This window comes from Heptranchias perlo, chromosome 10, assembly GCF_035084215.1.
Source record: "Heptranchias perlo isolate sHepPer1 chromosome 10, sHepPer1.hap1, whole genome shotgun sequence".
In the NCBI taxonomy this organism is placed as follows: domain Eukaryota; kingdom Metazoa; phylum Chordata; class Chondrichthyes; order Hexanchiformes; family Hexanchidae; genus Heptranchias; species Heptranchias perlo.
The window spans coordinates 78158434-78302612 of NC_090334.1; the positions used below are offsets into that span (position 1 = coordinate 78158434).

At 42.1% G+C, this 144179-nt stretch overlaps 3 protein-coding genes across 3 annotated transcripts in view; 2 read left to right on the top strand and 1 right to left on the bottom strand.

Moving 5' to 3' along the window:
- Nucleotides 1–33542: 33542 nt before the first annotated feature.
- Nucleotides 33543–98796, top strand: LOC137326792 (uncharacterized). Its single transcript, XM_067992187.1, has 15 exons — nucleotides 33543–33948; nucleotides 34972–35086; nucleotides 37331–37521; nucleotides 37741–37875; nucleotides 40193–40355; nucleotides 48594–49162; nucleotides 88318–88506; nucleotides 89877–89930; nucleotides 90879–90932; nucleotides 92498–92977; nucleotides 93377–93577; nucleotides 94221–94274; nucleotides 96690–96878; nucleotides 97760–98239; nucleotides 98561–98796. The coding sequence occupies exons 1-15, from the start codon at nucleotides 33543–33545 to the stop codon at nucleotides 98794–98796; spliced, it is 3516 nt and encodes a 1171-aa protein (XP_067848288.1).
- A 17334-nt stretch (nucleotides 98797–116130) lies between these two features.
- Nucleotides 116131–134224, top strand: LOC137326712 (26S proteasome regulatory subunit 4). The gene is made up of 11 exons (XM_067992065.1): nucleotides 116131–116188; nucleotides 120934–120987; nucleotides 123344–123440; nucleotides 124526–124650; nucleotides 125105–125290; nucleotides 126582–126710; nucleotides 128103–128199; nucleotides 130489–130678; nucleotides 131848–131999; nucleotides 132890–133044; nucleotides 133879–134224. Exons 1-11 carry the CDS (start codon nucleotides 116186–116188, stop codon nucleotides 134011–134013), a joined length of 1323 nt encoding a protein of 440 aa, XP_067848166.1. The 5' UTR covers nucleotides 116131–116185; the 3' UTR covers nucleotides 134014–134224.
- Nucleotides 134225–139304: 5080 nt separating this feature from the next.
- LOC137326713 (epithelial cell adhesion molecule-like) overlaps nucleotides 139305–144179 on the bottom strand; it is a 21546-nt gene continuing 16671 nt past the window's right edge. Inside the window, exon 9 of the mRNA XM_067992066.1 lies at nucleotides 139305–144154. Within this exon, the coding sequence (XP_067848167.1) occupies nucleotides 144101–144154 (54 nt within the window). The 3' untranslated portion in view covers nucleotides 139305–144100. The remainder of the gene's footprint in view (nucleotides 144155–144179) is intronic.

Below are 144179 nucleotides of genomic sequence, written 5' to 3' on the forward strand. Positions count from 1 at the left end.
ACCCCCAGACTCGACTTCTCCGGCCCCTTCCTCAGTGGCAGCTTCAGCTCCGCCCTTTCCCATGTTAAGCCCATCATCCCTGTCCTCACCAATCTTCTACAGGCACCCTGTTCCCCAACGCATTCAAAATTCAAACCATTGTGCTCATCTACAAACCCTTCCATGGCCTGGTCCTCACTCTACCTTTGCAATCTCCTACAGCCAGCCAATACCCATCAATCCTCCAACTCTACTATGAATCCCCCCCCACTCCCCTTACCTACAATGGTAGGACCTTCCATTGTGTCTAGTCTAGCAAAGCCTTCAGCCATCTTGGCCCTACTCTCCAGAACTCCCTCTCTAAGTCCCTCGATCTTGCTACTTTTTCTCCCCATCTTTAGAAACCTCCTCAAAATGTATCTTTTGGATCATGTTTTCAGTCATCTGTGAGAACTCTATCACTGCTTGGCTCCAGGTTCTGCTTTGTGAGACACCTTGCGATGTTAACTATTAACGGTGCTATATATGTTGATGATGATGATGGTCAAACCTCTCTTTTTCTTTCAGTGAAACTGTTTCCACTGGCGGCTGAGTCGGGTAACCAGAAGACACAGATTTTAGGTGATTGACAGAAGAATCAGAGGGGAAATTAGGGGAATTTTTTTTATGCAGCGAGTTGTTATGACCTGGAATGCACTGCCTGAAAGGGCGGTGGAAGCAGATTCAATAGTAACTTTCAAAAGGGAATTAGATAAATACTTGAAGGGAGAAAATTGCATAGCTATGGGGAAAGAGCAGGGGAGTGGGACTAATGCGATTGCTCTTTCAAAGAGCCGGCACAGGCACAATGGGCTGAATAGCCTCCTTATGTGCTGTATCATTCTATGATTCTATGATTCTAAGATGCTAGTCATCTATTCTTGTGAAAGTGCAGTATTGCTGCTGTCTGACTGAATCAGAAACAGCAGAACAGGAATTGAGGGCTGTTGAAAATGAATTAGGGAGCTCCACACATCAATGTCCCTTTTAATCGACGCAGTACTTGCTACAGTTAGACCTGCTTTCAACCTGAGCGTGTGGGAGAAGGAAATTATTTTTGCAATGACTGTTTTGGGACTTCTGCACTGGTACTGCACAGATCACAAGTCAGAAGCTGGGTGAAGGGTTGAATGACCTTGTATATTAAGTGTTCTCGTGTTGCTGCCATCACAGTGTCATTTTCTTTTCATTGAACTGCATGAGCTGAGAATTCGAATCAGAGCTGGCTTTAGCACTTGCCAGACAAATCATCCCAATTCATAGCCCTGCTGTTTCTTCTTGTGACTCTAGAAGATTGCATAAGAATAAAGGGAACGCCAAATAATGAAACCTTTAACAACGTCAGGCTCTCCCTAGTTCAACATTTCTCTAAATCGCTCTTTCCCAAGGCTTCAAATCAGTCGCCCGTTCCTCCCACAACCTGCGTTTAGTGTTAATTGCTATTTCTTGACTCCTCAACACTCCCGTTGTTTTCAATCTCCGCGTTATCCTTCGTGGTACGATGGCCTAGAAATTCGATGACGCTGCGCCTGTTTTTCAGGCGCTAAACAGGCGCCCAAGTTTCCAATATGGCAGACGGGAAGAGCGCGCTCATTACGAGCAGGAGTGCTCCTCCTGGCTTCACATTAAAACCACGGGCCACTGCTGCATGCCGATTGTCCTGGAGGCCCCATCGACCTCTCCCGGTTGCCCTCCTCCCTCTTGATCTCTTCCCCCCCCCACTCCCACTCCCGTTTAGGACCTATTTAGGGACTTCTGCCATGGCCCGAAATTTGAGAGATCTTCGCTGGTGAGCTGCCTAAGCACGGCCAGCCGGTGTCTGCAGCTCGCTGGCCTAGTGTTAATGAGGCCCGAGGCCCAATATCGGGTGGGCCTCGGGCCTACCCACACCGGCGCAGGGATTATACCCAGCACCAAGTTCGCACGAATGAATTACCAGGCCAATGAGTCTTGATTTCAGTATAGAAAGGTGGAAGGAAGTGTGGGATGGTAATTTGGAGCTTAGGACGAAAGAAACGGTTAAGTTCAGAGGATCAATGATCATATACCCAAACCCGCAACTTCCACCACCTAGAAGGGCAAGGACATGGTGCATGGGAACACCATCACCTCCAAGTTCCCTTCCCAAGTCACGCACCATTCTGACTTGGAAATATATCGGCCGTTCCTTCATCGTCACTGGGTCAAAATCCTGGAACTCCTGACCCTAAAAGCACTGTGGGAGCACTTTCACCACACGGACTGTAGGGGTTCAAGAAGAAGGTCAACCACCACCTTCTCAAGTCGAAACATTAAAATAGAAAGACAAGTGAGGCGAGAGTCTACATCTATGGGAAGGATCGACACATCAAGTAGATTTTCTAGGATTCAGTCCAGGAATACACATATCTGAGCCTTGCCAGATACGGGAACAGGACTCAGGCTTTGGATGGATTCAGCCTTTACAGAGGGTTGAGAATTGTTTAGATGGCACAACCCTGGGAACAGAACTTCTTGGGGGCAGCTTTCTCCGCATAAGTTGCTTAATAAAATCAAAGTGCAAGAAAATCAAAAAGTTAGTATGCAGGTGCAGCAGGTGATCAAGAAGGCCAACGGAATGTTGGCTTTTATTGCTAGGGGGATAGAATATAAAAACAGGGAGGTATTGCTGCAGTTATATAAGGTATTGGTGAGACCGCACCTGGAATACTGCATACAGTTTTGGTGTCCATACTTAAGAAAAGACATACTTGCTCTCGAGGCAGTACAAAGAAGGTTCACTCGGTTAATCCCAGGGATGAGGGGGCGGACATATGAGGAGAGGTTGAGTAGATTGAGACTTTACTCATTGGAGTTCAGAAGAATGAGAGGTGATCTTATTGAAACATATAAGATTGTGAAGGGGCTTGATCGGGTGGATGCGGTGAGGATGTTCCCAAGGATGGGTGAAACTAGAACTAGGGGGCATAATCTTAGAATAAGGGGCTGCTCTTTCAAAACTGAGATGAGGAGAAACTTCTTCACTCAGAGGGTAGTAGGTCTGTGGAATTTGCTGCCCCAGGAAGCTGTGGAAGCTACATCATTAAATAAATTTAAAACAGAAATAGACAGTTTCCTAGAAGTAAAGGGAATTAGGGGTTACGGGGAGCGGGCAGGAAATTGGACATGAATTTAGATTTGAGGTTAGGATCAGATCAGCCATGATCTTATTGAATGGCGGAGCAGGCTCGAGGGGCCGATTGGCCTACTCCTGCTCCTATTTGTTATGTTCTTATGTTCTTATAACTTTTAAGATGTGATAAAGGATCCCCCAGCAGTGCAGCAATTAAAGGGGGCCTATTTCATAATAATAAGAAAAAACTTTTTGCGCAACAAAAATTAAAGTATGCGTCACGACAGCCTACCTTGGGGATACACAAATACATCTTAGTCTTCTGGTGTAAAGGTAGAAAATGTAAGGCTAATGGAATGTTGGCCTTTATCTCAAGGGGGCTGGAGTACAAAGTGATGCTTCAGTTGTACAGAGCCTTGGTCAGACCCCATCTGGAGTATTATGTTCAGTTCTGGGCACCGCACCTCAGGAAGGATATACTGGCCTTGGAGGGGGTACAGCGCAGATTCACCAGAATGATATCGGGGCTTATAGGGTTAAATCATGAGGACAGCTTGCACCAACTTGGCTTGTATTCCCTTGAGTTTAGAAGGTTGAGGGGTGATCTAATCAAGGTGCTGAAAATGATAAAGGGATTCGAAAGGGTAGATACAGAGAGACTATTTCCTCAGGTGGGGGAATCCAGAACAAAGTGGGGCCTAATCTTCAAATTACAGCTAAGCCATTTAGGAGTGAAATCAGGAAGCACTTTTTTACACAAAGGATAGTGGAAATCTGGAATTTTGTGAATGCTGGGGGTCAATTAAATAATCAAGACTGGGATTGATCGATTTTTGTTGGGTAAAGGTATCAAGGATTACACAAGTGCGGGTAAATGGAGTTATGGTACAGATTAGTCATGATCTAATTGAATGCTCATTAATTGTTCAGCCAGTTTACTGTGGTCAATGCATTTTTCATCTCTTTGAAGTTTGCCTCACTTAAATTTGCCATACTTAAATTTAAACCCGTGGTTTGTGACTCTCCCATCTCTCTCTCAAACCTAATTATCAAATGTTGACACAACAATTTACAGTGGTAAATATTGACAGAAAAAGCATGACTAAAAATCTAGACAACAGGAAGTAAGGTTTGTGGACAGGAAGTGTGCACCCTATGCAATTCTTTTAATAATAAATAGTTACAGATAAAATGATAACGCACAGATATGTGAAACGTTCTCTGGGAAAGTCAACAGTCCATTCTCTAATCCAAAGTACCCAGAGTTTGAAATGGAATTTCTCTCTCTGGAGGACAGCACAATCTGAATGTTACGTCGTTAGCCTCACACTCCAGTGCAGTACTGAGGGAGCGCTGCACTGTCGGAGGTGCCACCTTTTAGATAAGACGTTAAATCAGGTGGACTTAAAAGATGCCACGGCACTATTTGAAGAAGAGCAGGGGAATTCTCCCCCCTGTCCTGGCCAACGTTTAACCAACACCACTAAAAAACAGATTATCTGGTCATGTAACTCATTGCTGTTTGTGGGACTTTGCTGTGCCCAAAATGGCTGCCACATTACATTGCGGACATTGGCTTAAATCGCTTTGGGATGCCCTGAGGTCGTGAAAGGAGCTATATAAATGCAAATTCTTTCTTTATTGCAGATTTCCAGCGTTTGGAGATTTTTTTGGAATCTCATTGCTTGTTCAACTTAATTTGAAGGGCATCGCTCACTTCAAGTGGAGGCAAGCACCCCGACAAGGTTACCCAACAAATGGTCAATAACAAGCTTACTCCTCTTATATGATTACAGAACTAATTGTGTTGTGGTTGCATTTCTGTCGCTAGTATGAAGTGTTACAACTATTGTAATCATCAATGGAGAGAGGAGGTGAGGAAGAATAATGTACAGCTCTCAAAGCAAAATCACAAGCAGTTCTTCAGCTGTGTTAATGGGAAAGGATGGAGGCGATTCAGGATTTCTGTTTCCATTTGCCTGCACAGGATACCTATGAGCTGTTAAATCGCTCTGGGGAGCTGCCAATTTCTACCTATCACTTGGTTAATGGGCTTGGATTGCAGGCATCGGAAGAAAATTGAATTTTATCAATGTGTGTTAGCTTGGGACTTGTTAGCAGCACCGCTTATAGAAACAGGAGGAGGCCATTCACCCCTCACACCTGTTCCGCCATTCAGTTAGATCGTGGCTGGTCTGCACAACTACTACTACTACTACAACAACAACAGCAACAACAACTCGCATTTATATAGTGCCTTTAACATAGGAAAAATATCCCAAGGCTCTTCACAGGAGCAATTATCAAACAAAATTTGACACCAAACCACATAAATAGATATTAGGAGAGGTGATCAAAAGCTTGGTTAAAGAGGTAGGTTTTAAGAGCGATTTAAAGGAGGAGAGAGAGGTAGAGAGACGGAGAGGTTTAGGGAGGGAATTCCAGATCTTAGGGGCCTAGGCAGCTGAAGGCACATCTGCCAATGAAAATTGGGGATGCACAAGAGGCCAGAATTGGAGGAGTGCAGAGATCTCGGAGGATTGTAGGGCTGGAGGAGGTTACAGAGATAGAGAGTGGGGGTCAAGGCCAGGGAGGGATTTGAACACAAGGAGCCAAAGTAGATCAGCCAGTACAGATTTGGAAATTCTTTCCTATTTTGTTTGCAAAGATGTGATTGATGATGTGTTGGCAGGCTATTCCTCCATGGTGGGGGCGCCACAAGCGAGCCCAATCTTGTTGTCTCCCGATGGTGGAGATAGCAGCCTGGCTGCTGTTTTTTAGAACTTCTTCCCTAGCGCAAGAGCACCGAAGCCAATTGTAGCAGTGTCATGACTGTTCCCTGCTGAACCTAGCACATGATGTGGAGATGCCGGTGATGGACTGGGGTGGACAAATGTAAGGAATCTTACAACACCAGGTTATAGTCCAACAATTTTATTTTAAAATCACAAGCTTTCGGAGATTATCCCCTTCGTCAGGTGAATGAGTGGAAGATTCTCAAATCGCATATCTTATACTAGGCTGGGACAGCATCACACCAATCAAAAGGTGTCGTTGTTGTTCAAACAGGCCAGTCACGGAGAACAGCACGTCCCAGTACACTGGATATACATTGTGTCAATTACACAGACAGAAAGAAAGAAACCCAAATGGCAGAGAGAGAGAGAGAGAGAGAGAATATTAAAACACATAACTTTTTTTTTGAACAACAACGACACCTTTTGATTGGTGTGATGCTGTCCCAGCCTAATATAAGATATGCGATTTGAGAATCTTTCACTCATTCACCTGACGAAGGGGATAATCTCTGAAAGCTTGTGATTTTAAAATAAAATTGTTGGACTATAACCTGGTGTTGTAAGATTCCTTACATTTGAACCTAGCACAGACCAGGGATTGAATCTGGGCCGAGTGGCTCAGTATCAGTCCAGGTACTGCACCGGGGGAGCTTGTAACCTGTAAACGTGAGGGTTCGAAACAATGGTTTACTTCAAACCAGCTTCAGGAGCAAGCCCCAGAGATTATTCAGTCGCGTTTTTTTCTGAACTGCAGGCTCGACTTTCTGAGGAGCAGCTCATCGTTGTCATGAGGAATTGCAAGTGACAGTCCCTCTGAGTCTTGCTGGGAAGACTGGCGTTGATGAAATGTACCCGAAACTGATGGGCAAGCAGGGAGGAGAAGCACGTAATGTAATTCTCAGTCCCTAACCCATTTACTGTGACGCTGCATCCACTTAAATCAGCCATGCTGCTCAAAATAGGAGTGCCCATTTAAAAGGGCAATGTTTTCATAAACGTACACACACACACACTCATATGGGCGCACACAAATACACGCACACACATAAATACACACACAAACATGCACGCACACACACACACAAATACACGCACACAAACATGCGCGCACACAAATACAGACGCGCGCGCGCACACACACACACACACACACACAAACACACACGCACATACACATGCAAATTGGCAGCTGGGTTTCCTACATTACATGAGTGACTACACTTCAGAAGTACTTTATTAGCTGTGAAGTGCTTTGGGATGTCCTGAGGTCGTGAAAGACACTGTATAAATGCAAGTCTTTGTTTCCTTGTTTTTATATTCCAACCTCTTGTGATGAAGCCAAGCATCCCATTAGCCTTTGTAATCAGTAGTTGTACTTTTGTACCTAGGCCCCACACTCATCTACACTCTACTGCTTCCCCCATTTAGATTGTACTCCCTGAACCCGTTGTTCCTATTCAGGTATCTACTATTGCATGTACATTCAATACTACCCAGCACAGAAAAGGCAGTCCGAATTCAACATGGGGATTGAACCCAGTACCCACCTCTCTGATATATGTGGCCCAGCAGAAGACTGGGTGATTCATTTACACGGCAAAGTGGTTTATAGACTGGATGGCCCTGCCACACCATGACAAGCACGGTGTGCTCCAGATATAAAAGCCAAAAAGGTCAACTGTGTACAGCAGGCCAAACAGCAAATGAAAGTTAATACTTTTTGTGGGACCTTCTGATAGTACTGGTGGGCAGAGAAGGTTAATACTCTGTGTGGGATCCTCCATTAGTACTGACACTGATGGGTAGAGAAGGTTAATACTTTGTGTGGGATCCTCCATTAGTACTGACACTGGTGGGTAGAGAAGGTTAATACTTTGTGTGGGATCCTCCATTAGTACTGACACTGGTGGGCAGAGAAGGTTAATACTTTGTGTGGGATCCTCTATTTGTACTGACACTGGTGGGCAGAGAAGGTTAATACTTTGTGTGGGATCCTCCATTAGTACTGACACTGGTGGGCAGAGAAGGTTAATACTTTGTGTGGGATCCTCTATTTGTACTGACACTGGTGGGCAGAGAAGGTTAATACTTTGTGTGGGATCCTCCATTAGTACTGACACTGATGGGTAGAGAAGGTTAATACTTTGTGTGGGATCCTCCATTAGTACTGACACTGGTGGGTAGAGAAGGTTAATACTTTGTGTGGGATCCTCCATTAGTACTGACACTGGTGGGCAGAGAAGGTTAATACTTTGTGTGGGATCCTCTATTTGTACTGACACTGGTGGGCAGAGAAGGTTAATACTTTGTGTGGGATCCTCCATTAGTACTGACACTGGTGGGTAGAGAAGGTTAATACTTTGTGTGGGATCCTCCATTAGTACTGACACTGGTGGGCAGAGAAGGTTAATACTTTGTGTGGGATCCTCTATTAGTACTGACACTGGTGGGTAGAGAAGGTTAATACTTTGTGTGGGATCCTCCATTAGTACTGACACTGGTGGGTAGAGAAGGTTAATACTTTGTGTGGGATCCTCCATTAGTACTGACACTGGTGGGCAGAGAAGGTTAATACTTTGTGTGGGATCCTCTATTAGTACTGACACTGGTGGGCAGAGAAGGTTAATACTTTGTGTGGGATCCTCCATTAGTACTGACACTGGTGGGTAGAGAAGGTTAATACTTTGAGATAATGCCATGGAATCTTTTATGTCCACCTGGAAGGGTAGACAGGGCCTCGGTTTAACATCTCATCTGAAAGACGACACCTCCGACTGTGCAGCACTCCCTCAGTACTGCACTGAAGCGTCAGGCTAGATTTTGTGCTCAAGCCTCTGGAGTGGTGCTTAAACCAATGACCTTCTAACTCAGAGGTGAGAGTGCTACTCACTGAGACACAGCTGACACCTTAAAGGTAAAATTAAAGGGCTGAGTCTATTTACTTTAGAGCAGCGTAGACTTAGAAACCTGATTGAGGTATTTCAAATAATGAAAGGGCAGGACTGCGTGACTAGTGATAGATTATTCCAGTTTGACAGATTGGGGAGGACTAGGGGATGTGAGTTTAAACTACAAGAGTAGGACTAGGCTGGTTGTTAGGCCGTTCTCCTTTTCCCAGAGAGTAGTGAGCCTCTGGAATGCGTTGCTGGCAGCCTGCGGTATGTTCTCATTCTCTGTATTACCTTCAAGAAGGAGCTGGACCGGTTCTTGAATGGGGCAGAGATCACATCATATAGAAGGTAAATGCCTTTATAAATAATATTTGGTCCATGTGATCTCAGATAACAGATCGCATCATATAAAAGGTAATTGGATTAAGAGTTAATGTACACGTGATCAATGTGATCTCCTCAATTGGTTTCAGTCGCCTGCGGGGTTCAGGCAGGAATTTTCCAGAGTTTCTTCTTCAATTCCCTTGTTGGCCCTGTTTTTTTTTGCCTCTCCCAGGAGATTACATGGCTGATGGGGGATAGGAGTTGTCTAGACACGGTGCTCCAGGCATCGTGTGCATGGATCAGGCTTGATGGACCAGCTGGTCTTTCCCTGCCTGTCATTTTCGTATGTTGGTATGTCACCCAAACTGTATCTGGTTTTCACCAACGTAAAATAGGCTGCACCTTGAATAGTGAATGCTAAATTGGAGAAAACACATGCAAAATCACAGTGGCGTGGCAGAAGAAAGTGAAAGTCAGTGGGATTCCACACCGCAAGTCAATTACTGCCCTCCACCTAAAAAAGGTGAACAGCTGGTAGGTAATGACGGCACACAGCTGTCATGACTTAACATGCTTCTGGCTTGATTCGTGTAAGGGAACAGATGTGAGTCAAATTAAAGATGTTTCGCTGCTATTATTATTCATAAATATAATTACAGAGTTAATTTTAGGCGTCTCTACCTGATCTCTTGTAATGGAATTAGACTAAATTGAGTTATAGCTGAGAGGTTGTCAGTTGCTACAATTCATTCTCAATTAGGTGACATCGATGTTGTTTTACATCAAGTGCAAGGACTCTGATTTCATAGAATCATAGAAATTTACAGAATGAGGCCATTTGGCCCATCGTGTCTGTGCCGGCCGATAAAGAGCTATCCAGCTTAATCCAACTTTCCAGCTCTTAGTCTGTAGCCCTGTAGGTTACAGCACTTCAAGTGCACATCCAAGTACTTTTTAAATGCGATGAGGGTTTCTGCCTCTACCACTCTTTCAGGCAGTGAGTTCCACCCTCTGGGTGAAAAAATTTCTCCTCAACCCCCCTCTAATCCTTCTACCAATTACTTCAAATCTATGCCCCCTGGTTATTGACCTCCCATTTATTGTGTACTCCCTTGCCTTCTTTGCCCTCCCCAAATGCATTACCTCACACTTCTCTGGATTGAATTCCATTTGCCACTTTTTTGCCCCTCTGACCAGTCCATTGATATCTTCCTGCAGTCTACAGCTTTCCTCCTCACTATCAACCACATGGCCAATTTTTGTACCATCTGCAAACTTCTTAATCATGCCCCCTATGTTTAAGTCTAAATCATTAATATATACCACAAAAAGCAGAGGACCTAGTACTGAGCCCTGCGGAACCCCACTGGAAACAGCCTTCTAGTCACAAAAACACCTGTCGACCATTACCCTTTGCTTCCTGCCATTGAGCCAATTTTGGATCCAATTTGCCATTTTCCCTTGGATCCCGTGGGCTTTTACTTTTTTGACCAGCCTGCCACGTGGGACCTTGTCAAAAGCCTTGCTAAGATCCATGTAGATGACATCAAATACGCTACCCTCATCGACCCTCCTTGTTACCTCCTCAAAAAATTCAATCAAGTTAGTCAGACACGACCTTCCCTTAACAAATCCATGCTGGCTGTCTTTGATTACGCCGTGCCTTTCTAAATGATTTCTTATCCTCACCTGCACCTCTCGGGGTCAGGGGCGGGGGGGGGGGTGGGATTGGAGGGGGGGTTGCGGGGGCAGGATGCCGATGATGGTCGGAAGCAATGTTGTGTTGGAAGAGCGCTGGGCTCCCGATACCATTCCAGCAGCAGTAAAAGCAGCTGCCTCAGGTGTCAGCTCTGTTAGTAGCACTCTCACCGCTGAGTCAGACGGTCGTCCTTTGAGTGGGGCCTTCCATCAGTACTGTCACTAGTGGGCCAGACATGGGTTAATGCTTTGAATGGGATGCTCCATTAGTACTGGCACTAAGGGAAAGAAGGAATGGTTGTATCTGCAATAGCCAATCAGGGGATACATCAGTCCTTGGAAGTCTCCGCAGTGAACGCCAACAATAAAATTAAATACGTCATGATATTAAATATCATAACAACCACTTAGAGGGGAAGTGCATTCTTTTTGGTGTAAAATTTCTACTCCTGTAACTTCATAAACCACTACCCAAAATCTAGTCTTTGTTCATAATATTATTTGGGGAAAGCTTCACAATGTTACTAGTTGTACACAAGAGGGACAATTTTCTGAATGTGTACAATGAGCAGAGAGCAATGTTCACCATCAGGGATCAGTCCCAAACCACCAGCTCCCAGATCTGCCCCAAACCATCTGTCCCAATCAAGTCCCTAGACAACCTTCTAACTTCAGAAGTATAAATGCTGACCATTCAGCCAGGGCTGACACCTCAACTTGGCTTCTAATTTCATTCCCACTATGGGGGAAGCGAAGAAGTACCTCAGCCCTTCCTGTCCACCTCTCTTTAATGGGCTGGCTAAATCAGAGCATCTCAGTCACAGGGCCAAAGTTTTATTAAACCACAGAGCTTCAGTGCATCATATTGCCTCAATTATGATGTTTAAAGCCATGCAAATTACCAAAGGTTACTCGGGAAAATACTATATTGGAATTCATTGTATGGGGCGTCACATTTGTGAATGTAAATGGCCAGCTGAGGAAGTCTCACTCGAGCAATCGAGATTCTCAACCTGGTGTATCCAGGATCCACTGTTCAATCTGCGGTCGCTCGTCCCCAGCAAAAAACAGGTCTCATCGGGAGTAACTTTCAAAAAAGGAATTGGATAAATACTTGAAAAGGAAAAATGTGAAGGGCTGTGGGGAAAGAGCAGGGGAAGTAGGACTAATTGAGTAGCTCTTTCAAAGAGCCGACACAGGCACGATGGGCCGAATGGCCTCCTCCTGTGCTGTATCATTCTATGAAACTAAAGGAAGAAATCTATTCTTCTATTCCATGTTGTCTTTTTCACTGCCTGGATCTTTGAGTATGAGCCATCAGTTTTTCACCCCCTTCAGGCTTTTTTTAATAAAACACGTTCACAGATAATTAAACCCATTAATTTCCTCTCCGTGATGGGAGTCTCATACCTGATACTTGACTAAGATTCGTTGTTCCCCTGTTTGTTTTTATGCATCCATCTAAAGGTATTTGCTTATGATTCACCCCCCGAATTCTAACAAAATGTCCGCGCCCAAACGTCAGCTGCTGACCAGTTCCGAAGGGGTCGCTTTCCCTCCACCATAGAGCGTCCAAAATAGCACACCCCCCCCGCCCTCCTTCCCCCCACCCCCCCGCCCCCCAATCATCTGACCTGAACCTGCCTGCATTTCTGGGTTCAGCTCATTTACATAGAATTACATGTTTATGTCAGTTATGTCCTTTTTTCTACTGCCATGATGTTGTCTCTAATTAGTACAGCTAGCCCACCCCCTCCGCACCCTTCTTCATTCCTTATCCTTTCTAAATACATTATATCCCGTAATATTTAACTCCCAGTCCTGTTCTTTATAGAATCATAGAATCTTATAGCTTAGAAAGAGGCCAGTCGGCCCGTCGTGCCTGTGCTGGCTCTTTGAAACAGCTGTCCAATTTAGTCCCACACCCCAGCTGTTTCCCCAAAGCCCTGCAAGTTAGTCCTCTTCAAGTACATGTCCGATTGCCTTTTGAAAGTTCCTATGGAATCTGATTCCACCTCCATTTCAGGTAGTGCGTTCTTGATCTTAGCAACCCTTTGTGTGAAAACATTTCTCCTCATCTCCCCTCTGGTTCTTTTGCCAATTATTTTAAATCCGAGTCCTTTGGTTACCGACCCTCCTGCCAGTGGAAACAGTTTCTCCCCACTTGCTGTATCGAAACCACATATAATTTTGAGCACCTCTATTAGGTCTCCCTTTAACCGCCTCTGCTCTATGGAGAGCTTATGTCGCCATGTTTCAGTTATCCCTACAATGTCCGGCTCCTCGTTGGCCCAGCGATCTCCTGGGGCAGGAGCCCGTGCCCTGAATCGGACGGAGGTGGGGGGAGGGGGAGAATTGCGCAGAAATTAGCATTTGCCCCTCCGCCCCCCCACCCTGGTGCGTGAAGCTGAGGAGAATTGGCCCTCTGCTGTTTTTCTTTTTTTCAGAATCTGTTCTGCATTCAGCAGCCAATGGGTTAACTTGCAGAGACTATCTGTAACATTGACAGTGAAAGCAATCCTGACCCTGAAGCCCAATTGCTTTACATTTTATTAGATTTCCAATTCCTGCATGGCAATTTTTTTTTGCTGCAAGATTGAAATTACATTTTAATATTTAGCTGCCACTAACGGCATCTCCAATACTATAACTCAGCAATTTGCCCTCATTGGTAAATTTAAGTACCTTGCAAACTCGGAAATAATTGCTGGCATCCAATAGTACTTTAAAATATAACGCTGGCACAATGCCTAATGATACACAGAGGATTCAGTGCTGTACAATACGGAGGACTGTACAGCAATATCCATACAACTAAGCTACTTATCCAGAAATACCGAGTTGTTATGATCTGAAATGCACTGCCTGAAAGGGCGGTGGAAGCAGATTCAATAGTAACTTTCAAAGGGGAATTGGATAAATACGTAAAGGGGAAAAATTTGTAAGGTTATGGGGAAAGAGCAGGAGAGTGGGACTAATTGAATAGCTCTTTCAAAGTGCCAGCACAGGCACAATGGGCCGAATGGCCTCTTTTTGTACTGTATCATTCTGCGATCCTATGATTCTATATTTTATAGCCCTCGTATGTGGTTAATTGTTGGAAGCAGACTCCCAAACTCACTTTTTCTTTTATTTTTGTCCCTCTGATTTATTTTCTCCTCCTCTCCTGCAGTTGCTGGAGTACACTTTTATACAATGTTCCTGTCATTGAAATTTTCAAGACTGAGATCGACAAATTTTTATTAGGGTAAGGGTATTAAGGAATATATTTTTTTTTAATTCGTTCATGGGATGTGGGCATCGCTGGCACGGCCAGCATTTATTGCTCATCCCTAATTGCCCTTGAGAAGGTGGTGGTGAGCCGCCTTCTTGAACCGCTGCAGTCCATGTGGTGAAGGTTCTCCCACAGTGCTGTTAGGAAGGGAGTTCCAGGATTTTGACCCAGCGACGATGAAGGAACGGCGATATATTTCCAAGTCGGGATGGTGTGTGACTTGGAGGGGAACGTGCAGGTGGTGTTGTTCCCATGTACCTGCTGCTCTTGTCCTTCTAGGTGGTAGAGGTCATGGGTTTGGGAGGTGCTGTCGAAGAAGCCTTGGCGAGTTGCTGCAGTGCATCCTGTGGATGTTACACATTGCAGCCACTGTGCACCAGTGGTGAAGGGAGTGAATGTTTAGGGTGGTGGATGGGGTGCCAATCAAGCGGGTTGCTTTGCCCTGGATGGTGTCGAGCTTCTTGAGTGTTGTTGGAGCTGCACTCATCCAGGCAAGTGGAGTGTATTCCATCACACTCCTGACTTGTGCCTTGTAGATGGTGGAAAGGCTTTGGGGAGTCAGGAGGTGAGTCACTTGCCGCAGAATACACAGACTCTGACCTGCTCTTGTAGCCATTGGCTGGTCCAGTTAAGTTTCTGGTCAATGGTGACCCCCAGGATGTTGATGGTGGGGGATTCGGCGATGGTAATGCCGTTGAATGTCAAGGGGAGGTGGTTAGACTCTCTCTTGTTGGAGATGGTCATTGCCTGGCACTTGTCTGCCTCAAATGTTACTTGCCAATTATCAGCCCAAGCCTGGATGTTGTCCAGGTCTTGCTCCATGCGGGCTTGGACTGCTTCATTATTTGAGGGGTTGCGAATGGAACTGAACACTGTGCAATCATCAGCGAACATCCCCATTTCTGACCTTATGATGGAGGGAAGGTCATTGATGAAGAAGCTGAAGATGGTTGGGCCTAGGACACTGCCTGGAGGAACTCCTGCAGCAATGTCCTGGGGCTGAGATGATTGGCCACCAACAACCACTACCATCTTCTTTTGTGCTAGGTGTGACTCCAGCCACTGGAGAATTTTCCCCCTGATTCCCATTGACTTCAATTTTACGAGGGCTCCTTGGTGCCACACTCGGTCAAATGCTGCCTTGTCAAGGGCAGTCACTCACACCTCACCTCTGGAATTCAGCTCTTTTGTCCCTGTTTGGACCAGCTTGGCTGGAGGCACGGCTAGTTCTGGAGCACAAGTCTTCAGCACTACAGCCGGGATGTTGTCGAGGGCCCATAGCCTTTGCTGTATCCAGTGCACTCAGCCGTTTCTTGATATCACGTGGAGTGAATCGAATTGGCTGAAGACTGGCTTCTATGATGGTGGGGATATCGGGAGGAGGCAGAGATGGATCATCCACTCGGCACTTCTGGCTGAAGATGTTTGCAAATGATTCAGCCTTGTCTTTTGCACTCACAGGCTGGACTCCGCCATCATTGAGGATGGGGATGTTCACAGAGCCTCGTCCTCCCATTAGTTGTTTAATTGTCCACCACCATTCACGACTGGATGTGGCAGGACTGCAGAGCTTTGTTCTGATCCTTTGTTTGTGGAATCGCTTAGCTCTGTCTATAGCATTTTGCTTCCGCTGTTTAGCATGCATGTAGTCCTGAGTTGTAGCTTCACCAGGTTGGCACCTCAATTTTTAGGAATGCCTGGTGCTGCTCCTGGCATGCTCTCTACACTCCTCATTGAACCAGGGTTGATCCCCTGGCTTGTTGGTAATGGTAGAGTGAGGAATATGCCGGGCCATGAGGTTACAGATTGTGCTGGAATACAATTCTGCTGCTGGCCCACAGCACCTCATGGATGCCCAGTTTTGAGCTGCTAGATCTGTTCTGAATCTATCCCATTTAGCACGGTGGTAGTGCCACACAACACGTTGGATGGTGTCCTCAGTGCGAGGACGGGACTTCGTCTCCACGAGGACTGTGCGGTGGTCACTCCTACCAATACTGTCATGGACAGATGGATTTGTGACAGGTAAATTGGTGAGAACGAGGTCAAGTATGTTTTTCCCTCATGTTGGTTCACTCACCACCTGCTGCAGGCCCAGTCTGGCAGCTACGTCCTTCAGGACTCAGGCCAGCTCGGACAGTAGTGGTGCTACCAAGCCACTTTTGGTGATGGACATTGAAGTCCCCCACCCAGAGTACATTCTGTGCCCTTGCTACCCTCAGTTCTTCCTCCAAGTGGAGGAGGACTGATTCATATGCTTGAGTGGAGGGCAGTAGGTGGTTTCCTTGCCCATGTTTGACCTGATGCCATGAGATTTCATGGGGTCCAGAGTCAATGTTGAGGACTCCCAGGGCCACTCCCTCCTGACTGTATATCACTGTACCGCCACCTCTGGCTGTCCTGCCAGTGGGGCAGGACTTACGCAGGGATGGTGATGGAAGATTCTGGGATGTTGGCTGAAAGGTATGATTCGGTGAGTATGGCTATGTCAGGTTGTTGCTTGACTAGTCTGTGGGACAGCTCTCCTAATTTTGGCACAAGTCCCCAGATGTTCGTGAGGAGGACTATTGCAGGATCGACTGGGCTTGGTTTGTCTTTGTTGGGTCTGGTGCTTAGTGGTCCATCTGGTTTTGTTCTTATTATGAATTACCTTAGCTAGATTTTTACAACTGAGTAGCTTGCTGGGCCATTTCAGAGGGCAATTACAAATCAACCACTTTGCTGTGGGTCTGGAGTCACATATAGGACAGACCGGGTAAGGACGGCAGGTTTCCTGTCCTAAGGTGCATTAGTGAACCAGATGGGTTTTGACAACAATCCAGTAGTTTCATAGGCACTATTACTGATACTAGTATTTTAATTCCCGATTTATTTAATTAATTGAACTTAAATTCCCCAGCTACTATAGCAGAGATTTGAACTCACGACTCCAGGTCATTAGTCCAGGCCTCTGGATTACGAGTCCAGTAACATAACCACTATGCTACCATACCCTACTTGTAAGAGCTTGCATTTCTATTGCATCTTTCACAACCAGAGGCTGTCCCAAATAGCATTACAGCCAATGAAATATTTTTGAAATGTAGTCACTGTTGTAATGTAGGGAATGCAGCAGCCAATTTGCGCACAGCGAGATCCCACAAACAGCACTGAGATAATGACCAGATAATCTGTTTTTAGTGTTGTTGATTGAGGAATAATATTGGACACGACACCAGGGAGAACTCCATTGCTTTTCTTCAAATAGTGGCCATGGGATCCTTTGCGTCCACCTGAAAGGACAGGCGGGTCCTCGTTTTAATGCCTCATCCGAAAGACGGCACCTCTGACAGTGCAGCACTCCGTCAGTACTGCACTGAAGTGTCGGCCTAGATTATGCGCTCAAGTCTCTGGAGTGGGACTTCCATTTATATAGCGCCTTTCACAACCACAGGTCATCCCAAAGTGTTTTACAGCCAATTAAGTAGTTTAGAAGTTGCAATTGGTCGTCTGCCAGCGAGATGTTCTGATCTGGAATGCACTGCCTGGAAGGGCGGTGGGAGCAGATTCAATAATAACTTTCAAAATGAATTGGATAAATACTTGAAAAGGAAAAAGTAGCAGGGCTGTGGGGAAAGAGCAGGGGAGTCGTATAGGAATTCAGAAATGACACCAACATTGGTACAGTGGTTCTTTATTTAAACACAAATGAGTTTTAATACATTTCAATATTTATGCAGGAATTTACAGAGAAGCAAAACAATATTACTCCTGGGTAAAAGGACAAAAGTTTTCCACACATCTCCCATTTTGTGGGGGCACAATCTTAAATTGAAATGAACGTATTTGACAACCATATTCATACTTACATGCACCTTAAAAATACTGATTCCTGTAATGGGTTATGAACACTGAAAATGCCAAATTTTACATGATGATCCCAAATTGTGCACCTAGGGACTTATTCACATAATTTGCATTAGCTGTCTGTCTGTGGTGGACATCCACAGAAAACCAGTTTCATAATTTGATCATTTGCAGTGAGCTTCAATCACTCCATTTCAAACCCAAAAAACAGAAGGACTCAATTTCTCAAAAATAATGATGTGGAGATGCCGGTGATGGACTGGGGTGGACAAATGTAAGGAGTTGCACAACACCAGGTTATAGTCCAACAGCTTTATTTGAAATCACAAGCTTTCGGAGCTTTTGCTCAAAAATAACACACACACAGGGAAAACAAACAACAAATATATGGCAGCATGAAAGCACAATGATTAAAATGCTTAAATTATTCCCAATATCAAAGACAGGTCTAGAGAGGGTTAAACTGCTTTTAACCCTGAAAAGAAAACAAACAGAGACAGTCCCAGAAAACATGAAAGAACTTGTCCGAAAGAACTGCAAATCTATTAAAACAGCAGCAGATTCTGATAAGCAGATTATCAGTTGATAACATCACTGTAGCCAGTCGCAAAGTTTCACACATTCACACACACTTCACACAGAAAACAAACCAGCAGCCTCTCCTTTTTAAAATAAAAACATAAAATGCTGGGAACACTCAGCAGGTCGTGGGTTTGCCTTTTCCTTTCATTTCTATTTCTTTCTCACAGCTTGCTGTGGGCTTTTAATTTATGTCTCTTTTTATGGAACTTTTTTTACATTTGTCTGTTGTGAAAGGCCTGACATCAACACCGCTGCTGGTATTAACTCCACTGATATTAATTCCGCTGCTGGTATTAACACTGCTGGTATTAACTCCACTGATATTAATTCCGCTGCTGGTATTAACACTGCTGGTATTAACTCCACTGATATTAATTCCGCTGCTGGTATTAACACTGCTGGTATTAACTCCACTGATATTAACTCCGCTGCTGGTATTAACTCCGCTGATATTAACTCTGCTGGTATTAACTCAGCTGATATTAACTCCGCTGATATTAACTCCACTGCTGGTATTAACTCCACTGATATTAACTCCACAGATATTAACTCCGCTGGTATTAACTCTGCCGATATTAACTCCACTGATGGGCCGAAGGGCCTCGATCCGTGCTGTATAACTCTGATATTAACTCCGCTGGTATTAACTCCGCTGATATTAACTCCGCTGCTGGTATTAACTCCGCTGGTATTAACTCCACTGATATTAATTCCGCTGCTGATATTAACTCTGCTCATATTAACTCTGCTGATATTAACTCGACTGATATTAACTCCGCTGGTTTTAACTCCACTGATATTAACTCCGCTGCTGGTATTAACTCCGCTGATATTAACTCCGCTGCTGGTATTAACTCCACTGATATTAACTCTGCTGGTATTAACTCAGCTGATATTAACTCCGCTGATATTAACTCCACTGCTGGTATTAACTCCACTGATATTAACTCCACAGATATTAACTCCGCTGGTATTAACTCAGCTGATATTAACTCCACTGATGGGCCGAAGGGCCTCTATCCGTGCTGTATAACTCTGATATTAACTCCGCTGGTATTAACTCCGCTGATATTAACTCCACTGATATTAACTCCGCTGCTGATATTAACTCTGCTCGTATTAACTCCACTGATATTAACTCCACTGATATTAACTCCGCTGGTTTTAACTCCACTGATATTAACTCCGCTGCTGGTATTAACTCCGCTGATATTAACTCCGCTGGTATTAACTCTGCTGATATTAACTCCACTGATACTAACTCCACTGGTATGAACTCCGCTGATATTAACTCCGCTGATATTAATTCCGCTGCTGATATTAACTCCGCTGCTGGTATTAACTCCGCTGATATTAACTCCGCTGGTATTAACTCTGCTGATATTAACTCCACTGATATTAACTCTGCTGATAGGAACTCCGCTGATATTAACTCCACTGATATTATCTCCACTGATATTAACTCTGCTGCTAGTAACTCCACTGATATTAACTCCACTGGTATTAAATCCGCTGCTAGTAACTCCACTGATATTAACTCCACTGGTATTAACTCTGCTGATATTAACTCCACTGGTATTAACTCCGCTGATATTAACTCCACTGGTATTAACTCCGCTGATATTAACTCCACTGGTATTAACTCCACTGATATTAACAACACTGATATTAATTCCGCTGCTGGAATTAACTCCACTGATATTAACTCCGCTGGTATTAACTCCACTGATATTAACTCTACTGCTGGTATTAACTCCACAGATATTAACTCCGCTGGTATTAACTCTGCTGATATTAACTCCACTGATATTAACTCCGCTGGTATTAACTCCGCTGATATTAACTCCACTGATATTAATTCCGCTGCTGATATTAACTCCGCTGGTATTAACTCTGCTGATATTAACTCCACTGATATTAACTCCGCTGGTTTTAACTCCACTGGTATTAACTCCGCTGATATTAACTCCACTGATATTAACTCCGCTGATATTAACTTCACTGATATTAGCTCCGCTGATATTAACTCCGCTGATATTAACTTCACTGATATTAACTCCGCTGCTGGTATCAACTCCGCTGCTGGTATTAACTCCGCTGATATTAATTCCGCTGCTGATATTAACTCCGCTGCTGGTATTAACTCCGCTGATATTAACTCCGCTGGTATTAACTCCGCTGATATTAACTCCACTGATATTAACTCAGCTGATATTAACTCCGCTGATATTAACTCCACTGATATTAACTCTGCTGGTATTAACTCTGCTGATATTAACTCCACTGGTATTAACTCTGCTGATATTAACTCCACTGGTATTAACTCCGCTGATATTAACTCCACTGATATAAACTCCGCTGATATTAACTTCACTGATATTAGCTCCGCTGATATCAACTCCGCTGATATTAATTCCGCTGCTGGAATTAACTCCACTGATATTAACTCCGCTGGGATTAACTCCGCTGATATTAACTCCGCTGCTGGTATTAACTCCACTGATATTAATTCCACTGATATAAACTCCGCTGATATTAACTACACTGCTGGTATTAACTCCACTGATATTAACTCCGCTGGTTTTAACTCCACTGTTATTAACTCCGCTGCTGGTATTAACTCCGCTGCTGGTATTAACTCCGCTGATATTAATTCCGCTGCTGATATTAACTCCGCTGCTGGTATTAACTCCGCTGATATTAAGTCCGCTGGTATTAACTCTGCTGATATTAACTCCGCTGCTGGTATTAACTCCGCTGATATTAATTCCGCTGCTGATATTAACCCAACTGCTGGTATTATCTCCACTGATATTAACACCACAGATATTAACTCCGCTGGTATTAACTCTGCTGATATTAACTCCACTGATATTAACTCCGCTGGTATTAACTCCGCTGATATTAACTCCACTGCTGGTATTAACTCCGCTGGTATTAACTCCACTGATATTAATTCCGCTGCTGATATCAACTCCGCTGGTATTAACTCTGCTGATATTAACTCGACTGATATTAACTCCGCTGGTTTTAACTCCACTGATATTAACTCTGCTGCTAGTAACTCCACTGATATTAACTCCACTGGTATTAACACCACTGGTATTAACTCTGCTGTTATTAACTCCACTGGTATTAACTCTGCTGTTATTAACTCCACTGGTATTAACTCTGCTGATATTAACTCCACTGATACTAACTCCACTGATATTAACTCCACTGATATTAACTGCACTGTTATTAACTCTGCTGATATTAACTCTGCTGATATTAACTCCACTGGTATTGACTCTGCTGATATTAACTCCACTGGTATTAACTCCGCTGATATTAACTCCACTGATATTAACTCCGCTGATATTAACTCCACTCATATCAGCTCCGCTGATATTAACTCCACTGGTATTAACTCCGCTGATATTAACTCCACTGATATTAACTCCGCTGATATTAACTCCACTGATATTAGCTCCGCTGATATTAACTCCGCTGATATTAACAGTGCTGATAGTAACTCCGCTGATAATAACTCCACTGATATTAGCTCCGCTGATTTTAACTCCGCTGATATTAATTCTGCCCCTGGTATTAACTCCACTGATATTAACTCCGCTGGTATTAACTCCGCTGATATTAACTCCACTGCTGGTATTAACTCCACCGATATTAATTCCACTGATATTAACTCCGCTGGTATTAACTCCGCTGCTGGTATTAACTCCACTGATATTAACTCCGCTGGTATTAAGTCAGCTGGTATTTACTCCACTGATATTAACACCATAGATATTAACTCCGCTGGTATTAACTCTGCTGATATTAACTCCACTGATATTAACTCCGCTGGTATTAACTCCGCTGATATTAACTCCGCTGCTGGTATAAAATCCGCTGGTATTAACTCCACTGATATTAATTCCGCTGCTGATATTAACTCCGCTGGTATTAACTCCGCTGATATTAACTCCGCTGATATTAACTCCGCTGGTATTAACTCTGCTGATATTAACTCTGCTGCTGGTATTAACTCCACTGATATTAACTCTGCTGGTATTAAGTCAGCTGACATTAACTCCGCTGATATTAACTCCACTGCTGGTATTAACTCCACTGATATCAACACCACAGATATTAACTCCGCTGGTATTAACTCTGCTGATATTAACTCTGCTGATATTAACTCCGCTGGTATTAACTCCGCTGATATTAACTCTGCTGATATTAACTCCACTGGTATTAAATCCGCTGCTAGTAACTCCACTGATATTAGCTCCAATGATATTAACCTCACTGGTATTAACTCTGCTGATATTAACTCCACTGGTATGAACTCTGCTGATATTAACTCCACTGATATCAGCTCCGCTGACATTAACTCCGCTGATATTAATTCCGCTGCTGTTATTATCTCCACTGATATTAACTCCGCTGGTATTAACTCCGCTGACATTAACTCCGCTGCTGGTATTAACTCCACTGATATTAATTCCACTGATATTAACTCCGCTGGTATTAACTCCGCTGCTGGTATTAACTCCACTGATATTAACTCCGCTGATATTAAGTCAGCTGAAATTAACTCAGCTGCCGGTATTAACTCCACTGATATTAACTCCGCTGGTATTAAGTCAGCTGATATTAACTCCGCTGATATTAACTCCACTGCTGGTATTAACTCCACTGATATTAACACCACAGATATTAACTGGGCTGGTATTAACTCTGCTGATATTAACTCCACTGATATTAACTCCGCTGGTATCAACTCCGCTGATATTAATTCCGCTGCTGATATTAACTCCGCTGGTATTAACTCTGCTGATATTAACTCCACTGATATTAATTCCGCTGCTGATATTAACTCCGCTGCCGATATTAACTCCACTGATATTAACACCACAGATATTAACTCCGCTGGTATTAACTCCACTGATATTAATTCCGCTGCTGATATTAACTCCGCTGCTGGTATTAACTCCACTGATATTAACACCACAGATATTAACTCCGCTGGTATTAACTCTGCTGATATTAACTCCACTGATATTAACTCCGCTGGTATTAACTCCGCTGATATTAACTCTGCTGCTGGTATTAACTCCGCTGGTATTAACTCCACTGATATTAATTCCGCTGCTGATATTAACTCCGCTGGTATTAACTCTGCTGATATTAACTCCACTGATATTAACTCCGCTGGTTTTATCTCCACTGTTGTTAACTCCACTGCTGGTATTAACTCCGCTGCTGGTATTAACTCCGCTGATATTAATTCCGCTGCTGAAATTAACTCCGCTGATATTAACTCCGCTGATATTAACTCTGGTGATATTAACTCCGCTGATATTAACTCCGCTGGTATTAACTCCGCTGGTATTAACTCTGCTGATACTAACTCCGCTGCTGGTATTAACTCCGCTGATATTAATTCCGCTGCTGATATTAACTCCGCTGCTGGTATTAACTCCGCTGATATTAACTCCGCGGGTATTAACTCCGCTGCTGGTATTAACTCCACTGATATTAACTCCGCTGGTATTAAGTCAGCTGATATTAACTCCGCTGATATTAACTCCACTGCTGGTATTAACTCCACTGATATTAACACCACAGATATTAACTCCGCTGGTATTAACTCTGCTGATATTAACTCCACTGATATTAACTCCACTGATATTAACTCCGCTGGTTTTATCTCCACTGTTGTTAACTCCGCTGCTGGTATTAACTCCGCTGATAATAATTCCGCTGCTGAAATTAACTCCGCTGATATGAATTCCGCTGCAGATATTAACTCCGCTGCTGGTATTAACTCCACTGATATTAACTCCGCTGGTATTAAGTCAGCTGATATTAACTCCGCTGATATTAACTCCACTGCTGGTATTAACTCCACTGATATTAACACCACAGATATTAACTCCGCTGGTATTAACTCCGCTGGTATTAACTCTGCTGATACTAACTCCGCTGCTGGTATTAACTCCGCTGATATGAATTCCGCTGCTGATATTAACTCCGCTGCTGGTATTAACTCCACTGATATTAACTCCGCTGGTATTAAGTCAGCTGATATTAACTCCGCTGATATTAACTCCACTGCTGGTATTAACTCCACTGATATTAACACCACAGATATTAACTCCGCTGGTATTAACTCTGCTGATATTAACTCCACTGTTATTAACTCCGCTGGTATTAACTCCGCTGATATTAACTCCGCTGCTGGTATAAAATCCGCTGGTATTAACTCCACTGATATTAATTCCGCTGCTGATATTAACTCCGCTGGTATTAACTCTGCTGATATTAACTCCACTGATAATAACTCCGCTGCTTTTAACTCCACTGTTATTAACTCCGCTGCTGGTATTAACTCCGCTGCTGGTATTAACTCCGCTGATATTAACTCCGCTGGTATTAACTCCGCTGCTGGTATTAACTCCACTGATATTAACTCCGCTGGTATTAAGTCAGCTGATATTAACTCCGCTGATATTAACTCCACTGCTGGTATTAACTCCACTGATATTAACACCACAGATATTAACTCCGCTGGTATTAACTCTGCTGATATTAACTCCACTGATATTAACTCCGCTGGTATTAACTCCGCTGATATTAACTCCGCTGGTATTAACTCCGCTGCTGGTATTAACTCCACTGATATTAACACCGCTGTTATTAAGTCAGCTGATATTAACTCCGCTGATATTAACTCCACTGCTGGTATTAACTCCACTGATATTAACACCACAGATATTAACTCCGCTGGTATTAACTCTGCTGATATTAACTCCACTGATATCAGCTCCGCTGACATTAACTCCGCTGATATTAATTCCGCTGCTGTTATTATCTCCACTGATATTAACTCCGCTGGTATTAACTCCGCTGACATTAACTCCGCTGCTGGTATTAACTCCACTGATATTAATTCCACTGATATTAACTCCGCTGGTATTAACTCCGCTGCTGGTATTAACTCCACTGATATTAACTCCGCTGATATTAAGTCAGCTGAAATTAACTCAGCTGCCGGTATTAACTCCACTGATATTAACTCCGCTGGTATTAAGTCAGCTGATATTAACTCCGCTGATATTAACTCCACTGCTGGTATTAACTCCACTGATATTAACACCACAGATATTAACTGGGCTGGTATTAACTCTGCTGATATTAACTCCACTGATATTAACTCCGCTGGTATCAACTCCGCTGATATTAATTCCGCTGCTGATATTAACTCCGCTGGTATTAACTCTGCTGATATTAACTCCACTGATATTAATTCCGCTGCTGATATTAACTCCGCTGCCGATATTAACTCCACTGATATTAACACCACAGATATTAACTCCGCTGGTATTAACTCCACTGATATTAATTCCGCTGCTGATATTAACTCCGCTGCTGGTATTAACTCCACTGATATTAACACCACAGATATTAACTCCGCTGGTATTAACTCTGCTGATATTAACTCCACTGATATTAACTCCGCTGGTATTAACTCCGCTGATATTAACTCTGCTGCTGGTATTAACTCCGCTGGTATTAACTCCACTGATATTAATTCCGCTGCTGATATTAACTCCGCTGGTATTAACTCTGCTGATATTAACTCCACTGATATTAACTCCGCTGGTTTTATCTCCACTGTTGTTAACTCCACTGCTGGTATTAACTCCGCTGCTGGTATTAACTCCGCTGATATTAATTCCGCTGCTGAAATTAACTCCGCTGATATTAACTCCGCTGATATTAACTCTGGTGATATTAACTCCGCTGATATTAACTCCGCTGGTATTAACTCCGCTGGTATTAACTCTGCTGATACTAACTCCGCTGCTGGTATTAACTCCGCTGATATTAATTCCGCTGCTGATATTAACTCCGCTGCTGGTATTAACTCCGCTGATATTAACTCCGCGGGTATTAACTCCGCTGCTGGTATTAACTCCACTGATATTAACTCCGCTGGTATTAAGTCAGCTGATATTAACTCCGCTGATATTAACTCCACTGCTGGTATTAACTCCACTGATATTAACACCACAGATATTAACTCCGCTGGTATTAACTCTGCTGATATTAACTCCACTGATATTAACTCCACTGATATTAACTCCGCTGGTTTTATCTCCACTGTTGTTAACTCCGCTGCTGGTATTAACTCCGCTGATAATAATTCCGCTGCTGAAATTAACTCCGCTGATATGAATTCCGCTGCAGATATTAACTCCGCTGCTGGTATTAACTCCACTGATATTAACTCCGCTGGTATTAAGTCAGCTGATATTAACTCCGCTGATATTAACTCCACTGCTGGTATTAACTCCACTGATATTAACACCACAGATATTAACTCCGCTGGTATTAACTCCGCTGGTATTAACTCTGCTGATACTAACTCCGCTGCTGGTATTAACTCCGCTGATATGAATTCCGCTGCTGATATTAACTCCGCTGCTGGTATTAACTCCACTGATATTAACTCCGCTGGTATTAAGTCAGCTGATATTAACTCCGCTGATATTAACTCCACTGCTGGTATTAACTCCACTGATATTAACACCACAGATATTAACTCCGCTGGTATTAACTCTGCTGATATTAACTCCACTGTTATTAACTCCGCTGGTATTAACTCCGCTGATATTAACTCCGCTGCTGGTATAAAATCCGCTGGTATTAACTCCACTGATATTAATTCCGCTGCTGATATTAACTCCGCTGGTATTAACTCTGCTGATATTAACTCCACTGATAATAACTCCGCTGCTTTTAACTCCACTGTTATTAACTCCGCTGCTGGTATTAACTCCGCTGCTGGTATTAACTCCGCTGATATTAACTCCGCTGGTATTAACTCCGCTGCTGGTATTAACTCCACTGATATTAACTCCGCTGGTATTAAGTCAGCTGATATTAACTCCGCTGATATTAACTCCACTGCTGGTATTAACTCCACTGATATTAACACCACAGATATTAACTCCGCTGGTATTAACTCTGCTGATATTAACTCCACTGATATTAACTCCGCTGGTATTAACTCCGCTGATATTAACTCCGCTGGTATTAACTCCGCTGCTGGTATTAACTCCACTGATATTAACACCGCTGTTATTAAGTCAGCTGATATTAACTCCGCTGATATTAACTCCACTGCTGGTATTAACTCCACTGATATTAACACCACAGATATTAACTCCGCTGGTATTAACTCTGCTGATATTAACTCCACTGATATTAACTCCACTGATATTAACTCCGCTGATATTAACTCCACTGATATTAACTCCGCTGGTATTAACTCTGCTGATATTAACTCCACTGATATTAACTCCGCTGGTATAAAATCCGCTGGTATTAACTCCACTGATATTAATTCCGCTGCTGATATTAACTCCGCTGGTATTAACTCTGCTGATATTAACTCCACTGATATTAACTCCGCTGGTTTTAACTCCACTGTTATCAACTCCGCTGCTGGTATTAACGCCACTGATATTAACTCCGCTGGTATTAACTCCGCTGATATTAACTCCGCTGATATTAACTCCGCTGGTATTAACTCTGCTGATATTAACTCTGCTGCTGGTATTAACTCCACTGATATTAACTCTGCTGGTATTAAGTCAGCTGACATTAACTCCGCTGATATTAACTCCACTGCTGGTATTAACTCCACTGATATCAACACCACAGATATTAACTCCGCTGGTATTAACTCTGCTGATATTAACTCTGCTGATATTAACTCCGCTGGTATTAACTCCGCTGATATTAACTCTGCTGATATTAACTCCACTGGTATTAAATCCGCTGCTAGTAACTCCACTGATATTAGCTCCAATGATATTAACCTCACTGGTATTAACTCTGCTGATATTAACTCCACTGGTATGAACTCTGCTGATATTAACTCCACTGATATCAGCTCCGCTGACATTAACTCCGCTGATATTAATTCCGCTGCTGTTATTATCTCCACTGATATTAACTCCGCTGGTATTAACTCCGCTGACATTAACTCCGCTGCTGGTATTAACTCCACTGATATTAATTCCACTGATATTAACTCCGCTGGTATTAACTCCGCTGCTGGTATTAACTCCACTGATATTAACTCCGCTGATATTAAGTCAGCTGAAATTAACTCAGCTGCCGGTATTAACTCCACTGATATTAACTCCGCTGGTATTAAGTCAGCTGATATTAACTCCGCTGATATTAACTCCACTGCTGGTATTAACTCCACTGATATTAACACCACAGATATTAACTGGGCTGGTATTAACTCTGCTGATATTAACTCCACTGATATTAACTCCGCTGGTATCAACTCCGCTGATATTAATTCCGCTGCTGATATTAACTCCGCTGGTATTAACTCTGCTGATATTAACTCCACTGATATTAATTCCGCTGCTGATATTAACTCCGCTGCCGATATTAACTCCACTGATATTAACACCACAGATATTAACTCCGCTGGTATTAACTCCACTGATATTAATTCCGCTGCTGATATTAACTCCGCTGCTGGTATTAACTCCACTGATATTAACACCACAGATATTAACTCCGCTGGTATTAACTCTGCTGATATTAACTCCACTGATATTAACTCCGCTGGTATTAACTCCGCTGATATTAACTCTGCTGCTGGTATTAACTCCGCTGGTATTAACTCCACTGATATTAATTCCGCTGCTGATATTAACTCCGCTGGTATTAACTCTGCTGATATTAACTCCACTGATATTAACTCCGCTGGTTTTATCTCCACTGTTGTTAACTCCACTGCTGGTATTAACTCCGCTGCTGGTATTAACTCCGCTGATATTAATTCCGCTGCTGAAATTAACTCCGCTGATATTAACTCCGCTGATATTAACTCTGGTGATATTAACTCCGCTGATATTAACTCCGCTGGTATTAACTCCGCTGGTATTAACTCTGCTGATACTAACTCCGCTGCTGGTATTAACTCCGCTGATATTAATTCCGCTGCTGATATTAACTCCGCTGCTGGTATTAACTCCGCTGATATTAACTCCGCGGGTATTAACTCCGCTGCTGGTATTAACTCCACTGATATTAACTCCGCTGGTATTAAGTCAGCTGATATTAACTCCGCTGATATTAACTCCACTGCTGGTATTAACTCCACTGATATTAACACCACAGATATTAACTCCGCTGGTATTAACTCTGCTGATATTAACTCCACTGATATTAACTCCACTGATATTAACTCCGCTGGTTTTATCTCCACTGTTGTTAACTCCGCTGCTGGTATTAACTCCGCTGATAATAATTCCGCTGCTGAAATTAACTCCGCTGATATGAATTCCGCTGCAGATATTAACTCCGCTGCTGGTATTAACTCCACTGATATTAACTCCGCTGGTATTAAGTCAGCTGATATTAACTCCGCTGATATTAACTCCACTGCTGGTATTAACTCCACTGATATTAACACCACAGATATTAACTCCGCTGGTATTAACTCCGCTGGTATTAACTCTGCTGATACTAACTCCGCTGCTGGTATTAACTCCGCTGATATGAATTCCGCTGCTGATATTAACTCCGCTGCTGGTATTAACTCCACTGATATTAACTCCGCTGGTATTAAGTCAGCTGATATTAACTCCGCTGATATTAACTCCACTGCTGGTATTAACTCCACTGATATTAACACCACAGATATTAACTCCGCTGGTATTAACTCTGCTGATATTAACTCCACTGTTATTAACTCCGCTGGTATTAACTCCGCTGATATTAACTCCGCTGCTGGTATAAAATCCGCTGGTATTAACTCCACTGATATTAATTCCGCTGCTGATATTAACTCCGCTGGTATTAACTCTGCTGATATTAACTCCACTGATAATAACTCCGCTGCTTTTAACTCCACTGTTATTAACTCCGCTGCTGGTATTAACTCCGCTGCTGGTATTAACTCCGCTGATATTAACTCCGCTGGTATTAACTCCGCTGCTGGTATTAACTCCACTGATATTAACTCCGCTGGTATTAAGTCAGCTGATATTAACTCCGCTGATATTAACTCCACTGCTGGTATTAACTCCACTGATATTAACACCACAGATATTAACTCCGCTGGTATTAACTCTGCTGATATTAACTCCACTGATATTAACTCCGCTGGTATTAACTCTGCTGATATTAACACCACAGATATTAACTCCGCTGGTATTAACTCTGCTGATATTAACTCCACTGATATCAGCTCCGCTGACATTAACTCCGCTGATATTAATTCCGCTGCTGTTATTATCTCCACTGATATTAACTCCGCTGGTATTAACTCCGCTGACATTAACTCCGCTGCTGGTATTAACTCCACTGATATTAATTCCACTGATATTAACTCCGCTGGTATTAACTCCGCTGCTGGTATTAACTCCACTGATATTAACTCCGCTGATATTAAGTCAGCTGAAATTAACTCAGCTGCCGGTATTAACTCCACTGATATTAACTCCGCTGGTATTAAGTCAGCTGATATTAACTCCGCTGATATTAACTCCACTGCTGGTATTAACTCCACTGATATTAACACCACAGATATTAACTGGGCTGGTATTAACTCTGCTGATATTAACTCCACTGATATTAACTCCGCTGGTATCAACTCCGCTGATATTAATTCCGCTGCTGATATTAACTCCGCTGGTATTAACTCTGCTGATATTAACTCCACTGATATTAATTCCGCTGCTGATATTAACTCCGCTGCCGATATTAACTCCACTGATATTAACACCACAGATATTAACTCCGCTGGTATTAACTCCACTGATATTAATTCCGCTGCTGATATTAACTCCGCTGCTGGTATTAACTCCACTGATATTAACACCACAGATATTAACTCCGCTGGTATTAACTCTGCTGATATTAACTCCACTGATATTAACTCCGCTGGTATTAACTCCGCTGATATTAACTCTGCTGCTGGTATTAACTCCGCTGGTATTAACTCCACTGATATTAATTCCGCTGCTGATATTAACTCCGCTGGTATTAACTCTGCTGATATTAACTCCACTGATATTAACTCCGCTGGTTTTATCTCCACTGTTGTTAACTCCACTGCTGGTATTAACTCCGCTGCTGGTATTAACTCCGCTGATATTAATTCCGCTGCTGAAATTAACTCCGCTGATATTAACTCCGCTGATATTAACTCTGGTGATATTAACTCCGCTGATATTAACTCCGCTGGTATTAACTCCGCTGGTATTAACTCTGCTGATACTAACTCCGCTGCTGGTATTAACTCCGCTGATATTAATTCCGCTGCTGATATTAACTCCGCTGCTGGTATTAACTCCGCTGATATTAACTCCGCGGGTATTAACTCCGCTGCTGGTATTAACTCCACTGATATTAACTCCGCTGGTATTAAGTCAGCTGATATTAACTCCGCTGATATTAACTCCACTGCTGGTATTAACTCCACTGATATTAACACCACAGATATTAACTCCGCTGGTATTAACTCTGCTGATATTAACTCCACTGATATTAACTCCACTGATATTAACTCCGCTGGTTTTATCTCCACTGTTGTTAACTCCGCTGCTGGTATTAACTCCGCTGATAATAATTCCGCTGCTGAAATTAACTCCGCTGATATGAATTCCGCTGCAGATATTAACTCCGCTGCTGGTATTAACTCCACTGATATTAACTCCGCTGGTATTAAGTCAGCTGATATTAACTCCGCTGATATTAACTCCACTGCTGGTATTAACTCCACTGATATTAACACCACAGATATTAACTCCGCTGGTATTAACTCCGCTGGTATTAACTCTGCTGATACTAACTCCGCTGCTGGTATTAACTCCGCTGATATGAATTCCGCTGCTGATATTAACTCCGCTGCTGGTATTAACTCCACTGATATTAACTCCGCTGGTATTAAGTCAGCTGATATTAACTCCGCTGATATTAACTCCACTGCTGGTATTAACTCCACTGATATTAACACCACAGATATTAACTCCGCTGGTATTAACTCTGCTGATATTAACTCCACTGTTATTAACTCCGCTGGTATTAACTCCGCTGATATTAACTCCGCTGCTGGTATAAAATCCGCTGGTATTAACTCCACTGATATTAATTCCGCTGCTGATATTAACTCCGCTGGTATTAACTCTGCTGATATTAACTCCACTGATAATAACTCCGCTGCTTTTAACTCCACTGTTATTAACTCCGCTGCTGGTATTAACTCCGCTGCTGGTATTAACTCCGCTGATATTAACTCCGCTGGTATTAACTCCGCTGCTGGTATTAACTCCACTGATATTAACTCCGCTGGTATTAAGTCAGCTGATATTAACTCCGCTGATATTAACTCCACTGCTGGTATTAACTCCACTGATATTAACACCACAGATATTAACTCCGCTGGTATTAACTCTGCTGATATTAACTCCACTGATATTAACTCCGCTGGTATTAACTCCGCTGATATTAACTCCGCTGGTATTAACTCCGCTGCTGGTATTAACTCCACTGATATTAACACCGCTGTTATTAAGTCAGCTGATATTAACTCCGCTGATATTAACTCCACTGCTGGTATTAACTCCACTGATATTAACACCACAGATATTAACTCCGCTGGTATTAACTCTGCTGATATTAACTCCACTGATATTAACTCCACTGATATTAACTCCGCTGATATTAACTCCACTGATATTAACTCCGCTGGTATTAACTCTGCTGATATTAACTCCACTGATATTAACTCCGCTGGTATAAAATCCGCTGGTATTAACTCCACTGATATTAATTCCGCTGCTGATATTAACTCCGCTGGTATTAACTCTGCTGATATTAACTCCACTGATATTAACTCCGCTGGTTTTAACTCCACTGTTATTAACTCCGCTGCTGGTATTCACTCCGCTGCTGGTAATTACTCCGCTGATATTAACTCCGCTGCTGGTATTATGTCCGCTGCTGGTATTAACTCCGCTGATATTAACTCCGCTGGTATTAACTCCGCTGATATTAACTCCGCTGATATTAACTCTGCTGATATTAACTCCGCTGGTATTAACACCGCTGGTATCAACTCTGCTGATATTAACTCCACTGTTATTAACTACGCTGCTGGTAACTCCACTGATATTAGCTCCACTGATATGAACTCCACTGGTATTAACTCTGCTGATATTAACTCCACTGGTATTAACTCTGCTGATATTAACTCCACTGGTATTAACTCCGCTGATATTAACTCCACTGATATTAACTCCGCTGATATTAACTCCACTGATATCAGCTCCGCTGACATTAACTCCGCTGATATTAATTCCGCTGCTGGTATTAACTCCACTGATATTAACTCCGCTGGTATGAACTCCGCTGATATTAACTCCGCTGCTGGTATTAACTCCACTGATATTAATTCCACTGATATTAACTCCGCTGGTATTAACTCCGCTGCTGGTATTAACTCCACTGATATTAACTCCGCTGGTATTAAGTCAGCTGATATTAACTCCGCTGATATTAACTCCACTGCTGGTATTAACTCCACTGATATTAACATCACAGATATTAACTCCGCTGGTATTAACTCTGCTGATATTAACTCCGATGATATTAACTCTGCTGATATTAACTCTGCTGATATTAACTCCGCTGATATTAACTCCACTGATATTATCTCCGCTGATATTAACTCCGCTGATATTAACTCCGCTGATATTAACTCTGCTGATATTAACTCCACTGGTATTAACTCCGCTGATATTAACTCCACTGGTATGAACTTCGCTGGTATCAACTCCGCTGATATTAACTCGGCTGATATAAACTCCGCTGGTATTAACTCTGCTGATATTAACTCCGCTGATATTAACTCCGCTGATATTAACTCTGCTGCTGGTATTAACTCCGCTGGTACTAACTCCACTGATATTAATTCCGCTGCTGATATTAACTCCGCTGGTATTAACTCTGCTGATATTAACTCCACTGATATTAACTCCGCTGGTTTTATCTCCACTGTTGTTAACTCCGCTGCTGGTATTCACTCCGCTGCTGGTATTAACTCCGCTGATATTAATTCCGCTGCTGATATTAACTCCGCTGATATTAACTCCGCTGGTATTAACTCCGCTGATATTAACTCCGCTGATATTAACTCCGCTGGTATTAACTCCGCTGGTATTAACTCCACTGATAATAACTCTGCTGCTGGTATTAACTCCACTGATATTAATTCCACTGATATTAACTCCGCTGGTATTAACTCCGCTGCTGGTATTAACTCCACTGATATTAACTCCGCTGGTATTAAGTCAGCTGATATTAACTCCGCTGATATTAACTCCACTGCTGGTATTCACTCCACTGATATTAACACCACAGATATTAACTCCGCTGGTATTAACTCTGCTGATATTAACTCCACTGATATTAACTCCACTAGTATTAACTACGCTGCTGGTATGAACTCCACTGATATGAACTCCGCTGGTATTAAGTCAGCTGATATTAACTCCGCTGATATTAACTCCACTGCTGGTATTAACTCTGCTGATATTAACTCTACTGATATTAACTCCACTGGTATTAACTCTGCTGATATTAACTCGACTGATATTAACTCCGCTGGTATTAACTCCGCTGATATTAATTCCGCTGCTGGTATTAACTCCGCTGGTATTAACTCCACTGATATTAATTCCGCTGCTGATATTAACTCCGCTGGTATTAACTCTGCTGATATTAACTCCACTGATATTAACTCCGCTGGTATTAACTCCACTGATATTAATTCCGCTGCTGATATTAACTCCGCTGCTGGTATTAACTCCACTGATATTAACACCACAGATATTAACTCTGCTGATATTAACTCCGCTGGTATTAACTCCGCTGATATCAACTCTGCTGATATTAACTCCACTGGTATTAACTCCGCTGCTGCTAACTCCACTGATATTCGCTCCACTGATATTAACTCCACTGGTATTAACTCTGCTGATATTAACTCCACTGATATTAACTCTGCTGATATTAACTCCACTGGTATTAACTCTGCTGATATTAACTCCACTGGTATTAACTCCGCTGATATTGACTCCACTGATATTAACTCCGCTGATATTAACTCCACTGATATCAGCTCCGCTGACATTAACTCCGCTGATATTAATTCCGCTGCTGGTATTAACTCCACTGATATTAATTCCACTGATATTAACTCCGCTTGTATTAACTCCGCTGCTGGTATTAACTCCACTGATATTAACTCCGCTGGTATTAAGTCAGCTGATATTAACTCCGCTGATATTAACTCCACTGCTGGTATTAACTCCACTGATATTAACACCACAGATATTAACTCCGCTGTGATTAACTCTGCTAATATTAACTCCACTGATATTAACTCCGCTGGTATTAACTCCGCTGCTGGTATTAACTCCACTGATATTAACTCCGCTGGTATTAAGTCAGCTGATATTAACTCCGCTGATATTAACTCCACTGCTGGTATTAACTCCACTGATATTAACACCACAGATATTAACTGGGCTGGTATTAACTCCGCTGGTATTAACTCCACTGATATTAATTCCGCTGCTGATATTAACTCCGCTGGTATTAACTCTGCTGATATTAACTCCACTGATATTAACTCCGCTGGTTTTATCTCCACTGTTGTTAACTCCGCTGCTGGTATTAACTCCGCTGCTGATATTAACTCCGCTGATATTAACTCCGGTGATATTAACTCCGCTGATATTAACTCCGCTGATATTAACTCCGCTGGTATTAACTCCGCTGGTATTAACTCTGCTGGTACTAACTCCGCTGCTGGTATTAACTCCGCTGATATTAATTCCGCTGCTGATATTAACTCCGCTGCTGGTATTAGCTCCGCTGATATTAATTCCGCTGCTGATATTAACTCCGCTGCTGGTATTAACTCCGCTGATATTAACTCCGCTGATATTAACTCCGCTGGTATTAACTCCGCTGCTGGTATTAACTCCACTGATATTAACTCCGCTGGTATTAAGTCAGCTGATATTAACTCCGCTGATATTAACTCCACTGCTGGTATTAACTCCACTGATATTAACACCACAGATATTAACTCCGCTGGTATTAACTCTGCTGATATTAACTCCACTGATATTAACTCCGCTGCTGGTATTAACTCCGCTGATATTAACTCCGCTGATATTAACTCCGCTGGTATTAACTCCGCTGCTGGTATTAACTCCACTGATATTAACTCCGCTGGTATTAAGTCAGCTGATATTAACTCCGCTGATATTAACTCCACTGCTGGTATTAACTCCACTGATATTAACACCACAGATATTAACTCCGCTGGTATTAACTCTGCTGATATTAACTCCACTGATATTAACTCCGCTGGTATTAACTCCGCTGATATTAACTCGTCTGCTGGTATAAAATCCGCTGGTATTAACTCCACTGATATTAAGTCCGCTGCTGATACTAACTCCGCTGGTTTTAACTCCACTGTTATTAACTCCGCTGCTGGTATTAACTCCGCTGCTGGTATTAACTCCGCTGATATTAACTCCGCTGCTGGTATTAACTCCGCTGGTATTAACTCCGCTGATATTAACTCCGCTGATATTAACTCTGCTGATATTAACTCCGCTGGTATTAACTCCGCTGATATCAACTCTGCTGATATTAACTCCACTGGTATTAACTCCGCTGCTGGTAACTCCACTGATATTAGCTCCACTGATATGAACTCCACTGGTATTAACTCTGCTGATATTGACTCCACTGGTATAAACTCTGCTGACGTTAACTCCACTGGTATTAACTCCGCTGATATGAACTCCACTGATATTAACTCCGCTGATATTAACTCCACAGATATCAGCTCCGCTGACATTAACTCCGCTGCTATTAATTCCGCTGCTGGTATGAACTCCACTGTTATTAACTCCGCTGGTATTAACTCCGCTGATATGAACTCCGCTGCTGGTATTAACTCCGCTGATATTAACTCCGCTGGTATTAACTCTGCTGATATTAACTCCACTGATATTAACTCCGCTGGTATTAACTCCACTGATATTAATTCCACTGCTGATATTAACTCCGCTGCTGCTATTAACTCCACTGATATTAACACCACAGATATTAACTCTGCTGATATTAACTCCGCTGGTGTTAACTCCGCTGTTATCAACTCTGCTGATATTAACTCCACTGGTATTTACTCCGCTGCTGCTAACTCCACTGATATTCGCTCCACTGATATTAACTCCACTGGTATTAACTCTGCTGATATTACTCCACTGGTATTAACTCTGCTGATATTAACTCCGCTGATATTAACTCCGCTGATATTAACTCCACTGATATGAACTCCGCTGATATGAACTCCACTGATATTAACTCTGCTGATATTAACTCCGCTGATAGTAACTCCGCTGATATTAACTCCGCTGATATTAACTCCACTGGTATTAACTCCACTGATATTAACTCTGCTGATATTAACTCCGCTGGTGTTCACTCCGCTGATATCAACTCTGCTGATATTAACTCCACTGGTATTAACTCCGCTGCTGCTAACTCCACTGATATTCGCTCCACTGATATTAACTCCACTGGTATTAACTCTGCTGATATTAACTCCACTGATATTAACTCCGCTGATATCAACTCCGCTGATATTAACTCCGCTGATATTAACTCCACTGATATTAACTCTGCTGATATTATCTCCGCTGGTGTTAACTCCGCTGATATCAACTCTGCTGATATTAACTCCACTGCTATTAACTCCGCTGCTGCTAACTCCACTGATATTCGCTCCACTGATATTAACTCCACTGGTATTAACTCTGCTGATATTAACTCCACTGGTATTAACTCTGCTGATATTAACTCCACTGGTATTAACTCCGCTGATATTAACTCCGCTGATATTAACTCCGCTGATATTAACTCCGCTGATATTAACTCCGCTGATATGAACTCCACTGATATTAACTCCGCTGGTATTAACTCCACTGATATTAGCTCCGCTGGTATTAACTCCGCTGATATTAACTCCACTGATATTAACTCCGCTGATATTAACTCCACTGATATTAACTCCGCTGGTATTAACTCCGCTGATATTAACTCCGCTGCTGGTATTAACTCCACTGATATTAATTCCACTGATATTAACTCCGCTGGTATTAACTCCGCTGCTGGTATTAACTCCACTGATATTAACTCCGCTGGTATTAAGTCAGCTGATATTAACTCCGCTGATATTAACTCCACTGCTGGTATTAACTCCACTGATATTAACAACACAGATATTAACTCCGCTGGTATTAACTCTGCTGATATTAACTCCACTGATATTAACTCCGCTGGTATTAACTCAGCTGATATTAATTCCGCTACTGGTATTAACTCCGCTGGTATTAACTCCACTGATATTAATTCCGCTGCTGATATTAACTCCGCTGGTATTAACTCTGCTGATATTAACTCCACTGATATTAACTCCGCTGGTATTAACTCCACTGATATTAATTCCACTGCTGATATTAACTCCGCTGCTGCTATTAACTCCACTGATATTAACACCACAGATATTAACTCTGCTGATATTAACTCCGCTGGTGTTAACTCCGCTGTTATCAACTCTGCTGATATTAACTCCACTGGTATTAACTCCGCTGCTGCTAACTCCACTGATATTCGCTCCACTGATATTAACTCCACTGGTATTAACTCTGCTGATATTACTCCACTGGTATTAACTCTGCTGATATTAACTCCACTGGTATTAACTCCGCTGATATTAACTCCGCTGATATTAACTCCACTGCTGGTATAAAATCCGCTGGTATTAACTCCACTGATATTAAGTCCGCTGCTGATATTAACTCCGCTGGTTTTAACTCCACTGTTATTAACTCCGCTGCTGGTATTAACTCCGCTGCTGGTATTAACTCCGCTGATATTAACTCCGCTGCTGGTATTAACTCCGCTGGTATTAACTCCGCTGATATTAACTCCGCTGATATTAACTCTGCTGATATTAACTCCGCTGGTATTAACTCCGCTGATATTAACTCCGCTGATATTAACTCTGCTGATATTAACTCCACTGATATTAACTCCGCTGGTATTAACTCAGCTGATATTAATTCCGCTACTGGTATTAACTCCGCTGGTTTTAACTCCACTGTTATTAACTCCGCTGCTGGTATTAACTCCGCTGCTGGTATTAACTCCGCTGATATTAACTCCGCTGCTGGTATTAACTCCGCTGGTATTAACTCCGCTGATATTAACTCCGCTGATATTAACTCTGCTGATATTAACTCCGCTGGTATTAACTCCGCTGATATTAACTCCGCTGATATTAACTCTGCTGATATTAACTCCACTGATATTAACTCCGCTGGTATTAACTCAGCTGATATTAATTCCGCTACTGGTATTAACTCCGCTGGTATTAACTCCACTGATATTAATTCCGCTGCTGATATTAACTCCGCTGGTATTAACTCTGCTGATATTAACTCCACTGATATTAACTCCGCTGGTATTAACTCCACTGATATTAACACCACAGATATTAACTCTGCTGATATTAACTCCGCTGGTGTTAACTCCGCTGTTATCAACTCTGCTGATATTAACACCACTGGTATTAACTCCGCTGCTGCTAACTCCACTGATATTCGCTCCACTGTATTAACTCCACTGGTATTAACTCTGCTGATATTACTCCACTGGTATTAACTCTGCTGATATTAACTCCACTGGTATTAACTCCGCTGATATTAACTCCGCTGATATTAACTCCACTGCTGGTATAAAATCCGCTGGTATTAACTCCACTGATATTAAGTCCGCTGCTGATATTAACTCCGCTGGTTTTAACTCCACTGTTATTAACTCCGCTGCTGGTATTAACTCCGCTGCTGGTATTAACTCCGCTGATATTAACTCCGCTGCTGCTATTAACTCCGCTGGTATTAACTCCGCTGATATTAACTCCGCTGATATTAACTCTGCTGATATTAACTCCGCTGGTATTAACTCCGCTGATATCAACTCTGCTGATATTAACTCCACTGGTATTAACTCCGCTGCTGGTAACTCCACTGATATTAGCTCCACTGATATTAACTCCACTGGTATTAACTCTGCTGATATTACTCCACTGGTATTAACTCTGCTGATATTAACTCCACTGGTATTAACTCCGCTGATATTAACTCCACTGATATTAACTCCGCTGATATGAACTCCGCTGCTGGTATTAACTCCACTGATATTAATTCCACTGATATTAACTCCGCTGGTATTAACTCCGCTGCTGGTATTAACTCCACTGATATTAATTCCACTGATATTAACTCCGCTGGTATTAACTCCGCTGCTGGTATTAACTCCACTGATATTAACTCCGCTGGTATTAACTCTGCTGATATTAATTCCACTGATATTAACTCCGCTGGTATTAACTCCGCTGCTGGTATTAACTCCACTGATATTAATTCCACTGATATTAACTCCGCTGGTATTAACTCCGCTGCTGCTATTAACTCCACTGATATTAACACCACAGATATTAACTCTGCTGATATTAACTCCGCTGGTGTTAACTCCGCTGTTATCAACTCTGCTGATATTAACTCCACTGGTATTAACTCCGCTGCTGCTAACTCCACTGATATTCGCTCCACTGATATTAACTCCACTGGTATTAACTCTGCTGATATTACTCCACTGGTATTAACTCTGCTGATATTAACTCCGCTGATCTTAACTCCGCTGATATTAACTCCACTGATATTAACTCCGCTGATATGAACTCCACTGATATTAACTCCGCTGATATTAACTCCGCTGATATTAACTCCGCTGATATTAACTCCGCTGATATTAACTCCACTGATATTAACTCTGCTGATATTAACTCCGCTGGTGTTAACTCCGCTGATATCAACTCTGCTGATATTAACTCCACTGGTATTAACTCCGCTGCTGCGAACTCCACTGATATTCGCTCCACTGATATTAACTCCACTGATATTAACTCCGCTGATATTAACTCCACTGATATTAACTCCGCTGATATTAACTCCACTGATATTAACTCCACTGATATTAACTCCACTGGTATTAACTCCGCTGATATTAACTCCACTGATATTAACTCCGCTGATATTAACTCCACTGATATTAACTCCGCTGGTATTAACTCCGCTGATATTAACTCCGCTGCTGGTATTAACTCCACTGATATTAATTCCACTGATATTAACTCCGCTGGTATTAACTCCGCTGCTGGTATTAACTCCACTGATATTAACTCCGCTGGTATTAAGTCAGCTGATATTAACTCCGCTGATATTAACTCCACTGCTGGTATTAACTCCACTGATATTAACTCCGCTGGTATTATGTCAGCTGATATTAACTCCGCTGATATTAACTCCACTGCTGGTATTAACTCCACTGATATTAATGCCACAGATATGAACTCCGCTGATATTAACTCTGCTGATATTAACTCCACTGATTATTAACTCCGCTGGTATTAACTCAGCTGATATTAATTCCGGTGCTGGTATTAACTCCGCTGGTATTAACTCCACTGATATTAATTCCGCTGCTGATATTAACTCCGCTTGTATTAACTCCGCTGATATTAACTCCACTGATATTAACTCCGCTGATATGAACTCCGCTGCTGGTATTAACTCCACTGATATTAATTCCACTGATATTAACTCCGCTGGTATTAACTCCGCTGCTGGTATTAACTCCACTGATATTAATTCCACTAATATTAACTCCGCTGGTATTAACTCCGCTGCTGGTATTAACTCCACTGATATTAACTCCGCTGGTATTAACTCTGCTGATATTAACTCCACTGATATTAACTCCGCTGGTATTAACTCCGCTGCTGGTATTAACTCCACTGATATCAACTCCACTGATATTAATTCCGCTGCTGATATTAACTCCGCTGGTATTAACTCTGCTGATATGAACTCCACTGATATTAACTCCGCTGGTATCAACTCCACTGATATTAATTCCGCTGCTGATATTAACTCCGCTGCTGCTATTAACTCCACTGATATTAACACCACAGATATTAACTCTGCTGATATTAACTCCACTGGTATTAACTCCGCTGATATCAACTCTGCTGATATTAACTCCACTGGTATTAACTCCGCTGCTGCTAACTCCACTGATATTCGCTCCACTGATTTTAACTCCACTGGTATTAACTCTGCTGATATGAACTCCACTGGTATTAACTCTGCTGATATTAACTCCACTGGTATTAACTCCGCTGATATTAACTCCACTGATATTAACTCTGCTGATATGAACTCCACTGATATCAGCTCCGCTGACATTAACTCCGCTGATATTAATTCCGCTGCTGGTATTAACTCCACTGATATTAACTCCGCTGGTATTAACTCTGACGATCCGGATTCTTTCCCCTCAGTCTGGTTCAGTAATAACTGAAGTCGAATACATTTTAAAGTTCAACACATCTTTAATAGCAGGGTTCTTAGTCTGCAGCATTGATTTGGACTCCTGATAGAGTCCCTCTATGCTGGCAGAGCAAGAACAACAACATACAGAAGTCCACACGTTTTTATACAAATCAATAGGGTTGGAACATACTTAACGAGGGTCAACACCAATCATAAGCCGGGCACAGGTTGCCATGCGAGGTTACATTATTTCCGACCAATCATAAATCGTCCATGTGCTGATCATGCTGCTGTTAGACATCAAAGGGGATAACTTCCTCACTTTCCAACTTAGAATGTTCTTCCCTGTTCCTTCTGTTCCTTATCTCCCAACCTGGAATGTCTTTCAACTTTGGCTAAGCTCGTTACCTATATTGATCTGCCATAAACATGGAGACATTCAGACCAGTCCTTGACTCACATCAAAGACCTATCATTGATAAGACAATGCAGGCCTGCTGACGAAGCAAACATATGGCCCAGCAGGAGGGCCAGGCCACTTGTATCAATCTCAGTTACTAACTAATTAACCCTTTCTAACCATTTTGCATTCTGCTTCTTTGCCACATAGACATTTTAATATTTTACCGAAAACTGACCACGTAGGGATTCTCAACTCCGCTGATATGAACTCCGCTGCTGGTATTAACTCCGCTGCTGGTATTAACTCCACTGATATGAACTCCGCTGGTATTAAGTCAGCTGATATTAACTCCGCTGATATTAACTCCACTGCTGGTATTAACTCCACTGATATTAACACCAAAGATATTAACTCCACTGGTATTAACTCCGCTGGTATTAACTCCGCTGCTGGTATTAACTCCACTGATATTAACTCTGCTGGTATTAAGTCAGCTGATATTAACTCCGCTGATATTAACTCCACTGCTGGTATTAACTCCACTGATATTAATGCCACAGATATGAACTCCGCTGGTCTTAACTCTGCTGATATTAACTCCACTGATTATTAACTCCGCTGGTATTAACTCAGCTCATATTAATTCCGCTGCTGGTATTAACTCCGCTGGTATTAACTCCACTGTTATTAATTCCGCTGCTGATATTAACTCCGCTGGTATTAACTCTGCTGATATTAACTCCACTGATATTAACTCCGCTGGTATTAACTCCACTGATATTAACACCACAGATATTAACTCCGCTGGTATTAAATCTGCTGATATTAATGCTGGTGATATTAACTCCGCTGGTATTAACTCCGCTGATATTAACTCCGCTGCTGGTATTAACTCCGCTGGTATTAACCCCACTGATATTAATTCCGCTGCTGATATTAACTCCGCTGGTATTAACTCTGCTGATATTAACTCCACTGATATTAACTCCGCTGGTTTTATCTCCACTGTTGTTAACTCCGCTGCTGTTATTAACTCCGCTGCTGGTATTAACTCCGCTGATATTAATTCCGCTGCTGATATTAACTCCGCTGATATTAACTCCGCTGATATTAACTCTGGTGATATTAACTCCGCTGATATTAACTCCGCTGGAATTAACTCCGCTGGTGTCAACTCTGCTGATACTAACTCCGCAGCTGGTATTAACTCCGCTGATATTAATTCCGCTGCTGATATTAACTCCGCTGCTGGTATTAACTCCACTGATATTAACTCCGCTGGTATTAACTCTGCTGATATTAACTCCGCTGATATTAACTCTGCTGATATTAACTCCACTGGTATTAACTCCGCTGGTATTAACTCCGCTGATATTAACTCCGCTGCTGGTATGAACTCCACTGATATTAATTCCACTGATATTAACTCCGCTGGTATTAACTCTGCTGATATTAACTCCACTGATATTAACTCCGCTGGTATTAAATCCGCTGCTGGTATTAACTCCACTGATATTAACTCCGCTGATATTAACTCCGCTGACATTAACTCCAATGCTGGTATCAACTCCACTGATATTAACACCACAGATATTAACTCCGCTGGTATTAACTCTGCTGTTATTAACTCCACTGATATTAACACCACAGATATTAACTCCGCTGGTATTAACTCCGCTGACATTAACTCCACTGCTGGTATCAACTCCACTGATATTAACTCCGCTGGTATTAACTCCGCTGGTATTAACTCTGCTGATATTAACTCCGCTGCTGGTATTAACTCCGCTGATATTAATTCCGCTGCTGATATTAACTCCGCTGCTGGTATTAACTCCACTGATTTTAACTCCGATGGTATTAACTCTGCTGATATTAACTCCGCTGATATAAACTCCGCTGATATTAACTCCGCTGATATTAACTCCGCTGGTATTAACTCCGCTGGTATTAACTCCGCTGCTGGTAATAACTCCACTGATATTAATTCCACTGATATTAACTCCGCTGGTATTAACTCCGCTGCTGGTATTAACTCCACTGATATTAACTCCGCTGGTATTAAGTCAGCTGTTATTAACTCCGCTGATATTAACTCCACTGCTGGTATTAACTCCACTGATATTAACACCACAGATATTAACTCCGCTGGTATTAACTCTGCTGATATTAACTCCGAAGCTGGTATTAATTCCACTGATATTAACTCCGCTGGTATTCAGTCAGCTGATATTAACTCCGCTGATATTAACTCCACTTCTGTTATTAACTCCACTGATATTAACACCACAGATATTAACTCCGCTGGTCTTAACTCTGCTATTATTAACTCCACTGATATTAACTCCGCTGGTATTAATTCTGCTACTGGTTTAACTCCACTGATATTAACTCCGCTGGTATTAATTCTGCTACTGGTTTAACTCCACTGATATTAACTCCACTGATATTAACACCACAGATATTAACTCCGCTGATATTAACTCCGCTGATATGAACTCCACTGCTGGTATTAACTCCACTGATATTAACGCCACAGATATGAACTCCGCTGGTATTAACTCTGCTGATATTAACTCCACTGATTATTAACTCCGCTGGTATTAACTCAGCTGATATTAATTCCGCTGCTGGTATTAACTCCGCTGGTATTAACTCCACTGATATTAACTCCACAGAGATTAACTCCGCTGGTATTAACTCAGCTGATATTAACTCCACTGATGGGCCGAAGGGCCTCTATCCGTGCTGTATAACTCTGATATTAACTCCGCTGGTATTAACTCCGCTGATATTAACTCCGCTGCTGGTAATAAATCCGCTGGTATTAACTCCACTGATATTAATTCCGCTGCTGATATTAACTCTGCTCGTATTAACTCTGCTGATATTAACTCCACTGATATTAACTCCGCTGGTTTTAACTCCACTGATATTAACTCCGCTGCTGGTATTAACTCCGCTGATATTAACTCCGCTGGTATTAACTCTGCTGATATTAACTCCACTGATACTAACTCCACTGGTATGAACTCCGCTGATATTAACTCCGCTGATATTAATTCCGCTGCTGATATTAACTCCGCTGCTGGTATTAACTCCGCTGATATTAACTCCGCTGGTATTAACTCTGCTGATATTAACTCCACTGATATTAACTCTGCTGATAGGAACTCCGCTGATATTAACTCCACTGATATTATCTCCACTGATATTAACTCTGCTGCTAGTAACTCCACTGATATTAACTCCACTGGTATTAAATCCGCTGCTAGTAACTCCACTGATATTAACTCCACTGGTATTAACTCTGCTGATATTAACTCCACTGGTATTAACTCCGCTGATATTAACTCCACTGGTCTTAACTCCGCTGATATTAACTCCACTGGTATTAACTCCGCTGATATTAACAACACTGATATTAATTCCGCTGCTGGGATTAACTCCACTGATATTAACTCCGCTGGTATTAACTCCACTGATATTAACTCCACTGCTGGTATTAACTCCACAGATATTAACTCCGCTGGTATTAACTCTGCTGATATTAACTCCACTGATATTAACTCCGCTGGTATTAACTCTGCTGATATTAACTCCACTGATATTAATTCCGCTGCTGATATTAACTCCGCTGGTATTAACTCTGCTGATATTAACTCCACTGATATTAACTCCGCTGCTGGTATTAACTCCGCTGATATCAACTCCGCTGCTGGTATTAACTCCACTGATATTAACTCTGCTGGTATTAACTCAGCTGATATTAACTCCGCTGATATTAACTCCACTGCTGGTATTAACTCCACTGATATTAACTCCACAGATATTAACTCCGCTGGTTTTAACTCCACTGTTATTAACTCCGCTGCTGGTATTAACTCCGCTGCTGGTATTAACTCCGCTGATATTAATTCCGCTGCCGATATTAACTCCGCTGCTGGTATTAACTCCGCTGATATTAACTCCGCTGGTATTAACTCCACTGATATTAACTCCACTGATATTAACTCCGCTGATATTAACTCTGCTGGTATTAACTCTGCTGATATTAACTCCACTGGTATTAACTCTGCTGATATTAACTCCACTGCTATTAACTCCGCTGATATTAACTCCACTGATATTAACTCCGCTGATATTAACTTCACTGATATTAGCTCCGCTGATATTAACTCCGCTGATATTAATTCCGCTGCTGGAATTAACTCCACTGATATTAACTCCACTGGTATTAACTCTGCTGATATTAACTCCACTGGTATTAACTCCGCTGATATTAACTCCACTGGTCTTAACTCCGCTGATATTAACTCCACTGGTATTAACTCCGCTGATATTAACAACACTGATATTAATTCCGCTGCTGGAATTAACTCCACTGATATTAACTCCGCTGGTATTAACTCCACTGATATTAACTCCACTGCTGGTATTAACTCCACAGATATTAACTCCGCTGCTATTAACTCTGCTGATATTAACTCCACTGATATTAACTCCGCTGGTATTAACTCTGCTGATATTAACTCCACTGATATTAATTCCGCTGCTGATATTAACTCCGCTGGTATTAACTCTGCTGATATTAACTCCACTGATATTAACTCCGCTGCTGGTATGAACTCCGCTGATATCAACTCCGCTGCTGGTATTAACTCCACTGATATTAACTCTGCTGGTATTAACTCAGCTGATATTAACTCCGCTGATATTAACTCCACTGCTGGTATTAACTCCACTGATATTAACTCCACAGATATTAACTCCGCTGGTTTTAACTCCACTGTTATTAACTGCGCTGCTGGTATTAACTCCGCTGCTGGTATTAACTCCGCTGATATTAATTCCGCTGCTGATATTAACTCCGCTGCTGGTATTAACTCCGCTGATATTAACTCCGCTGGTATTAACTCCACTGATATTAACTCCACTGATATTAACTCCGCTGATATTAACTCTGCTGGTATTAACTCTGCTGATATTAACTCCACTGGTATTAACTCTGCTGATATTAACTCCACTGGTATTAACTCCGCTGATATTAACTCCACTGATATTAACTCCGCTGATATTAACTTCACTGATATTAGCTCCGCTGATATTAACTCCGCTGATATTAATTCCGCTGCTGGAATTAACTCCACTGATATTAACTCCGCTGGTATTAACTCCGCTGATATTAACTCCGCTGCTGGTATTAACTCCACTGATATTAATTCCACTGATATAAACTCCATTGATATTAACTCCACTGCTGGTATTAACTCCACTGATATTAACTCCGCTGGTTTTAACTCCACTGTTAATAACCCCGCTGCTGGTATTGTCTCCGCTGCTGGTATTAACTCCGCTGATATTAATTCCGCTGCTGATATTAACTCCGCTGCTGGTATTAACTCCGCTGATATTAAGTCCGCTGGTATCAACTCTGCTGATATTAACTCCGCTGCTGGTATTAACTCCGCTGATATTAATTCTGCTGCTGATATTAACCCAACTGCTGGTATTATCTCCACTGATATTAACACCACAGATATTAACTCCGCTGGTATTAACTCCGCTGGTATTAAATCCGCTGATATGAACTCCACTGCTGGTATTAACTCCGCTGGTATTAACTCCACTGATATTAATTCCGCTGCTGATATTAACTCCGCTGGTATTAACTCTGCTGATATTAACTCGACTGATGGGCCGAAGGGCCTCTATCCGTGCTGTATAACTCTGATATCAACTCCGCTGGTTTTAACTCCACTGTGATTAACTACGCTGCTGGTATTAATTCCGCTGCTGGTATTAACTCCACTGATATTAATTCCGCTGCTGATATTAACTCCGCTGGTATTAACTCCGCTGATATTAACTCCGCTGGTATTAACTCCACTGATATTAATTCCACTGATATTAGCTCCGCTGATATTAACTCCGCTGATATTAATTCCGCTGCTGATATTAACTCCGCTGGTATTAACTCCGCTGGTATTAACTCCGCTGATATTAACTCCGCTGCTGGTATTAACTCCACTGATATTAACACCACAGATATTAACTCCGCTGGTATTAAGTCAGCTGATATTACTCCGCTGATATTAACTCCACTGCTGGTATTTACTCCACTGATATTAACACCACAGATATTAACTCCGCTGGTATTAACTCTGCTGATATTAAATCCACTGATATTAACTCCGCTGTTATTAACTCCGCTGATATTAACTCCGCTGCTGGTATAAAATCCGCTGGTATTAACTCCACTGATATTAATTCCGCTGGTATTAACTCTGCTGATATTAACTCCACTGATATTAACTCCGCTGGTTTTAACTCCACTGTTATCAACTCCGCTGCTGGTATTAACTCCGCTGATATTAACTCCGCTGGTATTAACTCCGCTGATATTAACTCCGCTGATATTAACTCTGCTGATATTAACTCCGCTGGTATTAACTCTGCTGATATTAACTCTGCTGATATTAACTCCACTGGTATTAACTCCGCTGCTAGAAACTCCACTGATATTAGCTCCAATGATATTAACTCCACTGGTATTAACTCTGCTGATATTAACTCCACTGGTATGAACTCTGCTGATATTAACTCCACTGGTATTAACTCCGCTGATATTAACTCCACTGATATTAACTCCGCTGATATTAACTCCACTGACATCAGCTCCGCTGACATTAAGTCCGCTGATATTAATTCCGCTGCTGGTAATAACTCCACTGATATTAACTCCGCTGGTATTAACTCCGCTGATATTAACTCTGCTGCTGGTATTAACTCCACTGATATTAATTCCACTGATATTAACTCCGCTGGTATTAACTCCGCTGCTGGTATTAACTCCACTGATATTAACTCCGCTGGTATTAAGTCAGCTGATATTAACTCCGCTGATATTAACTCCACTGCTGGTATTAACTCCACTGATATTAACACCACAGATATTAACTCCGCTGGTATTAACTCTGCTGATATTAATTCCACTGATATTAACTCCGCTGGTATTAACTCCGCTTCTGGTATTAACTCCACTGATATTAACACTGCTGGTATTAAGTCAGCTGACATTAACTCCGCTGATATTAACTCCACTGCTGGTATTAACTCCACTGATATTAACACCACAGATATTAACTCTGCTGGTATTAACTCTGCTGATATTAACTCCGCTGGTATTAACTCCGCTGATATTAACTCTGCTGATATTAACTCCACTGGTATTAACTCCGCTGCTGGTAACTCCACTGATATTAGCTCCAATGATATTAACTCCGCTGCTGGTATTAACTCCACTGATATCAATTCCACTGATATTAACTCCGCTGGTATTAACTCCGCTGCTGGTATTAACTCCACTGATATTAACACCACAGATATTAACTCCGCTGGTATTAAGTCAGCTGATATTAACTCCGCTGATATTAACTCCACTGCTGGTATTTACTCCACTGATATTAACACCACAGATATTAACTCCGCTGGTATTAACTCTGCTGATATTAAATCCACTGATATTAACTCCGCTGTTATTAACTCCGCTGATATTTACTCCGCTGCTGGTATAAAATCCGCTGGTATTAACTCCACTGATATTAATTCCGCTGCTGATATTAACTCCGCTGGTATTAACTCTGCTGATATTAACTCCACTGATATTAACTCCGCTGGTTTTAACTCCACTGTTATCAACTCCGCTGCTGGTATTAACTCCGCTGATATTAACTCCGCTGGTATTAACTCCGCTGATATTAACTCCGCTGATATTAACTCTGCTGATATTAACTCCGCTGGTATTAACTCTGCTCATATTAACTCTGCTGATATTAACTCCACTGGTATTAACTCCGCTGCTAGAAACTCCACTGATATTAGCTCCAATGATATTAACTCCACTGGTATTAACTCTGCTGATATTAACTCCACTGGTATGAACTCTGCTGATATTAACTCCACTGGTATTAACTCCGCTGATATTAACTCCACTGATATTAACTCCGCTGATATTAACTCCACTGATATCAGCTCCGCTGACATTAAGTCCGCTGATATTAATTCAAGCTGCTGGTAATAACTCCACTGATATTAACTCCGCTGGTATTAACTCCGCTGATATTAACTCTGCTGCTGGTATTAACTCCACTGATATTAATTCCACTGATATTAACTCCGCTGGTATTAACTCCGCTGCTGATATTAACTCCACTGATATTAACTCCGCTGGTATTAAGTCAGCTGATATTAACTCCGCTGATATTAACTCCACTGCTGTTATTAACTCCACTGATATTAACACCACAGATATTAACTCCGCTGGTATTAACTCTGCTGATATTAATTCCACTGATATTAACTCCGCTGGTATTAACTCCGCTGCTGGTATTAACTCCACTGATATTAACACTGCTGGTATTAAGTCAGCTGACATTAACTCCGCTGATATTAACTCCACTGCTGGTATTAACTCCACTGATATTAACACCACAGATATTAACTCTGCTGGTATTAACTCTGCTGATATTAACTCCGCTGGTATTAACTCCGCTGATATTAACTCTGCTGATATTAACTCCACTGGTATTAACTCCGCTGCTGGTAACTCCACTGATATTAGCTCCAATGATATTAACTCCACTGGTATTAACTCTGCTGATATTAACTCCACTGGTATTAACTCTGCTGATATTAACTCCACTGGTATTAACTCTGCTGATATTAACTCCACTGGCATTAACTCCGCTGATATTAACTCCACTGATATTAACTCCGCTGATATTAACTCCACTGATATTAACTCCGCTGGTATTAACTCCGCTGATATGAACTCCGCTGCTGGTATTAACTCCACTGATATTAATTCAACTGATATTAACTCCGCTGGTATTAACTCCGCTGCTGGTATTAACTCCACTGATATTAACTCCGCTGGTATTCAGTCAGCTGATATTAACTCCGCTGATATTAACACCACAGATATTAACTCAGCTGGTATTAACTCTGCTGATATTAACTCCACTGATATTAACTCCGCTGGTATTAACTCCGCTGCTGGTATTAACTCCACTGATATTAACTCCGCTGGTATAATGTCAGCTGATATTAACTCCGCTGATATTATCTCCACTGCTGGTATAAACTCCACTGATATTAACGCCACAGATATGAACTCCGCTGGTATTAACTCTGCTGATATTAACTCCACTGATATTAACTCCGCTGGTATTAACTCCGCTGATATTAACTCCACTGATATTAATTCCGCTGCTGATATGAACTCCGCTGGTATTAACTCTGCTGATATTAACTCCACTGATATTAACTCCGCTGCTGGTATTAACTCCGCTGATATTAACTCCGCTGATATTAACTCCGCTGCTGGTATTAACTCCACTGATATTAACTCTGCTGGTATTAACTCAGCTGATATTAACTCCGCTGATATTAACTCCACTGCTGGTATTAACTCCACTGATATTAACTCCACAGATATTAACTCCGCTGGTATTAACTCAGCTGATATTAACTCCACTGATGGGCCGAAGGGCCTCTATCCGTGCTGTATAACTCTGATATCAACTCCGCTGGTATTAACTCCGCTGATATTAACTCCGCTGCTGGTATTAAATCCGCTGGTATTAACTCCACTGATATTAATTCCGCTGCTGATATTAACTCTGCTCGTATTAACTCTGCTGATATTAACTCCACTTATATTAACTCCGCTGGTTTTAACTCCACTGATATTAACTCCGCTGCTGGTATTAACTCCGCTGATATTAACTCCGCTGGTATTAACTCTGCTGATATTAACTCCACTGATACTAACTCCACTGGTATGAACTCCGCTGATATTAACTCCGCTGATATTTATTCCGCTGCTGATATTAACTCCGCTGCTGGTATTAACTCCGCTGATATTAACTCCGCTGGTATTAACTCTGCTGATATTAACTCCACTGATATTAACTCTGCTGATAGGAACTCCACTGATATTAACTCCACTGATATTATCTCCACTGATATTAACTCTGCTGCTAGTAACTCCACTGATATTAACTCCACTGGTATTAAATCCACTGCTAGTAACTCCACTGATATTAACTCCACTGGTATTAACTCTGCTGATATTAACTCCACTGGTCTTAACTCCGCTGATATTAACTCCACTGGTATTAACTCCGCTGATATTAACAACACTGATATTAATTCCGCTGCTGGAATTAACTCCACTGATATTAACTCCGCTGGTATTAACTCCACTGATATTAACTCCACTGCTGGTATTAACTCCACAGATATTAACTCCGCTGGTATTAACTCTGCTGATATTGACTCCACTGATATTAACTCCGCTGGTATTAACTCCGCTGATATTAACTCCACTGATATTAACTCCACTGATATTAACTCCGCTGATATTAACTCCACTGATATTAACTCCGCTGATATTAACTCTTGCTGGTATTAACTCTGCTGATATTAACTCCACTGGTATTAACTCTGCTGATATGAACTCCACTGGTATTAACTCCGCTGATATTAACTCCACTGATATTAACTCCGCTGATATTAACTTCACTGATATTAGCTCCGCTGATATTAACTCCGCTGATATTAATTCCGCTGCTGGTATTAACTCCGCTGATATTAACTCCGCTGGTATTAACTCTGCTGATATTAACTCCACTGATACTAACTCCACTGGTATGAACTCCGCTGATATTAACTCCGCTGATATTTATTCCGCTGCTGATATTAACTCCGCTGCTGGTATTAACTCCGCTGATATTAACTCCGCTGGTATTAACTCTGCTGATATTAACTCCACTGATATTAACTCTGCTGATAGGAACTCCACTGATATTAACTCCACTGATATTATCTCCACTGATATTAACTCTGCTGCTAGTAACTCCACTGATATTAACTCCACTGGTATTAAATCCACTGCTAGTAACTCCACTGATATTAACTCCACTGGTATTAACTCTGCTGATATTAACTCCACTGGTCTTAACTCCGCTGATATTAACTCCACTGGTATTAACTCCGCTGATATTAACAACACTGATATTAATTCCGCTGCTGGAATTAACTCCACTGATATTAACTCCGCTGGTATTAACTCCACTGATATTAACTCCACTGCTGGTATTAACTCCACAGATATTAACTCCGCTGGTATTAACTCTGCTGATATTGACTCCACTGATATTAACTCCGCTGGTATTAACTCCGCTGATATTAACTCCACTGATATTAACTCCACTGATATTAACTCCGCTGATATTAACTCCACTGATATTAACTCCGCTGATATTAACTCTTGCTGGTATTAACTCTGCTGATATTAACTCCACTGGTATTAACTCTGCTGATATGAACTCCACTGGTATTAACTCCGCTGATATCAACTCCACTGATATTAACTCCGCTGATATTAACTTCACTGATATTAGCTCCGCTGATATTAACTCCGCTGATATTAATTCCGCTGCTGGAATTAACTCCACTGATATTAACTCCGCTGGTATTAACTCCGCTGATATTAACTCCGCTGCTGGTATTAACTCCACTGATATGAATTCCACTGATATAAACTCCGCTGATATTAACTCCACTGCTGGTATTAACGCCACTGATATTAACTCCGCTGGTTTTAACTCCACTGTTATTAACCCCGCTGCTGGTATTATCTCCGCTGCTGGTATTAACTCCGCTGATATTAAGTCCGCTGGTATTAACTCTGCTGATATTAACTCCGCTGCTGGTATTAACTCCGCTGATATTAATTCCGCTGCTGATATTAACCCAACTGCTGGTATTATCTCCACTGATATTAACACCACAGATATTAACTCCGCTGGTATTAACTCCGCTGGTATTAACTCCGCTGATATTAACTCCACTGCTGGTATTAACTCCGCTGGTATTAACTCCACTGATATTAATTCCGCTGCTGATATTAACTCCGCTGGTATTAACTCTGCTGATATTAACTCGACTGATATTAACTCCGCTGGTTTTAACTCCACTGTTATTAACTACGCTGCTGGTATTAATTCCGCTGCTGGTATTAACTCCACTGATATTAATTCCGCTGCTGATATTAACTCCGCTGGTATTAACTCCGCTGATATTAACTCCGCTGGTGTTAACTCCGCTGATATTAATTCCACTGATATTAACTACGCTGATATTAACTCCGCTGATATTAACTCCACTGTTATTAACTCTGCTGATAGTAACTCCGCTGATATTAACTCCACTGATATTATCTCCACTGATATTAACTCTGCTGCGAGGAACTCCACTGATATTAACTCCACTGGTATTAACTCCACTGGTATTAACTCTGCTGACATTAACTCCACTGGTATTAACTCCGCTGATACTAACTCCACTGATATTAACTCCACTGATATTAACTCCGCTGGTATTAACTCCGCTGATATTAATTCCACTGATATTAACTCCACTGATATTAACTGCACTGTTATTAACTCTGCTGATATTAACTCTGCTGATATTAACTCCACTGGTATTGACTCTGCTGATATTAACTCCACTGGTATTAACTCCGCTGATATTAACTCCGCTGATATTAACTCCGCTGATATTAGCTCCGCTGATATTAACTCCGCTGATATTAACTCCGCTGATATTAACTCCGCTGATATTAACTCCGCTGATAGTAACTCCACTGGTATTAACTCTGCTGATATCAACTCCACTGATATTAAGTCTGCTGCCAGTAACTCCACTGATATTAACTCCACTGGTATTAACTCCGCTGATATTAACTCCGCTGGTATTATTAACTCTGCTGATAATAACTCCACTGATATTAACTCCACTGATATTAACTCCGCTGATATTAACAGTGCTGATAGTAACTCCGCTGATATTAACTCCACTGATATTAACTCCACTGGTATTAACTCCACTGATATTAGCTCCGCTGATATTAACTCCGCTGATATTAATTCCGCTGCTGGTATTAACTCCACTGATATTAACTCTGCTGGTATTAACTCCGCTGATATTAACTCCACTGCTGGTATTAACTCCACTGATACCAATTCCACTGATATTAACTCCGCTGGTATTAACTCCGCTGCTGGTATTAACTCCACTGATATTAACTCCGCTGGTATTAAGTCAGCTGATATCAACTCCGCTGATATTAACTCCACTGCTGGTATTTACTCCACTGATATTAACACCACAGATATGAACTCCGCTGGTATTAACTCTGCTGATATTAACTCCACTGATATTAACTCCGCTGGTATTAACTCCGCTGATATTAACTCCGCTGCTGTTATAAAATCCGCTGGTATGAACTCCACTGATATTAATTCCGCTGCTGATATTAACTCCGCTGGTATTAACTCTGCTGATATTAACTCCACTGATATTAACTCCGCTGGTTTTAACTCCACTGTTATCAACTCCGCTGCTGGTATTAACTCCACTGATATTAACTCCGCTGGTATTAACTCCGCTGATATTAACTCCGCTGATATTAACTCCGCTGGTATTAACTCTGCTGATATTAACTCTGCTGATATTAACTCCACTGGTATTAACTCCGCTGCTAGTAACTCCACTGATATTAGCTCCAATGATATTAACTCCACTGGTATTAACTCTGCTGATATTAACTCCACTGGTATGAACTCTGCTGATATTAACTCCACTGGTATTAACTCCGCTGATATTAACTCCACTGATATTAACTCCGCTGGTATTAACTCCGCTGATATTAACTCCACTGATATTACTTCCGCTGCTGATATTAACTCCGCTGGTATTAACTCTGCTGATATTAACTCCACTGATATTAACTCCGCTGGTTTTAACTCCACTGTTATTAACTCCGCTGCTGGTATGAACTCCGCTGCTGGTATTAACTCCGCTGATATTAATTCCGCTGCTGATATTAACTCCGCTGCTGGTATTAACTCCGCTGATATTAACTCCGCTGGTATTAACTCCGCTGATATTAACTCGACTGATATTAACTCCACTGATATTAACTCCGCTGATATTAACTCCACTGATATTAACTTCGCTGATATTAACTCTGCTGGTATTAACTCTGCTGATATTAACTCCACTGGTATTAACTCTGCTGATATGAACTCCGCTGCTGGTATTAACTCCACTGATATTAATTCCACTGATATTAACTCCGCTGTTATTAACTCCGCTGCTGGTATTAACTCCACTGATATTAACTCCGCTGGTATTCAGTCAGCTGATATTAACTCCGCTGGTATTAACTCCACTGCTGGTATTAACTCCACTGATATTAACACCACAGATATTAACTCCGCTGGTATTAACTCTGCTGATATTAACTCCACTGATATTAACTCCGCTGGTATTAACTCAGCTGCTGGTATTAACTCCACTGATATTAACTCCGCTGGTATAAAGTCAGCTGATATTAACTCCGCTGATATTAACTCCACTGCTGGTATTAACTCCACTGATATTAACGCCACAGATATGAACTCCGCTGGTATTAACTCTGCTGATATTAACTCCACTGATATTAACTCCGCTGGTATTAACTCCGCTGATATTAACTCCACTGATATTAATTCCGCTGCTGATATGAACTCCGCTGGTATTAACTCTGCTGATATTAACTCCACTGATATTAACTCCGCTGCTGGTATTAACTCCGCTGATATTAACTCCGCTGATATTAACTCCGCTGCTGGTATTAACTCCACTGATATTAACTCTGCTGGTATGAACTCAGCTGATATTAACTCCGCTGATATTAACTCCACTGCTGGTATTAACTCCACTGATATTAACTCCACAGCTATTAACTCCGCTGGTATTAACTCAGCTGATATTAACTCCACTGATGGGCCGAAGGGCCTCTATCCGTGCTGTATAACTCTGATATCAACTCCGCTGGTATTAACTCCGCTGATATTAACTCCGCTGATATTAACTCTGCTCGTATTAACTCTGCTGATATTAACTCCACTGATATTAACTCCGCTGGTTTTAACTCCACTGATATTAACTCCGCTGCTGGTATTAACTCCGCTGATATTAACTCCGCTGGTATTAACTCTGCTGATATTAACTCCACTGATACTAACTCCACTGGTATGAACTCCGCTGATATTAACTCCGCTGATATTTATTCCGCTGCTGATATTAACTCCGCTGCTGGTATTAACTCCGCTGATATTAACTCCGCTGGTATTAACTCTGCTGATATTAACTCCACTGATATTAACTCTGCTGATAGGAACTCCACTGATATTAACTCCACTGATATTATCTCCACTGATATTAACTCTGCTGCTAGTAACTCCACTGATATTAACTCCACTGGTATTAAATCCGCTGCTAGTAACTCCACTGATATTAACTCCACTGGTATTAACTCTGCTGATATTAACTCCACTGGTATTAACTCCGCTGATATTAACTCCACTGGTCTTAACTCCGCTGATATTAACTCCACTGGTATTAACTCCGCTGATATTAACAACACTGATATTAATTCCGCTGCTGGAATTAACTCCACTGATATTAACTCCGCTGGTATTAACTCCACTGATATTAACTCCACTGCTGGTATTAACTCCACAGATATTAACTCCGCTGGTATTAACTCTGCTGATATTAACTCCACTGATATTAACTCCGCTGGTATTAACTCCGCTGATATTAACTCCACTGATATTAATTCCGCTGGTATTAACTCTGCTGATATTAACTCCACTGATATTAACTCCGCTGGTTTTAACTCCACTGTTATTAACTCTGCTGCTGGTATTAACTCCGCTGATATTAATTCCGCTGCTGATATTAACTCCGCTGCTGGTATTAACTCCGCTGCTGGTATTCACTCCGCTGATATTAACTCCGCTGGTATTAACTCCGCTGATATTAACTCCACTGATATTAACTCCACTGATATTAACTCCGCTGATATTAACTCCACTGATATTAACTCCGCTGATATTAACTCCACTGGTATGAACTCTGCTGATATTAACTCCACTGGTATTAACTCCGCTGATATTAACTCCACTGATATTAACTCCGCTGATATTAACTTCACTGATATTAGCTCCGCTGATATTAACTCCGCTGATATTAATTCCGCTGCTGGAATTAACTCCACTGATATTAACTCCGCTGGTATTAACTCCGCTGATATTAACTCCGCTGCTGGTATTAACTCCACTGATATTAATTCCACTGATATAAACTCCGCTGATATTACCTCCACTGCTGGTATTAACTCCACTGATATTAACTCCGCTGGTTTTAACTCCACTGTTATTAACCCCGCTGCTGGTATTATCTCCGCTGCTGGTATTAACTCCGCTGATATTAATTCCGCTGCTGATATTAACTCCGCTGCTGGTATTAACTCCGCTGATATTAAGTCCGCTGGTATTAACTCTGCTGATATTAACTCCGCTGCTGGTATTAACTCCGCTGATATTAATTCCGCTGCTGATATTAACCCAACTGCTGGTATTATCTCCACTGATATTAACACCACAGATATTAACTCCGCTGGTATTAACTCCGCTGGTATTAACTCCGCTGATATTAACTCCACTGCTGGTATTAACTCCGCTGGTATTAACTCCACTGATATTAATTCCGCTGCTGATATTAACTCCGCTGGTATTAACTCTGCTGATATTAGCTCGACTGATATTAACTCCGCTGGTTTTAACTCCACTGTTATTAACTACGCTGCTGGTATTAATTCCGCTGCTGGTATTAACTCCACTGATATTAATTCCGCTGCTGATATTAACTCCGCTGGTATTAACTCCGCTGATATTAACTCCGCTGGTATTAACTCCGCTGATATTAATTCCACTGATATTAACTCCGCTGATATTAACTCCGCTGATATTAACTCCACTGTTATTAACTCTGCTGATAGTAACTCCGCTGATATTAACTCCACTGATATTATCTCCACTGATATTAACTCTGCTGCGAGTAACTCCACTGATATTAACTCCACTGGTATTAACTCCACTGGTATTAACTCTGCTGACATTAACTCCACTGGTATTAACTCCGCTGATACTAACTCCACTGATATTAACTCCACTGATATTAACTCCGCTGGTATTAACTCCGCTGATATTAATTCCACTGATATTAACTCCACTGATATTAACTGCACTGTTATTAACTCTGCTGATATTAACTCTGCTGATATTAACTCCACTGGTATTGACTCTGCTGATATTAACTCCACTGGTATTAACTCCGCTGATATTAACTCCACTGATATTAACTCCGCTGATATTAACTCCACTGATATTAGCTCCGCTGATATTAACTCCGCTGATATTAACTCCGCTGATATTAACTCCGCTGATAGTAACTCCACTGGTATTAACTCTGCTGATATCAACTCCACTGATATTAACTCTGCTGCCAGTAACTCCACTGATAATAACTCCACTGATATTAACTCCGCTGATATTAACTCCGCTGATATTAATTCCGCTGCTGGTATTAACTCCACTGATATTAACTCTGCTGGTATTAACTCCGCTGATATTAACTCCACTGCTGGTATTAACTCCACTGATATCAATTCCACTGATATTAACTCCGCTGGTATTAACTCCGCTGCTGGTATTAACTCCACTGATATTAACTCCGCTGGTATTAAGTCAGCTGATATTAACTCCGCTGATATTAACTCCGCTGCTGGTATTTACTCCACTGATATTAACACCACAGATATTAACTCCGCTGGTATTAACTCTGCTGATATTAACTCCACTGATATTAACTCCGCTGGTATTAACTCCGCTGATATTAACTCCGCTGCTGGTATAAAATCCGCTGGTATTAACTCCACTGATATTAATTCCGCTGCTGATATTAACTCCGCTGGTATTAACTCTGCTGATATTAACTCCACTGATATTAACTCCGCTGGTTTTAACTCCACTGTTATCAACTCCGCTGCTGGTATTAACTCCGCTGATATTAACTCCGCTGGTATTAACTCCGCTGATATTAACTCCGCTGATATTAACTCCGCTGGTATTAACTCTGCTGATATTAACTCTGCTGATATTAACTCCACTGGTATTAACTCCGCTGCTAGTAACTCCACTGATATTAGCTCCAATGATATTAACTCCACTGGTATTAACTCTGTTGATATTAACTCCACTGGTATGAACTCTGCTGATATTAACTCCACTGGTATTAACTCCGCTGATATTAACTCCACTGGTATTAACTCCGCTGGTATTAACTCCGCTGATATTAACTCCACTGATATTAATTCCGCTGCTGATATTAACTCCGCTGGTATTAACTCTGCTGATATTAACTCCACTGATATTAACTCCGCTGGTTTTAACTCCACTGTTATTAACTCCGCTGCTGGTATGAACTCCGCTGCTGGTATTAACTCCGCTGATATTAATTCCGCTGCTGATATTAACTCCGCTGCTGGTATTAACTCCGCTGATATTAACTCCGCTGGTATTAACTCCGCTGATATTAACTCGACTGATATTAACTCCACTGATATTAACTCCGCTGATATTAACTCCACTGATATTAACTCCGCTGATATTAACTCTGCTGGTATTAACTCTGCTGATATTAACTCCACTGGTATTAACTCTGCTGATATTAACTCCACTGGTATTAACTCCGCGGATATTAACTCCACTGATATTAACTCCACTGATATTAACTTCACTGATATTAGCTCCGCTGATATTAACTCCGCTGATATTAATTCCGCTGCTGGAATTAACTCCACTGATATTAACTCCGCTGGTATTAACTCCGCTGATATTAATTCCACTGATATAAACTCCGCTGATATTAACTCCACTGCTGGTATTAACTCCACTGATATTAACTCCGCTGGTTTTAACTCCATTGTTATTAACCCCGCTGCTGGTATTATCTCCGCTGCTGGTATTAACTCCACTGATATTAATTCCGCTGCTGATATTAACTCCGCTGCTGGTATTAACTCCGCTGATATTAAGTCCGCTGGTATTAACTCTGCTGATATTAACTCCGCTGCTGGTATTAACTCCGCTGATATTAATTCCGCTGCTGATATTAACCCAACTGCTGGTATTATCTCCACTGATATTAACACCACAGATATTAACTCCGCTGGTATTAACTCCGCTGGTATTAACTCCGCTGATATTAACTCCACTGATGGGCCGAAGGGCCTCTATCCGTGCTGTATAACTCTGATATCAACTCCGCTGGTATTAACTCCGCTGATATTAACTCCGCTGCTGGTATTAAATCCGCTGGTATTAACTCCACTGATATTAATTCCGCTGCTGATATTAACTCTGCTCGTATTAACTCTGCTGATATTAACTCCACTGATATTAACTCCGCTGGTTTTAACTCCACTGATATTAACTCCGCTGCTGGTATTAACTCCGCTGATATTAACTCCACTGGTATGAACTCCGCTGATATTAACTCCGCTGATATTTATTCCGCTGCTGATATTAACTCCGCTGCTGGTATTAACTCCGCTGATATTAACTCCGCTGGTATTAACTCTGCTGATATTAACTCCACTGATATTAACTCTGCTGATAGGAACTCCACTGATATTAACTCCACTGATATTATCTCCACTGATATTAACTCTGCTGCTAGTAACTCCACTGATATTAACTCCACTGGTATTAAATCCGCTGCTAGTAACTCCACTGATATTAACTCCACTGGTATTAACTCTGCTGATATTAACTCCACTGGTATTAACTCCGCTGATATTAACTCCACTGGTCTTAACTCCGCTGATATTAACTCCACTGGTATTAACTCCGCTGATATTAACAACACTGATATTAATTCCGCTGCTGGAATTAACTCCACTGATATTAACTCCGCTGGTATTAACTCCACTGATATTAACTCCACTGCTGGTATTAACTCCACAGATATTAACTCCGCTGGTATTAACTCTGCTGATATTAACTCCACTGATATTAACTCCGCTGGTATTAACTCCGCCGATATTAACTCCACTGATATTAATTCCGCTGGTATTAACTCTGCTGATATTAACTCCACTGATATTAACTCCGCTGGTTTTAACTCCACTGTTATTAACTCTGCTGCTGGTATTAACTCCGCTGATATTAATTCCGCTGCTGATATTAACTCCGCTGCTGGTATTAACTCCGCTGCTGGTATTCACTCCGCTGATATTAACTCCGCTGGTATTAACTCCACTGATATTAACTCCACTGATATTAACTCCGCTGATATTAACTCCACTGATATTAACTCCGCTGATATTAACTCTGCTGGTATTAACTCTGCTGATATTAACTCCACTGGTATTAACTCTGCTGATATTAACTCCACTGGTATTAACTCCGCTGATATTAACTTCACTGATATTAGCTCCGCTGATATTAACTCCGCTGATATTAATTCCGCTGCTGGAATTAACTCCACTGATATTAACTCCGCTGGTATTAACTCCGCTGATATTAACTCCGCTGCTGGTATTAACTCCACTGATATTAATTCCACTGATATAAACTCCGCTGATATTAACTCCACTGCTGGTATTAACTCCACTGATATTAACTCCGCTGGTTTTAACTCCACTGTTATTAACCCCGCTGCTGGTATTATCTCCGCTGCTGGTATTAACTCCGCTGATATTAATTCCGCTGCTGATATTAACTCCGCTGCTGGTATTAACTCCGCTGATATTAATTCCACTGATATAAACTCCGCTGATATTAACTCCACTGCTGGTATTAACTCCAGTGATATTAACTCCGCTGGTTTTAACTCCATTGTTATTAACCCCGCTGCTGGTATTATCTCCGCTGCTGGTATTAACTCCACTGATATTAATTCCGCTGCTGATATTAACTCCGCTGCTGGTATTAACTCCGCTGATATTAAGTCCGCTGGTATTAACTCTGCTGATATTAACTCCGCTGCTGGTATTAACTCCGCTGATATTAATTCCGCTGCTGATATTAACCCAACTGCTGGTATTATCTCCACTGATATTAACACCACAGATATTAACTCCGCTGGTATTAACTCCGCTGGTATTAACTCCGCTGATATTAACTCCACTGATGGGCCGAAGGGCCTCTATCCGTGCTGTATAACTCTGATATCAACTCCGCTGGTATTAACTCCGCTGATATTAACTCCGCTGCTGGTATTAAATCCGCTGGTATTAACTCCACTGATATTAATTCCGCTGCTGATATTAACTCTGCTCGTATTAACTCTGCTGATATTAACTCCACTGATATTAACTCCGCTGCTGGTATTAACTCCGCTGATATTAACTCCGCTGGTATTAACTCTGCTGATATTAACTCCACTGATACTAACTCCACTGGTATGAACTCCGCTGATATTAACTCCGCTGATATTTATTCCGCTGCTGATATTAACTCCGCTGCTGGTATTAACTCCGCTGATATTAACTCCGCTGGTATTAACTCTGCTGATATTAACTCCACTGATATTAACTCTGCTGATAGGAACTCCACTGATATTAACTCCACTGATATTATCTCCACTGATATTAACTCTGCTGCTAGTAACTCCACTGATATTAACTCCACTGGTATTAAATCCGCTGCTAGTAACTCCACTGATATTAACTCCACTGGTATTAACTCTGCTGATATTAACTCCACTGGTATTAACTCCGCTGATATTAACTCCACTGGTCTTAACTCCGCTGATATTAACTCCACTGGTATTAACTCCGCTGATATTAACAACACTGATATTAATTCCGCTGCTGGAATTAACTCCACTGATATTAACTCCGCTGGTATTAACTCCACTGATATTAACTCCACTGCTGGTATTAACTCCACAGATATTAACTCCGCTGGTATTAACTCTGCTGATATTAACTCCACTGATATTAACTCCACTGGTATGAACTCCGCTGGTATTAACTCCGCCGATATTAACTCCACTGATATTAATTCCGCTGGTATTAACTCTGCTGATATTAACTCCACTGATATTAACTCCGCTGGTTTTAACTCCACTGTTATTAACTCTGCTGCTGGTATTAACTCCGCTGATATTAATTCCGCTGCTGATATTAACTCCGCTGCTGGTATTAACTCCGCTGCTGGTATTCACTCCGCTGATATTAACTCCGCTGGTATTAACTCCGCTGATATTAACTCCACTGATATTAACTCCACTGATATTAACTCCGCTGATATTAACTCCACTGATATTAACTCCGCTGATATTAACTCTGCTGGTATTAACTCTGCTGATATTAACTCCACTGGTATTAACTCTGCTGATATTAACTCCACTGGTATTAACTCCGCTGATATTAACTTCACTGATATTAGCTCCGCTGATATTAACTCCGCTGATATTAATTCCGCTGCTGGAATTAACTCCACTGATATTAACTCCGCTGGTATTAACTCCGCTGATATTAACTCCGCTGCTGGTATTAACTCCACTGATATTAATTCCACTGATATAAACTCCGCTGATATTAACTCCACTGCTGGTATTAACTCCACTGATATTAACTCCGCTGGTTTTAACTCCACTGTTATTAACCCCGCTGCTGGTATTATCTCCGCTGCTGGTATTAACTCCGCTGATAGTAATTCCGCTGCTGATATTAACTCCGCTGCTGGTATTAACTCCGCTGATATTAAGTCCGCTGGTATTAACTCTGCTGATATTAACTCCGCTGCTGGTATTAACTCCGCTGATATTAATTCCGCTTCTGATATTAACCCAACTGCTGGTATTATCTCCACTGATATTAACACCACAGATATTAACTCCGCTGGTATTAACTCCGCTGGTATTAACTCCGCTGATATTAACTCCACTGCTGGTATTAACTCCGCTGGTATTAACTCCACTGATATTAATTCCGCTGCTGATATTAACTCCGCTGGTATTAACTCTGCTGATATTAGCTCGACTGATATTAACTCCGCTGGTTTTAACTCCACTGTTATTAACTACGCTGCTGGTATTAATTCCGCTGCTGGTATTAACTCCACTGATATTAATTCCGCTGCTGATATTAACTCCGCTGGTATTAACTCCGCTGATATTAACTCCGCTGGTATTAACTCCGCTGATATTAATTCCACTGATATTAACTCCGCTGATATTAACTCCGCTGATATTAACTCCACTGTTATGAACTCTGCTGATAGTAACTCCGCTGATATTAACTCCACTGATATTATCTCCACTGATATTAACTCTGCTGCGAGTAACTCCACTGATATTAACTCCACTGGTATTAACTCCACTGGTATTCACTCTGCTGACATTAACTCCACTGGTATTAACTCCGCTGATACTAACTCCACTGATATTAACTCCACTGATATTAACTCCGCTGGTATTAACTCCGCTGATATTAACTCCGCTGGTATTAACTCTGCTGATATTAACTCCACTGATATTAACTCCGCTGGTATTAACTCCGCCGATATTAACTCCACTGATATTAATTCCGCTGGTATTAACTCTGCTGATATTAACTCCACTGATATTAACTCCGCTGGTTTTAACTCCACTGTTATTAACTCTGCTGCTGGTATTAACTCCGCTGATATTAATTCCGCTGCTGATATTAACTCCGCTGCTGGTATTAACTCCGCTGCTGGTATTCACTCCGCTGATATTAACTCCGCTGGTATTAACTCCACTGATATTAACTCCACTGATATTAACTCCGCTGATATTAACTCCACTGATATTAACTCCGCTGATATTAACTCTGCTGGTATTAACTCTGCTGATATTAACTCCACTGGTATTAACTCTGCTGATATTAACTCCACTGGTATTAACTCCGCTGATATTAACTTCACTGATATTAGCTCCGCTGATATTAACTCCGCTGATATTAATTCCGCTGCTGGAATTAACTCCACTGATATTAACTCCGCTGGTATTAACTCCGCTGATATTAACTCCGCTGCTGGTATTAACTCCACTGATATTAATTCCACTGATATAAACTCCGCTGATATTAACTCCACTGCTGGTATTAACTCCACTGATATTAACTCCGCTGGTTTTAACTCCACTGTTATTAACCCCGCTGCTGGTATTATCTCCGCTGCTGGTATTAACTCCGCTGATATTAATTCCGCTGCTGATATTAACTCCGCTGCTGGTATTAACTCCGCTGATATTAATTCCACTGATATAAACTCCGCTGATATTAACTCCACTGCTGGTATTAACTCCAGTGATATTAACTCCGCTGGTTTTAACTCCATTGTTATTAACCCCGCTGCTGGTATTATCTCCGCTGCTGGTATTAACTCCACTGATATTAATTCCGCTGCTGATATTAACTCCGCTGCTGGTATTAACTCCGCTGATATTAAGTCCGCTGGTATTAACTCTGCTGATATTAACTCCGCTGCTGGTATTAACTCCGCTGATATTAATTCCGCTGCTGATATTAACCCAACTGCTGGTATTATCTCCACTGATATTAACACCACAGATATTAACTCCGCTGGTATTAACTCCGCTGGTATTAACTCCGCTGATATTAACTCCACTGATGGGCCGAAGGGCCTCTATCCGTGCTGTATAACTCTGATATCAACTCCGCTGGTATTAACTCCGCTGATATTAACTCCGCTGCTGGTATTAAATCCGCTGGTATTAACTCCACTGATATTAATTCCGCTGCTGATATTAACTCTGCTCGTATTAACTCTGCTGATATTAACTCCACTGATATTAACTCCGCTGCTGGTATTAACTCCGCTGATATTAACTCCGCTGGTATTAACTCTGCTGATATTAACTCCACTGATACTAACTCCACTGGTATGAACTCCGCTGATATTAACTCCGCTGATATTTATTCCGCTGCTGATATTAACTCCGCTGCTGGTATTAACTCCGCTGATATTAACTCCGCTGGTATTAACTCTGCTGATATTAACTCCACTGATATTAACTCTGCTGATAGGAACTCCACTGATATTAACTCCACTGATATTATCTCCACTGATATTAACTCTGCTGCTAGTAACTCCACTGATATTAACTCCACTGGTATTAAATCCGCTGCTAGTAACTCCACTGATATTAACTCCACTGGTATTAACTCTGCTGATATTAACTCCACTGGTATTAACTCCGCTGATATTAACTCCACTGGTCTTAACTCCGCTGATATTAACTCCACTGGTATTAACTCCGCTGATATTAACAACACTGATATTAATTCCGCTGCTGGAATTAACTCCACTGATATTAACTCCGCTGGTATTAACTCCACTGATATTAACTCCACTGCTGGTATTAACTCCACAGATATTAACTCCGCTGGTATTAACTCTGCTGATATTAACTCCACTGATATTAACTCCACTGGTATGAACTCCGCTGGTATTAACTCCGCCGATATTAACTCCACTGATATTAATTCCGCTGGTATTAACTCTGCTGATATTAACTCCACTGATATTAACTCCGCTGGTTTTAACTCCACTGTTATTAACTCTGCTGCTGGTATTAACTCCGCTGATATTAATTCCGCTGCTGATATTAACTCCGCTGCTGGTATTAACTCCGCTGCTGGTATTCACTCCGCTGATATTAACTCCGCTGGTATTAACTCCGCTGATATTAACTCCACTGATATTAACTCCACTGATATTAACTCCGCTGATATTAACTCCACTGATATTAACTCCGCTGATATTAACTCTGCTGGTATTAACTCTACTGATATTAACTCCACTGGTATTAACTCTGCTGATATTAACTCCACTGGTATTAACTCCGCTGATATTAACTTCACTGATATTAGCTCCGCTGATATTAACTCCGCTGATATTAATTCCGCTGCTGGAATTAACTCCACTGATATTAACTCCGCTGGTATTAACTCCGCTGATATTAACTCCGCTGCTGGTATTAACTCCACTGATATTAATTCCACTGATATAAACTCCGCTGATATTAACTCCACTGCTGGTATTAACTCCACTGATATTAACTCCGCTGGTTTTAACTCCACTGTTATTAACCCCGCTGCTGGTATTATCTCCGCTGCTGGTATTAACTCCGCTGATAGTAATTCCGCTGCTGATATTAACTCCGCTGCTGGTATTAACTCCGCTGATATTAAGTCCGCTGGTATTAACTCTGCTGATATTAACTCCGCTGCTGGTATTAACTCCGCTGATATTAATTCCGCTTCTGATATTAACCCAACTGCTGGTATTATCTCCACTGATATTAACACCACAGATATTAACTCCGCTGGTATTAACTCCGCTGGTATTAACTCCGCTGATATTAACTCCACTGCTGATATTAACTCCGCTGGTATTAACTCTGCTGATATTAGCTCGACTGATATTAACTCCGCTGGTTTTAACTCCACTGTTATTAACTACGCTGCTGGTATTAATTCCGCTGCTGGTATTAACTCCACTGATATTAATTCCGCTGCTGATATTAACTCCGCTGGTATTAACTCCGCTGATATTAACTCCGCTGGTATTAACTCCGCTGATATTAATTCCACTGATATTAACTCCGCTGATATTAACTCCGCTGATATTAACTCCACTGTTATGAACTCTGCTGATAGTAACTCCGCTGATATTAACTCCACTGATATTATCTCCACTGATATTAACTCTGCTGCGAGTAACTCCACTGATATTAACTCCACTGGTATTAACTCCACTGGTATTCACTCTGCTGACATTAACTCCACTGGTATTAACTCCGCTGATACTAACTCCACTGATATTAACTCCACTGATATTAACTCCGCTGGTATTAACTCCGCTGATATTAATTCCACTGATATTAACTCCACTGATATTAACTGCACTGTTATTAACTCTGCTGATATTAACTCTGCTGATATTAACTCCACTGGTATTGACTCTGCTGATATTAACTCCACTGGTATTAACTCCGCTGATATTAACTCCACTGATATTAACTCCGCTGATATTAACTCCACTGATATTAGCTCCGCTGATATTAACTCCGCTGATATTAACTCCGCTGATATTAACTCCGCTGATATTAACTCCGCTGATAATAACTCCACTGATATTAACTCCGCTGATATTAACTCCGCTGATATTAATTCCGCTGCTGGTATTAACTCCACTGATATTAACTCTGCTGGTATTAACTCCGCTGATATTAACTCCACTGCTGGTATTAACTCCACTGATATCAATTCCACTGATATTAACTCCGCTGGTATTAACTCCGCCACTGGTATTAACTCTGCTGATATCAACTCCACTGATATTAACTCTGCTGCCAGTCACTCCACTGATATTAACTCCACTGGTATGAACTCCGCTGATATTAACTCCGCTGGTATTATTAACTCTGCTGATAATAACTCCACTGATATTAACTCCGCTGATATTAACTCCGCTGATATTAATTCCGCTGCTGGTATTAACTCCACTGATATTAACTCTGCTGGTATTAACTCCGCTGATATTAACTCCACTGCTGGTATTAACTCCACTGATATCAATTCCACTGATATTAACTCCGCTGGTATTAACTCCGCTGCTGGTATTAACTCCACTGATATTAACTCCGCTGGTATTAAGTCAGCTGATATTAACTCCGCTGATATTAACTCCGCTGCTGGTATTTACTCCACTGATATTAACACCACAGATATTAACTCCGCTGGTATTAACTCTGCTGATATTAACTCCACTGATATTAACTCCGCTGGTATTAACTCCGCTGATATTAACTCCGCTGCTGGTATAAAATCCGCTGGTATTAACTCCACTGATATTAATTCCGCTGCTGATATTAACTCCGCTGGTATTAACTCTGCTGATATTAACTCCACTGATATTAACTCCGCTGGTTTTAACTCCACTGTTATCAACTCCGCTGCTGGTATTAACTCCGCTGATATTAACTCCGCTGGTATTAACTCCGCTGATATTAACTCCGCTGATATTAACTCCGCTGGTATTAACTCTGCTGATATTAACTCTGCTGATATTAACTCCACTGGTATTAACTCCGCTGCTAGTAACTCCACTGATATTAGCTCCAATGATATTAACTCCACTGGTATTAACTCTGCTGATATTAACTCCACTGGTATGAACTCTGCTGATATTAACTCCACTGGTATTAACTCCGCTGATATTAACTCCACTGGTATTAACTCCGCTGGTATTAACTCCGCTGATATTAACTCCACTGATATTAATTCCGCTGCTGATATTAACTCCGCTGGTATTAACTCTGCTGATATTAACTCCACTGATATTAACTCCGCTGGTTTTAACTCCACTGTTATTAACTCCGCTGCTGGTATGAACTCCGCTGCTGGTATTAACTCCGCTGATATTAATTCCGCTGCTGATATTAACTCCGCTGCTGGTATTAACTCCGCTGATATTAACTCCGCTGGTATTAACTCCGCTGATATTAACTCGACTGATATTAACTCCACTGATATTAACTCTGCTGGTATTAACTCTGCTGATATTAACTCCACTGGTATGAACTCTGCTGATATTAACTCCACTGGTATTAACTCCGCTGATATTAACTCCACTGGTATTAACTCCGCTGGTATTAACTCCGCTGATATTAACTCCACTGATATTAATTCCGCTGCTGATATTAACTCCGCTGGTATTAACTCTGCTGATATTAACTCCACTGATATTAACTCCGCTGGTTTTAACTCCACTGTTATTAACTCCGCTGCTGGTATGAACTCCGCTGCTGGTATTAACTCCGCTGATATTAATTCCGCTGCTGATATTAACTCCGCTGCTGGTATTAACTCCGCTGATATTAACTCCGCTGGTATTAACTCCGCTGATATTAACTCGACTGATATTAACTCCACTGATATTAACTCCGCTGATATTAACTCCACTGATATTAACTCCGCTGATATTAACTCTGCTGGTATTAACTCTGCTGATATTAACTCCACTGGTATTAACTCTGCTGATATTAACTCCACTGGTATTAACTCCGCGGATATTAACTCCACTGATATTAACTCCACTGATATTAACTTCACTGATATTAGCTCCGCTGATATTAACTCCGCTGATATTAATTCCGCTGCTGGAATTAACTCCACTGATATTAACTCCGCTGGTATTAACTCCGCTGATATTAATTCCACTGATATAAACTCCGCTGATATTAACTCCACTGCTGGTATTAACTCCACTGATATTAACTCCGCTGGTTTTAACTCCATTGTTATTAACCCCGCTGCTGGTATTATCTCCGCTGCTGGTATTAACTCCACTGATATTAATTCCGCTGCTGATATTAACTCCGCTGCTGGTATTAACTCCGCTGATATTAAGTCTGCTGGTATTAACTCTGCTGATATTAACTCCGCTGCTGGTATTAACTCCGCTGATATTAATTCCGCTGCTGATATTAACCCAACTGCTGGTATTATCTCCACTGATATTAACACCACAGATATTAACTCCGCTGGTATTAACTCCGCTGGTATTAACTCCGCTGATATTAACTCCACTGATGGGCCGAAGGGCCTCTATCCGTGCTGTGTAACTCTGATATCAACTCCGCTGGTATTAACTCCGCTGATATTAACTCCGCTGCTGGTATTAAATCCGCTGGTATTAACTCCACTGATATTAATTCCGCTGCTGATATTAACTCTGCTCGTATTAACTCTGCTGATATTAACTCCACTGATATTAACTCCGCTGGTTTTAACTCCACTGATATTAACTCCGCTGCTGGTATTAACTCCGCTGATATTAACTCCGCTGGTATTAACTCTGCTGATATTAACTCCACTGATACTAACTCCACTGGTATGAACTCCGCTGATATTAACTCCGCTGATATTTATTCCGCTGCTGATATTAACTCCGCTGCTGGTATTAACTCCGCTGATATTAACTCCGCTGGTATTAACTCTGCTGATATTAACTCCACTGATATTAACTCTGCTGATAGGAACTCCACTGATATTAACTCCACTGATATTATCTCCACTGATATTAACTCTGCTGCTAGTAACTCCACTGATATTAACTCCACTGGTATTAAATCCGCTGCTAGTAACTCCACTGATATTAACTCCACTGGTATTAACTCTGCTGATATTAACTCCACTGGTATTAACTCCGCTGATATTAACTCCACTGGTCTTAACTCCGCTGATATTAACTCCACTGGTATTAACTCCGCTGATATTAACAACACTGATATTAATTCCGCTGCTGGAATTAACTCCACTGATATTAACTCCGCTGGTATTAACTCCACTGATATTAACTCCACTGCTGGTATTAACTCCACAGATATTAACTCCGCTGGTATTAACTCTGCTGATATTAACTCCACTGATATTAACTCCGCTGGTATTAACTCCGCCGATATTAACTCCACTGATATTAATTCCGCTGGTATTAACTCTGCTGATATTAACTCCACTGATATTAACTCCGCTGGTTTTAACTCCACTGTTATTAACTCTGCTGCTGGTATTAACTCCGCTGATATTAATTCCGCTGCTGATATTAACTCCGCTGCTGGTATTAACTCCGCTGCTGGTATTCACTCCGCTGATATGAACTCCGCTGGTATTAACTCCGCTGATATTAACTCCACTGATATTAACTCCACTGATATTAACTCCACTGATATTAACTCCACTGATATTAACTCCGCTGATATTAACTCTGCTGGTATTAACTCTGCTGATATTAACTCCACTGGTATTAACTCCGCTGATATTAACTCCACTGGTATTAACTCCGCTGATATTAACTTCACTGATATTATCTCCGCTGATATTAACTCCGCTGATATTAATTCCGCTGCTGGAATTAACTCCACTGATATTAACTCCGCTGGTATTAACTCCGCTGATATTAACTCCGCTGCTGGTATTAACTCCACTGATATTAATTCCACTGATATAAACTCCGCTGATATTAACTCCACTGCTGGTATTAACTCCACTGATATTAACTCCGCTGGTTTTAACTCCACTGTTATTAACCCCGCTGCTGGTATTATCTCCGCTGCTGGTATTAACTCCGCTGATATTAATTCCGCTGCTGATATTAACTCCGCTGCTGGTATTAACTCCGCTGATATTAAGTCCGCTGGTATTAACTCTGCTGATATTAACTCCGCTGCTGGTATTAACTCCGCTGATATTAATTCCGCTGCTGATATTAACCCAACTGCTGGTATTATCTCCACTGATATTAACACCACAGATATTAACTCCGCTGGTATTAACTCCGCTGGTATTAACTCCGCTGATATTAACTCCACTGCTGGTATTAAATCCGCTGGTATTAACTCCACTGATATTAATTCCGCTGCTGATATTAACTCCGCTGGTATTAACTCTGCTGATATTAGCTCGACTGATATTAACTCCGCTGGTTTTAACTCCACTGTTATTAACTACGCTGCTGGTATTAATTCCGCTGCTGGTATTAACTCCACTGATATTAATTCCGCTGCTGATATTAACTCCGCTGGTATTAACTCCGCTGATATTAACTCCGCTGGTATTAATTCCACTGATATTAATTCCGCTGCTGATATTAACTCCGCTGATATTAACTCCGCTGGTATTAACTCCGCTGATATTAACTCCGCTGGTATTAACTCCGCTGATATTAATTCCACTGATATTAACTCCGCTGATATTAACTCCGCTGATATTAACTCCACTGTTATTAACTCTGCTGATAGTAACTCCGCTGATATTAACTCCACTGATATTATCTCCACTGATATTAACTCTGCTGCGAGTAACTCCACTGATATTAACTCCACTGGTATTAACTCCACTGGTATTAACTCTGCTGACATTAACTCCACTGGTATTAACTCCGCTGATACTAACTCCACTGATATTAACTCCACTGATATTAACTCCGCTGGTATTAACTCCGCTGATATTAATTCCACTGATATTAACTCCACTGATATTAACTGCACTGTTATTAACTCTGCTGATATTAACTCTGCTGATATTAACTCCACTGGTATTGACTCTGCTGATATTAACTCCACTGGTATTAACTCCACTGATATTAACTCCGCTGATATTAACTCCACTGATATTAGCTCCGCTGATATTAACTCCGCTGATATTAACTCCGCTGATATTAACTCCGCTGATATTAACTCCGCTGATAGTAACTCCACTGGTATTAACTCTGCTGATATCAACTCCACTGATATTAACTCTGCTGCCAGTAACTCCACTGATATTAACTCCACTGGTATGAACTCCGCTGATATTAACTCCGCTGGTATTATTAACTCTGCTGATAATAACTCCACTGATATTAACTCCGCTGATATTAACTCCGCTGATATTAATTCCGCTGCTGGTATTAACTCCACTGATATTAACTCTGCTGGTATTAACTCCGCTGATATTAACTCCACTGCTGGTATTAACTCCACTGATATCAATTCCACTGATATTAACTCCGCTGGTATTAACTCCGCTGCTGGTATTAACTCCACTGATATTAACTCCGCTGGTATTAAGTCAGCTGATATTAACTCCGCTGATATTAACTCCGCTGCTGGTATTTACTCCACTGATATTAACACCACAGATATTAACTCCGCTGGTATTAACTCTGCTGATATTAACTCCACTGATATTAACTCCGCTGGTATTAACTCCGCTGATATTAACTCCGCTGCTGGTATAAAATCCGCTGGTATTAACTCCACTGATATTAATTCCGCTGCTGATATTAACTCCGCTGGTATTAACTCTGCTGATATTAACTCCACTGATATTAACTCCGCTGGTTTTAACTCCACTGTTATCAACTCCGCTGCTGGTATTAACTCCGCTGATATTAACTCCGCTGGTATTAACTCCGCTGATATTAACTCCGCTGATATTAACTCCGCTGGTATTAACTCTGCTGATATTAACTCTGCTGATATTAACTCCACTGGTATTAACTCCGCTGCTAGTAACTCCACTGATATTAGCTCCAATGATATTAACTCCACTGGTATTAACTCTGCTGATATTAACTCCACTGGTATGAACTCTGCTGATATTAACTCCACTGGTATTAACTCCGCTGATATTAACTCCACTGGTATTAACTCCGCTGGTATTAACTCCGCTGATATTAACTCCACTGATATTAATTCCGCTGCTGATATTAACTCCGCTGGTATTAACTCTGCTGATATTAACTCCACTGATATTAACTCCGCTGGTTTTAACTCCACTGTTATTAACTCCGCTGCTGGTATGAACTCCGCTGCTGGTATTAACTCCGCTGATATTAATTCCGCTGCTGATATTAACTCCGCTGCTGGTATTAACTCCGCTGATATTAACTCCGCTGGTATTAACTCCGCTGATATTAACTCGACTGATATTAACTCCACTGATATTAACTCCGCTGATATTAACTCCACTGATATTAACTCCGCTGATATTAACTCTGCTGGTATTAACTCTGCTGATATTAACTCCACTGGTATTAACTCTGCTGATATTAACTCCACTGGTATTAACTCCGCGGATATTAACTCCACTGATATTAACTCCACTGATATTAACTTCACTGATATTAGCTCCGCTGATATTAACTCCGCTGATATTAATTCCGCTGCTGGAATTAACTCCACTGATATTAACTCCTCTGGTATTAACTCCGCTGATATTAATTCCACTGATATAAACTCCGCTGATATTAACTCCACTGCTGGTATTAACTCCACTGATATTAACTCCGCTGGTTTTAACTCCATTGTTATTAACCCCGCTGCTGGTATTATCTCCGCTGCTGGTATGAACTCCACTGATATTAATTCCGCTGCTGATATTAACTCCGCTGCTGGTATTAACTCCGCTGATATTAAGTCCGCTGGTATTAACTCTGCTGATATTAACTCCGCTGCTGGTATTAACTCCGCTGATATTAATTCCGCTGCTGATATTAACCCAACTGCTGGTATTATCTCCACTGATATTAACACCACAGATATTAACTCCGCTGGTATTAACTCCGCTGGTATTAACTCCGCTGATATTAACTCCACTGCTGGTATTAACTCCGCTGGTATTAACTCCACTGATATTAATTCCGCTGCTGATATTAACTCCGCTGGTATTAACTCTGCTGATATTAGCTCGACTGATATTAACTCCGCTGGTTTTAACTCCAGTGTTATTAACTACGCTGCTGGTATTAATTCCGCTGCTGATATTAACTCCGCTGGTGTTAACTCCGCTGATATTAACTCCACTGGTATTAACTCCGCTGATATTAATTCCACTGGTATTAACTCCACTGGTATTAACTCTGCTGTTATTAACTCCACTGGTATTAACTCTGCTGATATTAACTCCACTGGTATTAACTCCGCTGATACTAACTCCACTGATATTAACTGCACTGATATTAACTCCGCTGATATTAACTCCGCTGATATTAATTCCACTGATATTAACTCCACTGATATTAACTGCACTGTTATTAACTCTGCTGATATTAACTCTGTTGATATTAACTCCACTGGTATTAACTCCGCGGATATTAACTCCACTGATATTAACTCCACTGATATTAACTTCACTGATATTAGCTCCGCTGATATTAACTCCGCTGATATTAATTCCGCTGCTGGAATTAACTCCACTGATATTAACTCCGCTGGTATTAACTCCGCTGATATTAATTCCACTGATATAAACTCCGCTGATATTAACTCCACTGCTGGTATTAACTCCACTGATATTAACTCCGCTGGTTTTAACTCCATTGTTATTAACCCCGCTGCTGGTATTATCTCCGCTGCTGGTATGAACTCCACTGATATTAATTCCGCTGCTGGAATTAACTCCACTGGTATTAACTCCACTGGTATTAACTCTGCTGTTATTAACTCCACTGGTATTAACTCTGCTGATATTAACTCCACTGGTATTAACTCCGCTGATACTAACTCCACTGATATTAACTGCACTGATATTAACTCCGCTGATATTAACTCCGCTGATATTAATTCCACTGATATTAACTCCACTGATATTAACTGCACTGTTATTAACTCTGCTGATATTAACTCTGTTGATATTAACTCCACTGGTATTAACTCCGCGGATATTAACTCCACTGATATTAACTCCACTGATATTAACTTCACTGATATTAGCTCCGCTGATATTAACTCCGCTGATATTAATTCCGCTGCTGGAATTAACTCCACTGATATTAACTATGCTGGTATTAACTCCGCTGATATTAATTCCACTGATATAAACTCCGCTGATATTAACTCCACTGCTGGTATTAACTCCACTGATATTAACTCCGCTGGTTTTAACTCCATTGTTATTAACCCCGCTGCTGGTATTATCTCCGCTGCTGGTATGAACTCCACTGATATTAATTCCGCTGCTGATATTAACTCCGCTGCTGGTATTAACTCCGCTGATATTAAGTCCGCTGGTATTAACTCTGCTGATATTAACTCCGCTGCTGGTATTAACTCCGCTGATATTAATTCCGCTGCTGATATTAACCCAACTGCTGGTATTATCTCCACTGATATTAACACCACAGATATTAACTCCGCTGGTATTAACTCCGCTGGTATTAACTCCGCTGATATTAACTCCACTGCTGGTATTAACTCCGCTGGTATTAACTCCACTGATATTAATTCCGCTGCTGATATTAACTCCGCTGGTATTAACTCTGCTGATATTAACTCGACTGATATTAACTCCGCTGGTTTTAACTCCAGTGTTATTAACTACGCTGCTGGTATTAATTCCGCTGCTGGTATTAACTCCACTGATATTAATTCCGCTGCTGATATTAACTCCGCTGGTATTAACTCCGCTGATATTAACTCCACTGGTATTAACTCCGCTGATATTAATTCCACTGATATTAACTCCGCTGATATTAACTCCGCTGATATTAACTCCACTGTTATTAACTATGCTGATAGTAACTCCGCTGATATCAACTCCACTGATATTATCTCCACTGATATTAACTCTGCTGCGAGTAACTCCACTGATATTAACTCCACTGGTATTAACTCCACTGGTATTAACTCTGCTGTTATTAACTCCACTGGTATTAACTCTGCTGATATTAACTCCACTGGTATTAACTCCGCTGATACTAACTCCACTGATATTAACTGCACTGATATTAACTCCGCTGATATTAACTCCGCTGATATTAATTCCACTGATATTAACTCCACTGATATTAACTGCACTGTTATTAACTCTGCTGATATTAACTCTGTTGATATTAACTCCACTGGTATTGACTCTGCTGATATTAACTCCACTGGTATTAACTCCGCTGATATTAACTCCACTGATATTAACTCCGCTGATATTAACTCCACTGATATTAGCTCCGCTGATATTAACTCCGCTGATATTAACTCCGCTGATATTAACTCCGCTGATATTAACTCCACTGGTATTAACTCTGCTGATATCAACTCCACTGATATTAACTCTGCTGCCAGTAACTCCACTGATATTAACTCCACGGGTATTAACTCCGCTGATATTAACTCCGCTGATATTAACTCCACTGGTATTATTAACTCTGCTGATAATAACTCCACTGATATTAACTCCACTGATATTAACTCCGCTGATATTAACAGTGCTGATAGTAACTCCGCTGATATTAACTCCACTGATATTAACTCCACTGATATTAACTCCACTGGTATTAACTCCACTGATATTAGCACCGCTGATATTAACTCCGCTGATATTAATTCCGCTGCTGGTATTAACTCCACTGATATTAACTCCGCTGGTATTAACTCCGCTGATATTAACTCCACTGCTGGTATTAACTCCACTGATATCAATTCCACTGATATTAACTCCACTGGTATTAACTCCGCTGCTGGTATTAACTCCACTGATATTAACTCCGCTGGTATTAAGTCAGCTGATATTAACTCTGCTGATATTAACTCCACTGCTGGTATTTACTCCACTGATATTAACACCACAGATATTAACTCCGCTGGTATTAACTCTGCTGATATTAACTCCACTGATATTAACTCCGCTGGTATTAACTCCGCTGATATTAACTCCGCTGCTGCTATAAAATCCGCTGATATTAACTCCGCTGATATTAACTCCACTGTTATTAACTATGCTGATAGTAACTCCGCTGATATTAACTCCACTGATATTATCTCCACTGATATTAACTCTGCTGCGAGTAACTCCACTGATATTAACTCCACTGGTATTAGCTCCACTGGTATTAACTCTGCTGTTATTAACTCCACTGGTATTAACTCTGCTGATATTAACTCCACTGGTATTAACTCCGCTGATACTAACTCCACTGATATTAACTCCACTGATATTAACTCCGCTGATATTAACTCCGCTGATATTAATTCCACTGATATTAACTCCACTGATATTAACTGCACTGTTATTAACTCTGCTGATATTAACTCTGCTGATATTAACTCCACTGGTATTGACTCTGCTGATATTAACTCCACTGGTATTAACTCCGCTGATATTAACTCCACTGATATTAACTCCGCTGATATTAACTCCACTGATATTAGCTCCGCTGATATTAACTCCGCTGATATTAACTCCGCTGATCTTAACTCCGCTGATATTAACTCCACTGGTATTAACTCTGCTGATATCAACTCCACTGATATTAACTCTGCTGCCAGTAACTCCACTGATATTAACTCCACTGGTATTAACTCCGCTGATATTAACTCTGCTGCTAGTAACTCCACTGATATTAACTCCACTGGTATTATTAACTCTGCTGATAATAACTCCACTGATATTAACTCCACTGATATTAACTCCGCTGATATTAACAGTGCTGATAGTAACTCCGCTGATATTAACTCCACTGATATTAACTCCACTGATATTAACTCCACTGGTATTAACTCCACTGATATTAGCACCGCTGATATTAACTCCGCTGATATTAATTCCGCTGCTGGTATTAACTCCACTGATATTAACTCCGCTGGTATTAACTCCGCTGATATTAACTCCACTGCTGGTATTAACTCCACTGATATCAATTCCACTGATATTAACTCCACTGGTATTAACTCCGCTGCTGGTATTAACTCCACTGATATTAACTCCGCTGGTATTAAGTCAGCTGATATTAACTCCGCTGATATTAACTCCACTGCTGGTATTTACTCCACTGATATTAACACCACAGATATTAACTCCGCTGGTATTAACTCTGCTGATATTAACTCCACTGATATTAACTCCGCTGGTATTAACTCCGCTGATATTAACTCCGCTGCTGCTATAAAATCCGCTGGTATTAACTCCACTGATATTATTTCCGCTGCTGATATTAACTCCGCTGTTATTAAGTCAGCTGATATTAACTCCGCTGATATTAACTCCACTGCTGGTATTTACTCCACTGATATTAACACCACAGATATTAACTCCGCTGGGATTAACTCTGCTGATATTAACTCCACTGATATTAACTCCGCTGGTATTAACTCCGCTGATATTAACTCCGCTGCTGGTATAAAATCCGCTGGTATTAACTCCACTGATATTAATTCCGCTGCTGATATTAACTCCGCTGGTATTAACTCTGCTGATATTAACTCCACTGATATTAACTCCGCTGGTTTTAACTCCACTGTTATCAACTCCGCTGCTGGTATTAACTCCGCTGATATGAACTCCGCTGGTATTAACTCCGCTGATATTAACTCCGCTGATATTAACTCTGCTGATATTAACTCCGCTGGTATTAACTCTGCTGATATTAACTCTGCTGATATTAACTCCACTGGTATTAACTCCGCTGCTAGTAACTCCACTGATATTAGCTCCAATGATATTAACTCCACTGGTATTAACTCTGCTGATATTAACTCCACTGGTATGAACTCTGCTGATATTAACTCCACTGGTATTAACTCCGCTGATATTAACTCCACTGATATTAACTCCGCTGGTATTAACTCCGCTGATATTAACTCCACTGATATTAATTCCGCTGCTGATATTAACTCCGCTGGTATTAAATCTGCTGATATTAACTCCACTGATATTAACTCCGCTGGTTTTAACTCCACTGTTATTAACTCCGCTGCTGGTATTAACTCCGCTGCTGGTATTAACTCCGCTGATATTAATTCCACTGCTGATATTAACTCCGCTGCTGGTATTAACTCCGCTGATATTAACTCCGCTGGTATTAACTCCGCTGATATTAACTCCACTGATATTAACTCCGCTGATATTAACTCCACTGATATTAACTCCGCTGATATTAACTCTGCTGGTATTAACTCTGCTGATATTAACTCCACTGGTATTAACTCTGCTGATATGAACTCCACTGGTATTAACTCCGCTGATATTAACTCCACTGATATTAACTCCGCTGATATTAACTTCACTGATATTAGCTCCGCTGATATTAACTCCGCTGATATTAATTCCGCTGCTGGAATTAACTCCACTGATATTAACTCCGCTGGTATTAACTCCGCTGATATTAACTCCGCTGCTGGTATGAACTCCACTGATATTAATTCCACTGATATAAACTCCGCTGATATTAACTCCACTGCTGGTATTAACTCCACTGATATTAACTCCGCTGGTTTTAACTCCACTGTTATTAACCCCGCTGCTGGTATTATCTCCGCTGCTGGTATTAACTCCGCTGATATTAATTCCGCTGCTGATATTAACTCCGCTGCTGATATTAACTCCGCTGATATTAATTCCGCTGCTGATATTAACCCAACTGCTGGTATTATCTCCACTGATATCAACACCACAGATATTAACTCCGCTGGTATTAACTCCGCTGGTATTAACTCCGCTGATATTAACTCCACTGCTGGTATTAACTCCGCTGGTATTAACTCCACTGATATTAACTCCGCTGGTTTTAACTCCACTGTTATTAACTCTGCTGCTGGTATTAACTCCGCTGATATTAATTCCGCTGCTGATATTAACTCCGCTGCTGGTATTAACTCCGCTGCTGGTATTCACTCCGCTGATATTAACTCCGCTGGTATTAACTCCGCTGATATTAACTCCACTGATATTAACTCCACTGATATTAACTCCGCTGATATTAACTCCACTGATATTAACTCCGCTGATATTAACTCTGCTGGTATTAACTCTGCTGATATTAACTCCACTGGTATTAACTCTGCTGATATTAACTCCACTGGTATTAACTCCGCTGATATTAACTCCACTGATATTAACTCCGCTGATATTAACTTCACTGATATTAGCTCCGCTGATATTAACTCCGCTGATATTAATTCCGCTGCTGGAATTAACTCCACTGATATTAACTCCGCTGGTATTAACTCCGCTGATATTAACTCCGCTGCTGGTATTAACTCCACTGATATTAATTCCACTGATATAAACTCCGCTGATATTACCTCCACTGCTGGTATTAACTCCACTGATATTAACTCCGCTGGTTTTAACTCCACTGTTATTAACCCCGCTGCTGGTATTATCTCCGCTGCTGGTATTAACTCCGCTGATATTAATTCCGCTGCTGATATTAACTCCGCTGCTGGTATTAACTCCGCTGATATTAAGTCCGCTGGTATTAACTCTGCTGATATTAACTCCGCTGCTGGTATTAACTCCGCTGATATTAATTCCGCTGCTGATATTAACCCAACTGCTGGTATTAACTCCGCTGATATTAACTCCGCTGGTATTAACTCCGCTGATATTATCTCCACTGATATTAACTCTGCTGCGAGTAACTCCACTGATATTAACTCCACTGGTATTAACTCCAATGGTATTAACTCCGCTGATACTAACTCCACTGATATTAACTCCACTGATATTAACTCCGCTGGTATTAACTCCACTGCTGGTATTAACTCCACTGATATTAACACCACAGATATTAACTCCGCTGGTATTAACTCCACAGATATTAACTCCACTGATATTAACTCCGCTGGTATTAACTCCGCTGCTGGTATTAATTCCGCTGCTGGTATTAACTCCACTGATATTAATTCCGCTGCTGATATTAACTCCGCTGGTATTAACTCCGCTGATATTAACTCCGCTGGTATTAACTCCGCTGATATTAATTCCACTGATATTACCTCCGCTGATACTAACTCCGCTGATATTAACTCCACTGTTATTAACTCTGCTGATAGTAACTCCGCTGATATTAACTCCGCTGGTTTTAACTCCACTGTTATTAACCCCGCTGCTGGTATTATCTCCGCTGCTGGTATTAACTCCGCTGATATTAATTCCGCTGCTGATATTAACTCCGCTGCTGGTATTAACTCCGCTGATATTAAGTCCGCTGGTATTAACTCTGCTGATATTAACTCCGCTGCTGGTATTAACTCCGCTGATATTAATTCCGCTGCTGATATTAACCCAACTGCTGGTATTAACTCCGCTGATATTAACTCCGCTGGTATTAACTCCGCTGATATTATCTCCACTGATATTAACTCTGCTGCGAGTAACTCCACTGATATTAACTCCACTGGTATTAACTCCACTGGTATTAACTCCGCTGATACTAACTCCACTGATATTAACTCCACTGATATTAACTCCGCTGGTATTAACTCCACTGCTGGTATTAACTCCACTGATATTAACACCACAGATATTAACTCCGCTGGTATTAATTCCACAGATATTAACTCCACTGATATTAACTCCGCTGGTATTAACTCCGCTGCTGGTATTAACTCCACTGATATTAACGACGCTGGTATTCAGTCAGCTGATATTAACTCCGCTGATATTAACTCCACTGCTGTTATTAACTCCACTGATATTAACACCACAGATATTAACTCCGGTGGTATTAACTCTGCTGATATTAACTCCACTGATATTAACTCCGCTGGTATTAACTCAGCTGATATTAATTCCGCTGCTGGTATTAACTCCGCTGATATTAATTCGGCTGCTGATATTAACTCCGCTGGTATTAACTCTGCTGATATTAACTCCACTGATATTAACTCCGCTGGTATTAACTCCACTGATATTAATTCCGCTGCTGATATTCACTCCGCTGCTGATATTAACTCCACTGGTATTAACTCCGCTGATATCAACTCTGCTGATATTAACTCCACTGGTATTAACTCCGCTGCTGCTAACTCCACTGATATTCGCTCCACTGATGTTAACTCCACTGGTATTAACTCTGCTGATATTAACTCCACTGGTATTAACTCTGCTGATATTAACTCCACTGGTATTAACTCCGCTGACATTAACTCCACTGATATTAACTCCGCTGATATTAACTCCACTGATATCAGCTCCGCTGACATTAACTCCGCTGATATTAATTCCGCTGCTGGTATTAACTCCACTGATATTAACTCCGCTGGTATTAACTCCGCTGATATGAACTCCGCTGCTGGTATTAACTCCACTGATATTAATTCCACTGATATTAACTCCGCTGGTATTAACTCCGCTGCTGGTATTAACTCCACTGATATTAACTCCGCTGGTATTAAGTCAGCTGATATTAACTCCGCTGATATTAACTCCACTGCTGGTATTAACTCCACTGATATTAACACCACAGATATTAACTCCGCTGGTATTAACTCTGCTGAATTTAACTCCACTGATATTAACTCCGCTGGTATTAACTCCGCTGCTGGTATTAACTCCACTGATATTAACTCCGCTGGTATTAAGTCAGCTGATATTAACTCTGCTGATATTAACTCCACTGATTATTAACTCCGCTGGTATTAACTCAGCTGATATTAATTCCGCTGCTGGTATTAACTCCGCTGGTGTTAACTCCACTGATATTAACTCCACAGATATTAACTCCGCTGGTATTAACTCAGCTGATATTAATTCCGCTGCTGATATTAACTCCGCTGGTATTAACTCCACTGATATTAATTCCGCTGCTGATATTAACTCCGCTGGTATTAACTCTGCTGATATTAACTCCACTGATATTAACTCCGCTGGTATTAACTCCACTGATATTAATTCCGCTGCTGATATTAACTCCCCTGCTGGTATTAACTCCACTGATATTAACACCACAGATATTAACTCCGCTGGTATGAACTCTGCTGATATTAACTCTGGTGATATTAACTCCGCTGGTCTTAACTCCGCTGATATTAACTCCGCTGCTGGTATTAACTCCGCTGGTATTAACTCCACTGATATTAATTCCGCTGCTGATATTAACTCCGCTGGTATTAACTCTGCTGATATTAACTCCACTGATATTAACTCCGCTGGTTTTATCTCCACTGTTGTTAACTCTGCTGCTGGTATTAACTCCGCTGCTGGTATTAACTCCGCTGATATTAATTCTGCTGCTGATATTAACTCCGCTGATATTAACTCCGCTGATATTAACTCTGGTGATATTAACTCTGCTGATATTAACTCCGCTGGAATTAACTCCGCTGGTGTTAACTCTGCTGATACTAACTCCGCAGCTGGTATTAACTCCGCTGATATTAATTCCGCTGCTGATATTAACTCCGCTGCTGGTATTAACTCCACTGATATTAACTCCGCTGGTATTAACTCTGCTGATATTAACTCCGCTGACATTAACTCTGCTGATATTAACTCCGCTGGTATTAACTCCGCTGGTATTAACTCCGCTGATATTAACTCCGCTGCTGGTATGAACTCCACTGATATTAATTCCACTGATATTAACTCCGCTGGTATTAACTCCGCTGCTGGTATTAACTCCACTGATTTTAACTCCGCTGGTATTAAGTCAGCTGATATTAACTCCGCTGATATTAACTCCGCTGCTGGTATTAACTCCACTGATATTAACACCACAGATATTAACTCCGCTGGTATTAACTCTGCTGATATTAACTACACTGATATTAACTCCGCTGGTATTAAATCCGCTGCTGGTATTAACTCCACTGATATTAACTCCGCTGGTATTAAGTCAGCTGATATTAACTCCGCTGACATTAACTCCACTGCTGGTATCAACTCCACTGATATTAACACCACAGATATTAACTCCGCTGGGATTAACTCTGCTGTTATTAACTCCACTGATATTAACACCACAGATATTAACTCCGCTGGTATTAACTCCGCTGACATTAACTCCACTGCTGGTATCAACTCCACTGATATTAACTCCGCTGATATTAACTACGCTGATATTAACTCTGCCGATATGAACTCCGCTGATATTAACTCCACTGATATTAACTCCGCTGGTATTAACTCCGCTGGTATTAATTCTGCTGCTGATATTAACTCCGCTGCTGGTATTAACTCCGCTGAAATTAACTCCGATGGTATTAACTCTGCTGATATTAACTCCGCTGATATGAACTCCGCTGATATTAACTCCGCTGGTATTAACTCCGCTGGTATTAACTCCGCTGCTGGTAATAACTCCACTGATATTAATTCCACTGATATTAACTCCGCTGGTATTAACTCCGCTGCTGGTATTAACTCCACTGATATTAACTTCGCTGGTATTAAGTCAGCTGTTATTAACTCCGCTGATATTAACTCCACTGCTGGTATTAACTCCACTGATATTAACACCACAGATATTAACTCCGCTGGTATGAGCTCTGCTGATATTAACTCCACTGATATTAACTCCGCTGGTATTAACTCCAAAGCTGGTATTAACTCCACTGATATTAACTCCGCTGGTATTCAGTCAGCTGATATAAACTCCGCTGATATTAACTCCACTGCTGTTATTAACTCCACTGATATTAACACCACAGATATTAACTCCGCTGGTATTAACTCTGCTGTTATTAACTCCACTGATATTAACTCCGCTGGTATTAATTCTGCTACTGGTATAACTCCACTGATATTAACTCCGCTGGTATTAAGTCAGCTGATATTAACTCCGCTGATATTAACTCCACTGCTGGTATTAACTCCACTGATATTAACACTACAGATATTAACTCCGCTGGTGTTAACTCTGCTGATATTAACTCCACTGATATTAACTCCGCTGGTATTAACTCTGCTGATATTAACTCTGGTGATATTAACTCCGCTGGTCTTAACTCCGCTGATATTAACTCCGCTGCTGGTATTAACTCCGCTGGTATTAACTCCACTGATATTAATTCCGCTGCTGATATTAACTCCGCTGGTATTAACTCTGCTGATATTAACTCCACTGATATTAACTCCGCTGGTTTTATCTCCACTGTTGTTAACTCTGCTGCTGGTATTAACTCCGCTGCTGGTATTAACTCCGCTGATATTAATTCTGCTGCTGATATTAACTCCGCTGATATTAACTCCGCTGATATTAACTCTGGTGATATTAACTCTGCTGATATTAACTCCGCTGGAATTAACTCCGCTGGTATTAACTCCGCTGATATTAACTCCGCTGCTGGTATGAACTCCACTGATATTAATTCCACTGATATTAACTCCGCTGGTATTAACTCCGCTGCTGGTATTAACTCCACTGATTTTAACTCCGCTGGTATTAAGTCAGCTGATATTAACTCCGCTGATATTAACTCCGCTGCTGGTATTAACTCCACTGATATTAACACCACAGATATTAACTCCGCTGGTATTAACTCTGCTGATATTAACTACACTGATATTAACTCCGCTGGTATTAAATCCGCTGCTGGTATTAACTCCACTGATATTAACTCCGCTGGTATTAACTCTGCTGATATTAACTCCACTGATATTAACTCCGCTGGTATTAACTCCACTGATATTAATTCCGCTGCTGATATTAACTCCCCTGCTGGTATTAACTCCACTGATATTAACACCACAGATATTAACTCCGCTGGTATGAACTCTGCTGATATTAACTCTGGTGATATTAACTCCGCTGGTCTTAACTCCGCTGATATTAACTCCGCTGCTGGTATTAACTCCGCTGGTATTAACTCCACTGATATTAATTCCGCTGCTGATATTAACTCCGCTGGTATTAACTCTGCTGATATTAACTCCACTGATATTAACTCCGCTGGTTTTATCTCCACTGTTGTTAACTCTGCTGCTGGTATTAACTCCGCTGCTGGTATTAACTCCGCTGATATTAATTCTGCTGCTGATATTAACTCCGCTGATATTAACTCCGCTGATATTAACTCTGGTGATATTAACTCTGCTGATATTAACTCCGCTGGAATTAACTCCGCTGGTGTTAACTCTGCTGATACTAACTCCGCAGCTGGTATTAACTCCGCTGATATTAATTCCGCTGCTGATATTAACTCCGCTGCTGGTATTAACTCCACTGATATTAACTCCGCTGGTATTAACTCTGCTGATATTAACTCCGCTGACATTAACTCTGCTGATATTAACTCCGCTGGTATTAACTCCGCTGGTATTAACTCCGCTGATATTAACTCCGCTGCTGGTATGAACTCCACTGATATTAATTCCACTGATATTAACTCCGCTGGTATTAACTCCGCTGCTGGTATTAACTCCACTGATTTTAACTCCGCTGGTATTAAGTCAGCTGATATTAACTCCGCTGATATTAACTCCGCTGCTGGTATTAACTCCACTGATATTAACACCACAGATATTAACTCCGCTGGTATTAACTCTGCTGATATTAACTACACTGATATTAACTCCGCTGGTATTAAATCCGCTGCTGGTATTAACTCCACTGATATTAACTCCGCTGGTATTAACTCTGCTGATATTAACTCCACTGATATTAACTCCGCTGGTATTAACTCCACTGATATTAATTCCGCTGCTGATATTAACTCCCCTGCTGGTATTAACTCCACTGATATTAACACCACAGATATTAACTCCGCTGGTATGAACTCTGCTGATATTAACTCTGGTGATATTAACTCCGCTGGTCTTAACTCCGCTGATATTAACTCCGCTGCTGGTATTAACTCCGCTGGTATTAACTCCACTGATATTAATTCCGCTGCTGATATTAACTCCGCTGGTATTAACTCTGCTGATATTAACTCCACTGATATTAACTCCGCTGGTTTTATCTCCACTGTTGTTAACTCTGCTGCTGGTATTAACTCCGCTGCTGGTATTAACTCCGCTGATATTAATTCTGCTGCTGATATTAACTCCGCTGATATTAACTCCGCTGATATTAACTCTGGTGATATTAACTCTGCTGATATTAACTCCGCTGGAATTAACTCCGCTGGTGTTAACTCTGCTGATACTAACTCCGCAGCTGGTATTAACTCCGCTGATATTAATTCCGCTGCTGATATTAACTCCGCTGCTGGTATTAACTCCACTGATATTAACTCCGCTGGTATTAACTCTGCTGATATTAACTCCGCTGACATTAACTCTGCTGATATTAACTCCGCTGGTATTAACTCCGCTGGTATTAACTCCGCTGATATTAACTCCGCTGCTGGTATGAACTCCACTGATATTAATTCCACTGATATTAACTCCGCTGGTATTAACTCCGCTGCTGGTATTAACTCCACTGATTTTAACTCCGCTGGTATTAAGTCAGCTGATATTAACTCCGCTGATATTAACTCCGCTGCTGGTATTAACTCCACTGATATTAACACCACAGATATTAACTCCGCTGGTATTAACTCTGCTGATATTAACTACACTGATATTAACTCCGCTGGTATTAAATCCGCTGCTGGTATTAACTCCACTGATATTAACTCCGCTGGTATTAAGTCAGCTGATATTAACTCCGCTGACATTAACTCCACTGCTGGTATCAACTCCACTGATATTAACACCACAGATATTAACTCCGCTGGGATTAACTCTGCTGTTATTAACTCCACTGATATTAACACCACAGATATTAACTCCGCTGGTATTAACTCCGCTGACATTAACTCCACTGCTGGTATCAACTCCACTGATATTAACTCCGCTGATATTAACTACGCTGATATTAACTCTGCCGATATGAACTCCGCTGATATTAACTCCACTGATATTAACTCCGCTGGTATTAACTCCGCTGGTATTAATTCTGCTGCTGATATTAACTCCGCTGCTGGTATTAACTCCGCTGAAATTAACTCCGATGGTATTAACTCTGCTGATATTAACTCCGCTGATATGAACTCCGCTGATATTAACTCCGCTGGTATTAACTCCGCTGGTATTAACTCCGCTGCTGGTAATAACTCCACTGATATTAATTCCACTGATATTAACTCCGCTGGTATTAACTCCGCTGCTGGTATTAACTCCACTGATATTAACTTCGCTGGTATTAAGTCAGCTGTTATTAACTCCGCTGATATTAACTCCACTGCTGGTATTAACTCCACTGATATTAACACCACAGATATTAACTCCGCTGGTATGAGCTCTGCTGATATTAACTCCACTGATATTAACTCCGCTGGTATTAACTCCAAAGCTGGTATTAACTCCACTGATATTAACTCCGCTGGTATTCAGTCAGCTGATATAAACTCCGCTGATATTAACTCCACTGCTGTTATTAACTCCACTGATATTAACACCACAGATATTAACTCCGCTGGTATTAACTCTGCTGTTATTAACTCCACTGATATTAACTCCGCTGGTATTAATTCTGCTACTGGTATAACTCCACTGATATTAACTCCGCTGGTATTAAGTCAGCTGATATTAACTCCGCTGATATTAACTCCACTGCTGGTATTAACTCCACTGATATTAACACTACAGATATTAACTCCGCTGGTGTTAACTCTGCTGATATTAACTCCACTGATATTAACTCCGCTGGTATTAACTCCGCTGATATTCATTCCGCTGCTGATATTAACTCCGCTGCTGGTATTAAATCCACTGATATTAACACCACAGATATTAACTCCGCTGATATTAACTCTGCTGCGAGTAACTCCATTGATATTAACTCCACTGATATTAACTCCGCTGATATTAACTCCATTGATATAAACTCCGCTGGTATTAACTCCACTGATATTAACTCCGCTGGTATTAACTCCACTGATATTAATTCCGCTGCTGATATTAACTCCGCTGGTATTAACTCTGCTGATATTAACTCCACTGATATTAACTCCGCTGGTTTTATCTCCACTGTTGTTAACTCCGCTGCTGGTATTAACTCCGCTGCTGGTATTAACTCCGCTGATATTAACTCCGCTGATATTAACTCTGGTGATATTAACTCCGCTGATATTAACTCCGCTGGAATTAACTCCGCTGGTGTTAACTCTGCTGATACTAACTCCGCAGCTGGTATTAACTCCGCTGGTATTAACTCCGCTGGTGTTAACTCTGCTGAGACTAACTCCGCAGCTAGTATTAACTCCGCTGGTATTAACTCCGCTGCTGCTAACTCCACTGATATTCGCTCCACTGATATTAACTCCACTGGTATTAACTCTGCTGATATTAACTCCACTGGTATTAACTCTGCTGATATTAACTCCACTGGTATTATCTCCGCTGATATTAACTCCACTGATATTAACTCCGCTGATATTAACTCCACTGATATCAGCTCCGCTGACATTAACTCCGCTGATATTAATTCCGCTGCTGGTATTAACTCCACTGATATTAATTCCACTAATATTAACTCCGCTGGTATTAACTCCGCTGCTGGTATTAACTCCACTGATATTAACTCCGCTGGTATTAAGTCAGCTGATATTAACTCCGCTGATATTAACTCCACTGCTGGTATTAACTCCACTGATATTAACACCACAGATATTAACTCCGCTGGTATTACCGCTGCTGAATTTAACTCCACTGTTATTAACTCCGCTGGTATTAACTCCGCTGCTGGTATTAACTCCACTGATATTAACTCCGCTGGAATTAAGTCAGCTGATATTAACTCCGCTGATATTAACTCCACTGCTGGTATTAACTCCACTGATATTAACGCCACAGATATGAACTCCGCTGGTATTAACTCTGCTGATATTAACACCACTGATTATTAACTCCGCTGGTATTAACTCAGCTGATATTAATTCCGCTGCTGATATTAACTCCGCTGGTATTAACTCCACTGATATTAATTCTGCTGCTGATATTAACTCCGCTGGTATTAACTCTGCTGATATTAACTCCACTGATATTAACTCCGCTGGTATTAACTCCACTGATATTAATTCCGCTGCTGATATTAACTCCCCTGCTGGTATTAACTCCACTGATATTAACACCACAGATATTAACTCCGCTGGTATTAACTCTGCTGATATTAACTCTGGTGATATTAACTCCGCTGCTGGTATTAACTCCGCTGGTATTAACTCCACTGATATTAATTCCGCTGCTGATATTAACTCCGCTGGTATTAACTCTGCTGATATTAACTCCACTGATATTAACTCCGCTGGTTTTATCTCCACTGTTGTTAACTCCGCTGCTGGTATTAACTCCGCTGCTGGTATTAACTCCGCTGATATTAATTCTGCTGCTGATATTAACTCCGCTGATATTAACTCCGCTGATATTAACTCTGGTGATATTAACTCCGCTGATATTAACTCCGCTGGAATTAACTCCGCTGGTGTTAACTCTGCTGATACTAACTCCGCAGCTGGTATTAACTCCGCTGATATTAATTCCGCTGCTGATATTAACTCCGCTGCTGGTATTAACTACACTGATATTAACTCCGCTGGTATTAACTCTGCTGATATTAACTCCGCTGATATTAACTCTGCTGATATTAACTCCGCTGCTGGCATTAACTCCGCTGATATTAATTCCGCTGCTGATATTAACTCCGCTGCTGGTATTAACTCCGCTGATATTAACTCCGATGGTATTAACTCTGCTGGTATTAACTCCGCTGGTATTAACTCCGCTGCTGGTAATAACTCCACTGATATTAATTCCACTGATATTAACTCCGCTGGTATTAACTCCGCTGCTGGTATTAACTCCACTGATATTAACTCCGCTGGTATTAAGTCAGCTGTTATTAACTCCGCTGATATTAACTCCACTGCTGGTATTAACTCCACTGATATGAACACCACAGATATTAACTCCGCTGGTATTAACTCTGCTGATATTAACTCCACTGATATTAACTCCGAAGCTGGTATTAACTCCGAACCTGGTTTTAACTCCACTGATATTAACTCCGCTGGTGTTAAGTCAGCTGATATTAACTCTGCTGCCAATAACTCCACTGATATTAACTCCACCGGTATTAACTCTGCTGATATTACCTCCACTGATATTAACTCCACTGATATTAACTCTGCTGCTAGTAACTCCGCTGATATTAACTCCGCTGATATTAACTCCGCTGGTATTAACTCCGCTGATATTAACTCCGCTGATATTATCTCCGCTGATATTAACTCCGCTGATATTAACTCCGCTGATATTAACTCTGCTGATATTAACTCCACTGGTATGAACTCCGCTGATATTAACTCCACTGGTTTCAACTCCGCTGGTATTAACTCCGCTGGTAGTAACTCCGCTGATATTAACTCCGCTGATATTATCTCCGCTGATATTAACTCTGCTGATATTAACTCCACTGGTCTTAACTTCGCAAGTATTAACTCCGCTGATATTAACTCCGCTGGTATTAACTCTTCTGATATTAACTCCACTGATATTAACTCCACTGATATTAACTCCGCTGATATGAACTCGGCTGATATTATCTCCGCTGATATTAACTCCGCTGATATTAACTCCGCTGATATTAACTCTGCTGATATGAACTCCACTGGTATTAACTCCACTGATATTAACTCCGCTGATATTAACTCCACTGTTATTAACTCTGCTGATATTAACTCCGCTGGTATTAACTCTGCTGATATTAACTCCACTGATATTAACTCCGCTGATATCAACTCCACTGATATTAACTCCATTGATATTAACTCTGCTGCTAGTAACTCCACTGATATTTACTCCACTGGTATTAACTCTGCTGATATAAACTCCACTGATATTAACTCTGCTGCTCGTAACTCCACTGATATTAACTCCACTGGTATTAACTCCGCTGATCTTAACTCTGTTGATATTAACTCCACTGGTATTAACTCTGCTGATATTAACTCCACTGGTATTAACTCCGCTGATATTAACTCCACTGATATTAGCTCCACTGATATTAACTCCGCTGGTATTAACTCCGCTGATATTAACTCCGCTGCTGGTATTAACTCCACTGATATTAATTCCACTGATATTAACTCCGCTGGTATTAACTCCGCTGCTGATATTAACTCCACTGAAATTAACTCCGCTGGTATTAACACAGCTGATATTAACTCTGCTGCCAATAACTCCACTGATATTAACTCCACCGGTATTAACTCTGCTGATATTAACTCCACTGATATTAACTCCACTGATATCAACTCTGCTGCTAGTAACTCCGCTGATATTAACTCCACTGATATTAACTCCACTAGTATTAACTTCGCTGATATTAACTCCACTGGTATTAACTCCACTGATATTAACTCCACTGGTATTACCTCCACTGGTATTAACTCCACTGGTATGAACTCTGCTGATATTAACTCCACTGGTATTAACTCCGCTGATATGAACTCCACTGATATTAACTCCGCTGATATTAACTCCACTGATATTAGCTCCGCTGATATTAACTCCGCTGATATTAATTCCGCTGCTGGTATTAACTCCACTGATTTTAATTCCGCTGGTATTAACTCCGCTGATATTAACTCCGCTGCTGGTATTAACTCCACTGATATTAATTCCACTGATATTAACTCCGCTGGTATTAACTCCGCTGGTATTAACTCCGCTGATGGTATTAACTCCACTGATATTAATTCCACTGATATTAACTCCGCTGGTATTAACTCCGCTGCTGGTATTAACTCCACTGATATTAACTTCGCTGGTATTAAGTCAGCTGTTATTAACTCCGCTGATATTAACTCCACTGCTGGTATTAACTCCACTGATATTAACACCACAGATATTAACTCCGCTGGTATGAGCTCTGCTGATATTAACTCCACTGATATTAACTCCGCTGGTATTAACTCCAAAGCTGGTATTAACTCCACTGATATTAACTCCGCTGGTATTCAGTCAGCTGATATAAACTCCGCTGATATTAACTCCACTGCTGTTATTAACTCCACTGATATTAACACCACAGATATTAACTCCGCTGGTATTAACTCTGCTGTTATTAACTCCACTGATATTAACTCCGCTGGTATTAATTCTGCTACTGGTATAACTCCACTGATATTAACTCCGCTGGTATTAAGTCAGCTGATATTAACTCCGCTGATATTAACTCCACTGCTGGTATTAACTCCACTGATATTAACACTACAGATATTAACTCCGCTGGTGTTAACTCTGCTGATATTAACTCCACTGATATTAACTCCGCTGGTATTAATTCTGCTACTGGTATAACTCCACTGATATTAACTCCGCTGGTATTAAGTCAGCTGATATTAACTCCGCTGATATTAACTCCACTGCTGGTATTAACTCCACTGATATTAACACTACAGATATTAACTCCGCTGGTGTTAACTCTGCTGATATTAACTCCACTGATATTAACTCCGCTGGTATTAATTCTGCTACTGGTATAACTCCACTGATATTAACTCCGCTGGTATTAAGTCAGCTGATATTAACTCCGCTGATATTAACTCCAAAGCTGGTATTAACTCCACTGATATTAACTCCGCTGGTATTCAGTCAGCTGATATAAACTCCGCTGATATTAACTCCACTGCTGTTATTAACTCCACTGATATTAACACCACAGATATTAACTCCGCTGGTATTAACTCTGCTGTTATTAACTCCACTGATATTAACTCCGCTGGTATTAATTCTGCTACTGGTATAACTCCACTGATATTAACTCCGCTGGTATTAAGTCAGCTGATATTAACTCCGCTGATATTAACTCCACTGCTGGTATTAACTCCACTGATATTAACACTACAGATATTAACTCCGCTGGTGTTAACTCTGCTGATATTAACTCCACTGATATTAACTCCGCTGGTATTAACTCCGCTGATATTCATTCCGCTGCTGATATTAACTCCGCTGCTGGTATTAAATCCACTGATATTAACACCACAGATATTAACTCCGCTGATATTAACTCTGCTGCGAGTAACTCCATTGATATTAACTCCACTGATATTAACTCCGCTGATATTAACTCCATTGATATAAACTCCGCTGGTATTAACTCCACTGATATTAACTCCGCTGGTATTAACTCCACTGATATTAATTCCGCTGCTGATATTAACTCCGCTGGTATTAACTCTGCTGATATTAACTCCACTGATATTAACTCCGCTGGTTTTATCTCCACTGTTGTTAACTCCGCTGCTGGTATTAACTCCGCTGCTGGTATTAACTCCGCTGATATTAACTCCGCTGATATTAACTCTGGTGATATTAACTCCGCTGATATTAACTCCGCTGGAATTAACTCCGCTGGTGTTAACTCTGCTGATACTAACTCCGCAGCTGGTATTAACTCCGCTGGTATTAACTCCGCTGGTGTTAACTCTGCTGAGACTAACTCCGCAGCTGGTATTAACTCCGCTGGTATTAACTCCGCTGCTGCTAACTCCACTGATATTCGCTCCACTGATATTAACTCCACTGGTATTAACTCTGCTGATATTAACTCCACTGGTATTAACTCTGCTGATATTAACTCCACTGGTATTATCTCCGCTGATATTAACTCCACTGATATTAACTCCGCTGATATTAACTCCACTGATATCAGCTCCGCTGACATTAACTCCGCTGATATTAATTCCGCTGCTGGTATTAACTCCGCTGGTATTAAGTCAGCTGATATTAACTCCGCTGATATTAACTCCACTGCTGGTATTAACTCCACTGATATTAACACCACAGATATTAACTCCGCTGGTATTACCGCTGCTGAATTTAACTCCACTGTTATTAACTCCGCTGGTATTAACTCCGCTGCTGGTATTAACTCCACTGATATTAACTCCGCTGGAATTAAGTCAGCTGATATTAACTCCGCTGATATTAACTCCACTGCTGGTATTAACTCCACTGATATTAACGCCACAGATATGAACTCCGCTGGTATTAACTCTGCTGATATTAACACCACTGATTAATAACTCCGCTGGTATTAACTCTGCTGATATTAATTCCGCTGCTGATATTAACTCCGCTGGTATTAACTCCACTGATATTAATTCTGCTGCTGATATTAACTCCGCTGGTATTAACTCTGCTGATATTAACTCCACTGATATTAACTCCGCTGGTATTAACTCCACTGATATTAATTCCGCTGCTGATATTAACTCCCCTGCTGGTATTAACTCCACTGATATTAACACCACAGATATTAACTCCGCTGGTATTAACTCTGCTGATATTAACTCTGGTGATATTAACTCCGCTGCTGGTATTAACTCCGCTGGTATTAACTCCACTGATATTAATTCCGCTGCTGATATTAACTCCGCTGGTATTAACTCTGCTGATATTAACTCCACTGATATTAACTCCGCTGGTTTTATCTCCACTGTTGTTAACTCCGCTGCTGGTATTAACTCCGCTGCTGGTATTAACTCCGCTGATATTAATTCTGCTGCTGATATTAACTCCGCTGATATTAACTCCGCTGATATTAACTCTGGTGATATCAACTCCGCTGATATTAACTCCGCTGGAATTAACTCCGCTGGTGTTAACTCTGCTGATACTAACTCCGCAGCTGGTATTAACTCCGCTGATATTAATTCCGCTGCTGATATTAACTCCGCTGCTGGTATTAACTACACTGATATTAACTCCGCTGGTATTAACTCTGCTGATATTAACTCCGCTGATATTAACTCTGCTGATATTAACTCCGCTGCTGGCATTAACTCCGCTGATATTAATTCCGCTGCTGATATTAACTCCGCTGCTGGTATTAACACCGCTGATATTAACTCCGATGGTATTAACTCTGCTGGTATTAACTCCGCTGGTATTAACTCCGCTGCTGGTAATAACTCCACTGATATTAATTCCACTGATATTAACTCCGCTGGTATTAACTCCGCTGCTGGTATTAACTCCACTGATATTAACTCCGCTGGTATTAAGTCAGCTGTTATTAACTCCGCTGATATTAACTCCACTGCTGGTATTAACTCCACTGATATGAACACCACAGATATTAACTCCGCTGGTATTAACTCTGCTGATATTAACTCCACTGATATTAACTCCGAAGCTGGTATTAACTCCGAACCTGGTATTAACTCCACTGATATTAACTCCGCTGGTGTTAAGTCAGCTGATATTAACTCTGCTGCCAATAACTCCACTGATATTAACTCCACCGGTATTAACTCTGCTGATATTAACTCCACTGATATTAACTCCACTGATATTAACTCTGCTGCTAGTAACTCCGCTGATATTAACTCCGCTGATATTAACTCCGCTGGTATTAACTCCGCTGATATTAACTCCGCTGATATTATCTCCGCTGATATTAACTCCGCTGATATTAACTCCGCTGATATTAACTCTGCTGATATTAACTCTGCTGATATTAACTCCACTGGTATGAACTCCGCTGATATTAACTCCACTGGTTTCAACTCCGCTGGTATTAACTCCGCTGGTATTAACTCCGCTGATATTAACTCCGCTGATATTATCTCCGCTGATATTAACTCTGCTGATATTAACTCCACTGGTCTTAACTTCGCAAGTATTAACTCCGCTGATATTAACTCCGCTGGTATTAACTCTTCTGATATTAACTCCACTGATATTAACTCCACTGATATTAACTCCGCTGATATGAACTCGGCTGATATTATCTCCGCTGATATTAACTCCGCTGATATTAACTCCGCTGATATTAACTCTGCTGATATTAACTCCACTGGTATTAACTCCACTGATATTAACTCCGCTGATATTAACTCCACTGTTATTAACTCTGCTGATATTAACTCCGCTGGTATTAACTCTGCTGATATTAACTCCACTGATATTAACTCCGCTGATATTAACTCCACTGATATTAACTCCACTGATATTAACTCTGCTGATAGTCACTCCGCTGATATTAACTCCACTGATATTATCTCCACTGATGTTAACTCTGCTGCTAGGAACTCCACTGATATTAATTCCACTGGTATTAACTCCGCTGCGAGTAACTCCACTGATATTAGCTCCACTGATATTAACTCCACTGGTATTAACTCTGCTGATATTAACTCCACTGGTATTAGCTCGCTGATATTAACTCCGCTGATATTAACTCCGCTGTTATTAACTGCGCAGATATTAACTCTGCTGATAGTCGCTCCGCTGATATTAACTCCACTGATATTAACTCCATTGATATTAACTCTGCTGCTAGTAACTCCACTGATATTTACTCCACTGGTATTAACTCTGCTGATATAAACTCCACTGATATTAACTCTGCTGCTCGTAACTCCACTGATATTAACTCCACTGGTATTAACTCCGCTGATCTTAACTCTGTTGATATTAACTCCACTGGTATTAACTCTGCTGATATTAACTCCACTGGTATTAACTCCGCTGATATTAACTCCACTGATATTAGCTCCACTGATATTAACTCCGCTGGTATTAACTCCGCTGATATTAACTCCGCTGCTGGTATTAACTCCACTGATATTAATTCCACTGATATTAACTCCGCTGGTATTAACTCCGCTGCTGATATTAACTCCACTGAAATTAACTCCGCTGGTATTAACTCCGCTGATCTTAACTCTGTTGATATTAACTCCACCGGTATTAACTCTGCTGATATTAACTCCACTGATATTAACTCCACTGATATCAACTCTGCTGCTAGTAACTCCGCTGATATTAACTCCACTGATATTAACTCCACTAGTATTAACTTCGCTGATATTAACTCCACTGGTATTAACTCCACTGATATTAACTCCACTGGTATTCCCTCCGCTGCTAGTAACTCCACTGATATTAGCTCCACTGATATTAACTCCACTGGTATTAACTCCACTGGTATGAACTCTGCTGATATTAACTCCACTGGTATTAACTCCGCTGATATGAACTCCACTGATATTAACTCCGCTGATATTAACTCCACTGATATTAGCTCCGCTGATATTAACTCCGCTGATATTAATTCCGCTGCTGGTATTAACTCCACTGATTTTAATTCCGCTGGTATTAACTCCGCTGATATTAACTCCGCTGCTGGTATTAACTCCACTGATATTAATTCCACTGATATTAACTCCGCTGGTATTAACTCCGCTGGTATTAACTCCGCTGATGGTATTAACTCCACTGATATTAACTCCGCTGGTATTAACTCCGCTGATATTAATTCCGCTGCTGATATTAACTCCGCTGGTATTAACTCTGCTGATATTAACTCCACTGATATTAACTCCGCTGGTTTTAACTCCACTGTTATTAACTCCGCTGCTGGTATTAACTCCGCTGCTGGTATTAACTCCGCTGATATTAATTCCTCTGCTGATATTAACTCCGCTGCTGGTATTAACTCCGCTGATATTAACTCCGCTGGTATTAACTCTGCTGATATTAACTCCGCTGCTGGTATTAACTCCGCTGCTGGTATGAACTCCGCTGATATTAATTCCGCTGCTGATATTAACTCCGCTGCTGGTATTAACTCCGCTGATATTAACTCCGCTGGTATTAACTCCGCTGATATTAACTCGACTGATATTAACTCCACTGATATTAACTCCGCTGATATTAACTCCACTGATATTAACTCCGCTGATATTAACTCTGCTGGTATTAACTCTGCTGATATTAACTCCACTGTTATTAACTCCGCTGCTGGTATTAATTCCGCTGCTGATATTAACTCCGCTGGTATTAACTCTGCTGATATTAACTCCACTGATATTAACTCTGCTGGTTTTAACTCCACTGTTATTAACTCCGCTGCTGGTATTAATTCCGCTGCTGGTATTAACTCCGCTGATATTAATTCCGCTGCTGATATTAACTCCGCTGCTGGTGTTAACTCTGCTGATATTAACTCCGCTGCTGGTATTAACTCCGCTGCTGGTATTAACTCCGCTGATATTAATTCCGCTGCTGATATTAACTCCGCTGCTGGTATTAACTCCGCTGATATTAACTCCGCTGGTATTAACTCCGCTGATATTAACTCCGCTGATATTAACTCCACTGTTATTAACTCCGCTGATATTAACTCCGCTGGTATTAACTCCACTCATATTAACTCCACTGATATTAACTCCACTGATATTAACTCCACTGATATTAACTCTGCTGATAATAACTCCGCTGATATTAACTCCACTGATATTATCTCCACTGATATTAACTCTGCTGCTAGTAACTCCGCTGATATTAACTCCACTGTTATTAACTCCACTGTTATCAACTAGAACATAAGAACATAAGAAATTGGAGCAGGAGTAGGCCAATCGGCCCCTCGAGCCTGCTCCGCCATTCAATAAGATCATGGCTGATCTGATCCCAACCACAAATCTAAAGAACACAAGAAGTCGGAGCAGGACCCGGCCACATAGCCCCTGGGCCCTCTCCGCCACCCACAGGGCATTGACCGATCCGAACTCAGCTTCATGTCCAATTTCCTGCCCGCTCCCCATAACCCCTAATTCCCTTTACTTCTAGGAAACTGTCTATTTCTGTTTTAAATTTATCTAATGATGTAGCTTCCACAGCTTCCTGGGGCAGCCAATTCCACAGACCTACCACCCTCTGAGTGAAGAAGTTTCTCCTCATCTCAGTTTTGAAAGAGCAGCCCCTTATTCTAAGATTATGCCCCCTAGTTCTAGTTTCACCCATCTTTGGGAACATCCTTACTGCATCCACCCGATCAAGACCCCTCACAATCTTATATGTTTCAATAAGATCGCCTCTCATTCTTCTGAACTCCAATGAGTAGAGTCCCAATCTACTCAACCTCTCCTCATATGTCCGCCCCCTCATCCCCGGGATTAACCGCGTGAACCTTCTTTGTACTGCCTCGAGAGCAAGTATGTCTTTTCTTAAGTATGGAGACCAAAACTGTATGCAGTATTCCAGGTGCGGTCTCACCAATACCTTATATAACTGCAGCAATACCTCCTTGTTTTTATATTCTATCCCCCTAGCAATAAAAGCCAACATTCCGTTGGCTTTCTTGATCACCTGCTGCACCTGCATACCAACTTTTTGATTTTCTTGCACTAGGACCCCCAGATCCCTTTGTACTGCAGTACTTTCCAGTCTCTCGCCATTAAGAAAATAACTTGCTCTCTGATTTTTCCTGCCAAAGTGCATAACCTCACATTTTCCAATATTATATTGCATCTGCCAAATCTCCGCCCACTCACCCAGCCTGTCTATATCCCCTTGCAGGTTTTTTATGTCCTCCTCACTCTCTACTTTCCCTCCCATCTTTGTATCATCTGCAAATTTTGATATGTTGCACTCGGTCCCCTCCTCCAAATCGTTAATATAGATTGTAAAGAGTTGGGGACCCAGCACCGACCCCTGTGGAACACCACTGGTTACTGGTTGCCAGTCCGAAAATGAACCATTTATCCCAACTCTCTGCTTCCTGTTTGATAACCAATCCTCCACCCATGCCAGAATATTACCCCCAATCCCGTGATTTTTTATCTTAAGTAATAATCTTTTATGTGGCACCTTGTCGAATGCCTTCTGGAAGTCTAAATACACTACGTCCACTGGTTCCCCTTTATCCACCCTATACGTTATATCCTCGAAGAACTCAAGCAAATTTGTCAGACATGACTTCCCCTTCATAAAGCCATGCTGACTTTGTCCTATTAAATTATGCTTATCTAAATGTTCCGTTACTGTCTCCTTAATAATAGACTCCAAAATTTTACCCACCACAGATGTTAAGCTAACTGGCCTATAATTTCCAGCCTTCTGCCTACTACCCTTTTTAAATAACGGTGTTACATTAGCAGTTTTCCAATCTGCCGGGACCTCTCCTGAGTCCAGGGAATTTTGGAAAACTATCACCAAAGCATCCACAATCCCTACTGCCACTTCCCTCAAGACCCTAGGATGGAAGCCATCAGGTCCAGGGGATTTATCCGCCTTGAGTCCCATTATTTTACTGAGTACCATCTCTTGAGTGATTTTAATCGTATTTAGCTCCTCCCCCCCGAGAGTCCCCTGTTTGTCCAGTGTTGGGATATTCTTAGTGTCCTCTACTGTAAAGACTGAAACAAAATATTTGTTCAGCATTTTTGCCATCTCCATGTTTCCCACCATTAATTTCCCGGTCTCATCCTCTAAGGGACCTATGTTTGCCTTAGCCACCCTTTTTCTTTTTATATAACTATAGAAACTCTTGCTATCTGTTTTTATATTTTTTGCTAATTTCTTTTCATAATCTAACTTCCCTTTCTTAATCAATCCTTTAGTTACTTTTTGCTGTCTTTTGAAGAATTCCCAATCATCTATCCTCCCACTAAGTTTGGCTACCTTATATGTCCTTGTTTTTAGTCGGATACTATCCTTGATTTCTTTACTTAGCCACGGGTGGCTGTCATTTCTTTTACACCCTTTTTTCCTCAGTGGAATATATTTATTTTGAAAGTTGTAAAATAACTCCCTAAATGAACACCACTGCTCATGTACCGTCTTACCCTTTAATCTATTTTCCCAGTCCACTTTAATCAATTCCGCTCTCATACCATCATAGTCTCCTTTATTCAAGCTCAGTACGCTTGTTTGAGAATCAACCTTATCACCCTCTAATTGGATATGGAATTCAACCATGTTGTGGTCGCTCGTTCCAAGGGGATCCTTAACTAGGACATTATTAATTAATCCTGACTCATTACACAGGACCAGGTCCAAGGTTGCCTGCCCCCTTGTAGGATCAGTTACATACTGCTCAAGAAATCCATCCCTGATGCACTCAATGAACTCGTCCTCAAGGCTGCTCTGCCCAATTTGATTTGTCCAGTTAATATGATAATTAAAATCCCCCATAATTATGGCTGTTCCCTTATTACATGCCCCGACTATCTCCTGATTAATACTTCTTCCAGCAGAGTTGCAACTATTAGGAGGCCTATATACTACGCCCACTAATGTTTTTTTTCCCTTATTATTCCTTATCTCCACCCAAACTGTTTCATTATCTTGATGCTTTGTCCCAATATCATTTCTCTGTATTACAGTGATTCCTTCCTTTATTAACATAGCCACCCCACCTCCCCTTCCTTCCTGCCTGTCCTTCCTGATTGTTAAATACCCTGGCATATTTAATTCCCAGTCGTTGTCACCCTGCAGCCATGTTTCTGTAATGGCCACAAGATCATACCCATACGTAGTTATTTGTGCCGTTAACTCGTCCATTTTATTACGAATGCTACGTGCATTCAGATAAAGAACTTTCAAATCTGTTTTGTGACGCTTAGTTCCTGCTTTTTCCTTTTTTAACACTTTACCTATTACTCCATACCTTCTGTCCCTTCCTGTTACGCTTTCCTCTCTCTCCCTGCTCAGGTTCCCAACCCCCTGCCACTTTAGTTTAAACCCTCCCCAACAGCACTAGCAAACACTCCTCCTAGGACAGCGGTCCCGGCCCTGCCCAGGTGCAGACCGTCCGGTTTGTACTGGTCCCACCTCCCCCAGAACCGTTTCCAGTGTCCCAGGAATTTGAATCCCTCCCCCTTGCACCATTCCTCTAGCCACGTATTCATTTGAAATATCCTCCTATTTCTACTCTGACTAGCACGTGGCACTGGCAGCAATCCTGAGATTACTACCTTTGAGGTCCTATTTTTTAATTTACCTCCTAACTCCCTATATTCTGCTTTTAGGACCTCATCCCCTTTTTTACCTATATCGTTGGTGCCTATGTGCACCACGACAGCTGGCTGTTCGCCCTCCCCCTCCAAAATGTTCTGTAGCCGCTCCGAGACATCCTTGATCCTTGCACCAGGGAGGCAACACACCATCCTGGAGTCTCGGTTGCGGCCGCAGAAACGCCTGTCTATTCCCTATTAACTCTGCTGATATTAACTCCGCTGTTATTAACTCCACTGATATTAACTCCGCAGATATTAACTCCACTGATATTAACTCCACTGATATTAACTCTGCTGATAGTAACTCCGCTGATATTAACTCCACTGATATTATCTCCACTGATATTAACTCTGCTGCTAGTAACTCCACTGATATTAACTCCACTGGTATTAACTCCGCTGATATTAACTCCACTGATATTAACTCTGCTGATAGTAACTCCGCTGATATTAACTCCGCTGATATTAACTCCACTGATATTAACTCTGCTGATATTCACTCCGCTGATATTAACTCCACTGATATTATCTCCACTGATATTAACTCTGCTGATAGTAACTCCGCTGATATTAACTCCACTGATATTATCTCCACTGATATTAACTCCGCTGCTCGTAACTCCACTGATATTAGCTCCATTGATATTAACTCCACTGGTATTAACTCCGCTGATATTAACTCCACTGATATTAGCTCCGCTGACATTAACTCCGCTGATATTAATTCCGCTGCTGGTATTAACTCCACTGATATTAACTCCGCTGGTATTAACTCCGCTGATATTAACTCCGCTGCTGGTATTAACTCCACTGATATTAATTCCACTGATATTAACTCCGCTGGTATTAACTCCGCTGCTGGTATTAACTCCACTGATATTAACTCCGCTGGTATTAAGTCAGCTGATATTAACTCCGCTGATATTAACTCCACTGCTGGTATTAACTCCACTGATATTAACACCACAGATATTAACTCCGCTGGTATTAACTCTGCTGATATTAACTCCACTGATATTAACTCCGCTGGTATTAACTCCACTGATATTAACTCCGCTGCTGGTATTAACTCCGCTGGTATTAACTCCACTGATATTAATTCCGCTGCTGATATTAACTCCGCTGGTATTAACTCTGCTGATATTAACTCCACTGATATTAACTCCGCTGGTTTTAACTCCACTGTTATTAACTCCGCTGCTGGTATTAATTCCGCTGCTGGTATTAACTCCGCTGATATTAATTCCGCTGCTGATATTAACTCCGCTGCTGGTATTAACTCCGCTGATATTAACTCCGCTGGTGTTAACTCCGCTGGTGTTAACTCTGCTGATATTAACTCCGCTGCTGGTATTAATTCCGCTGCTGATATTAACTCCGCTGATATTAATTCCGCTGCTGATATTAACTCCGCTGCTGGTATTAACTCCGCTGATATTAACTCCGCTGGAATTAACTCCGCTGATATTAACTCCGCTGATATTAACTCCACTGATATTAACTCCACTGATATTAACTCTGCTGCTAGTAACTCCACTGATATTAACTCCACCGGTATTAACTCTGCTGATATTAACTCCACTGATATTAACTCCCCTGATATTAACTCTGCTGCTGGTAACTCCACTGGTATTAACTCCGCTGATATTAACTCCACTGATATTAACTCCGCTGGAATTAACTCCACTGATATTAACTCCACTGATATTAACTCCACTGATATTAACTCCGCTGATATTAACTCCACTGATATTAACTCCGCTGATATTAACTCCGCTGATATTAACTCCACTGATATTAACTCCACTGATATTATCTCTGCTGATAACTCCTCCTCCTGCACAATCTGCTTTTTCAAATCCTTAGAGGCAGTAGCAGCCATTGACTGCATCGGTCCCGCGTCATTCCGACAGGATTTTACCCGGTTCCAGACTATCTCGTTCCCTGTTGAGAATTTTCCTATCTGTGCCTGTCCCTTGGCCACATCGTCTGCGGTTCTCTCCGCCCAGAAACGTGCAGCACAGCACAACAGCTTCTCGACAGAGAACTCTTCTTATCTCTCTATCGGACCATGTATATGGGCTCTCACCATTTTAAACAGCTCGTTTCCCATCCCTTCCTCTTTTTCACACAATAATTCCACCACCCGCTTTTCGCTGTGCCTTGATCTTCAGTTTCTTTTCAGTCTACTAATCCTTGAATCCAATTCTTCGCCGCCTCACATGGCGGATCACCTGCTGTGAGTACCATTATCGACACGGCAACGGGGACTTTCTCTAGTTTCCTTTGTAACGCCTCTTCTACATACCCTGTGACTCCCTATATTACTGGCAGCCCATTACGAGTCTCATACTCCCGCAAAACGATTTCCTCCCTTAACAAATTAGGTTGTACTGTCCCGTCCTGTTCTAGGGACCCGTTTATGTTACAAACTACTGAACCGTTGTTTTGTCACCTCCTACCTGGCTCGTCAATTGTAGGAATTCAGAAGTGACACTAAGATTAGTACAACGGTTCGTTATTTTAAACACAAGCGAGTTCTAATAAATTTCAATGTTTAAGCAGTAATTTACAGAGAAGCACAACAATATTACCCCTCAGGGTAGAAGCACGTAGAGTCTAGGCAGTCTTTATACTTTGCCGTCTGTTCACTGTACCACTTGTTACTGCACAGTGTCCCTCCTTTATACTCTTTTAATCACGTACTTTATTCATCTTAGTAAACCACCCTGATTGATTTATTATAACATGATAGGAGTTGTTGTTCACAAGACCTCCAGAAATGAGGTCGTTCTTCACATAACTCCAGATGGCCTGTTCGTTTAACATTAAATGCAGGGGAGTTATCCCCGGTCTCCTGGTCAATATTTATCCCTCAACCAACATTACTAAAACAGATTATCTGGTCATTATCTCATTGCTGTTTGTGGGACCTTGCTGTGCGCAAATTGGCTGCCGTGTTTCCTACGTTACAACAGTAACAACACTTTAAAAGTACTTCATTGGTTGCAAACAGCTTTGGGACGTTCCGAGGTCATGAAAGGCGCTATATAAATGCAAGTTTTTCTTTCTGTTAATCATATAGCAGTCTCACCATTCTTCCACTCCTATCGCTATCTTTGTCCCACTGTTCCATCACAAGGCTGTCTCGTTTCACAATGTGGCAACAAGGTCCAGCAAGCAGTACATTTTGCATTTCAGCAGAGTAAGCAGCAGGGTCAGTTAGGTTGTGCGCTCGATAGATTAACGCACCAGCTTTAACTTAGTTAGACATTAAGCACATCAAACACCCTTATTTCCCTATACCCTCATTAAGCTGCCTTTACAGTGGGACTAATTGGATAGATTTTTTGACGAGCCAGCACAGGCATGATGGGCTGAATAGCCTCCTTCTGTGCTGTACAATTCTATGATTCTATGAAATCAAGGATTCAAAATTAGCTTCTTTCCGAAGACAGCACCTCCAACACTGCAGCACTCCCTCAGTACTGCACTGAAGTGTCAGCCTGGATTGTGTGCTCAAGTCCCTGGAGTGGGGCTTGAACTCACTAACTCAGAGGTGAGAGTGCTACCCACTGATCCACAGTGGACACCTACCCAAACCTGCTTCATATCGGCATAAAAGGAGCAGTGCAACTGCAGCCGCGGGTTAGTTACCAAACATAACTGAACGAAACTCAACTGAAGTACCCTGCGCTGAGAAAGGTTGATGAGTGGATCTCTTGCACCCTCTGTTGGGATCCTGTGTGTATTGTAAACTGTTGGGGCTTTTTCACAGTATCACAGTAAGAGCCGGCACGGGAGAAGGCCTTTCGGCCCATCGTGGCTGTGCCGGCTCTTTGAAAGATCTATCCAATTTGTCCCATTTCCCTGCTCTTTCCCCATAGCTCTGTAATTTTTTTCCCTTCAAGTATTTATCCAATTCCCTTTTGAAAGTTACTATTGAATCTGCTTCCACCACCCTTTCAGACAGTGCATTCCAGATCAAAACAACTTACTGCGTAAAGAAATGTTTCCTCATGTCACCTCTGGCTCTTTTGCCGATCACCTTAAATCTGTTGTCCTCTGGTTACTGAACCTTCTGCCACTGGAAATAGTTTCTCCTTATTTATTCCATCAAAACCCTTCATGATTTTGAACACCTCTATTAAATCTCCCCTGAACCTTCTCGGTTCTAAGGAGAACAACCCCAGCTTCTCCAGTCTCTCCACACAACTGAAGTCCCTCATCCCTGGCACCATTCTAATAAATTTCTTCCGCACCCTCTCTAAGGCCTTGATATCCTTTCTAAAAATGTGGTGCCCAGAATTGAACACAATACTTTTATCTTATGCTTTTATACAGGCCTTATCAGAATTCTCTTTTTAGTTTATACAAAACCAGGCTGTCAAGAAAATCCCAGCCCCAGTTGGATCAGCAACACCAATGTTAATCTTTCTGGTTTTAGGTATTTATTTTTGACAATTCTTTTTGTGCTATCACAGTCAGAAGGTTCGTGGGTTCAAGTCCCACTCCTGAGGCTTGAGCACATAAACTAGGCTGACACTGCAGTCCAGTACTGAGGGAGTGCTGCACTGTCGGAGGTGCTGTCTTTCAGATAAGACATTAAACTGAAGCCCCATCTGCCCTCTCAGGTGGACGTAAAAGATCCCATGGCACTATTTGAAAGAAGAGCAGGGGAATTCTCCCCGGTGTCTTGGCCAATATTTATCCCTCAACCAACACCTAAAAACAGATGCTCTGGTCATTATCACATTGCTGTCTGTGGGACCTTGCTGCGTGCAAATTGGCTGCCGTGTTTCCTACATTACAAAAGTGACTGCATCCACTCCCTCCCCCATCGGCGCACTGTGGCTGCAGTGTGCACTATCCACAGGATGCACTGCAGCAACTCACCAAGGCTTCTTCGACAGCACCTCCCAAACCCGCGACCTCTACCACCTAGAAGGACAAGGGCAGCAGGTGCATGGGAACAACACCACCTGCACGTTCCCCTCCAAGTTACACACCATCCCGACTTGGAAATATATCGCCGTTCCTTCATCATCGCTGGGTCCAAAATCCTGGAACTCCCTTCCTAACAGCACTGTGGGAGAACCTTCATCACACGGACTGCAGCGGTTCAAGAAGGCGGCTCACCCCCACCTTCTCGAGGGCAATTAGGGATGGGCAATAAATGCCGGCCTTGCCAAAGATGCCGATATCCCCAGAATGAATAAAAAATAATTAAATATCAACCACAGTTCCCTTTCCTGATCACTGTCAGTTATGATGCCTCCCCCGGTCAAGTATCCGCCAACCTTAACCCTTTGGCCACACTTATGCAGAATGGCCTCTTAGGTCAGGTTCCTGCTGGTACACTTGAGGACTTCCACGACCGGTGGGCACTGCAGGGACTGGAGCGTGTAGTGAATAATAGTAATAACATTATTAGTTACGTTTTATAAGTTTCCTTTGGTTTTGTGATTAAGTTCTTTATTAGAAACTGTTTCCAATGGCAGAAGGGTTGGTCTCCAGGGGACACGGATTTAAGGTGATTGGCAAAAGAACCAGAGGTGACACGAGGAAAAAAAATTTTTACACAGCGAGTTGTTTTGATCTGGAATATTGGCCTGAGAGTCTGTTGACCCAGAGGGGCGAAAGGAGGCAGAAAATACTGGAATCACTCAGCAGGTCAGGCAGCATCTGTGGATAGAGAAACAGAGTTAATGGCCCCGATATTACCTCCTGACTCCCCAACGCCTTTCCACCATCTACAAGGCACATGTCAGAAGTGTGATGGAATATTCTCCACTTGCCTGGATGAGTGCAGCTCCAACAACACTCAAGAAGCTCGACACCATCCAGGACAAAACAGCCCGCTTGATTGGCACCCCATCCACCACCCTAAACATTCACTCCCTTCACCACACGGACTGCAGCGGTTCAAGAAGGCGACTCACCACCACCTTCTCAAGGGCAATTAGGGATGGGCAATAAATGCTGGCCTCGCCAGCGATGCCCACATCCCAAGAACGAATAAAAAAAAAGGAGGCTCTGGAACTGAGCCGCACCCTCGAATGCCTGTCCGTCGGGGACACCGAGACTGGCACCCGACAAAAGGCTGGTGAAGGAACTTTAACATTCAGCAACCACAATAGCAATTGATGTTAACATGCCTTGCCACCTTCAGCACTTCAACATCTGTCATCATGCTTAATATTGCCTTCTGTTCTCTTACAGGGCCTCCAGCAACCACCGTGATGGTGGAGGGCGATTCCTCAGAGGACCTGCCGGCCTCTGAGGGGGCACCGTCACATCTGAGCAAGCCATCCACCTGCGCAGATACACACTCCTCGGTGGGTCCCCCATCCTCACTTAGTTGGGGTCTCACATGGTGAGTCACTACACATATGTGAGCACGAGCAGACACTGGTAGCAGGGGCAGCTGTGGAGAGTCCGTGTCGGTGGGAGCACTCTTCTCCAGACTCTGCTCAGCTGGACACAGACGCTGAACCCTGGGGGCTATCCTTTAAAAGGAGAATGCTCGAGGGGCAGCAGCACATTTGCGAGGTGCTGGAACAGGTGCCACGCGCACTCTCCACAATCGCACAGAGGATGGAGGAGTCCAACTCCTGCATGAGTGGAATGGTGGCACAGGTACAGGAGGGGATCTCTGAGATAGTGTCACAGGGACATGAGGGCATCTCTGAGATAGTGTCGCGGGTAAGTGCGGGAATGTCTGCGATGGAGGGAAGGCTAGCCTCCATCAAGCTTCAAGCACGGCTCACCAATGAGTCCATTCAGGCCCTGACAACGGCCCTCCAGGCTCAGGGTGAACAACTTTCTGCCGCTTTGAACAGGCAGGCAGATACACGAGCACTGGCCTTAAAAGGCTTCACACATGTCCTCCAAACTATCATCCAGCAGGGTGGTAGGAGTGATGTGGGCCTGGCCCAGGAGAGGGATGATGGCGAAAGGGGATATGGAAGTGGGGATGCCACTCAAAGCGCCCCCACATCTCACCCATTGCCCCCCTCTCAACCAGTACCCGCAATGCTGCCTCCTCTCCAGGTGGTCGAGTCTGCCCCTGCACAAGTGTAGGTGGAGCAGTCTTTGGAGGGGCCTTCACAGGCACCGAAACCCAGAGGGCGTCGGCCCAAAGCATCTAATCGGTCAGGGCGGGAACAAGAGCAACCTGCCACTACCTCTGCTGCAGCCACAGGGGAAGCACCACGTAGGAGTACTCGTAAGCGTAAGGCAAAGGTTTTGTGAGCACAAAGGGGATGCACAAGGGTGTTTGACGGTTTGTCGTGTTTTTTATTTATATTTGATTTTTGGTAATGGCACATTAAATATTATTATTGTCACCACTACTGCTACACTTTGGCCATTCTTCACTGGCTTATGTTATAAGTCCCTTTCATGAGGTTCACCATGAACACCCACACTTGATGCCATCCATTGGATCAATCTACAGTGGATGCATGTGTAGTTGCAGGACTATCTTGTGCAGGGAGCGGGGAGGCGGGGGCCAGTGTGGTCGCTGCTCTGTCCAGGTGGTGAGGACTGGACTCTTCACACTGTCTGATGTTAGGAGAACCGTTCACATATCAGTGACTCCCCGGCCTCATGAGCAGCCAGGTGAGCTGCTGTTCTGCCTATGGGTTGCTCCTCCTTGTCCTCCTCCTCTTCCTCTTCTGCCTCCGCCTTCTCCTCAATGTGGGTGGCAGATGTGGATGGGGCCTCCTCCAGCGGCACCCCTCTCTGTTGTGCCATGTTGTGCAGGGCACAACACACGACTATAATGCGTTCCACTCTGTCTGGTGCTTATTGAAGGGCTCCACCAGAACGATCAAGGCACCTGAAGCGCATCTTGAGCAGCCCTATAACATGCTCAATTATAGACCTGGTCGCAATGTGGCTGTCGTTATATCGACGCTGTTGCTCGGTGGTGGGGTTCCTCAGAGGTGTCATGAGCCACGTGTGCAGGGGGTGTCCCTTGTCCCTGAGGAGCCAGCCCTTGCGGGTGTTCGGTGCATGGAAGAGGGGCGGGATGTTGGACTCCCGGAGGATGAAGAAATCGTGGCAGCTGCCAGGGTATCTGGCGCACACGTGAAGGAATCTCTTGTGGTGTCACAGATAAGCTGAGTGTTGATGGAGTGAAAGCCCTTCCTGTTGATGAACATTCCTGGCTCGTGTGGAGGTGCTCGTATTGCTATATGGGTGCAATCGATTACACCCTGCACCCGTGGGAAGCCAGCCACAGCGTGGAATCCCACTGCCCTCTCCGTCTGGCTGAGGTCATCCATGGGGAAGTTGATATAGTGCGAGGCCCTGCGAAACAAGCCGTCGGTGTCCTGCCTTATGCATTGTGTGCAGACGACTGAGAGACCCCAGCGATGTCCCCGGTGGCACCCTGGAACGAAATCAGAGGCGAAGAAGTTAAGGGCAGTGGTGACTTTGACAGCGACAGGTAAGAAGATGCTGCTTGGGTCAGCCGGGAGCAGCTCGACATGAAGGAGGCTGCAGATGTCCACGACTACCTGGCGACTGACTCTGAGCCTCCGTATGCACTGCTCCTCAGAGAGGTCCAAGAAGCTGAGCCTCGGTCTGTAGACCCTCTGGCGAGTGTAGTGCCTCCTGCGACGCCGCTCTCTCTGTTGTTGCCCTCTGTGCTGTTGTGCAGGTGCCTGTGGCACAGCACTGTGTTGTGGAGCTCCACATGGCGGAGGTGGACGGCGTGCCTGGCGAGGCTGGTGATGTTGCTCATCCTCGGATGTAGTGGTGAATGCAGCTGTGGCGCCACCCCCATCCTGACAGTGTGAGTTTGAGGGGGTCCACAAAGTAGGCAAGTATCTTTGCAAAACAGAGTTTAGGGTATAAATTAATAATTTTGAGTAGAAAGGCAAAGGTGTTGCAGCCAAAACTTTGTCTGAAGTGACAGAGTTCCCTGCTGCAATAAATGAGGTTTTCCCCCCACCTGTCAAATAATCCTTTGCATCTCCCACTGGCTGCTGACTGAAACACGTCTGCTCCAACAGGGAGTGTTTCCCACAGTACGGGAAACACGCCGAGGATCCATGAAAATTGCACCCCTGCCAAAATCTCCACTCAGTGAGGTCTGTCAAGTACGTCAAGTATCTAAATAACTATGTAAAGTAGCATCTCGCCGGCCTTAATTGCGGGATGCTACTTTGGGAGCTGCACGCGCACCCAAACGCGTCACTGGGGAACCCGGAAGTGAGCGGGTTGGAGCCGGGCTCCGAACCCGCTCCAGGATTCCGCCATTTTAGGAGCCCCCAACGCACCCGCTCGGCCATCCGAAAATCGGCCCCAACGCCTCAGGTCCATGGCCTCGATGGACAGGGTTCTGATGAAAGGTCATCGACCTGAGACATTAACTCTCTGTTTCTCCCTCTCCACCGATGCCGCCTGGCCTGCTGAGTGTTTCCAGCATTTTCTGTTTTTATTTCAAATCTCCAGCAACCGCAGTATTTTGCTTTTGAAAGAGAGGAAACACTCTGAGTGAGTGAGTGAGTGTGTGTGTGGGCGGGGGGAGGCTGTTGATTTCGAAATTTCAGTCTGGCTTTAAGTGACCGGATCGCGTTTGCTGCTCGGCCGCCGTAGGAGCGGCGCGTGTGACGTGTTTACTGAGGGACGGTTGGTGAAGAAGCCGAGGATGGTGAGTGAGTGAGTGAGTGAGGGGCCGGGGACCGGGGACCGGGGACCGGGGGCCGGGGACCCGCGGCCCCGCGGCCCGTCAGGGGGGGGCAACGCTTGTCTAAGTATGTGCGCACCGGGCCGGGAGCGCCGCCGCAACCGAGAGGGGCCGGAGCGGCGGTTCTGTCAACTCATCGCCCCTCCCCCACCACCGGGCCTCGGATAGTCAAAGGGACCGGGGGAGAGGGAGAGATCCCGGGGGGAGAGGGAGAGGACCCGGGGGGAGGGGGAGAGGGAGAGGACCCGGGGGGAGGGGGAGAGGGAGAGATCCCGGGGGGAGGGGGAGAGGGAGAGATCCCGGGGGGAGGGGGAGGGGGAGCGGATTCCGGGGAGAGAAGAGGGAGCGGATTCCGGGGAGAGGAGAGGGAGAGGACCCGGGGGGAGAGAGGAAGAGGACCGGAGAGGATCCGGGGGGAGAGAGGGAGCGGATTCCGGGGGGAAAAGAGGGGGAGAGGACCCGGGGGGAGAGAGGATCCCGAGGGATAGAGGGGGGAGGAAAGAGGGGAGGACTCCCCGGGGTTGAGTGGAAGGATCTTGGGGTGAGCGAAGGTCCGTTCCCCCCCCCCCCCGGTCCGAGGGAGTGAGGCGAGCTCCCCAGGTCAGGGTGATTTCTCACTGGGTCTTAAACTGATTGTTCTTCATTGTGTTACTAAACTTTTATTTTTAAAAAATTTATAAAATGCTTCTTTCAAAATATAGACATTGTAATGTATTTTTTCAGAGACTAATTTTGAATTATAAACTATATTAAGTGCAAAAGTGCACTTGACTTTATCTGAAGTCGTAGATTGATTGGCACTAATGAGAACATAAGAAATAGGAGCAGGAGTCGGCCGTACTCCTCGAGCCTGCTCCGCCATTCAGTAAGATCATGGCTGATCTTCGACCTCAACTCCACTTTCCACTCATCTTTGTGATTACTGAAAGGTTGAATTTTTAATAAAATATTTTAAGTGAATGCTAGAAACCTGAAAAAACCCAGAACAATCTGGTAATACACAGCAGGTTGTCAACACTTGAAAAGGGGAAGACTGGGTGGGGATACGGTTGTGATGAAAGGTCTCTAGTCAAAATGTTAAACCTCTTTTCAGATGCTAATACATGTGTTGTGTACGTGCAGCATTATCTGGCTTTTTATATGATGTGTTTGACACAGCTTTCTGTGAGTGGGCAAGGTTTGATCATTTTATGTTCGATCTGAGTGGAAGTTCTGCTCAGCAAAGATTGAGAGAGTTAATTTGATAGTTTGTCTCAGCCTTCTCAATATTCCTATGTGAGATCTTCCCTGGAGTAAATATGTAGTTTTAAATTGAAAGAGTGAATTCTCAGGTGTTTGGTACCCCTTTAAAACCCTTTGGGACTCTGTCAGAACTACTGTCATTGGATGTGGTACTGACATTTTTCATTGTTGTAGAAAGTAGACCAACTGGTCTGTGCTGGTGTTTATGCTCCACACGAGCCTTCTCCCACCTTACTTCATCTCACCCTATTAACATATTCTTCTATTCCTTTATCCCTCATGTACTTATCATGCTTCCCTTTAAATGTATCTATGCTATTCGCCTCAACTACTCCTTGTGGTAGCGAGTTCCACATTCTAACCTCTGGGTAAAGAGGTTTCTTATAATGCCAAACAATTTGAGGGGATTTGAGAAAGAAAATACTTTTAAAAATAAAACCACAATGTGTTTTGATCAAATCCTTCAATACATCCTTTTCAGTGCTGTCACTAGGAATTTATAATATTTTATAACTATGGTGAATTATTTTTTGTTCTATGTCCACTTAAGTGATTTGGGTGGTGGGGGGGGCGGGGAACACCAGCACAAGCTTTGGTCTCAGCACCCCTGGGCTAGGAAAGGGGAGAAAAAAATCTGCCAGGGCTTCTACTTCTGATTACAACCTGGTGACCTGTGTGTTTGTGGGTATCAAATGAGAACATGATTGGGCTTGATTGTGATGCCTCTCCGTGTACAACAGCCAGCAGACCCTCGGTGGCTAGGTTTACGTGAAGAATGGCTACGTATAGAATCATCGAATCGTAAAGCACAGAAGGAGGTCATTCAGCCCGTCGTGCCTGTGCTGGCTCTTATGATTCTAAGAGCTGTCCAATTTAGTCCCACACCCCAGATTTTTTCCCATAACCCTGTAAATTAGTCCTCTTCAAGTACATGTCCAATTGCCTTTTGAAAGTTCCTATGGAATCTGCTTCCACTACCCTTTCAGGGAGTGTGTACCCGATCTAAACAACCCTCTGTGTGAAAACGTTTCTTCTTATTTCCGCTCTAATTCTTTTGCCAATTATTTTAAATTTATGACCTCTGATTACCGACCCACTTACCAGAAGAAACAGTTTCTCCCTATTTGCTCTATCAAAACCCATCATTATTTTGAATACCTCTATTAGGTCTCCCCTCAACCTTCTCTGCTCTAAGGAAAACAATCCCAGCTTCTCCAATCTCTCCACATAACTGAAACCCCTCATCTGTGGTATCATCCTGGTGAACCTCCTTTGTACCCTCTCCAAGGCCTTGACATCCTTCCTAAAATATGGTGCCCAGAATTGTACACAATACTCCAGCTGAGGCCTAACCAGTGATTTATAAAGGTTTAGCACGACTGACTTGTTTTTGTATTCAATGCCTCTGTTTACAAAGCTAAGTGTCCCATATCTTTCTTGACTGCCTTATCAACTTGCCCTGCCGCCTTCAAAGATTTGTGACTATGCACCCCCAGGTACCTCTACTCTTGCATCCCCCCCCCCTCAAAATAGTACCATTTAGATTATACTTCCTCCCAAAGTGCATCACTTCACACTTATCCGCTTTAAATTGCATCTGCCGTATGTCTGCCCATTTCACTAGTCTGTCTATGTGCTCCTGAAGTCTGCTACTATCCTCCTCACTATTTACTACATTGCCAAGTTTTGTATAATCTGCAAACTTTGAAATTGTATTCCCTATACCCAAGTCCACGTCATTTATATATAACAAGAAAAGCAATGGTCCTAATACCGATCCCTGGGGAACCCCACTGCATACTTCTCTCCAGTCAGAAAAACATCCATTCACCACTACTCTCTGCCTCCTATCCCTTAGCCAATTATGTACCCAAGTTACCATCATCCCTTTAATCCCATGTGCTTCTATTTTCCGAATAAGTCTGTTATGTGGTACTTTATCAAATGCTTTTTGAAAGTCCACATATACATCTACTGCACTACCTTCATCAACCCTCTGTTACTTCATTAAAGGACTCAATCAGGTTAGTCAGACACGATTTGCCTTTAACAAATCTGTGCTGGCTGTCCCTTATTAACCCATTCTTCTCCAAGTGAGAATTAATTACTTGACAGTGGTCTCTCTTAGTTTTCCTACCACTGATATTAGACCACTTGGGCTTTTGGCACCTGTGGAACAGTACATCAGCAAGAGTCAGTGTCTTCAGGTGGGAAGAAAACAGAAAAAATGTAAGGATGGGGGAGAATTATGCATTAGACCCCACAGAAACGTACTTGTTTATACACCAAATCACTGTCTGTAAGGAGCAGTTTGAATGCAGAGTAATTTTGTGGTAATACCATTTAAAATGTTATATAATTTAGGACATTTAAACTAGGCACTGCCATTATCTTCTCACTAATATTTTGCAGTACTGTATACCAAAAATTAATCTGAACAGTGAATGTTTCCGACTGTTCGGAATTCTTTCCAGGAATTCGATCTGTAGCTGTACTTTGCCCCCAGTCAACACTCTGATCAGAGTGCTAACTCATCCGGGTGTGGACCAAACTCAACAGTTTCCCTCTCTGTCTGAATCTGGGTTGGGGGAGTGACAGATCATGGCAGCTGCATCACAGAGAAAAATGTTATGCTTCAATGTGATGGGGAGAATTTTGTTTTGGTGGAATGTGATTGGGGAGAATTCTGAAACTCGGGAGGAAGGTTCTACATTATATGATTGGCAAATAATGAAAATGGAAAGTCTCCAATTAGAAAGGAGAAAAACAGTCTTAATCAATGAGAAAAAGAAAATTGATCTGCAGGCCTGATTTGTCACGACAAAGGCCACAAACACAAGGCATTCTATGAGATATATAGACACACACAAGGATGAAAATAGACTGCCAGGCCCATCAACGCTCATCCTATCCTCATGCATTGCCCTCTCTCAACCATTATTAAGGCTAACTCCTGAGAGAGACAAATTAAAAAATCTCTGGTCAATTTCAGAAAAAGCTTTGGGAAATTCCTTCCTGATTACTCAAGGAGATAAAGTTCCTGCAGGAGACCACGATTCATCACAGAAACTTTACAGGTCTAGGAACAAGAATTTCCCCATTTGTAAATATCTTTGAGGCTGATAATTGAAATTGCTGACTGTACCTGTGATACGGCTTTGCCTCCATCACAAGTACATGCTTTCCCTGCAGGCTTTTGCAGTTCAAGACAGACATTGTAACTTTAAAAACTGCCATCAGTTTGCAGTAAGTTAGGTGCATAAGAAAGAGGCTAGCAGATGATGTGTGGCATTTCTCACAGTGTCGGGTACACTGTTTTATAAGAATAGAGGTATTATCACCAGTGTGATACAGGAAGTGTGTGCTAAATGCAATTTTTTAATATAGATATACCTATCTCCTATAACATATTTAAAGAGTAGATTACTTGTTTTATGAATTGTATGATCTCTGTTTTTGCTTGTCAGGGTCAAAGCCAAAGTGGAGGTCATGGAGCTGGAGGTGGTAAGAAAGATGATAAGGTGAGTGTTTGAGCCTGTCATTGCCTTTCAGAGCGGGCACTGTCACAATATCCTAACGTACTGCATAATAAAATCCACAATTATACAGTCACTGGCTGTTAACTTTTTTAAGGTACATTTAATAAAATCAGCCACACGCACCATAGCGGTAGAGGTAAGAAGAGACAAGCTGAAAGTGCTAGAAGTAAGCGAAACAGAAAATGCTGGAAATTCAGCAGGTCAGGCAGCATCTGTGGGAGAGAGAAACAGAGTTAACGTTTCAGGTCGATGGCCTTTCATCGGAACTGGAAGATGCTAGAGAGGAACAGCTTTTAAGCAAATACAGAACCAGGGAAAGGGGGAGCAGGAAAAGAACAAAAGAGAGAGGGTCTGAGAGAGGGCAGGAGTGCTTAGATGACAAAAGGGATGATGGTGCAAGGCAAAATAAGGTGATAATGAGACAAGTATAGAAACAAAAGATGGGTCTAGAGGAGGTGTAAATGGTTATAGCAGGAAAGCATGGGAAAATCTGGCAAAGAGAAGGCCAAGTACCTTTGGAACTGTACTGCAATACAAGTACACGGCCCTTAAATGGATGAAGAGATAAAATCAAAAAGGAATCTCGCCTTTAATGGGAACTATTATTTGTTGTTAAACCTTATTGCGGTTACCTTAAACACGTAATTTTGGCTCATTTTACATAATTCTTGCCCTGGGTTAGAAAGTTGTAGGTTCAAGCCTCATTGCATGACTAATCTAGGCTGACACTCCCATGCATGACTGAGAAAGTGCTACATTGTCAGAGGTGCTGTCCTTTAGATTGATAGAACCATAGAGCACAAGTAGGAGGCCATTCGTCTCATCATGCCTGTGCTGGCTGAATGCCAGATTACTCCAAAACTAATTCCATTGCCCCATCTGCCCATTCTGGTGGAAGTTAAAGATCTCATGGCACTATTCGAAGAAGAGCAGGGGGGTCTCCCAGGATCTTGGCCAACACTACTGCCTTAACCTTTATCCAAACAACAGCTTAACTGATCATTCATTTCACTGCTACATGTGGGAACTTGCTATGTGCAAAATGGGCATCATATTTGCCAACATAACAAGTCAATGCACTTCAAAGTAATCCATTGCATATGAAACACAGTGAGATGTTTCTGAGACGTGATAAGGACCCATTTAAATGTGAGTCTTATTATTCTGTTGTGGTTATATTTGTGCTATGGACACGTAGGGGCGAAATATTTGGATTCAATATTATTGTTACAGTTTGCCATTTTTGCAAACGCTTTTGTCTTGCGTTCACAGCAAAAAATGCAGTTTTCATAAACAGACAGAGTCTCCTGTGAACTGAAACTTGTGACCTTAACCTTTAGCCACTATATTTCGATCACATGGACACGCACCAAACTGTTCTGTTCCTTTCAAAACACTATCAAACCAGGCTAAAATTATTTGGTTGGATTTATTTACAGGTTAAACACATAAGCAGTAAGGCATACCAAGAGACTGAATCAGCTCAAAACATTAGACTCAATCCATGAGGGGATAATGTACGTTTTTATAACGTGTTACTTACAGAGTCTGATGAGCAGTAAGACTTTTGGATGAAACAGGTTTATCTTTTGGTAGACCGTCCCATTGTTGTGATGTGTGGGTACTGTGCAAATCCCAGTTCATCCATGGAGTTTGGATCTCCTGCCAGAACTAAAGCTGAGCAATCAGAGCTGTGATTTATGCCATTTCCTTTTTTTTTGTAAGCAAACAGACTGAGAGTTTAACAGATGTCACAATTTATGAAGTGTTAATGTCTGGATGCTCACTGCTTCCTTCATACGTTTCCCTGAATGGCTCAGCAATTGGAGAGATTAGAATCAGCTACTCCAGTGTCTGTTAATATTACAGGAGTTAACATTTTAAGTAATCTTTTCCAGCTGTTGCTACTTTTGGACAATTCATTTATGAATAAAAGCATTGGAACAAACTGACTGTGCAGTCAGACATATTTATTCTCAGACAGTTGGCTGAAGCTAAGATCTAAATTGAACAGCACAGAAAGTAAACTGCAGAAATTTGTCTCATTGTATATGTAATTTGTGACATTGCTTTACTCTTCTGTTGTACCCCTTTGTTTCATAATCCGGTGAGCGCAGATCCCTCTGTTCTTGGGAGCCTGTGCTCCCTTTTTCCTAGCTTGATTACTGTTAATCCTACAGGTTTTTCCGGTGTGGTGACTGAGGCACAACAGTTTCAGTTGTTACAGTTTCTCAGCTGGTCAAAATCTAAATACAGGACAGTTGCATGAAATCAGAAATGCCTATATGGATAAATATATACAGATTCAGGATATTAAAAACCTTTTTGTTTTTGAAAGGATAAGAAGAAGAAATATGAGCCACCCGTTCCAACCAGAGTTGGAAAGAAAAAGAAGAAAACAAAAGGACCAGATGCTGCCAGCAAATTGCCCTTGGGTAAGGTTTCATACACCAGCCTGCTCATCATCGGACTTACTGATTGCATAACCTTATCAGAGTGTGGGATCAGCAAAGGCATTTGCTCCCTCTACTGTTTAGGTGAATTAACCGCAAATAAAACTTCCCAGGAGCGTCCCATTAATCCTTGAGCTGAGAAGCAACTAAGCACGAGCTCAGCCAGCAATACTTGACCTTGAACTGGTTGCATTTCACAAATGACATTCCCATAATCCCAACAGGGCCGGGACCATAATGTTCGACAGGATAGTCAGTCATCACTACCTTTAATTTTCCCTATTATGTTCCACGTCCTTTTCAAAATTAATTATTTTGTTCACCCTTTTGTTCCCAAAAGAGTTTAAGTAATACAACATTAACTATCTTGGATGAGGCTCTGTTCTGCGTAATATCTGGTGCCTTTGTGGAGGCAGAATTTCTTCTAATCTTGCCCATTTATTACTCCTGTCCTTCACCACTTTTAAAAACTTGGTTCATATTCAATCTCGATCTTATCCCAGCATAATTATTATTGAATATCAAAATGCCACTGCACGGTCTGTTAATTTAAAGAAATATTATCTGTGAATTTTGTTGTCATCACATAACACATTCCTTGGCTAAGCATCCCAGGCTAGGACTAATTCACCTGAATTCACACAACAACCATGTGTCATTATTTTCACACCTAGCCTTGTGATCTGTAGTAATCTGAATCACAAGGTTGCTTTACAGCTTTAAATTCACTCTCAGACATAATTTAATTCATTTCCTTCGAATTCACTCCCGGACACAGTTTAATTCAGTTCCCTTGAGTTCACTCTCAGATATGGTTTAATCCACTTATTTTATACATTTTGTTTACTGTTTCGAGCTTTCTTACTGGAGCTCATATCTTCAATCACCAACAGCAATTGCCTATTCTTGGTACTGAAGACACACAATTCCAGACCATATTTTTTTCCTTTTAGAGTGATTGGTTCCCTGATGGGCAACTCCTTAAAACGCCTCAGTAAAGCACTGTGAAAGTTTCCGTGTAAAGCTGCCCCTGAGGGTAGTTCATCTCTTTTCTTCCGTCCTTACAGTGACCCCTCACACACAGTGCAGACTGAAGTTGCTGAAACTGGAGAGGATAAAAGATTATCTGTTAATGGAAGAAGAATTCATCAGAAATCAGGAACAAATGAAGCCACTTGAAGAAAAACAAGAGGTTTGTGCTGGAAAGATATAGCGACCAAAAATGGAACCATCTTTTCCAATGAGAAGGTATTGGCAGGGGCCTTGTAAATTCCAGAGTAATAGAGTAAATTCTGCTGGTATCGGCCCCGCTGGGTCTTGTAATTTTAACAATTCAGTTTTAAAAAAAATCCGGTATCAATAAAAGTGACCGTGAAGCTGTGGGATTGTCGTAACAACGGTCATGGATGTCCTATAGGAAAAGAAACCTGCCGTCCCTACCCGGTCTGGCCTATATGTGACTCCAGTCCCATACATCAACATGGTTGGCTCTTAACTTCCCTCTGAAGTGGCCCAGTAAACCACTCAGATGCATCAAACTGCCACCACCTTCTCAGGGCAACTAGGGATGGGAAATAAAGGCCAGTGATGCCCACATCCCGAGAATGATTTAAAAAAAAATATTGACTCTTCCTTTGATGAAACAGGAAGAGAGGTCGAAAGTGGATGACCTGAGAGGGACACCGATGTCTGTGGGTACTTTGGAGGAAATCATAGACGACAACCACGCTATTGTGTCGACGTCCGTTGGCTCCGAGCATTACGTCAGCATCTTGTCATTCGTGGATAAAGATTTGCTTGAGCCTGGCTGCTCTGTCCTGCTCAACCATAAGGTAAACGGAGCAAATGTGGCTACTGTCTTTAAACGTGTGCCGCACTGGGTCTTTCATTTTAAAGCTGGATGTTTGCACGGATATTTCAGTGGTCAAAAGGGGATGGGAAATAATCAGACTGAAAGCGATTAGTTTGGGATTTACTTCGAATATGTTCCTTGTGATTTTTTTTTATTGAGAGACCTAGGTAAAAGGCCAAGGCCCATACCTCAGGCAGAACCTGATCATAAGAACATAAGAAATAGGAGCAGGAGTGGGCCACACGGCCCCTCGAGCCTGCTCCGCCATTCAGTAAGATCATGGCTGATCTTTGACCTTAACTCCACTTTCCCGCCCAATCCCCATATCCCTTGATTCCCCTAGAGTCCAAAAATCTATCCATCTCAGATCAAAGGTGAAAAGAGTAGGACAGAAGCCTAGGCAAGTCAACAAGCAGTGGTTAGGTGACACCAAGCTTGGAGGATGAAGGAGGAAGAGAAGTAAGCAGTTCCACAGTCTTTAAGATACTGGGAAAGAATGAAGTAGGTAACCTCGTGGTTCTAGTACCAGACTAGCAAGCTAGAGGTTGTGAGTTCAAATCCCACCACGGCAAGTTGTGAAACTGAGTTCAATAAATCTGGTGATTTGTGGGCTGGCACCAGGAAAATGACCATGAAAGCAGCCGGATTGTCGTAAAAATCCAACGGGTTCACTAATGTTCTTCAGGGAAGGGAACTTGCCACACCTACCTGGTCTGGCCTACATGTGACTCCAGTCCCACATTACATGGTTGACTCTTAATGCCCTCAGGGCAACTCAGGCTGGGCAATAAATACGGCCTTGTCCGTGACAGCCACATACCAAGAACAATTTTATTTTAAAGTTAAAGGATGCACTGAGTCTCAAAACTGTTGGAATGCAGTGAGGCAGAGGAGGAAGTGTTTGGAGTTTAGGAGGGAGGAGAGGAATCTTCTGGAGGGGCAGTGACCATAATAATGTCGATTAAAACAGAGTTGCCAAGATGTTCCCAAATTTCACCTTTTTCAAATGGATTCTCGTCTGACCTGTGCTCTTTGACCTGGTCTAGATAGTAATACGGGCGTCATTAATGGTATTTGTCTTTGCTGTGACTTGCACTCAAATTGTTTTTACTTAATGACACAGCTGCCCATTGATTTTTATGCCTAATTTTAATACCTTCAGATAACCTGAACTCAGACCATGTTAGACCCTGATATTCCTGAAGAAGCCTGACACGTCTTAAATAGCTTGCAAACATAAAATGACCAGTTTTGGTTGTCCTTCGCATTAGGTCCACGCTGTGATAGGAGTGCTGACCGATGACACAGATCCACTGGTGACTGTTATGAAAGTGGAGAAGGCTCCGCAGGAGACATACGCCGATATCGGCGGGCTAGACAATCAAATCCAGGAAATCAAGGTGAGACACGCTTTTTCTTTGAGAAAAAAATATATATTTTTTCAAAATTCAGTGACCCTACAACTCAAGAATGTGCTCAGGTTATAAAACTCCTACAACTAGTACTTTTAGGTGATGAAGGGAATTCTTGGAAGCCTGATAATCTATTATATAATAAGGGAGAGCATTTACATCTCTCAGTGGTGTTGCTTACAGTGAGTCAGAGGCCATGCTATGATATGACAATGGGGTAGTATCAACATTGTATGATGGGCAAAGTGTTATCAGAAGTAAATGTGACACTTTAGGAACTGTGGGCTCAGCACAAGTCATTTAATATATTCCTAGTCAATCTCTCGTAGTGTTACACATGGGGAGTCCAGACCAAGTGTAGTTTTCAGGGGTTGGAGTGCAATTGATATTTGGACCAGGGCATAATTTTAAAGTCATACATTTTGTCCTTAATTTTATAATACTTTGGATTTCATATTATTCATACTTAAATAACAAGACTTCTTGGCAATTTTGGAAGCAGAGCTTGTTGGAGCAAAGGAGTTTCTCAGTAGTATAAGGTGAGGAACTGGGAAATATGAGGTGCTGCAAGAGGGTGTAATTATAAAGTGACCAGTTTACATAGGCAGTTCCCATTACAAATGTGAACATAGGGATTGAGAGTTAGTTGACACACAAGTGTGACAAAAACGTGACAATGGGAAGTAAAGTTTTGTAGACAAGGTGGAAGTAGGTGTAAGATTTTAATATAGATATAGCTAGATATGGTGAGACCACACCTGGAGTACTGTGTATAGTTTTGGTCTCCTTTTCTAAGGAAGGATATACTTGCCTTAGAGATGGTGCAACAAAGGTTCACTAGATTGATTCCTGGGATGAGAGGGTTGTCCTATGAGAGATTGAGTAGAATGGGCCTATATTCTCTGGAGTTTAGAAGAATGAGAGGTGATCTCACTAAAACGTATAAAATTCTTAGAGGGCTTGACAGGGTAGATGCTGAGAGGCTGTTTCCCCTGGCTGGAGAGTCTAGAACTAGGGGTCATAATCTCAAGATAAGGGGTCGGCCATTTAGGACTGAGATGAGGAAAAATTTCTTCACTCAGAGGGTTGTGAATCTTTGGAATTCTCTATCCCAGAGGGCTGGGGATGCTCAGTCATTGAGTATATTCAAGACTGAGATCGATGGATATTTGGACACTAAGGGAATCAAGGGATATGGGGATAGGGTGGGAAAGTGGAGTCGAGGTAGAAGATCAGTCATGATCTTGTTGAATGGCGGAGCAGGCTCGAGGAGCTGTCTGGCCTACTCCTGCTCCTATCTCTTATGTTCTTGTATGTGTATGTATATATAGATCGATGTAGTCCTTCATATTTTTAAAGAATGTACAATATTTTTTGTAGGAATCTGTGGAGCTTCCGCTCACCCATCCTGAATATTATGAAGAAATGGGAATTAAGCCTCCTAAAGGAGTTATTTTATACGGAGCACCTGGCACAGGTAAATTACATCTTTAAATTGTCAACATAATTTTATTCTTAATTATTTATTCTTTTAAATCCCTTCTATCCATTCAGCTCCATCAGGGTGAAAGAAGGAGCTGCTAAAATAAAAATGTTAGTGTTTCAACTGCTGTCAGTGTAACCCAGCTGACGGGTTATAGAGCACTCTCACCACCAGTTGGTGTCTCCAGTGGACTTTGTGGACAATGCCCAGATTGTGGTAGGAATTTCACATCGGGTTTCCACCTGATGTTTATGATCCGGTGTAAAAATTGTAGTGCACAGCGTTTTGTTCAGCTGCAATACTTCTATCCAGACCCATAGAGGTAGCTAGCTGGGCACTAGAGCCGACTTGTATACATACCAACTGGAGTGGATACATCAAAATATGGAAGCATGTGTTCTTCAGGGAAACTTGCACCAGGAAGGGAATAACCAGGTGACCCTCTGCAACAACAACTTGCATTTATATAGCACCTTTAACGTAGTAAAACATCCCAAGGCGCTTCACAGGAGCGCATATCAAACAAAATTTGACACCAAGCCACGTAAGGAGATTTTAGGACAGGTCACCAAAAGCTTGGTCAAAGAGGTAGGTTTGAACGAGAATCTTAAAGGAGGAGAGAGAGGCGGAGAGGTTTAGGGAGGGAATACAACCCTCCGAGATCTCTGTGCTCCTCCAATTTTGGCCTCCTGCGCATCCCCGATTTTAATCACAGAAGGCTGTGGAGGCTGAGTCACTGAATGTATTTAAGAAGGAGCTTGATAGATTTGTAGCACAAAAGGCGTCAAGGGGTATGAGGAGAGAGCAGGTATATATAATTGAGATAGAGGATCAGCCATGATCATATTGAAAATAGGAGCAGGCTCGAAGGGCCGAATGGCCCACTCCTGCTTCTATTTTCTATGTTTCTAATCGCTCCTCCATTGGCGGCCTTGCCTTCAGCTGCCTAGACTCTAAGCTCTGGAATTCCCGCCTTAAACCTCTCCGTCTCTCTACCTCTCTCTCCTCCTTTAAGATGCTCCTTAAAAACTACCTCTTTGATCAAGCTTTTGGTCACCTGTCCTAAAATCTCCTTACGTGTTTTGTTTGATAACACTCCTTGTGAAGGACCTTGGGACATTTTACTACGTTAAAGGTGGTATATAAATGTAAGTTGTTGTTGAATTCCAGAGTTTAGGGCCTAGGCAGCTGAAAGCACGGCCGCCAATGGTGGAGTGAAGAAAATCGGGGCTGTGCAAGAGGCCAGAATTCGAGGGGCAAAGTGGACTCTCCACATCAGAGAAAATCAACATGGCACTTGGGGATACACCCCGTTGGGCACTAGTTCGATCACCTAAGGGGGTCGGAGAGGAATTTTCCTGATTTCCCTCCCTCACAATTGGCCTGGGTTTTTATCTGTTTTGTCTCTCCCAGGAGATTACATGGTTACGGGTGGGTGGGAAGTGTATGTATCACGATGCATAAGGCATCACAACTCTGTGGGACAGGCTGGATGGACCAGTGGATCCTTTCCTGTCCATCATTTCTCATATGTTCGTACAAGTGAGCTAGGGTTTAGTCCATCTCACTCGTTTCACAGTTTAACTGTACCAATACTGCATATTCATTTTGTGCGATCCTGGAGATAATTATTTTTTTCTAATTTGCCGGTCTTTTGCTGAAGTACAGTGATAGTCCGAGCCCCACCTGGAGTACTGTGTACGGTTCTGGTCATTATTATAATGCAGGCATTGTAGAGGCGGCAGTGCAGGGATTAGGCACCTGTGTAATGAGGAGAGGCTATAGAAGCTGGGAATATTTAAGGAGGCCCTGAAGTGACCTTGTCGAAGTATTCAAGCTCCTGAACGGTATAGAGAAAATAAACATCGACCTGATTACAGATTCCATAACATCAGGGCAAACGTGGAAGAGGGAGGACGAAAAGACAGTTTAGAGTTAACTACTTTGTGCAGAGGGTGATGAATGTATGAAATGTCTACCAAGGGAATCATTGGTGGCTGATTGTATCAGCAAAAGTTCTCGCCTTTGTGAATTATAAGTGTGGTTCTACAAGTGGGTGGGAGAGTTTGCCTCTCCACTCAGTAACAGTCTTTGGGTCACTTGGATTTAATTCTCATGTATACATAGGGGAGTAAAATGAATGTATTCAGCATGTTAAATGTTTCTGATGTTGTCACTAATCTCGTTGGAATCGCACGGATTTAAAACAACCACTGCTGAATGGCTGCAGTAAATGCTATAAACTGTTCAACTTGCTAACGTGTGCCCTTTATTGATGCGCAGGTAAGACTCTGTTAGCTAAAGCAGTAGCAAACCAAACCTCAGCCACGTTCCTGCGAGTGGTTGGCTCGGAGCTCATCCAGAAATACCTGGGAGATGGGCCTAAACTTGTACGTGAGCTGTTCCGGGTTGCGGAAGAGCACGCTCCCTCCATCGTGTTCATTGACGAAATCGATGCAATCGGCACAAAAAGGTAAGCTGGATCAAGAAGCATCTTTGAGCACAGTTAGACAGTATTGTGCATGGGTTAAAGACATTCAAGTCATGATGGATATTAGCTTATGGTATCAAAAGAAAGAAAGACTTGCATTTATATTGCGCCTTTCATGACCTCGGGACGTCCCAAAGCGCTTTACAGCCAATGAAGTACTTTTGAAGTGTAGTCACTGTTGTAATGTAGGAAATGTGGCAGCCAATTTGTGCCCAGCAAGGTCCCACAAACAGCAATGTGATAAATGACCAGATCATCTGTTTTAGTGATGTTGGTTGAGAGATAAATATTGGAGAACTCTCCTGCTCTTCTTCAAAATAGCACCACAGGATCTTTTATGTCGACCTGAGGGGGCAGACGGGGCCTCAGTTTAACATCTCATCTGAAAGACAGCACCTCTGACAGTGCAGCACTCGCTCAGTACTGCACTGAAGTGTCAGCCTAGATTTAATGCTTAAGTCTCTGGAGTGGGACTCAAACCTACAAACTACTGACCGAGGTGAGAGTGATACCCACTGAGCCAAGGCTGTCTACATAGACAGTTGTGCACATGTGAACAATTGTACACGTTGGCAGGAAGCTGTGATCCAACGGGAAGCTGGGTGAAGCAGCATGGCGGAGAGAGATCTCATTAATCACTGGTTACAGGCAACACGTGATCATAGGAATATAGGAACTCCTAGACAAAAAAGATCGAGGTCCATCTAGTTCGCCTTCTGCCATCCCGGTAGCCGCATGATACAACGATAATGGAGTTGTTGACTAACCATAGCAATCAATCTCTATCAATTAGTCTACAACAGACCCAGACATGAGGTGAGGAAAAGCCCCAGTGGTGGAGAGCTTTGGGAACCATAGGTCTAAAGTCACCTGTTCCTCCCAAGCCTGTTAAAATCACCACATGTCATGTCACATCCTTGGTACTTTTTGTGTTGGTCAGTTCTTAAGCACAGATTGAGTCTTGCACCTTCCTGGTCAAATTGGCTTAGTGCTACAACAGGCCATTCTGGAGCTGGTGTATTTGAGCAGTTTCCTGTATTGGCCCCTAAGCCCTGCTGGAGGTTGGTAAGTATCATCTGTGCTTTCTGCTGGTGCTGTGCTTGCTGCTAGTATATGGCTGTTCTGATCGATGACTCGCCTTTCGTTCTCAGGTACGATTCCAATTCCGGCGGTGAACGGGAAATCCAGCGCACAATGTTGGAGCTTCTTAACCAGCTGGATGGATTTGACTCTCGGGGAGATGTGAAAGTTATCATGGCCACAAACAGGATCGAAACACTGGACCCAGCTCTCATCAGGCCAGGTGAGCTTACGTATAATTTGCATTTTAATCGGTTAGACGGTGCAACTGAAGCTAAGGGAGCAGCTGCTGCATTTAAAAAATGCAACTAGATTTGTGTTAATTTTTTAAACTCCAAATGCTGGTAAAGGAAAATGTAGGAAATCCACAGTGGAACAGACCAGATGCAGGTTAATGTCTTGGGTGGAGATTCCTTGGTAACCTTGTCCTTTGTTTCTTTCAGGACCTCACAGACTTCAGTTTATTTCCAATGTTTTCTGATTTTATTGCAGTATTTTGTTACTGGATCAAAGGCCTGACACAGTAAATACCTGGTTACTTATCCAAATGCTGCTCATTTAGAGCAGTACGAGCCAGCCCTGGCGAGTTATACTGCTGACTGTGCACCACTCTGAGGGGCCATCAGAGCTTTACCACGTGTGTGTTTACACAAGAGCTCATTACCCTACTAACCAGTAAATGTTTAGTGTTAGTGAAGTGTTGCACCAGCTGCGGTTACACAGAAGGTTCGGATCCTGTACCAGAGTTTTAGCACGTAATCCAGGCTGACTGCATTACTGAGGGAGTGCTGCATTGTCAGAGGTGCTGTCTTTCAGACAGACATTGAACCAACCTGCTGGTCAGCTAATTATTGAAGATCCCACGGCACTGTTCAAAGTAGAGCCCAGTGTTGTCCCACGGTCCTGAGCAGTGGTTTCCCTCAAGCAGCACCATCAACAAATAAACAAACACATTAGCTGGTCGTTGGGACTTTCTTGCACTGCATGTCTGCTCCATTTGCCTATGTGACAATCACTGCGCACCAAAGGTGCGTGTAGCAATTTGAGACATTTGACAGTATGATAAGACACTATATAAATGCAGGTTTTTTTTTTGATTTTCTGTAATTCCAGGAAGGATTGATCGTAAGATTGAATTTCCTCTCCCGGATGAAAAGACCAAGCGACGTATCTTTCAGATCCACACGAGCAGAATGACAGTCGCACTAGATGTGAGCTTGGATGAACTGATTCTGGCTAAAGATGATCTGTCTGGGGCAGATATTAAGGTGAGTAAGGTATTTTTCTTTTGCCCTCAGTGTTTCTCCCCACCTCTCATGCAGGCGTCTGTTACTCTTGCAGTGTATGTTTCCACAGGAGCTGACCACTCTCTGGTAATTCTCCCAAGTGTGAGCCTGGACAGTGAGCATCAACAGGCTGATTAACTGTGGAGTATATTGTAGCTGAGCCCAAACCCATCCTCACACCTGCCCTTCCCAGCAGAGGTCCCTGGATAGCAACCAGGAGAGGGAACCTTGGCTGGTTTACATTCTGTGGTGTCAGTTTGGCTCAGTTGGTAGCACTCTTGCCTCTGAAGATTCAAGGCCCACGCCCAAGACTTGAGCACATAATCTCGGTTGGCACTAGGGAGTGTTGCATTGTTGGAGGTGCTGCATCAGATGAGATGTTAAACCGAGGCCCCGTCTGCCTGTTCAGATGGATGTTAAAAATCCCATGGCACTATACGCCAGGAGAACTCCCAATTTTCCTGGACAACATTGCTTCCTCAACCAACACCCATCAAAAGCAGATTAACTGGTCGTTCATCTCATTACTGTTTGTAGGATCTTGCTGTGTGCAAAATGGCTGCTGCATTTTCCCCATGTAGCAAGTCACTGCACTCTGTAATTCATTGTATGTGAAGCACTTTGTGATGTTTCTGAGAGACCTGATGAGTTCTAGACATGCAAGTTCTTTCTCTAAATGTATCTTGCTTGGCTGCTAAATGTCATTAGAAATTCGTCAGAAAGTGCTCTCTGTTAATGAGTTCACCATTTCAGGGTTTATATAGTGACAGATAATGGAATGTTATGATTCAGTGTGTCCTGGTATCCCTGTTGCAGGCTATCTGTACAGAAGCTGGTTTGATGGCCCTGCGTGAGCGAAGGATGAAGGTAACCAACGAAGACTTCAAGAAGTCGAAAGAAAATGTCCTGTACAAGAAACAGGAGGGCACACCCGAAGGACTGTACCTTTAACTCTTGACAAGATTCCTTGCATAAATCTTCCTCCTTCTTTCTGCCAGAGAAATGCTCAGAGGCTTTTCCGATGTAGGAGTTTGAGGCCGGAGATTTTGATACGTAATGTTTGTTTGCTCAGCTTGTGTTGTCCACCTGGATACCGGAGACCTTATTCCCTGTAAGTCACATCTTAATGAATAAAGTATTACCTGTACATGTTTTGAATTGACATACGGTGGTTCCTTTCATTCTGTTGGCTCCTGCAATGCTGATGCTTTGAAAAGACGGTGGTCTGTTTGGCTGCTCAGCTTGTCCTCGCGTAAAGTAGGAAACTCTTCAAACCCCTTCTCTTAGGGGCAACTTGTCCTTTCACCTCTCGACCCTGGGTGTGAATCTAGCCCAGACTGGTGGTCTGAGCTTCTCCTTTCTCTGTTAGCTGTAAGTGATACCTGTGAACTGTTGTAAGGACGCATCAGCCCAGCTCGTGCACAGGCCCACAACAGAAACTGCCTTTAAATTGGTATAAGAATGGCAGAGAAATCCAGCCTGGTGTGGGAGGGGACACTCTTCTGAGTTTAAGGTTAATGCACATAGCAAGGGCAGAGTAAAGGGAGCTTTACCCTACAGCTAGCCTAGGGAGTGCTTGATGACACAGTCTTACCATTTTACCTGTGCTAACGTCACCCACTATAATTAATACAAAACATGGTCCCATGAGGGGGAAATGAAGGGTATGCAAAGCCAGCGCTCCCTGGATGAGTAAAGATTAAAATGTAACAGAAAAAAGGAGGCTTATGACAAATGTAAGGTTCATAATGCAATAGAGAATTAGGTTGAATATAGAAAGTATAGAAGAGATCTAAAAAGGGAATAAGAGGGGCAAAGAGAGAGTTTGCGAATGGTTTAGCGGCTAACAAAAGTCTTTTATAAACATATGAATAGTAAAAGTGCAGTCAAAGGAAGGGTGGCGCTGATTAGGGACAAAAAAGATCTTTTGTGGCGGCAGAATGCATGGCTGAGGTAATAAATGAATACTTTACATCGGTCTTCACTAGAGAAGAGGATGCTGCCAATGTGGCATCAGTAAAGGAGGAGGTTGTAGTGATATTGGATAGGATAAAAATAAAGAGGAGGTACTTAAAAAGGTTGGCGGTACTCAAAGTAGAAAAGTCATCCAGTCCCAATGGAATGCATCCTAGGTTACTGAGGGAAGTAAAGGTGGAAATTGCGGAGACTCTGGCCACAACCTTTCAATCCTTCTTGGATATGGGGACGGTGCCGGAGGACTGGAGGATTGGAAATGTTACATCTCTGTTCAAAAATGAGGAGAGGGATAAACCCGGCAATTATTATCTGGGACAAAAACGGCTGTTTATCAGACTGGAGGGAAGTATGCAGTGGTGTTCTCCAGGGGTCAGTATTAGGACACTGCTCTTTTTGATATATATTAATGACCCTGGACTTGAGTATAGAGAGTATAATTTCAAAGTTTGCAGATGACAAAACTCAAATGTAGTAAACAATGAGGACGATAGTAACAGACTTCAGGAGGACATAGACAGACTGGTGAAGTGGGCAGACACATGGCAGATGAAATTTAACGCAGAGAAGTGTGAAGTGATACATTTTGGTAGGAAGAATGAGAAGAGGCAATATAATCTAAATGGTACAATTTTAAAGGGAGTGCAGGAACAGAGAGACCTGGGGGTATATGTACACACATCTTTTTGAAGGTGGTAGGACAAGTTAAGAAGGCTGTTTTTTTTTAAAAAAAGCATATGGGATCCTTGGCTTTATTAATAGAGGCATAGAGTACAAAAGCAAGGAAGTTATGCTAAACCTTTATAAATCACTGGTTAGGCTTCAGCTGGACTATTGTGCTGGGCATTTAATGGGTGCTGCACCATCAAGAAGGCTGTGCATTTCAGGAAAAGGCCACTTGGTGAAACAATCCCTGTCCCTTTTTAATTGATTTCAATCACCTGCACACCATCTCGCTCTACGTCTTCTCTCCAGAAATAGATTCAATAGCCTCTTGAACTCATTTAAACTATTTGCTTCCCACGTGTTGATTTAAGTTTCGGTCTTCTTAAAAAAAAAAGTTCCACCTGGTTTAATTTTTTTATCTCGTGTCCCCTGGTGTTTGAACCCTTCACCATAACGAACCAGTTGTTCATCGGCCCCTTTTATCGTCTACAGTTAGATCACCGCAAACTTTCTTTGCAAATCTTCCCACACAATTTACATTCCTGATAGCTGGAATGCCCTTTACTGCTCCCCTCTGCATCTTTCAAACTCCAGCAGGAAGAATTGTCCTCGGCAGCATATGTAACAATGTTATGAATGAAGTCACAAAGATTTCCTCTGGGTTATAATTGTAAGTGTGACCAGAGGAAATCTTCCTTCTGGAACTGTACACAGTGCTCAGTAGTATCAGCTTGATTCCGTTGGTAGCACACTCGCCTCTCAAGTCAGAAGGTTGTGGGTTCAAGCCCCACTCCAGGATTCAACAGTTGAAAGAATGCTGCGTAGTTGGTCAGATGAGAGATTAAACAGAGACCTGTCTGCCTGCTCAGGCCAAAGATCCCATGTGTTATTTGAAGAGCAGGGGAGTTCACCTACTGCCTTACTCAACATTTATCCCTCAACCAACATCACCAAAGCAGATTAACTGACCATTTATCTTATTGATGTTTCTTGAATGTTGCTTTGTGAAAAAATGGCTTCCTCATTTCCCTTCATAACACCAGTGACTACACTTCAACAGGAATTCAGTGGCTCTAAAGCGCTTTGAGACTGAAAGGTGCTATATGAATGCAAGTTGTTCTTTACTTCAGATAGGGTCTGGCCATGTCCTTCTATAGTAACAATATGACTGCTTTAAATTTGTACTCTCTCTTCCTGGGCTGGTATATTTTATTTAAACTCAGGCCAAGCAGTGAGATGACTTTTCATGCATTTATCGAATATAGCTCCAGATCAGCACATTGTATGGCCGTGGCCGCAGTGTGTCCTATCTAGCGGAGATTTAATAAAGGTGTTCAAAATTGTGAGGGGTTTTGATAAGAGTAAATAAGGGGAAACTGTTTCCACTGGCAGGAGGACACAGATTTAAGATGATTGGTAAAAGAACCAGAGGGAAGATGAGATTTTTTTTAACGCAGCGAGTTATGATCTGGAATGCACTGCCTGAAAGGGTGGTGGAAGCAGATTCAATAGTAACTTTCAAAAGGGAATTAGATTATTACTTGAAAAGGAAAAATTTGCAGGTCTATGGGGAAAGAGCAGAGGAGTGGGACAAATTGGATAGTTCTTTCAAAGAGCCAGCATGATGGGCCGAATTGCCACCTTCTGTGCTGTAAGATTCTTTGAAATGAGCACTGCTAAGTAGTGACTTTTCAAATAAACTATCTGTCTGATGTTGTCACTGTTTCATAAAAATAGAATTTACAACCCAGGTAAAGCAGCAACGTGATTTGCTCAAATAATGCACTAAAACGGCTAATAAATTCTGAAGACCTTCCTTTGTTAAATCATTAACTGCAAAATCACACATATTTAACCTGAAGCCATTTAGTTCCTGCATTGCATCCTCTGTGAATGTTAATTAGGTGTGTTAAATGTAGCTGCTTTTAACACAAGAGGATTGCAAACAGGCAGAGCTGATGGCCACTTAAATTCAGCCAAAGGCATGCATTAATAGAAATCTCTGTTAATCTTTGAAGGCATTTTCACAACACTGAAATGTTCCATTTTGTCCATATGATGTTGTTAACCCACACAACAGCAACAGCCCGCATTTATATATAACTTAGAAAAAAAATGTTCCAAGGCACTTCAGAGGATAAAATGGATGCGGAGGCAAAGGAGAGTTACGAGGGGTGACCGATATCTTAGTCAAAAAGGTGAAGTTTAAGGTGGTACTTGAGAGAGGTGGAGAGACATGGGGGTTTAGGGAGGAAATTCCAGAGTGGGACCCAGCAGTTTGAAGGCACGGCCGCCGATGGTGGAGCGAAGGGAGAGGGGGCACAAGCAGAGGAGTGGGGAGGTTGTAGGGCTGGTGGACATTACATAACCAGGAGCTCGACCGTTGCAGTATTTGAAGTGATATCTTTTTATTTGTTTCCCTCCCCATTGATGGTATTTTAACGTTTTGTTCTAAGGAATCTGTGTCACGTACCATACCTCATCTGAGGGCCCAGCCTTGCAGCCTGCTATGAGATCTCTACAAGGCTAATCTGTAAGTGTTCAGCAGGGGGTGCCAGAGAGCTTCCTGTCTGAGTACAGATGGAAAACTTGCCCCATGGGCAATGTCTGTCCAGGGAACAGATGCCTCCTCTGTCCATGCCACACCATACTGGAGTGCTCGTTGGCTGTACCACTGAATTGGTTCTGCTTTACGGCAACAAATGGGGCAAAATGGCAGTGAGACAGCTACATCTTTTAACAGTTCTTAGCCTCCCCAAGAAGTTCAGTACGTTTATGGTGACAAGAAGGTATAGACAGTAACAGCCTCTAAACATTACATAATGGTACCAAGAACCTGTAAAGAAAGAACTTGCATTCATACAGTGCCTTTCGCGACCTGAGGATGACCAAAGTGTTTTACAACCAATTAAATACTTTTGAAGTATAGTCACTGTGGTAATGTAGGAAACACAGCAGCCATTTTGTGCACAGCGAGATCCCACAAACAGCAATAAAATAAATGACCAGATAATCCGCTTTTTTAGTGATGTTGGTTGAGGGATAAATATTGGGCAGAACGCCAGGGAGAACTCCCCTGCTCGTCTTCCAAATATTACCATGGGATCGTCTACGTCCACCTGAAAGAGCAGACAGGGCCTCGGTTTAACATCTCATCCGAAAGGCGGCACCTCCGACATGAACATTTTTTAATGGTCCAGGGATCACTGACCAGCGCGCTGCCCTGGAGAAGACCCTCGGTACATTTCTTATGCCTTGCTCTTTAAATCTTACAATGACTGTGCAGTGATAACGTGAATTATAATTTTTGTCTTTCACGACAATTCCAGCTGAAGAATCTTGTCCGAGAGAAGAACAACATCGATTGATTGAAACGGGGAAAAGCCATTTTAAAACCGTGGATTTCAGTGCAGTTCTTATCAGAGAGGATATTGGATTAACATGAAATAAAATGGGCTTTTTAGTGCTGTGTGTTCGACTGGCCTTACCTGCTGTCTCCTGTGTCCAAGGGATGCATTTCATGAGCAAATAATGCATCACTTTATTGTTAAAGCTGTTTTTAAATGGCCTCATTTCCATCTCATCACACAAACACGTGCAGATTTCACAGCCCATTTGCTTTTAATGAATTTCTGTTAAACTCTGCAAGTCTGCTTGCTTGAGGTACTGTGATTGTACTTTTGACCTTTATATAATGCAAGTGTTTTTATTGCACAAGCTGGGTATCTACACTAATTACATAATATTTTCTATTACAGTATGGTTAAAATCATTTTTAAACAATAACATAACATATATCACATTGGAACATCTTGGCCGGGAATTTCCTCTGAGCAACTCCTGCTCTGCCGGGGGAATCCCCGTTTACGCTGGATTTCCACCACATGTTCAGCAACATTATGGCGGAGGAGCGGGAGGAGTTTGGAGGAAATTCCCAGCCCTCGATGGACTTCACACAATGGTGGGGGTAGGGATGGGGTGAAATTCATCTTCGGCGGGGCTTCAATACGGACGGTAGTGGATCGACCGCTCATTATAAGCCCTGTTCGATTTTACGTTCCTTAGACTGGTCGGGCGGCCCAATTGCGACTGACTCTTACACGCCACCGACAGATTGAATTTCACCCCCAATGAACTTTGGAGAGCACAAATTGGTAAGAGTGTCCCACAAACAGCAGAGGTCAACGACCAATTCATCTGTAGTGCCATGGGATCTTCAAAGCTACCCTGGAGCACACACATGGAGCCGCAGTTTAACATCCTGGTACTGGAGTGTCAGCCTACATGATGGGTGCAAATTCCTGGTTATGGGGTATTGATCCACAACCACCTTCTGTTTACAGTGAAACTTCCATTATCCGCAATCCAATTGCCCACCTTCTCGATTCTCCAGCAGAATTTTCACTGGATCAAGCCTTGCTCGAGACATTGCCTTATTCCACAGCTGGCAATGTTGCTTTTATTATATAACACCAGATTATCACATTGAGAGAGAATACTATAGAGGGGTCTGAGATAGTTACAGCACAAAAAAAGAGATAGTTACACCCGATAAAGGAGATTGTTACAGCAGAGAAATAAAATAGTTAAATCAAAGGAGATGGCAGAACAAGAAGATGGCAGAACAAGAAGATAGCAACATCAAAAGAAATAGTTATTGCTAATAAAGGAGATAGTTCCAGCAGAGTAAGACAGTTACATCAAAGAAGATAGATGGACTGATAAAAGAGAGAGTTACAGCACGGAAAGGATATTTACTTCACAGAAAGGAGATGGCTGTATAGTTAGTCCTGTATAGAAAGTTACTCCTGCATAGATACAGTTACCCCTGTATAGATAGTTACCTCTGTATATAGGTACAGTTATCCCTATATAGATACAGTTACCCCTGTATGTAGGTACAATTATCCCTATATACAGATACAGTTACCCCTGTATATAGATAGTTACCCCTGTATAGATACAGTTACCCCTGTATATAGATAGTTACCGCTGCATACAGATACAGTTACCCCTGTATAGCTATGATTACCCCTGTATAGATAGTTACCCCTCTATTTAGATACAGTTACCCCTGTATAGCTATAATTACCCCTGTATAGATAGTTACCCCTGTATGTAGATACAGTTACCCCTGTATAGATACAATTACCCTTGTATGTAGATACAGTTGTCTCTTTTCACACAATTCTAAATGAGTTGAAACCAGCAATCCTGCTTGATGTTGATATTTTGGAAGTGGGAATGACTGGGTTACTAATCCACTTGCCGGGGATATAATCCATTAAAACGGATTCCTCATCCCTTTTAAATTTGGATAATTATTCCTATTACACTGTAATTCCGGGGGGGGGGGCAGGGGACCATGTCCTGGTCTGTCACCATAACTCCAGCATGAGACTAGCAGAACCCCCCCACCGCCCAAGAAAGGTAGAGATCTGGCATAGGTTGTGAAAGGCACTATATAAATGAAAGTTCTTTCTTTATAACCAGGTTATACCAGGTTTCTGCTATTTATTTGGGAGATTCTTCGGTCTCACACCAGAGTTACATTGGGAGACTAGAAGACCCCCTCGCATGGATGTTCGCTGATGATTGCACAGTGCTCAGTTCCATTCGCAACCCCTCAGATAATGAAGCTGTCTGAGCCTGCATGCAGCACGACCTGGACAACATCCAGGCTTGGGCTGATATGCGGCAAGTAACATTCGGGCTAGACAAGTGCCAGGCAATGACCATCTCCAACAAGAGAGAGTCTAACTACCTCCCCTTGACATTCAACGGCATTACCATCGCCGAATCCCCCACCATCAACATCCTGGGGGTCACCATTGACCAGAAACTTATACTGGACCAGCCACATAAATACTGTGGCTGCAAGAGCAGGTCAGAGGCTGGGTATTCTGCGGCGAGTGACTCACCTCCTGACTCCCCAAAGCCTTTCCACCATCTACAAGGCACAAGTCAGGAGTGTGATGGAATACTCCCCACTTGCCTGGATGACTGCAGCTCCAACAACACTCAAGAAGCTCGACACCATCCAGGACAAAGCAGCCTGCTTGATTGGCACCCCATCCACCACCCTAAACATTCACTCCCTTCACCACCAGCGCACTGTGGTTGCACTGTGTACCATCCACAGGATGCACTGCAGCAACTCGCCAAGGCTTCTTCAACAGCACCTCCCAAACCTGCGACCTCTACCACCTAGAAGGACAAGGGCAGCAGGCACATGGGAACAACACCACCTGCACATTCCCCTCCAAGTCACACATCATAGGAACATAGGAACAGGAGTAGGCCATTCAGCCCCTCGTGCCTGCTCCACCATTCGATATGATCATGGCCCATATCCCTTAATACCTTTGGTTGCCAAAAAGCTATCTATCTCACATTTAAATTTAGCAATTGAGCTAGTATCAATTGCTGCTTGCGGAAGAGAGTTCCAAACTCGCTCCTGAAAGGTCTGGCTCTAATTTTTAGACTGTGCCCCCTACTCCTAGAATCCCCAACCAGCGGAAATAGTTTCTCTCTATCCACCCTATTTGTTCCCCTTAATATCTTATAAACTTTGATCAGATCACCCCTTAACCTTCAAAACTCCAGAGAATACAACCCCAATTTGTGTAATCTCTCTTCGTAACTTTACCCTTGAAGTCCGGGTATCATTCTAGTAAACCTACGCTGCACTCCCTCCAAGGCCTGTATGTCCTTCCGAAGGTGCGGTGCCCAGAACTGCTCACAGTACTCCAGGTGTGGTCTAACCAGGGTTTTTTATAGCTGCAGCATAACTTCTGCCCCCTTGTTCTCTAGTCCTCTAGATATAAAGGCCAGCATTCCATTAGCCTTATTGATTATTTTCTGCACCTGTTCATGACACTTCAATGATCTATGTACCTGAACCCTTAGGTCCCTTTGGACATCCACTGTTTTTAACTTTTTACCATTTAGAAAATACCCTGTTCCATCCTTTTTTGATCCAAAGTGAATGACCTCACATTTGTCTACTTTGAATTCCATTTGCCACAGTTTTGCCCATTCACCTAATCTATCAATATCGTTTGTAATTTTATGTTTTCATCCACACTGCTTACAATGCCACTTGGAAATATATCGCCGTTCCTTCATCGTCGCTGGGTCAAAATCCTGGAACTCCCTTCCTAACAGCACTGTGGGAGAACCTTCACCACACAGACTGCAGCGGTTCAAGAAGGCGGCTCACCACCACCTTCTCAAGGGCAATTAGGGATGGGCAATAAACGCTGGCTTCGCCAGCGACGCCCACATCTCATGAACGAATAAAAGAAAAAAAAATGGTATTTCAGGGCCATATATATTCTGGTACTTTGGCCAGCTAGTTACATCTCAATCAGAGGAGTAAGTCTGAAGATTGCTCACACACTTAATGACCACAGTCAGTAAGTGAGCAACTGTCCCCAGTATTGGAGCTAAGGAGGTGACATGAACAGCTGGAGGAGAGAAGTTGAATGTACTCTTAATGTTGTGTTGTATGAAGTAGGTGGAAGGCTGTTATCTTAGCCAATTACCCCTAGTGTTAAATAACTGCAATGCATCTCGCAGTGTGGTACCGACCATTACAGACAATAAAGTCCCAGGTTCCATCCCCAGCCCGTGGGGAGTTAGCTGATCTCAGATGAGGGGTGCTACAATTGGACTTGACAATATTGGGTTACCAAAGGGAAAAGTAAATGTTGGCAGCGTTCCGACTGCTCATTTCCATCCAGCGACTCCTGCACAGGCATCAGGTGAAAACAGGATAACCTACTGACACTGCCAGTCTGCGCTCACACGTGGAGAATGACCACGTGAGGGCTCCCTGTGGAACTGTATTTCAACAACAACAACTTGCATTTATATAGCACCTTTAACGTAGTAAAATGTCCCAAAGTGCTTCACAGGAGCAATTATCAAACAAAAATCTGACATCAAGCCGCATAAGGAGATATTAGGACAGGTGACCAAAAGTTTGGTCAAAGAGGTAGGTTTTAAGGAGCGTCTTAAAGGAGGAGAGAGAGGTAGAGAGGCGGAGGTTTAGGGAGGGAATTCCAGAGCTTGAGGCCTAGGCAGCTGAAGGTACGGCCACCAATGGTGAGATGAAAACCGTGGCTGCGCAAGAGGCAAGAATTGGAGGAGCGCAGAGTTAGTGCCTTCAGGAGAGGAGAGATGAAAAACTGACAGGAGAAAAAGACACTGCATTGTTTTCTTCTCCTGCGGTGAATCACAGCGATGTTAAAATCATCGGTTGGGTTTACTCATGGCCCTCTGCGGAGCAATCTGTAAATACGAGGCTCATTTTCAAGGCTACAAAACTCCTTTTTGTGCAACAAGTACAAGACATAGTCCCCAAGAGCCAAGGGTACAACAAGCTTCTCGACTGTTAATGTGCCAAGCCCAATCTCTGAGCTAGCTGGTAGTCCTCCATTTCCTGTCCCTGCGTAAAACACCAAAGAAAACTC

Excerpts from the sequence above, each read along its gene's own strand:
- LOC137326792 (XM_067992187.1), top strand. The coding sequence starts at position 33,543 with ATGTCCGCTGCTGGTATTAACTCCGCTGATATTAACTCCGCTGGTATT. Across the intron at positions 49,163-88,317 it reads TGCTGATATTAACTCCGCTG|CTGGTATTAACTCCACTGAT; the intron begins GTATTAACTCTG and ends TTAACTCCAAAG. Across the intron at positions 93,578-94,220 it reads CACAGATATGAACTCCGCTG|CTGGTATTAACTCCGCTGAT; the intron begins GTATTAACTCTG and ends CTAACTCCGCAG.
- LOC137326712 (XM_067992065.1), top strand. Across the intron at positions 123,441-124,525 it reads TGCCAGCAAATTGCCCTTGG|TGACCCCTCACACACAGTGC; the intron begins GTAAGGTTTCAT and ends CCGTCCTTACAG. Across the intron at positions 130,679-131,847 it reads GATGCAATCGGCACAAAAAG|GTACGATTCCAATTCCGGCG; the intron begins GTAAGCTGGATC and ends TTTCGTTCTCAG.